The 114,668-nt window shown below is 49.1% G+C and overlaps 3 protein-coding genes across 4 annotated transcripts; 2 read left to right on the forward strand and 1 right to left on the reverse strand.

Moving 5' to 3' along the window:
- Positions 1 to 11,837: 11,837 nt before the first annotated feature.
- FIBCD1 (fibrinogen C domain containing 1) lies at positions 11,838 to 25,189 on the forward strand. Its single transcript, XM_059865270.1, has 7 exons — positions 11,838 to 11,941; positions 16,687 to 17,163; positions 18,086 to 18,245; positions 18,946 to 19,082; positions 23,892 to 23,988; positions 24,166 to 24,345; positions 24,601 to 25,189. Exons 1-7 carry the CDS (start codon positions 11,870 to 11,872, stop codon positions 24,858 to 24,860), a joined length of 1,383 nt encoding a protein of 460 aa, XP_059721253.1. The 5' UTR covers positions 11,838 to 11,869; the 3' UTR covers positions 24,861 to 25,189.
- Positions 25,190 to 28,867: 3,678 nt separating this feature from the next.
- QRFP (pyroglutamylated RFamide peptide) lies at positions 28,868 to 29,257 on the forward strand. The gene has a single exon (XM_059865498.1). It carries the CDS (start codon positions 28,868 to 28,870, stop codon positions 29,255 to 29,257), a length of 390 nt encoding a protein of 129 aa, XP_059721481.1.
- A 3,603-nt stretch (positions 29,258 to 32,860) lies between these two features.
- Positions 32,861 to 112,004, reverse strand: ABL1 (ABL proto-oncogene 1, non-receptor tyrosine kinase). Of its 2 annotated transcripts, none has more exons than XM_059865427.1 (11): positions 111,034 to 112,004; positions 56,851 to 57,024; positions 55,817 to 56,112; positions 50,457 to 50,729; positions 46,536 to 46,620; positions 45,995 to 46,172; positions 43,645 to 43,829; positions 41,380 to 41,532; positions 40,647 to 40,736; positions 40,147 to 40,311; positions 32,861 to 37,805 (listed from the first exon to the last, which is right to left on the reverse strand). In XM_059865427.1, the coding sequence occupies exons 1-11, from the start codon at positions 111,167 to 111,169 to the stop codon at positions 36,106 to 36,108; spliced, it is 3,435 nt and encodes a 1,144-aa protein (XP_059721410.1). In that variant the 5' UTR covers positions 111,170 to 112,004; the 3' UTR covers positions 32,861 to 36,105. The 2 variants fall into 2 exon arrangements, with proteins under 2 accessions (XP_059721410.1, XP_059721411.1); XM_059865428.1 differs by lacking the exon at positions 111,034 to 112,004 and adding an exon at positions 66,048 to 66,628.
- Positions 112,005 to 114,668: the final 2,664 nt, after the last annotated feature.

Consider the following 114,668-nt stretch of genomic DNA (forward strand, 5'->3'; position numbering starts at 1 on the left):
AGCTGAGCTCCTCCATTTCTCAGCCCTGGGAATGAGCTTGTGGTGGTGCATGCCTCACATGAGGCTTTTTCCTTCAGTTGGTAGGGGTCACCACTATTCTTGCAGCCCCAAAATCAAGAGGGAATTTGGGAAAGGCTTTGAAACAGATTCACTATGAAGCACCTTCTGCCCACGCTGATTTATGGGGGGCATTGTCTGCTCTCCCACTTACACCAACCTGCCTGGGTTGGGGGTCTGTGACACCCCAACTCCTCCATACCAGCACCCTCGAGTCGGGGGGTCCTATCCCTGCCTGTTGCCATGGGCCAGCCCAGTCTCCTGGACCAGAGTGAGGGCACATTCCTGTGGAGGCATCTCCATGGGGTGGCAAAACCAGATCATCAGCAGACCTCATTAGCAGCTCTCAGCTAATGCTAATTATAGTCTGTTCCAGGGGAATCCCTCTGGGAACCATGGTACCCTCCAGGTCTGACCCATGAGGGCAGGAGGGTGACAGCAAACAGGGAGAGAGGCAGCCTGGCATGGTGCCATGCCCCTGGGCAAACCCTGACCCACACCCCACAGGGCTGGATCTGCAAAAGTGGGATGCACAGGGGAGCTCTGCCTCTGACCCCCACACCACTTCTCTGAGGTGCCCACAGGGGCTCTGGAAACTTAGTACTCATATATAATTTAAGCTCCCTTCCTCCCCTTCTCTTCTACTCTTATTTATTTTATTCTCCTTCCCCTACACACTGCGGGAGAAAGCACCAGAGGGGAGCTGTGAATCAGAGTCCCGGGCAGCGGCTCCCGCAGCAGCGCCGTTTCAAAGCCCCATTATCATATATTGACCCAGGCTCTGACAGCCAGAGCCAGCTCCTCTGGGAAGGCTGAATTTCCCAGCATCCAGGAGCTGTGCAGCAGCTGCCTGGGAGTGGGCGGCCAGTGGGAAACCCACTGTCAACCTCCGGGGAGAAAGAGAAGGGTTTGCAGCTCAATAATTGCCCCACGCGTTTCCAGCACCAGTTTTAATGGGATTTGCATCCTGCAGAGATGAGGTTTTCCAGGTGTTTTTCTTTTCCCATGGTACTGAGGCTGTAAGCTCAGGACAAGAGATAGAATCATAAAATACTCTGAGTTGGAAGAGACCCAAAAGGATCGTTGAGCCCAACTCTTAAGTGAATGACCCATATGGGGATTGAGCCCATGACCTTGGCACTATTAACACCGTGCTCTAACCAAATCTTTTGTGTCAAGGCTTTGCCTCCTCCTCCCTGGGAGGCAACATTCATCCCTGAGAGGATTTGCCTGCCCCTGTTACAGGGGGGTCCATGTTAGAGGGTGATGACACCACACAACCAGGGCTCAGGATGCTGATGAGTATCCCAACCTCACCTCCTCCTCCAGCACAGCCCACTGGGAGTGAGGGGATGGATGGCCCACAGGGCCAGAGCTTGATGGGAATTGGTGCTGACACTGCTGTGCTCAGCAGTGGGGATGCTGCAGCTGGGGTGGGAACTGCACATTCCCAGATGGATTCAGCTGTACCCCAGACAGGATGAGCCCTCATCAGGCTCCTGCCAGGGGGTGGGCACAAGTTTACCCCTTGCCCAAGGATATGCCCTACTCTTCCTGTGGTCCACTGGTAACAAAGCCCAACCTCACCTGAAGTCCTCTGTACCTGGAGAGACTTCAGCCACTGCTCCAGGACTTTGGTCCAAGCACTTGAGGGATGTGGTGACCAAGGCTGTGATGACACCAACCTGTCCAGGAGCCTTCTTCTGCCCCAGCACAGACCTGGAACCCCGTAAGGGTTAAAAGCCGTGGAGGCGGAGAGGAGAAAATGTTCTTCTGATTTGCTTAATGAACGTTAATTAAGAAGACAGAAGATAGCAGATTCCTTCAGGGTAGAGATGAAAGGCCCGTTAATTAAATCTGGAGAGCGAGGAACAGGGCCAACTGATCCTCCTCCTGATCAGACCTGACAAGGCAGGCGCGGGGCAGGAGCGAGGTGTGCCAGATCCCACAGCCCCTCGTGTCCCACAGCCCAGCTCCAGGCTGGCAGCATGGCTGGGTTTTGACAGGGTGTGTGGGACTTGGTGCCACTTACCTGCCTCCAGCACCCGTGAGGCTGAGGGTGGCCCCATCCATGCCCTGCAGCTGGGGTGAGAGCTGGGTCACTGCCCCTGGCTCCACTGCACTCCTGGAGTAGTTCTGTTCTTAGTTTCCAGCAGGACCTCCACCCGAAGGAATGAGCTGACCTTGCTGGAGGAAGGGGAACACAGGATGGCCAGCTCCATCCTGAGGATGAGGAGGAGAAGGTTTGGTCATCCAGCTTGGTGGTTTGCCCCAGGTCCCACCACCCCCAGGAGCTGGCCTCAGGTTAAATGGGAGAGGGTCAGAAAGGCACTGACCACCACCTTGTGCCATGGAGACACAGCCTCCACACAGGACAAGCCCCTGGGATGGACACCTACCTGTGCTTCAGTGCACACACACTGCCTCACCTTCCTGGAACAGGCGGCTCCTACCACCAGTGATTTGCCAAAAATGGCTTTTCTGCCTGTAGCTGAGACCTGGGGCACAGTAACAGGATTCTGCTGGCAGCCTGCTGCCTCCATGCTCTCCTCCCGCTTTCAGCACAGCCTTATTTTTAAAAGCAGAGCAGTTGAGCATCCCAAATCACAGCCCCAAAACCACAACAGCTCAGCCTGGCCTTCCCTGACACTGTGGCCAGTTCCCTCTCCCCCTGCATCCCTCCCCCTGGGACTGGAGCAGGGGTTGGAGGCAGGCTGAGCTGCAGGATGCCACGAGCATTCCAATGAGCACAGACCTCGCTCTGCCGCTCTCCCGGCACGCACAGCCCTGCGAGGGGGGACAGCTGGGGTGACAGGGTGCTCTTTGTCACAAACAGCAGCCCCTTGGGCAGGGAGGAGGAGGAAAGGGCAGCTACCAGCACAGTCCCCAGCTCTGCTGAGCACAGAGTGAAGACCCCATCTTCAGTGTAGTGGGAAACTGAACGTGCAGTGTAAATAATGGCTGGAGCATCTCTCTGGCTTATTTTGTAAACCTGAACTTTGCAAAATGTCACAAAATGGAGAAACGAGAGGCCTGGGATGAGTAAATCTCTATTAGAAATTCCCTGGGATGGCAGCAGTCATGTTCTCGCTCGATGATGGCACATTCCAGCCCAGCCCAGCTCGGGGAGCGGGGTCATGCGTGGCGCTGATTGCAGAAAGTATTTAATTAACACTGCCGTAAATGCAGCGCTGGAGATGCCAGCCAGACCACGGAGGGCCACCACGCTGCTGAGCTGCAGGAAGTTTTGCCAAGGCTGACAGGAGATGAGGGAGGGCAGAGAAAATCCAGTAGATTTTGCTTCCTGCTTTGCCACAGCCTTCAAGGAGCAGGAGGAAGATAGGACAGTGACATTGTCAGGATGTCCCCAGAGCAAGAGGGCTTCACCATCAGTGCCCAGACAAGTGGGGAAACCCCATAACAGGTAAAGGAGCTCTCTCCCAAAGCAATTGTCAGGACACACATCACCGTCCTCTTCCCTGATGCACAAATGGTCTAAAGTCACCTTTTCAGAGGTAATCATCCCCAAATTCTCTCAATACCTGGCAGACAGTGAAAATAGGAACATCTCAGCTTCACTCGTGCATGACCACAAGCTCATCATCTCACTGATGAGCTGAACTACTCCAGATCTGACCCAGCTCAAGGACACAGGGTGACAGCCAAGCCATCACTGTCCCCAGGACACACATTTCACCCATTGCATTGGGCTCCAGCAGTTGGGGAGCACGGCAGGAGGAAGCACCAGGTCAGAGCAGGACCAGCCGGTTTCAGGCACAGCCAAAAAGGACCTTTTCTCTCCTGAGCTCATCAGCAGCCTAATGACACTGGCTAAAAAGCTTCAGAGTCCCTAATCGCTCATCATATTACGGCTGCTCACAAGTGAGGCCAACCAGCACAAACCTCCTCGAAGCCTTTCTAATTAACGAGCAGAGGCTTAGGCTCCCTCAGCCCAAAAGCAGCATTTCAGATAAAACCAGCAGCCTCCTGCCAGCCCCAGGCCCCTTGATAAACCCCTTTAATGGGCTTGTCAGCATCACTTGAGGCCGCTCCATTGGCTAACAAGGCATATCTGTCTGTTTGTCCCCACCCTGCCTCCATGCTGTGGGTGGGGAGATGTCCATCTGCCCGCCCATCCATCCATCCATCCATCCATCCATCCATCCATCCATCCATCATCCATCCCTCCCCCACCGTGGCAGGAGACATGGGATGTTCTTGCCATGGCTGCCCCTAACCCTCTGCTGGATCCCTGGACACGTCCCCTGCCTGCTCCATCCATGAGGTGTCTGGATTTCCCCTTCACCAGGAGGGTGGGTGACAGCTGAGCAGCAGCAGATGCCACCAGATGGTCACCACAATGAGAGACCCGGCTAAACCGGTAACTGGGAGGACACTGGAGCCCCTCATTTGCTAAGTGACTCCTGTGCTGGTCCCAAGGGGAGTAAGCTCGGGATGGTGGCACTGAGCTGCTGCCCACAAAGCCTCCAGGACCTTTGCAGCACTGAAACACCTGCACAGGCACTGCCGCAAAGGTTTGTGTCCACAGCCACAGCCTCGTCTGTCCCCTGAGAGTGGCTGAGCACTCGCACCTCATCACAGAGATGGTTTCTCAGGGGGCTTTGGAAAATCAGGCTTGGGAATCACTTAAGAACTTTTTAAGCCTGCTGTAAGCCTGGGGGCTTTCCCACAGCCCCCCAGAGCCCATTGCTGTGATGAGTGGTGAGTGCTCAGCCCCCCTGCCAGGGGCTGCCTCCCCCCTCCCTCCCTCCCTCTCCCATCAATCAGAGGTGCCCCAGTACGCTCTGTGACAAATAAAAGTTGTTGTGATATCTTTGACTTGAAAGTAGGAGAAATAACTCCTCTGTAACGTGATCTACCGTGTCTTTATATCCCCAGGCGTGTCGCCCTGGATCGGGGCTGGGGCTCTGATTCAATATTCTCATGGAAACCGGTGCCCTCATCCAATTACCACGGGGATTTCGGTGCAGGCAGCAGCTGAGCCACCGGCAGCCCCCGGCACTGAAGGAGCCCTGGCACAGGAATGAGCCCCACGGGGGACAGAGCCCACTGTGACCTCACTGGGGTCACCCCAAAAGTGCTGCAGGGGGTCCCGAGTTAATTTGGCACTCCCCGATGTGTCTGTGCCGAGGATTGGGTTAGACTGGGAGGCACTGGTGGGAACTGGGAGAGCAAAGGAAAAACAAATCCTCGCTCCAGGCGGCGGCAGAGAGCTCTGTGAGAAACGTCCCTGGAGATTTCCACTTACCACGGGAATAAAATCCTTCTGTTTCGAACTGGAATGCCTGCTGCTCTGCATCCCCCTGCAGCCACGGAGGCTGGATGCTCCCTGGTAATCCTGCATCATTTATTTTCATTGGCTGACAGAAAAAAGTGCCATCAGAAAAGCGACGTTAGCTATGCTGGCTGGCATAGAAAATGTTGCTTTAATTGTATTTTATTTGGCAATAAGAAAAGAGAAGCAAGAACAAACCCTCGAGATATCCCCTCTCTCCCCCCATTTAAAATTTCAATTTGGTAATTTTATGACAATGTTTCTGATAAAACCCAACAAAGCACAATAAAGTGAGAGAAGTGATTTATCCTTTTCAGTGGCACGTGATCTTTGAATACATTTCCCAGTCTATATCTATTAAGAGAGTTAAAAAAACCAAAAACCCAAACAAACTTGTTGGGTTTTTTTTCATGTCAGTTGTTATTTTTCAACCATAAACCCCACTATTTTTTCCAACCCTGGTTTCCTCCTTTCTGATCTCTAAAGGCAAAACCAGGGAAGTATTGGACATCCCATCTGAAAAAACCATCACGGAGCAGCCCCACTTCCTTCATCCCAGGCCTGGCCATCACACCATGTCCTGCTGTGATTTTACACTTTCAAGACCATTTTCCTTGAAAATTTCCCTTCCATCCTATCCTCAAAGAAACTGTGTCATTGATTTACTGTTGAAATTGGAGGAAGTGGCTGGCTCGTGCTCAGCCTCTCCTGACACCAATGCCAGCTGGGAGCTGCACAGGCTGGCCATGATTTGGGGGTTCCCTGACCTTTTCCCATCATCTCCACAAGCCAGGAGGATAAAACCTTCAAAACTAACCTGACATTTAGAAACCAAACCACCAATACATAAACCTGAGGGTTTCTCTGTGCCACCTGGAATCAAGCACTCTGAGTCTTGGCTAACCAGCCTGGTTCTCCCACCCAGCCGAGCATCCTGAGCTTCCTTCCAGCATCCTGCAGATTTATTTGCTGCATAAATCCCTGCTCCCACCCAGTGTGGCAGCGACGCCTTCGAAGCACCGGGTGTTCCACACAGCGTGGGGGGGGCTTGGGAAGGGGTTAATGGGTGGGCACAGGCAGAGCTGGGGAGTTGCTAGGAGACTTGGGGCTTTGGGATGCTGGATGTGATGCTCAGCCAATGGAGAAGTCCTCTGAGGAGTAAATCTGCTAATTTGGGCATCGTTGACTGCAGGGGCTAGGGGTGGATGTGGGTGCTGAGCAGAGCTGACCCTGACCCCCTCCTCCCAGCCCCACACTGATGCTTTCCCATCCTGCTCCTGTGGTTTCAATTAAACCGCTGAATTAATCTCTTGCAATAAACTCAGCTGCTATTGTAGTTTGCTTTGGGATTCATCATCACTTTTGCAGCAAATATAGCAATTAAACAGAGAGGTCTTGGTAGCTTAGGAGGGGAAAGCTGGGCTCCCCCAGGCTGATGTTTGGGATTGGGGTACCCAGGCCCCCCCCGGGTTTGTTTTCACCAGCCCAAAGCCCTTTCTGGAGGCTGCTGAGAGCAAAGGGAACTGGAGGAGGCATCACTGCCCCCCCTCACCTGCATATGCTCCTCCAGATGGCCCAGGCTGCTGCTCTCCATGTGGGAAAAGGTTTTAAATTAAAATCTTCCCTGTGTTTTTTGGCGATTTTTGGCTGGGTTTCTTTCCCCTGACTTTCCAGCTCTCCGGCCCATTTGCCATCATCAAGTGTAGATGGAGTGGCAGCAGAGTGGATTTGGGTGGGTGGGTGGGCACGGGGGAGTCTCCAGCCAGGGCCCAGACCCACAGAGACAGCCTTGCACCCCACAGCGAGCCCCTCTCAGGCTGGGGTCAGTCCTATCTCCCCACAGCCCTCCTTGGCTGTCAGGAAACTGAATTTTTCCTTTTTGGAGGTCCTGCCTACCCCCCCAGCCAGCCCCTCTCCTATGTCCCCCCTGTCACCATCCCCTGCCCTGCCAAAGGGGCAGGAGGGCTCCTTCAGAAGCTCAGCACTCTGGATATCCATCCCAGTGAGACGTGACCTGGATCTGTTCCAAACAAGAGCCTTTTCCCACCCATCAGCTGCTCATGATGACCTTCACACCAAGTGTAGAGATAGGACAGGACAGGAGAGAGGGATGGGATGGGATGGGATGGGATGGGATGGGATGGGATGGGATGGGATGGGATGGGATGGGATGGGATGGGATGGGATGGGATGGGATGGGATGGGGATGGATGCAGCTTTTCTGCTATCCACAAGCCTGGCAGAGGAACAATACCCACACCAGGGCAGGATCCGGCCCCTCCAGGGACTCTGGGATGCCAACTTCTCAGAGAAACAGCGGATTACAGCACATCAGCTCCAATCAATACTCTGCCGTAGCAGAAAGCAAAGGGAAAAGAGGAACAAAAAGAGGTTTCTCATTTGCTGGGGATTTGGGGCTTTTGTTGTGTTTGGAGGGAGGAGGGAAAAAAAAACTTGAGAAAAGGCTGGGAAGGAAGAGCTGGGGGGGACAGAGCAGCACCCACCCCTCTGGGACACTGCTGCAGGGTGGGACCCTCTGAAACACTCAGAGTGCCAGGGAGAGCATGTGGGCATGGGGTGGGATGGGGAAGGGAAGAGGGTGGGTGTGGGGTGCTCCATCTCCACCTGGCACAGAGGGTTCCGTTCTTTCCTCCCCAGACCATGGCATCTGCAGCAAAGAGGGGCAAAAGTGGAGGAGAGGGTATGGCAGAGGGCAGAGAGGAAAAGAGAGGCTCAGCCCTGGTCTGGTCCTGCTGAGACCCTCACAAAGTACAACCAGGCTTGGGGATGCTCTAGACAAAATGGGGGTGTCAAAGGAGGGGTTTTAGAAACCCAAATATCTTGCAGGGAGAAAAGCAGAAATGATGTCACTGACCCTGTGAGGGCTGCAGCCCAAGACCTCTTTGTGGGTGGTTTGTCTCTTGTCTGAGCCATCGATTCCTCCTGTGGAAGGAAAAGGCCCTGACACAGCGAGCGGTGTCCTGCCGTGTCACTCAGCGATGGACAGAGCACTCAGCCCCTGGGGGAGAGGCTCCTTCCCCGGCAGCCAAAACGGCCTTTCCTCTGAACGAGGGGGACAGGGGAGCCTGCACAGGGCAGCGCTGGGGACAGGAGCTGGAGACACCGTGGGCTGCCCTGCTCCTATGCAGGGACCCCCGCAGCAGCCAAATTCCCAGCAGGGAGAGCCCCCAGCGGGGACCCGGGAGGGTTTTTGTCACTCCGGGTCGGTGGCCTGGTGAAGGACCTGCGAAGGACCATCCGGGCACCGCAGCGCTCTCCCACGGCTGCTTGGGATGAGGCTCACGCAGCTCCTCTGCATTCTGCGCTCTCGCCGGCGCGGGGACGGAGAGCTTTGAAGGAGCTGCCCTTTCATTATTAATATGATGATGATGTCTGACGCCGTGCGTGTGCAGCGACGGCTCTGCCTCCCCTGGCTCCCTGCCAAGGAAAGCACACGCTGTTCCTGGGGGAGGGCTCGGTGTCCCCCACCCCAGCCTTTCCCCAGCCCCGGCACCGCGTCTCGGACAGTCCTGATGCTCCACACAGCCCTCTCTGGGCTGGACCTGCGGGACATCGGTGCTCTCACCAGCTCTGACACCCTGGGGATGCGCACCGAGTGTGGCTGAACACAACAAGGAGGGTAAAGTGCCACCCTCTTGTCCCACTCTCTGTAGTGTCCTGTCCCCACGGGGGCACAGCACTGACCCGAGCCCAGCCTCTGCCCGACACCCCCACTGCAACTCTGCTCGCTGTCTTGGACCACAACGTAGAAGAGAGTGTCTGAAATGTTGTAAAAGACTCTGTTTAGAGCTTGGGTCTGATCCCGTGTGGCTTCAGCCGCTTTCTTCCCCCAGGCCAAGCCGGGACCCCGGGGCAGCGCGGGCAGGGCCGGCTTCGGGAGAGGAAACGCTGCCAGGGGCCGCAGCTCCCAGCAGGAGCCGCAGCCTCCCGGCATCCTCACATCAAACCTCTCCCCGTTTTCGCCCTCGGGCCACAGCCTGAGACATGAATCATCCACTCCGATGCCTATCGATCCGGGCTGGGCCGCTGGCAGAACCCCCTCCTCAGCCCCGGGGGAGGCTCTGTGCCCATCGGTGCCCAGCCACCACCGTGTGCCCAAGAGAAGGTGCACCCCGAGCCTGTGGAGCCGGGTCCAGGGCTGTGGGGCCATGGTTCTCAGCTGGCCATGGACGCCCCTTCCCATGTCCCAGTTCCACAGCTACAGCCGGACCCTGTGACAGGTAACAGGAGGTGGCACGGCTCAATGTAAGTCAGTGATGAGCCAGGCCAGCGTCCCTGCTGGCCCCTGGCCCGGGCAGGGCTCACTCTGAGCATCACTCCAGCTCCCAAAACCACGGACTGCTCTGCCAGGATGGCAACCTCGATCCCGCTCACCTCATGGCTTGGAGACCGGCAATTGGGGGCAGCACTGGGGCCCAGCCGGACCCTGCACCCTCGCAGGCAGCCGGTGTCAGGGTGCAGTGGGGACACCCCACCCATGGCAGCGCTGCGAGGGGCCAGCCCTGCTGGCACAGCCCGGCTAGCAGGCTCCCAGGATCCCCTCCTGCACCACCTCCGCGATTCGGCTGTGGGTTATGTCAAGGTATGTTGGATTGCAAATTAAGCGTCAGCCCGCTGCACGGTCCCGGCTCCATCTGCAGAAAATGAGTTGCTGGACTTGGAGAGTGTCCAGTTGTGCAGCTCGGCGTGCCTAACGCCCAGGGCTGACAAGCCACTGAATCACTCCTCCCCGTGCTGCCAGGCCACATGAAGCCAAGATGCATTTCTTTTTAATGATAAGTTTTTATTGTTTGGAGTTCAGCTTAAACAGCTTCCCGGGGGCCAGCGCCTCCTGCTTCCAGCGCGGGTGAGCGGAGCAGGGAGCTGAGCCCGGCTGGTGCGGGCACACCGAGCGCCAGTGGCACGAGCTGGCCGGGCTCAGCTGCAAAGGGAAGTCCTTGAAAACCGTCCATGGGGAAGGAGCTGGGCTCCCAGCCACGAGCATCGCCCGGTAAATCCACACAAAACATCTCTGCAGCCAAAGGCAGGATTTGCACCTGGCCGGGAGACAATGCACACACCCCACACACACACACGGAACCGATGGATTGAGGCAACGCCTGCGCTCCCCTCCCTGCCCCAGAGAGCTCTCTGGGAATATTTGCCAGCCCAGCACGCATCCAGCTCTTCCCAAAATCGGGTGTGTGCCCTGGAGACAAGCTGCTTGAACCCCTCGTCCCCCACACATGCAACCTGCCACCCCTGTGCCACACCTGCCCCACAGGGAGGCAGCCCCCATCCCAGTGAAGCCACAGGGGAGCTGCTGGAGGTCCCGACTGGGGCTGAGCTCCAGGACAGAGACCCAGAGGGGTTTGGGGGGATGCCCAGGGGACAGCCTACTGCTGCAGGACAAGGGGCTGCAGGGCTGCCCAGGAGGTTTCCCAGGGGATTCTCAACCTGGAGAGAGAACTCAGCCTCCCCCCAGCCGGATTGAAGCAGCTCTGAGCCATCGCTGCTCTCACGATGCTCCTCTGAACCTCTCAGCAACGCTCCTGCCCGCAGGTCAGACAAGTGGCAAATAAAAGATTTACGGGAGGTGCGGCAAAGCTATGGGAAGGAAAACCACATCCACACGGGAGTGGCGGCACATCGAGCAGGGAGGGAGCCCTGGCACGCAGGGCCAGCACCAGGGCTTTGGGCTGGGAGCGCCGGGCTTTGGGCATGGCTGTGACCCTGGAGGGGGTGGGGGCGGCTGCTGCCTCGCCCCGCCAGCACCAGCTTCGCAGAGTGCGCTGGGATTTGCTCAGAGAGCCCCCAGCACTTTGGCTACCCTTGGGCACAAAGGTTTGGGGGGGTGGCGATGCCAATGCCGCCCTCTCCGCCCCCCCGCCCAGCACCCTGCCCATCCCTGCCCACCGATGGGACTGAGCCCCACCAGCTCGGGGCGTTCCACTGGAGGATGTAGGGGCGTATCTCTGGGAAGGGGTGAGCGGGTTCCGGGGGCATCCCCCGCTCTCCCCCCCGGGCCCCTGCAGCACCCCCGATCCCGCTGGTACCAGCCCCCGCCTTACCTGCGGCCGCTCCTCCAGCTGTGCCGCCACATCTGGGCAGCTGCGGAGCCCGGGGCTGGAGGGGGGGTTGGGGTCCGGGTCCGGAATGATTGGGGCGGCCGGGGGGCGGCGGGCGGTGCTGGGGGGGGCGGGGAGATCCCCCAGGGCATCACCGGGCGGGGTGTCCGGAGCGGGGCCGGGGGAGCCCCGGGGGGGGTCGGGGCGGGCGGGGAGGGAAGATCCACCCCCGTGTCCGTGCCCGTGTCCTCCCTCCCTTCTCTTCCTCCCTCCCTCCTCCTCCTCCTCCTCCTCCTCCTCCTCCTCCGCCGCCGCCGCCGCCGCCGCCCGTCCTCCGCCGCGGCCAGCCGGGCAGCGCGGGCGGGCCGGGGGCTGCGCCGCCGGGGAGGAGGTTTGGGGGGGCTTGTGGGGGTCCGGGCACTTACTTGGGCTGGAAGTTGGCGGCGCGATGGGGAACGAGCGTTGGAAAACCGTGGGAGGAGCCTCGCAACTTGAGGATGGGCAGCAGGAGAAATCACAGGTACGGGGCGGGGGGCAAGGGGGGCGGGGAGGGGTCACCCAGCCCGGGGGTCCCAGCGACCCCCCAGTGTCCCCAGCGAGCTTTTCTCCCGGCGCACCCCAGCGTGGCGAGCTGTCCCCCAGTCCCCGCCGTGCGAAGCCCCCCGGGCTGCACCTCCTCACCCCCCTCCCAATCAATGCTTTAATTAACCTGCGGCCAGGGCTCCCACCCAGCCCCGGGGCTACCCCGGGCTGGGGCAGCGAGCGATGCTCCGGGGCTGCCACACGCCTCTGCTGAACCGCCACACGCTCTAAACTGCTTAAATAACCCTTTAAAGGGGATTTGGCATCTCAGCTCCGCGCTGCAGCCGGACTCATCCCTCCCGGTTCGGGGGCTCCCGGCCGCCGGACCGGCTCTTAGCCGGCAGGAGCCCCGCTGGGTTTTGGGGGGAGGCCGGCGCTGCGGCGGGGTGCGGTGGAGCGGCGGCAGAGCCTGCGGTGACACGCGGGGGATCCGGCACGTGCCGGAGCCCGTTTGCACATCCCGCTGCACGTGTGGCAGCTCCGCCAGCCCGGCCGCCAGCCCCCGACACGGCCGAGCAGGTAGCGAGCCCGAGAAGCCCAGGATGGCTCGGCTTGGAAGGGACATTAAAGATTACCCTGTTCCGAGCCCTGCCACTGGCAGGGACACCTTCTGCTAGAGCAGGTTGCTCAAACCCCCATCCAGCCTGGCCCTGGACAGTTCTAGGAATAGGCACGGGCATGGATGCACGCTGAGCGCGGGCAGGGTGGGAAGAAGGAGTGCGGAGTATGGACAAACGCGTCTGCGAAGAGCTGGAGGACAGCAAATCTCCAGCGAGCCCTGTGAGTGAAGGGAAAGGACCGAGAGCTGGCAGCGCTGCCCTTCCTCGGCGCCCAGGAGCTGGGGGAGCAGCCGTGAGACACTGGACCCTCGGTCCGCCACTTTCCTGTCCCCTGACACCCGCAGCAAGGCAAGAGGGGCTTCTGCCTGACTTCTCCCTTCTGCCAGCAGCTCCCGCGCCTCACTGGAGGGGGCTGCGCACCCCGGCAGACCCCTGACCCCCCGAGAGAGAAACCAGCCTGCCGTCCCCTCCCTGGCAGAGCTCCCTCCCTGTGCACAGCCCCTGCCCGCAGGGATTCGAGCAGTGCCATCCGTCTGGAGCTGCCATCCCCCCGGTTTTGCGCCCCCGAGGGCGAGCCGAGCAGGATGGATCCAGCCCCACCGGCCGTGGGGGGCTGGACACCGCAGCGCGGAGCCGGATGGTTCACGGTGGGTTTCAGAGGATGCACAGAGTTTGCCGTGCAGCCGGTGCTGCGGTCCCAGCTCCCGCAAGCTCCGGTGGAATCCCAGCCCAGCCCGCTGCGTGCTCACCCACAGAGCGGCTCCGGCGCGCTCGCCATCCTCCCCGTCCTCTCCGCTCTCCTCTTCCCCATCCGCAGAGTGTGGCGTGCCGTGGCAGCGGTCGCAGGAAGGCTCTGGGTGACGGAGGAGAGCAGGAAAACGGGAGCGGGATTCAGTTCGCCCGCTCCGTGCCCGCGGGGGGCGGCGGGGACACAGCCCCGGCCCAGGGCGAGGGGACGGCGGCTGCAGCCCCGAGCCAGGCAGGGCCGGCTGGGCAGCGAGGGTGGACAGGGAGGGAGCGGTGGAGCAGAGCAAGGATGCAAACTGAGCTGCTCAGGCAGCTCTGAATGAGAGATAGGTTCGGGGAGGGAACGGACCCTCGCTGCCCTGGGGCGCCTGCAGCGCTGGGTGGACCCCGGCAGGAAGGTGCGGGTACCTGGACTAAAGTTTGCACCAGCAGCTGAGCCTGGGCTATGCAAACCACAGTGTCCAGCTGCCTGGGAAGCAGAGCACAGGTTCTGGTTCGTCCCTGGCTGAGGGCACAGCCCGGAGGCAGAGCAGCCAGGCTGCAGGACCACTGCCTGCCATCCCTCAGTCTGCTGAGCTGGAGAGGAGCAGGGATTTTGGCAGGAGCAAAGGGGACTCCTCATCTTAGAGCATCTGCCAGGGCAGAGCTCAGCCTCTGCTGCCACCACTCTCCATCCATGCTCTCCAGGGACCAGCCACCTCTAGGTGCCCTAGGGACAAGCTGGCTCATGTCCTTCCCTTCCCACAGGCTGCATGTGCTGGAGCTGCTTGTCTCCATCCCCAGAACAGCCATCCTGGCTGGCTGAGTGGGCTGGGGGCTGATTTGAGGGTCCTGATGAGGTCCAGAGCTATTCATGAAGTGTGGCTGGGTCACCAAGGACCCAGCTCCCATGGGTGACCAAGGATAGATCTACTGCCTGTGCCAGGGCAGGGCATGGAGAGCCCAACTCAGCTTTGCACCAGGGACACAACATCCCTTAGATCCTGCCTGGGGCTCCCTCCAGGCTCCAGAGCAGGTTTGCAAGTGAAGATCTGCACATCCCAAGCACCACTCAGTCGCACAGCTTCTGCTCTCCTTAGGAAGGAGTCATTTGAAGACACTGGGACCTCCAGCCCAATGGATGTCCCCAGGGGAACATCAATAACCAGGGCAGGGGGATGTCTTACAGCTGTCCAAAAGTTCTTGGCAAGAATTCCAGGAGCTTGAGGCCATGGAACAGACAGCAGGAACCCTATGGATCATGAGAGCCATGGTCATGGTGAGGCAGGAGTGTGGGGCAGGGGGTATCTGCAGGGTCCCATGCCAGCAGCTGGGCACCCTGCTGCAGTGCTGCTTTGCTGAAGGGGCTTGGGGGGACCCCCCACCCCACTTTGGAGTGCTGTTGGTGCCACTGGCTGAGTTTGCCTCCTCTCCCCACTGCAGGTTGCCAGGTAACACAACCTGCCAGCAAAATGCCGTGGGACTCCTGAAGCTGCTGCCACTCAGGATCCTGCAGTCGCACAGAGAAGGGATCCCTTTGGAAGGGGACTGGCCCCCAATTCCTGTTGCTGGTGGGAGGGCAGTGGTTCTGGGGTTTGAAGGTTCAAAACCAGCTGGATACAGCTCCTGGTGTGGTGGTACATCTGGGCAGAGCTGTGAGGTTTTGGTGTGTTCCAGCTCAGCTGGGATTTGTGTGGCCGTGGGAAGTGGAGCCTCATCCATTCATGGCTCTGTTCTGGGAACTCTCACAGCTCAGAGGGGACCCTTGGGCCCTGCAGCTCCTCCATGTGCCCCTCCAGCTGGGCATGGCAGCATTGTGGGGAGCAGGATGGGAGGGCACAAAGTCCTGGAGATGAGGGTGCTGTCCCAGCCAGGACAACCTGCTCACCCTGTAGATCCCAAACCACCTGACATTGACCTTTGGTCAGCAGCCACCCCTCCTGTCACTTCTGTGCTTGCAGGGCGCTGAGGGGCCCAGCTGAGCCCAGGTCCTGGGTGTCCCCATAAGGATCTGAGCAATGGGCATCTCCCACCCCTGTCTGCCACCATCCTGCTGCTCCTGGGAGTCCCCTGTGCCCCCAAGCAGGGCTCTGTGTCTACACACACCAGGCAACTCCTCAACCCCCTGCTTGCCCAGAGTTTCCCTTATTGCCTTTGACATCTCCTTTCAACCTGCTCTGAGGGGCTGAGCCTGGGGCTGTCTCCTCACAGAGGTCCCTGCAGGTGGCTTCCCATTCAGTCCAGTGCTGTTTGATCTGCAGCCTCACTCCATGGAGAAGGGGAGAAAGCCAGAGCATACCCTGGGGCTGGTGGGGCATCCTCAGCCCCCCAGGCAGCCCTGCTGCAGCTGTGGGGTCACCTTAATGCAAATGGTTGCGTGAGAGGGAATGAAATGAAGGGTGCTTGAAGGAAGGTGTCACTCCAGATAGATGTGCACGGGAGGGGACAGGGCCTGGGAAATCTTTGCAGATGCAGCAATTTTCCCCTCGTTTCTGGGGGAAGTAGTCTTTGTCTCTCTGAATCTGCAGTTTGCTGCCAGCCCTGCAATTCCTTGTGACAGCTGTGGCCAGGGTCAGGGGGAAATCACAGCCTCTGTCCTGCAGGTGTAACGAGGAGGGGAGGGGGACCGGGAGCCGAGGGGATTGGGTGGCAGCTCACCTGCTCTGCACTGACTGCGCTGGCACTTGAGGCTTTGCAGGGAGAAAAGGCTCTTGCTGGGCCTGGAGTAGGTGCCACGGGCTGAGCCCATGGGTCTGAGCAGCAGCAGAGCTGCCAGAGGGGCTGGGGGGTCAGAGACCTTTCCCACAGCAACTCTCCCTTGCCAGCAGGCTCTGGAACTGATCCAAAGGCTTTGGGAGCAGCTCTGCCCCCCTCCAGCAGGAAATGAGGTGACAAGGGGATGAAGATAAGTTGCCTGCCATAGCTGGGGGCTGCCCTGTGCAGAGCAGGTCCCGACATTACTCAGGGCAACGTGACCCCAGCACTGCCCCACAGCCACCCACGCTGCCCACCCTGCAGTCCCGCTGTGAGGGACACGAGGTGTTTTCCCTTTTTCTCCCCACATTTGTGCCCAGGGCAGCAGGGAGCCCCACACACATCTCCCGGGGAGCCAGGGCTGCTCCAGCCGAGGATCAGTGCTGTAAATAAAACATGCCACGGGAGCCGGCCGTGCCGTGCCTTCGCTCTCGTTATTATTTCATAGCCCGCTCCCCGGCGGGCTCGGCTGCTCTGCTCACTCCGTGCTCACCCGTGGCCTCCGTGTCCCTGCAGGGCTCCCTGGGTCCCCACCCTCCCTCCTCTGCAATGGCCAGTGTCATTGCCAGACCCCAAATCCCGTGCAGAGCCTGCCTCTGGGCAGAGGGGGCTGTGCTGATGGTGTGTCTCTGTCTGCCCGCAGAGGATGAGCTGTGGCTACATCCTGTGCACCGTCCTGCTCTCGGTGGCCGTGCTCCTGGCCGTGACAGTCACGGGGGCCATCCTCTTCATGAACCACTACCACACGCCCGTCACCGAGTCACCTCCCGTCATCAGCACCAACCCCGAGGAGGCCAACGCGCTGGTGACCATCGAGAAAGCCGACAGCTCCCGCATCAACATCTTCATCGACCCCAACTGCCCCAGCGCTGCCGGCGCCCTGGGCCGCCTGGAGGGGCTGCAGAGCTCCCTGCTGCACGCCCTCACCGAGCACGACGCCGAGGCCAAGGCCACCAAGAGCCAGCAGAAGGCCCTGCTGGTGACAGTGGCGGACGAGGTGGCCAAGCTGCTGAGCCACGCCGTGCAGCTGCGTGCTGACTGTGATGGCCTCAAGAAGGGGCACAGCGCCATGGGGCAGGAGCTCAGCGCCCTGCAGGGAGAGCAGGGCAGGCTCATCCAGGTGAGCTGGGGCTGGCAGTGCCAGGCAGGGCTCCCTGGGGGTGGAACTCTCTGTCCCAATGTCCCTGGGGGCATGGCTGCCCGCAGCCCCTGCCCTCAGCATCCAGGGGAGAGCTCCAGGAGAAGGAGCTGAGGTTGAAGGAGAGTGCTTGGGAATTGGAAGCTGGGAAGTGTCTCCCTGCCAAACCACCCCAGTGCCAGTGAGCCTGGTGTGCTGCCTCCCACCTTGTGGGTGTCCCAGCTCCAGGTCTAGTTTGGGAGCTCCAGTCAGAGCCAAGCCCACCACAGAACCTTCTCAAGGGCAGTTTATGCAGCAATCAGCCTCCCTTCTTTACAGTCCCCAAAATTTCCCAGCCAATGAGCTGTGTGGAAATGCTCACCTGAGTATGCCAGGGGTCTGCCAGGTGTCATAGTGAGATCCAGGGCATGGCTGGGTGCTCCATGCCTGACCCTCCTGGTACTCAACTCCCTCTGCCCAGAGCTGCTTGTTTCTCGCTGCTTTGCTTCTCTCCCCATCCTGACGCTCTGCCACAGCCACCCCGTGTCACTGTCCCAGCCTGGGTCACCTCAGGGAATGATAAGAGCTGGCGGCTGCCTCAGGACACAGCTATTCCTGCCGCCTCCGTCATCCTGTTCTCTGCCCAGAGATGCTCTTTATCCCATGGGATTGCAGCACCACTGCACCCAGGTTTGGGGATTTCCCCTCCCTGGTGGCAATAGGTGCTTCTCTGGACCTTGACCCCTGCCAAAAAGCAACAGAGATCAGAGATAAAGCAACAGGTTTTACGGGATCTGCAGTGGATTTGTGTCCCCACCACCCATCCCCCGGCATTGCTGAGCAGAGCGGTCAAGGGGCTGGGATGTGGAAGGGATTTAACCATTTCACCACAATTCTGTGTCCCCCACGTGTCCCCTGCCCACAGCTGCTGTCGGAGAGCCAGACCAACATGGCTCGGCTGGTGAGCTCTGTCAGCGACGTGCTGGACTCGCTGCAGAAGGAGCGCGGCGGGGCCCGGCCCCGGCTCAAGGCTGACCTGCAGCGAGCCCCGGCCAGGGGAGCACGGCCCCGGGGCTGCTCCAACGGTGAGAGGCATCCCTGCCAGCCCCCGGGGAGAGGGATGTGCCCGGGGCTGCTCGTGGGAGGGACAAACCACCCAGCATGGGGCAAAGCACCCTGGAGAAGGGGTTTAAAACAGTGCAGGGCTGGCGAGGAGGTGGAGAAGGAGGGAAGAGGGAAGGTGTGCCCTGGGAGGGGGAGTTCTCACCGTGCAGCTCCCAGTTGTCCATAAACCAGCCCAAAAGCCCCTTCACACCCCTGCAAACCCATCTGCTCCCACAGAGGGTCGCAGGGACCAGGCAGAGCATTCACCTCTGTTGGTGTTGAGGGTGGCTCTGCCCGGGATAAACAGTCACATCCCTCAGCCTTGGGTTGGGATGCAGCTGAGGGAGCCTGCCCTGGAGCTGGGAGCACGTGCCCACAGCCTCCCTGGGCACTGGCCCTCCCTTGTCCCTGTCTGGGTCCCATCTTGCCCTTGCCATCTCACAGGGACATGAAGTCAGTCCCTGCCAGCTGCTGGGGAGTCCCCACGGTGGTGGCATCCCCCGGGGCACTGCTCACCCCAAGCATCAGAGGAGAAGGGAGGGAAAGAGCAAAGCAGCACCAAGCTGGCAACTAGAGCTGGAAGCAAGGTTGGGAGCCTGGAAGCAATGGCCAGACATTAAATTAGACCATTAATTAACCAGCTTTCCCCTCATCCCACCCCATCCCAATGGCACTCTGCAGGCTCCCGGCCCCGAGACTGCTTTGACATCTATGTGAGTGGACAGCAGGAGGATGGGATTTACTCCATCTTCCCCACCCACTACCCCGATGGCTTCCAGGTCTACTGTGACATGACCACGGACGGGGGCGGCTGGACGGTGAGCTGCCACCACGCTGGGGACACGGGGGGATGGCACTGCTGGCCACGGGCTGGCCCTGTGCTGCTGGGTGTGGGAGATGTCACTTTGGACACTTGGAGGTGTCATCAGGAAGGGCAATCAATGTCAGCAGGGCTTGGCTGTGCACCCAGAGCTGCCCCGTGGTGCCAGGCAGAACCCGGAGCTGGAGCCCTGTGCCTGCCCTGGACTGGGGAGCTGGGCTGGAGCTGGAGGGGGCTCAGGCAGGGAGATGGGTGCCCCCTCTGGAATTTGTCCTTCTCAGCAGGGCTGGGGTGTGCCGGGGGGCATGTGGCTGTGCTTTGCCCTGTGGACCCAGTGAGGCAGTGCTGGGGCTCAGGGCAGACCCCAAACCCGGACATTTGACCTCATTTAAGGCCGAGGTGCCTGGGGCACCTCGGGAGCTCTGCTGATTCACTCCCTGTCCGATTCACTCTGCCACGGCAGCTGCGATGGGCCATAATCACAGCAGTGGGGGCAGGGAACGGGGGGGACACGGCTCTGCCAGCCCCCAGCCCCCCCCTGCCCCAGGCAGCAGCTGGGGGTCAGCAGCTCCCCCTGCCCTGGGGGCATCACTTGGGTGCCAGGAGGGCAGAGAGGGGGTCCCAGGAGCTGGTGGGGTCTCAGCAGGAGGGGTGGGCAGGCAGCCTCTGCCCTGAGGACACGCTGGGAGAGCCGAGCTGGCCAGCGCCCCTCCAGCTGGGCGCTCTAGGAAACAAATCCGCACGATCTGATTGCCCTAAGCAGCTTTGAGCAGGGCCAGGAGGGAGCTTAGCCCCCCTGCCCTCAGGGGCTGGTGAGAGCCTCCGAGAGCCCACCCAGGGCAGGAGGAACCTGCGGTGTCAGGGTGGTACCAGCAGCTCCAGTGGGGAAACTGAGGCACGGCACAGCCGGGGACCTCAGCTCCTGGGGGCTTACAGAGGGGAGAGGGGGACCCTTCTGGCTCCCCAAGGTGCAGAGGGTCCTTGCAAACCCCGTGCAGAGTCTGCACAGCCTCCGCCAGCCCCAGCCGAGCCTGAGGAGCAGCCCAAGGTGATTAGCGAGACACTCAGAGGCTTATTTAAAGCTGCTGCCGGCGGGAGGGCTCGGCTGGGCTGGGGAGGGGGCACAGAGAGGGATTCTAAGCCCAGCAGCAGCGGGAGGGTCTGGGAGTGCAGTGGCACAGACACCTCGGCTCTGCCCTGCCTTGAGGGGGCCAGGAGCCAAAGCAGGAGCACAGAGACAGCCAGGGCTGGGCTGAGGGTGCACACCCCGGGCTCCTGTTTCTTGGGGCTGCTCTGCAGCAGAGGGTCCCAACCATGCCTCCAGTCCCTTGGGTGCAGGGATTGTCTCAGTCATCTCCGGGGGGCTGGGAGTGTGGGGGCACTGCCTGATCCAGGCTCCAGGTGACCCATGGCATGGCTGGGTGCCGTGGGGCAGAGCCTGGGAAATTTCCCTTCCCCTTCCCCTTCCCCTTCCCCTTCCCCTTCCCCTTCCCCTTCCCCTTCCCCTTCCCCTTCCCCTTCCCCTTCCCCTTCCCCTTCCCCTTCCCCTTCCCCTTCCCCTCCCTAGAGCGATTACTCCTGACATTTGGGCTTATTTGCATGTGGGTGGGTGGAAGCGATGGCAGCAGCTGAATCAATTTTGACTCGGGAGCTTGGGAGCTGCTGAGCTCAGCTTTAGGCTGCCTGGACAGCTCAGAGGCCAGGGGGACCCGGAGCAGGGGGAGAGCTCAGGACCTCACTGTTCCCAAAGGCTGATCTGCAGAGGCAGGGTCCTGCTTGCTCCCTGTCCCCAGCCTGGGGAAGGATGAGCAAGGCAGGGCGGTTTTGTCCCCCCTCAGCCCTGCCCAGCAGCAGCAGGGCCACATTTCTGGGTCAGTCCCACCTGTGCTGATGGGAGCATCCCCATCCTGTGCCCAGCACTGCCTGGGGCTGCAGTGGCTGCCCTGTGACTGCCCAGCCCAGCTCTGCCCCTGACACTCACCTCTGGCTCTTTCCTAAAGCAGTGATGGCATGGTAGAGGTCAAGGGAGCTCAGCACCCCAGGAGGGCTCAAAAAGTTGCCTTTTCACATGATGTTGTCTTCAGAATGTCTTTGCAAATACCCCACGCTCCTCCCAGTGCCCCTGAGCCTCCATTGCTCCTCATTTGGGGCAAAATCCCCTGGGATCAGCACCTCAGCTCCTCAGCATCCCCTCCATGTGCAGCACGCACTGGGAAATGGTGGAAAAGCCAAAGAAAGCAGGAGAAAAGGCTGTGCCAGCAGCACAAGGGCTGTGGTGACATCAAGTGACAGCTTCCAGCTTCAGGGGTCCCTGCTGTGCTGGGACACTGGTGGGGACAGCCTCACCAGCCTGGTCAGCCCCTGCTGGAGGGGTCCTAGAGAGGGATGGGGCTGAGCAGACACTGGGCTGGGGTAAACCACAGGCAGGGGCTGAGAGGAGCCACAGAAACAGGTTGTTTCCAGAGGATGTGGTTTATGTGTCACCACAAACAGGACAAGACAATTCTGCTGGCAGGGCCAGGCAGGAGCAGCTCCTGGGATGGGCAGAGCTGCCAGCTGTGGTGTTCAAAGGCTGCCCCAAGGGACTGGCACTTCCTGAGGACTGGCTCTGCTCTGCTCAGAGCTTTCTCCCTGGCTGATCCCTGCTGTGACAGGGCTCAGAGGACACCCTGGGGACAGGGCTGAGGGCTTTGTGCCATGACTGCCAAAACTGGACCAGGAGCCTGAGCTCTGTGGTGGTGAAGTGATGGCTGAGCACGTCCCCACACTGGGAGCTTCCAGCCCACCAGGAGCTTGGTGGAGCTGAAGGACAGGAAGCTGCCAATGCTTCCTACTTTTCTCTGCTTTTAACCCATTTTTCTGGGTTTGTGGCTTTGCAGGAGCCTGTCCTTGCCCCACAGGGGCAAGTGGGGGAGGCAGAGAATGAGGGAGATAAATATTTCAGCCTTGCCTTTAAAGAAGGGAGGGAAATCCTTTTTGCTTAAGAGGGGGGTAATGCATATTTGATGAGGAGGAAAAGAGCAGTGAGGCAGGGCTGGAGCACAGGAGCCCACAGGTCACTGGTGCACCCAGCATTCCCAGCACTCCCAGAGGGTGATCAGGAGGCTCCCACAGCCCTGCCTGCACCTGGAGGGTGCACAAAAGAGGCACAGAAGGGACTGTGCATGAGAGATGATGAGGATGGAGCAGGAGACTGGGGAGGACACAGGACCTCCAGCACTCACCAGCCACAAACCTGGTTTCAAACCCCCGTGGGGCCGAGCCTGGTGGGCAGAGGGGCACTGAAGGCTTCTCCTGGGGTGATTCCTGAGCTGTGCCAAGGCTCAGGCAGTGGAGCCCTGTCCCACACGCTTCCCTGGGCACCACTCAGGCAATTGGCCTATTTAGAACCGTGGCTCAAAGCCGATTAGGAGGGAGCACTGGTGCTGCAGCCACTGCCTTCCCCACACCAGCCACGGAGCTGGTGGTGGCTGGGGAAAAGCAGCTTCAGGCCCCTGTCCAGCCACGCTGCCCCCCTTTCCCAGCAAGGCTGAAGAAAGCCCCTTTAAATGGGCTTAACCACAGCTTCTCAAGTGCTCAACGTGGGGATAAAAATTAAGGCTCTAATTCTAGAAGGTAAGTACAGCAGGATCAGAGCTGTGCCAGAGCCTCAGCCAGCACACCCAGCCCCAAAAACACCCATCTGGGGAAGGGCAAACAGTGAGAGGTTCACAAGGTGGTTCTGCCTCACCTGCCAGGGGGAAACCCTGTGTGGGAGGGCAGAAGCAGCCAGGGGGAGCAAAGCAGGGTGGCTTCAGGGCTCATCCACAGTCCCCAATCCTGGGGTGCTGGAAGCTCAGCTGGGCAGCACAGCCCAGCTCTGAAGATGGGTGCTCTGGCCCCTGGGCTGCCAGAGCCTGGGAGGGCTCTGCCCAAATCACAGAGTGTCCCAGCTGTCCCCACCTCGGCCTCGGGAGCACAGAGCTCAGTCTGAGCAGGGCAGGCTTGCTCAGCCAACTTTAATGCAATTAATCCAGGGCTGGAGGCTTAATTAAGTTCAAATGGTCGGGCATGAAGCAGCATTTTCTGGATCGCTGTCAATAAATCAAACCCAAAAGTATGGACAAAAGAGGATGAAACACACAGGGCACACGGGCTGGTGAGCAGATGGGAGAGGAAAAGGGAAAGGCTCAGAGCAGAAAAGCTGCATTGAGCCCTGGGATCTGGCTGGGATCTGGGGGCTCTGCAGGGCTCAGGGCACTCAGTGCTTCACAGTTAATTTCTCTGGGAGGTTAATGAGGCTGTCACAGAGATGATGTTTTATAATGGGGTGCCTGCCCAGGAGAGCAAGGAGATCCAGGAGGAAGAAATCAGCCCCGCTGGGTTTTTGCACAGTTCTGAGCACCCACTGTTGGCAGGAGGGCTCACAGCAACCCGGGCAGCCCATGCTGCAGGACAGACCTCGGGTGGTGCCCCCCGTGTCCCTGCTCCCCTGTGCAGGAGCAGACCCCATCCTGCAGGGTGCCCACCACTCCAGGGACACCCCACAACTTCCCAAGGAGCTTCAGGTTTCCCGAGCTGTGCTCCCATTTCCAGACAGAGAATCCTGTGAAGGGTTTTGCCTGAACGGACTCACCCAGCCCTGGGATGGAGCATTTCCCCGGGAGCTCATCCCTGTGTAATCACTGAGCCCACAGGGTTTAATTTGTGCCGCTGTCTAATTAGGCAGTGGCAGGGAGGGGTGGGCAGCGCGCTGGGGAGCAGAGGGATGCCCGGGGCACGCAGGCTGGGAGCAGCCCCGCAGCTGATGCCCTTTGTGTGTCCCCAGGTGTTCCAGCGGCGGGAGGACGGCTCCGTGAACTTTTTCCGTGGCTGGGAAGCCTACCGGGACGGCTTCGGGAAGCTGACAGGAGAGCACTGGCTGGGTGTGTGGGGCTGGCACTGCTGGGTCCTGGCAAAGCCTGGGGAGCTCTGGGGCTCCTTTGCCATGGAGGGGACACCGAGACCCCCACCCATGGGCTGGGAGGGATGGGCTGGGCAGGCAGGGAGGGGCTGGAGCCCTGGGCACCCCATCCCCACACTCACCCCTTTCCTTCTGCCAGGGCTGAAGAGGATCCACCTGCTGACGGTGCAGGGCAGCTACGAGCTCCGCATCGACCTGGAGGACTTCGACAACGGCACCGCCTTCGCCCACTACGGCAGCTTCGGGGTGGGGCTCTTCTCCGTGGACCCCGAGGAGGACGGGTACCCCATCACCATCGCCGACTACTCAGGGACAGCAGGTGGGGCAGCAGGATGGGGGGCGCATCCCCCATGGGCAGGGGGGTCACAGCCACCAAACCCCTCTGCTGGGTGTTCTAGTGTCCTCTGGCAGCAGCACCGGCTGCAGCCCTGCGGCCTCGGGGGGCTGGAGGCGGGGTGAGGTTGGGCATCTGCTGGTTGGGCATCTGCTGTGCGCCCACTGGGGTGCCCAGGGGAGCCCCACGGGGCAGGGCAGGGCAGGAGGTGCCCATCAGGACTCTTTTCTCCTGGGACAGGTGACTCCTTCCTGAAGCACAACGGGATGAAGTTCACCACCAAGGACCTGGACAACGACCACTCGGAGAACAACTGCGCCGCTTTCTACCACGGCGCCTGGTGGTACCGCAACTGCCACACCTCCAACCTGAACGGGCAGTACCTCCGGGGCCACCACAGCTCCTACGCCGACGGCATCGAGTGGTCCTCCTGGACCGGCTGGCAGTACTCCCTCAAGTTCACCGAGATGAAGATCCGGCCCATCCGGGAGGAGAATTAGCTGATGGCATCAGCGCCCCCCACACCGTGCCCGCTCCTCTGCCCTTCCCCAGCACCCTGCAGACCCACTCCCTCAGCTGCCATCCTCCCCGTCCTCTCTGAGGGCTTGCCCCTGGGGAGCATCTGCTGCCAGTGAGGGTGACTTTGGCTCCTGGGCACCCACAGATGTTGCCAGACCTTTGTTTCTCACTGCCATGGCTCCCCTGCAGCCAGACCAGGTGTCCTGACCAGAGTGTGACCCACGGCCTGTGCTCCTGGCTGGGGCAGAGGATGCAGGTATTTGGGCAGAGGTGCCCAGCAGGAAGGAAAGGGGCTGCCTGGAGGGAAGGAAGGAGGGAGGGAGGGATGCAGCAGCCCAGGCAGGCTGAGCACCTCTGGTCACCTCTGCTCTGGGCACTGACACCTGGCAGTGGGCTTGCCAAGCAGGCAAGGGGCTGGGGGCACTTGTCATGGGGCACCCCAGGCCCCCCAAACTCCCAGGACTGCGATGAGGCTGCTGCTCCACAGCTCCAGCTCCCCCATGGTGCTACTGGTGATGGGGAGGGCTCAGCTGGGTCAGCCTGACCATGCCAGCAATTCCTCCTCTGGACTGCAGAACGCTCTCCTCTGCCCCTGCAAGAGCAACGCAGCTGGGGAGGGACAACCACCAGCTCCTTAGTCCCCATTGTCCCTGTCCTGAGTCCTGGAGCCTCCCAGCAGGTCAGGACAGCCCAAAGTGAGCCAGAACAGCGCTGCAAGGACGCACACCCAGAACCGAGCACGGCATGGAGCTGCTTTGGCAGTGCTGGGCAAACAGGGAGCACAACAAGGAAGAGGAGGAGGCGAGGAAGGCTCACTTCCCAACACAGCTCTGCCTGCATTTCACAGCCCCTCCCTCCCAACCAGACCCACTCGGATTCACACCAGACTTTCCCCATCCAAAGGCTGTGACCTTTCCCAAACCCTTCAGGCAGCTCAGCCACATCTCCCAGTGAGCCCCTCTGCTCACTGCTGGCCTGGGCACTGCATTCATTCCCACCCTGGCTGAGCTGTGGCACTGGCTGGGCACCTGCAGATATCCAAAGCCTTTCATTTCCTCCAATCCTGTTAAGGTTTTGCAAAAGAGAAGCCCCGAGTGGGGCTTAGCATCTGCAGGGCCCTGATAACTGGGCAGCAACACCAGCCAGCCCAGGCAGGAGCTGCCATGGGCTGTGGGACCGATGTCTCCTGCTGGCTCCCTGGAAGGACTCAAATGGGGGATTTTGTCCAAAAAAACCAGAACCAAATGTGAGCAGACTCTGGACCGAGCAGGGAGGGGACAGACAGAACCCTGCCACCCTTTACAGCATTCTCTGCCTGTGCTAGAGCAGAGCCCTGCCCCAAGAAACACCATCAGACAGACAGACGGACGGAGGAGGGGAGGAAAACCCCCCGTCTCCATTTGCAGGGGAGCTTAAAGCACGGGGAGATCAAAGGCTCAGCTTCTCAACTCTGCCAGGTTTGTACATCCCTCTGCGATTCTTCTTACTTTTAAGCCTTTCCCACCTCGGATCTTGTGCTGGACAAGATCTCTCACCTACTGGGTGAGTGGCTGTCTGTCTGCCCTGACAGAAATGGACAAACGATGCATTGGGATCACCACAGCTTTTACTCTGCCAGAGAGATCCTCCAGAGCCCTCAGGTGAGGATGAGCTCTGAGTGAAGGGCACTCAGCTCTAGGCACTCCATCCATGTCCAGAGCAGTGGCTCAGGGCTTTCTGGAATGATGGGAACTGAGGGAACTCAGCAGTGGCATTTCTCAGCACAACAGCAGGAGCCCTGACAGCTTCCAAGGAGCTTCCTGCATTCCACTGGACCTTTCTGGAAAGGGTCCTGCCTGCACCCATCTTTACTTTTCAATCAGTTTTTTTGGTGGATTAGCTGTAGCTGGGTTTTCTGATGCTTTGGGCAGGAATGCACATGGAACCATGTGCCAGGTGGGAAGGCTCATCCCACCCCAGACCCCTCCACCGGCGTTCTGCCATGCCAGGGAGGGAACATTGTACCTTGGTTTGTCGGTAGCACATCCTTGTGTAACTGCCTGTGTCACCCGGGACCCCCCAGAGATTTGTTTTGACTTGCACGAGAGGCATTTAATCCATGCCAAGACACAGGATTTCCCAGGATTATTCCCAAGAGCTCAAGCATTGCTCCATGGCCCCGGATTAGGTTAAACCCATCTGTGGTGACACCTCCCTGGGAAGGGGTGGGCAGGGGTGACCGGGGGTCTGGGATGTGGCCATGGACCTTCCCAGAGAAGCCCTGGGCCAGGCCGTGGTGTGTAGCAGTGCTGTGAAGTCTAGGTCGTGTGTGAGTGTGTCCAAAGCTGTACATGTGGACTTTCTAAACTCCTTAATAAAAGGATCTCATCGTTACTCACCGTGTGACAGCTGTGACAGCGTGGGGACACGGCCAGATGGACAGCAAGGGGAGTGACACGGAATCACTGCAGCTCCTCTCTGTGCTGGGGGATGGCTCCTTCCCCTTGCCATGGCACAGCACCCTTGGGGACTTGCCCACCACACCAAAACCACTCTGCAAAACAAGAGCTGGGGACACCCAGAGGGCTGAGGAGGCTTTCCAGAGCTCCAGCCCAAACCAAGGCCCTGCAGGACCTTGGGGTGGCCCTGGGACTGGGAGGGTGGCACTGTCTGTGCCAAGGGGACCTGCTCCGATGGACAGAGACCGAGCGATGCCCCAGTCCCTCCCTGCTGCTGCTTCACATTCCACTGCCACAGCCCAGGACAGACCTGGAGGGGACAGCAGGATGCCCTGGGGACCATAGTCCAGCACTGGTGGCTGTGTGTGTTGACCAGGGAGGGTGGGAGCACTTGGGCACGTCCATGTGGGGCCAGGCCTTGGGTGGCTTTGGGGGCACAGGGGTCTCCAGTGGTGCCTGTGCACACAAACAGATGGGTGAAACCCCCAAGAGCTGCACAGAGGACACACCAGCCCTATGAGGGGGACACACTTGGGCCCCCAGATGTGACCCTCCATCCCAGCAGCACCCCTGACAGCTGCCAGGGACACAAGGCCAGCTCCCAGCTGCTCCTCCAAGTGAGGCAGCAGACAAAGGCAGCGCGTTAATGAGCGGTGCTGCTGCGCTCCCATTGCGGCAGCTCCACCAAGCCCTGTCCCCTCCGTCCCCTCTCCAGCTCCCTCCCCGAGGATCCCACCCTCCTCTCTCCGTGGCCACACGCCCAAGGGGTGACCTGGCAATCAGCGCCCGTGGCTATTTAATGGCCCCAGGCGGGTCCCGCTCATCCGGACCCAGGGTGGGCAGAGAGGTGCCAGGGGAGGCAGCACCGGGCAGCAGCGAGGTGCAGAGAGGTAAGTGACTGGTGCCCGTGTGTCTGTCTGTCTGTCCCTGCTTTACACCCCTGCCTCGATGGGCAGCACAGCCAGGGAGCAGTGAAATGTTGGTGGGAAACAGCTGGGGACCCACAGCACCCCCCAGGACGGGACTCAGAAATTTGGATCCCTGACGGGCAATGGGGAGCTAAAAGGGAGAGAGTAGAACAGAGGCAAGGTGTGAAAAAGGCTGGGGTGAAGCCCGAGGTGAAGCCTCCGGGCTAAGGGATGTTGGGAAGGGCAGGCAGGGCTTGAGTGCACCCGGGTCTGGTGCGGGAGTGAGAAACAAACCCCCTGGGCAAGCGTGGAGCAAACAGCCTGGCCCCCAGCACCTGCAGCAGCTTTTAAGGCAACATCTCCAGATAATTATTAACAATAATAATAATACAACCTGTTTCCTTTTTCTGAGCCTTTGTGGGAAGAGGAAGGGAAGGCAGGGGGGAGCTCGGACCCTCTCGGGGCTGGGTGCTGGTGCGGAGGCTGCAGAAGGAGCAGCGGGTGCTCGGGGGGTTCTAGCAGGGGCGGCAGGGCTGGTTTGGGGGGGCTGCAGCAGGGATGGGGAACTGCCCAGGGCAGCCCCTGCTGCTGCCTCAGCCGCTGCTCCCCTGACATTCCTTCCCCTCCCTGTGCTTCCCCCAGATGAGAGCCCCCTACTCGCTGTCCTGCCTCTTCCTCCTGAGCCTGAGAGCCTGCTTCCCTCCCGGCGAGCGCTGGGAGCCGGGAGAGCCCGGGGCAGGGGCTCTGCTCGGTCCCGGCTGGCAAACGGCGGCAGAGGGCCGGGGTCCCGGCTGGAGGGCAGGGGCGAAGCGGAGGAGAAGCGAGGAGGAGCGGGATGCGCTGCTGAGCATCGCCCGGGAGCTGCGGGGGCTCGGCGCGGCCGGGGCCGGGCGGCGGCCGGGCAGGCGGGGCGGCCCCGAGCTGCTGCCCGCCGGAGGGGAGAAACGCAGCGGCACCCTGGGGAACCTGGCAGAGGAGCTCAACGGCTACAACAGGAAAAAAGGGGGCTTCACCTTCCGCTTTGGGAGATGAGAGCTCGGACTGGATTCCCAACCTCCTGCGGGTCACCCCGTCCCGTCCTTCCCTTCCGTCTCACCTGGGTTTGCTCGGACAAAAGGATACTGGGGGGTGTTGCTGCTGGGGTTGCCCTGGGGAGGGGGGATGCTGCGTTTGCCCCACTTCCAGCTCTGTTCTAGATCTCCCATCCCCGTTCCCGACCGATGCAATGGAAGAAGAGGAGGGTGCCTTGAGGAGAAATCACCAAATCCCTTCCCTGATCCCACACAGCTTTTGCTGGGACACAGGGAAAGGGTTTGGTGCTGGGTCTCCAGTGCTGGCACAGAGCAGGGGTGGCACAAGGGGACAGGCAGTGCCAGTAGGGCCAGGCAGCAAGGCTGGAGGGTTACAGCAGGATGAAGGTGCCGATAGTCCCCAGGGACTGTCTGTAGTCCAGGGCCAGCCGTCAGGGCGGAGAGGGTCCCTCAGAGCTCTCCACCGAGTTGCTGCTCTCCTGCCTATTAAGGAAAAGTCCCTCCGGCAGCAAATTCTGCTTAGTGTCAAGATGCCTCTTACACGAGGCAGCTCCTGCCTGCAAAACCAGGGCAGAGCAGCAGGGTTCGAGAAAATCTTGTCCTTAGCAACCCCTGGTGTGAGCACAGAATCCTGCCCTGGCACAATCAGCCCTGCCACAGCCCCCCCAGCCCTGCTCATGCCCCACACTCCTCACCAGGGCCAGACTGTGCTGCCTGACCTTCAATGTCCTTGTCACCATCCAGCTCCTCAGACAGCCTGGCCCTTCCCAATGCCCTCCTGGCCTTGTCAGCACCTAATCCCAGCTGTAGCTACTGCAGAACTTGGGTGCAGAAGGACTGAAACAAGAACTTCTGCACCTGCCAGGACCATGGGAGGTGCTCGGTGTCACTGGTGCTCCAGCCACCAGTGGTGCAGCTTTGGGGACCACAGCCCCAAAAGCCAGCACGGAAAGAGCCCCACTGCCCAGCCACTGCCTTCCCCTCTTTGGGGGAGATTTAGCTCTGCCAATCCCAGTGTTTTCTCTGTGCCTGCCAGAGGTACCAGCAATCAGAGCTCTAACTACCTGCTGCAGGCACTAACGGCAACTTTCACACTGAGCCACGGCTGATATTTCATTGCAGGCACAGAAAGGAGCCTGGAGATGATTTGCAAGCGCTGAATTGCACCCTCAAAAATCAGAGACCGTGGCAGGACTTGGTTGGGGGAGTAAAAAGATTTTTAAAAAAACCTAAATCAGGCTGCAAGAGGTGCATTGTAATATCCATCAAGCAGACAGACCACTTAATGCAGTGCTGCTGAGTCCTTCTGGCAGCAGGAGCAGTGACTGTGGCTGAATGGAGGAGCTGGAACCCAGGGGGAAACAGTCGTGGGGCAGCAGGTCCAGGGAGCAATGGAGGCACAGGACCAGCTCACCCACGTCTGCAGGGACACAGACAGTGCCAGGGTTTGCCCCTCAGGTGAGGACAGACAATGCTGTGAAGGCGAGGACGGGCATTTCCTTCCCCTGCAGCCCCGAGCATCTCGCACCGGGGAGCACAGCAGCGACCGCCCACGGCACTCAGGGCGGCTGAGCCCACGCAGAGCCGCAGCCCAGGCACCCCCAAACCCATCTCCATCCCTCCATCCCTCCCCACTCCTGCCCCACCAAGGCCCCCTCTTTGGATCGGGACGCCGGCGCCGCGCTCGCATCACGGAGCGGAGACGGAGACGGAGCTTTATCGATGTTTCCATGGCAACGACTTCCCCCTACCCCTTTCTTTTGAGTGTTCAAACCATCAATAAACACGCACTGATCAATTTTACCCTGCGCTGGAGCCGGGGGGAGGGATGGAAGGGAGGAAAGGGAAGAGTTTTGGAGTAACTCTGGGTTAGTGAGGGCTGGTAAATCCCCGGCTTTGCTGTGATGGATCTTTGCAGGGGAAAGTGGCACTGACTGCTGTGGGAAGGGAAAGGGAACCTGCTGGGCAATGCCGTGGCTGCGGGGATGCCTGGGCTCCTGCACTGAAGTCCCGGAGAGGAACAGGCTCAGAACAGCCTCATAAAAGCTCTCACATAACGAGGCTTTGATTGATGTGCAATAACCTCTGCAGAACTCCCTGAAAATTGGAGCACTTACCTGGCAGGTGGGACGGAGTTGGGCTCAGCCCCCACGCCTCAGGGCTCCTTGATGGGCAGCTTGGTGCCAGCAGGGCAATGCCATCACCCTCCTCACCCTCTGTCAGGAGCCTGGGCTTCTGCCAGGCTGTGACATGGGGCAGGTGAGGGGCTGTGGCATCTCTGAACTCCCCTGAGCACACCTTAGGGTGCCTGGGAAGAGGCAGCATTCCAGGCTCTTGGTTACTGCTCCTTGGTGATTAATGCTGGGGAGGTAAAAGTGAATGGAAAATAACGGCCTGGAGCTGGGAGGAAGGAGGGGGGAACATGCCAAGAATGACCCCTGAGGGGCTGGAATTCCCACCCCTGAACACCAGACACATCATCTCCACCCAGCTCCCACAGGAAGCTACACCCCTGCCCCGTTCCTCTCCTTCTGATGGGCAGAGCAGCTCCCGAGAGGACACCCAGACCCTGAACACCTTTGAGAGGTGGAGAGCTCAGAACTCACCCACCCACAGGGAACTGGATCAAACAGGCCCTGGATTCCTCTACAGGTGGCCAGTGGACAGAGACAGCAGGGCAGGCATTGCCACCACAGCTGGGACTGTCCCTGAGCTGCCCTGTTAACCTTCCCTGCCCAGGCACAGCCCTTGGCCCTTCCCTGGCCTCTGCTCCACTCCCACGGGCTGCCCCTCACTGTTTCTCCACCCCTGGCAGAGCTGCAGCACTACACACACACGACAGGAACAGCAAATCTCAGAAACCCAAAGGATCCTCTGCAGAGGAAGAGCCTGGATTAATTGCATCCCAGGGACTCATGAGGAGGCTCTGTGCATCATATCTGGGTCATGCAGGCTGCAGGAGCACAGGTGGGACCTTTACAGCAGAATAGATGCTAGGACAAACACAGAACCCTCAGCAAGGGGGTGATTGCTGGGAAAACGTTCAGCACAGCCTGGTTTGCAGGTCAGCTTTCTGCTGAGCTGGATCTGCCATTGAGCACTGAGCAGCACTGCCAGGGAGGACAGCCCCGAGCCCAGGCTCAACACTGGAGATAACTGTCCTCACCCACAGCTTTAGGGGCACTGGCACTGCCAGGGCATCAGGACTGACCAGGAATTGACCTGGGAGTGCCATTCCCAGCAGCCCACCCAAGCCAGGTCCCACCCTCGGCCAAGGAGTGTGTCCCACTCTGCTGCCAGCCTGCTTTTAGGTGCACAGGTGATGACAGGAACCCTCTCCTCAGAGCTGACACTGTGCTTAGGTCCATTTTCCTCCATTTCCAATTGTGGAGGGATGAATGTCAGCCAGGGGAGAGGCTGTGGGCTGTCCCTGACCATCCTGGGGGACAGGCAGTGGTCTGGCACACCTGGCCCAGCCAGGCTGCCATGCCAGCCTGAGCATAAAAACGTGGGATTTGCAAGAAAAAGAGTGAGCATAAAACACTGACCACATTTTACATCTCGTGACAAGCAACTTTCCAACAAAAAGCAAGACAACATTAAATGAAAACTTAAAAGAGTGAACATTGTAATTTCAAAGACACGAAAACCAAAACAAAACCACAAACACAGCTATTTTTCCCCCAGAGCACTCTCACTTTCAAGCTCAATAGCCTTGAAAATTGGAGCAATCAAACTGTTAAATGCATCGATCTGTTAAATCAACTCCTACTGTACTCAGCTAAATTTAGCCTTTAATCCCCTCTCTCTCAGTCCCAACACCAAAGATCCAGGGGCTTTCCCCAGGCAGGTCACCCAGCCTCTGCCTTCCCACGACACCACAGACCAGTCCCTAAGCCGGCAGGGATGGAAATCACCAGCAGTGACAGCATTTAGGGGCAGGTGAAGCTTCTCCATCTTCCCTCAGCTACTCACCATAGACAAGTCTGGACCTTTTCCAGGGTGTTGGTCACAATCCCACCCAGAACTCCCCGAGTGCTGCAGACCCCTCTGTTGTGCCTGTGCCTTGCCAAGTGCAGGCCATTAATTTTGTTTATATTCATCAGTGCATCCTCCTGATTCTCCTTCAGCCTCACCAGCAGCAGCCCAACGTAGTCACTGCCACAGCAACTCAAGGTTTCCCATCAGCCTTGTTCCCCTTCAGCCAGGACCCACAGATTTCACCAGGGACTTACTGAGGGGATTAGAAATGCAAAGAAGTGGGTTACAATCCTAAAACATCATTGTGGAACTGTGGGACACCACACACTGTCGCCTGCCCTTGTTTTCTTCTCATCCTTTTTTAGTCTTTAGCATCTTCATTAATCAAAGCAGTGGCTGATTTTAGAGGCTGCTCAGAGCCTGGAAATGTCCCTCCCCCGAGGTCTACTAGAAAGGCTGAAGGGAAACAGAAAATAAGAATGGGCAACCAGAAATGAGGGAGGGAACTGTATGAGGAGAGAAACTCATGGGTCATTTCATAGCAGAGGAGGAGAAGGAGGAAAACACATCAGCAGCTGAATACAGAATGCAAACCATTAACAGAGGAAAAGTTTAGTCAAATCTCTGATATAAATCTCCTTGAAGACAACAGCAAAGTCTTTGATTCAGAAGAGGTGATGACACAGTCTTACTGTGTGCAGCTCTTCTCTCTCCTGACTTTTCAGAGCCAGATCCAAGGAACATGGGAAGGGGCTGCTGGCCTGGCTCTGACCACCCCACTGTGCTGAAGGGTCACAGTGAACCACCCAAACAGGGAACTCCTGGATTTGGATGAGGAGTCTAAAGGGAGTCAGCTGGGTTGGAAAAGCCTCACTGACAGACAAACACGAGTTTTCCTCAACATTGATTTATTTTTAAATATACTACGCAAGAGAGACTGGAATAAAAAACAAATCAAAAAAATGGAAATAGAGAAAGAGAGAAGAATTGAAAGTCATGTACAGAAACAATCTGTACTGGACTAAATTAAAGGGGAAACAACCCCCTTAAGTATGACAGAGATGAAGGACAGAGCTATTTACACACTGTAAAAAAGACAAGTCTACAAAAGTGTGTAATAACGAGATACAAATGTATAATATAGTGGCACAATATGTTATCAAAGTAAAAACAGTACCTCCAGGAAAGAGACAATTCAAGGGTTGGGGTTTTTCTTACATTTTTAAAGGCAGCCTGTAGCAGAAGTGTGTATTTTCTTTTGAACATTTGTCACATGTTAAGTCATGGCTGTTTGTGAGGGCGAGAAGTGGCATGAACACACACGAGTGAACTACTAGAAATCATATACAAAACAAACAGTTCCAAAGAGAACAGCATAAAATACAATTGAAGGCAATTAGTGTTTAAGATACACAAGAGGGGTCAGGAGTTACAGGGGAACAGAAAATGGGAAATGTGTTTCTCTCATGTTTGGAACTGTTAAGAGGAGTTAAATTGCACTGTTAATAGCCCTACACCTTGTTCTTTCACTATTGTCACCAGTCACAATTAGTTCCCAGAATTAATTGGGCAGGTCACAGGACCTTGGCAAGGAAGGCCTGGAGTCTTGCTGTCAGCATGTTGTGGCAGTTTCCTCGGGAGATGCACCCCAGAGAAGTGTCTGCAGTCTCCACAGCTCCTTGTCTGATGCTGGATGGAACCATGCTGGCATGAGGGTAGGAATGCTTTCAACCCCAGAGTAGTGGCACTGGAGCTCCTCCCAGGGGTTCCTGGGGCACAGAAACCCAGGCACCACAGCCCCCCAAAGCTCTGCAGGAGGGCAGGGGCCAGGCTCCATCTCCCTTCACAAAACAACAGCTGGAAATTCAGCTGGAGACACAGCACAGCAGCTCTCACCCGCTGTGAGGTGCAGGCTCAGCCAGAACAGCTGCTGGAGGCACAGCTGGATGTGGATGGCTCAGCCTGAGCCATCTCCTCCCACTGCCACCCTCCCAGGTGCCCAAGCTCTGTGACCCCCACCCCAAAGACCAGCCTGATTAGTGTCAGATGTCACCAGAGTGCCACACCCTCCTCCAGCCCCTCTCCAGGCCTGTTCTGCTGCCCAGGGAGATCCACAAACAGGCTCCTGGGCTGTGACACCAGCGGGTGCTGCCTCCAACACTGCGAGCCCAAGCAATTCACTGGAGCTCAACACCACTGAGAAAGCACTGAAAACACAGAAACCAAGGGTAGCAGGTGCAATCAGAGGAAGAATTTGGACAATCATCGCTTGTAGCATTCTGTCATTAAAAAAACCTTACATTAATAATTTCCCCTCTTCCCTCCCAAGCACCAAATCTGTTGCATTAGTGTCAGGTAAATGTCAGACTTGGGCCAGGGCCACGTGCTGGGCAAACTCTCCCAAGAAATGCAGTGGGTATATTGCTATCCAAACACTCATCCTCATGTACAGGGGGGCAGAAGGAGGGGACAAAAATGCAGTACAAAGTCCTCCTGAGGAGGAGGTCATCTCAGTGTCCATCAGTCTGGCTTCAGTCTCAAGGGTCTGTCCAGAACAATAAAATATTAATAAAAAGGCATGGTGTGACATCAGCATTTAGACTTGTAGTCCACAAGGCAAGAACTCCACAGATAAGACGATTACAAGTATATGAAACACAGGGAATCTGGGTTCAGAGGGTGGGAAGTGCCTCAGAACACAGCCCTGCCCTTCAGAGCTGGGGTGTCCATTCACAGTCTGCGTCCTTGGCACAGCCCTGACCCCAACGCCCCGCTCCTTTGTCAGTCCACACGTTACTCTCTCCACAGCTGGCTTTGGCCCATTGTGATTGATTGATTCACTTGTTTGTTTTCCAGCCTGGTTTCTTGCTACCTCTGAACGATGTCACTGATTTCTTTCACGGAGCTGAGCAGTTTGCTAAAGTCCTGGGTGGCCGCGGGGCCGCTGCCAGCGCTGGCGGGGCAGATCTGGAGCTCCCTCAGGTTGTTCTCCAGCTTATTGATGGCCTCCCGAAAGGCAAATTTGTTCCTCATCTGCTGAATGGAGTCCACGTAGCTCACGCAGAAGGTGTAGAGGTTCTTGCCAGCCTCCAGGACGGCGCTGTGGCTGGCCATCTGCTCAGAGTTCTTGCTGATGGCGAGCCGCAGAGCCTCGGTGCTTTCCAACACCACCCCTTTGGTGATGGTGCCGCTGGCAATCCTCTCCGGGGGCTGCCGGGTCTTCCTCAGCGAGACCCTGGTGGATATGAGGGGGATGAAGGCTGTGGATGACGTCTGCTCCCCGCCTGGGGCAGAGGGTATGGATGAGGAAGAGGCAGCTGGGGTTGCTGTGCTCAGCAGCAGCTTTGTAGAGGACTGTGGCTTTGGTACAGAGGGGATCCCCAGCTTTTTCACACCTTCCCCTGACTGGTTTGGCTTGACAGCATCACTGCCTGCAGCCTCTCCAACCTGAGTCAACTGTTTGGATTTCAGCCCAGACACCACATCTGCTGCTGCTTCATGGCTGGGACTGTGAGAAACCTTCCCAGGCTTGGCAATGGAGGATGAAGACAATGGGAGTGGAGGGGCTGGTTTCAGCTTCGATAACTTCCCTTTGTCCTTCCCTGCCGACTCCGAGGTCTGCTTGAGCCTCCTCAGGCGTGGCTCCTCCGAGGAAGCTTTGTTGGCCCCCACGAACCCAGCAGGGTTGGGTTTGCCAGCAGAACCTTGGTCCATCATCACAGTGGTACCTAAGGCACTGGATTTGACTCCATCATCCTTGTGGAGCCCGCTGGAGGAAGGAGGGGCAGCAGGCTGCCTACGGCCAAGTTTTGGTGTCAGGGTGGGAGGGCTGGAGCCAGGGCTCGACTCTGCATCTTTGAACACATCATCAGCAGTCTCTTCACTCTTCTTAAGCAGCCGTGGAGGAGGGGTCACTGTTCCCCTGACAGCAATGTCAGCCTTGCCCTCGTTTGCCCGCTTCCGAGGCAGTGCTGGCTTCTCACTCTTGTGCCCCCCGAAAGTGGAGGAATCAAACTGGCGTCCCGTGGACTGCAAATCCCGAGGCAGAGTGACAGATTTCCACTCTGTGTCCTTGGCTCCATGGGGCACACAGGAGGCTGAGCAGGACCTCAAGAAACGCTTGCTGGAGTTGGAACTGCTCTCCTCCTCACCAGCCACCCCTCGACTGCTGCTCATCGTGCTGGACTTCTTCCGTAGGTGGGGAGATAAGAACCCAGAGTTCCCAGCCACAACCCCGTTGGTGACTCCAGCCCCATTGCTCGGGCTCTGGAACTTGGAGGGCTCAGCTGTGTCTGCAGGGGGGGCAATGAAAGCTCCATTTCCAGCATCCCTGCACTCCTCCTCCCCGCCTGCCCTGCGCTCCGAGTGTCCATCCATCTCCCTGAAGGAGCTGCTCCGTTTCGGAGGGGTGGGGGCAGTTTTCTTCTTCTTCTTGATCAGGGCACTGAAGAGGTTGTGCTTTTTGTCTTTTGGAAGCAGCCGCTCATCTTCATTCAAAGTGCTCTCCAGGGCCACCCTCTCCTTCCGTGGGAGCAAGGGAGAAACAGCAGGTTCATGATCCAGGAGGTCTGCAAGGGAAAAGGGAAGTTTTCTGAGCGTTGCTTACAGAACCAGAATAACCCATTTTCTTACAGGATCAGACCAGTGCAGCACCTCCAAAGGGTGTGGGTTCTCTAAACAGACACAACTTCAGAGCAGAAACAAAGCAAGTGCAACCACACTCAAGCCTGGACTGAACGTGGTCCATGATCCTGCATCCATTCATTCCTGAAGTGGCTGCCAAACTACTTTCCCTGTGGGTTTCTGACTGTAAGAGTGACATACAAACACTCCATGTTTGTGTTCAGATTCCCCTCCATACATCTGGAGATTTGTCTAAACTTCACACTGTGAAGAAGATAAATAGGAAGAAGCCTTTGCTTTAGTCCCTGTGCTATTGCTGTCTTTTGAATCACTGACCCTCTGAATTAATAAGGCACCTCTGCGACCCACCTCCATCCCCAGACTCCTCGTTCATTTTCCTGATGTCATCCTTTGTGGGGAATGGGAAGGACTGTTTCATGAGCAGAAATGGAGATCAAGACATGACACTTCAGGTCGTAGCACTGAGAAGATGCTCAGCTTTGTACAGCAACAGAGAAAAGGGGCAGTGCCAGCCTCCTTCAGCAGCGCTGCTGCAGAGGGAAGCCATGGGGTGACCCTCCCTCCACTTACAAGCAGTACTTAAAAATGAATAATGGTTTATAATAAATTCATAGAGAGTCCTGAAGGTCTCTGTGCTTGACTGACAGAGGGGCTTGTTCCCAGGCCAGGCACTCCAATGGCATTCTAATCCAAAGGAGGAATGCCTGCAGGGCAGCATATACATTTACAGCTTGACTAGGCAGCAAGAAGGGAGATGAAGCAGAGTCATAAGGAAGGATGCTTCTTAGTCACAAATTGGTGATCATCATGCTATGGGTAGGATTTTGGCTGAGGAATGGATTTTGGTTAAGGGAAGAGAATTTGAAAAGAAAATATTTGTGTAGTTTGAGAGGACAACATGTTTGCACAGGAACACTGCAGTTGCACCATTCCCATGGGACTCGGGGGACCTGGACAGCCAGAAGAGCCAGACCATGGCCTTACTGAGTACAGACAAGTAGAGGTGCAGAAATCCAGAGAAAACTAGCAGCTAGCACTAAGGATCAGCTTCCAGCTGCTGGACTTGCTATGGAAACACTGACAATTGCAAGGGAAACTGCAATAAAACTTTATTGTGAAAAAATTTCTTCCACAGTAAAGAATGAAATGATTCCCAGCATAATGTTAAAATCATATTATGCCTGCTGTACTTTAATTTCTCAAAGCTCTCAAGTATTTAAATGAAATTATTTTAACTTCAAAAGCTTGTAATAATAGGCAATTATATTTCCTATATATGGTAAATAACCTTCCTGCCTGAGTCACTGATACTTTCTTTTTCCATCATTTAAAATCCCCTTTTTCCCACCCCTCTGCCCAGATGTACTTTGGTTACTGACACATGTACCACTGGGTGGATCTGACATTACACAAAAGAGGTCAGTCTCATGAATGGTCAGAAGAGGCAGCCTCCACAGGAGCTGCAAAAATCCCCACTGCATTTCATTTTACATTCTTGTTTTTCAAGCATAGAGCTAGACACAAATCTCCTGTACTCATTCAGCCTTTTACCACTGCTTTTATTACCTCGGAATGGAAGGTAAGTGCCTGAAAAAACTGATTGGAAGTTTAATTTTATGGAAGAGTCTGTAAATACCTCTTTGTCCCTCGCTGAAATTATATTTGGTGCCTGCCAAGAGTAATACTCTTCTGTGCTGCAAGCACAAATGTGGTAGGATGGAACAGTGAAGAAACCTCCCTTATGGGGCTTGCTAAACCCAAGCTATCACCCTGCTTTAAATTATGCAGTGTGGTAGTGTAAAGTGGCTTGAACACAGCAGATTACCCAGCACTCATATGCAGTGGGAGATCCCACTGATAGCTCCTGCCAGGGAATGGGAAGAGGATATGATCAGAGAGCTCTGTGCTCAGGCTCTGGTCTTTAGGGAGCTGCAGGCAACAGCCATTAAGTTAAAAGAACTCCAAGGGCTTCTCTAAGCAACAGCAGGGAGATCACCAGTCCCTCAGCCAGTTAAGGATTCACACTCCCAGCTGCTCCGTGTATCTGGCTCCAGAATTAACAACCCACCTTTGCAAAAACTAATAAAAGGAGTTCTGGACCCAGGACAGCAAACTCAGCAGCCTGTCACCCAGAAACACAGCGCTGGTACAGAGATGGCACCTGTGATTAGGCACAGCTTTGCCTACGTGAGGGCCGGGAGCTAGATGTGCATTTTGTTTCCCCCTGTACTTCCTGAAGGAATAATGACTTTAATTAAAACCTACCACATTCCCCCTGGCCTCGAGCATGTGCAGTCTCCAAGCCCTCGCTGGCATCTTTGCTTTCGGCAGCTCTCCTCGACGTTCGCGTTTTGGTTGGCAGCTCTGGGGCTTGCAGGAAATTGCTCACTACACTCCTCATGCCCTTCTTTCCCAACTCCTTCTCCACCTCTGCAAGGCACAGAAGAAAAACAATCACTGCAATCAACTGAAGATAGAAAACTAGTGCTCTCTTTGGAATTACCAGCACAAAAGAATAGCAAACAACACAAAACAGGGGCTCCTTGGGGTAGTTCGGCCATTTGGCCATTTAAAATGAGATGTTTGCCCAGAAAAAAATACCCACATGTAAACAAATAACTGCTTTCCACATCATTTACACCAGACAGGATAGCACAGGACTGAGTTTCACTGCAAAGCAGTCTATGAATAACAGCAGAGTTAAGGATGAAGTCAGCCCTGACCTCTCCCCTGGAATTGCTGGTCCAGCAGGGACCCAGACCTACCATCAGATATGCTGGATTCCTGAAACATCGTTTCAAAGGCCTGATGGATCTCAGCAAAGGATGGTCTATCAGAAGGACTCCACTGCCAGCCTGAAAAAAAGCACACCACTACTCAAATCTTCCCTCCAGCAGCAGACACTCACTCAGTACCCTGCACCAAGAGGAGCCAGAAATCACAGTTCCCTTTCAATACACTGAGATAAAATACTGACATGAAAATGTGATTTACAGGGTGCTGAGTGTCTGCAACCACTTTGGCTCAGTGACAGCTGCAGACACCCAGCACTCCCTAAATCAGGTTTTGGTGTCAGTGTGTGACAGTAGGTGCTGAGCACTGCTGGGGAGAAGTGCAGGGCACTGAGTCACGTACCAAAAGGCCACAGTGAAGAGTCACAGTCTGTCCTGCAAGAAGCCAAATGAAGCTCCTGCTTCATCCCTGGAGCACAAGCTTTTCTTTAAGTTGTCAGGAAAAAGGAGACAAAGGAAGCATTGAGATCCACAACAAATCTCCTCTCTGGGCCTGTGGGCTCCCAGCAGAGATGAACAGCTGGTTTCATAGCATGTTCATCCTCTAGAGAAAGCACTTTTAACCAAACAGCTCCACACAGCACTGCACCTTCCCTGATACTGGCTGGGGATTCTCATGCCTTGTGGTACATAGCCAGACCCCTGCACTTTTATTGCACCCTTGCAGAGCTAAAAAGCAGCATTTGCAGGGCTAAGAAACACTTACATGCCCTCATGAGCTCATAAACTTTCTCAGGACAGCCTTCAGGACGCTCCATACGATAGTCCTTTTCCAACAGCTCATAGACTTGAGACAGGTCAATCCCAGGGTAAGGGGACATACCATAGGTTGCAATTTCCCACAGCAGAACACCAAAGGCTGCAGTGGAGAACAAGAGGGAAGAAAAAAAAAAAAAAAAAAGAGAGAGGAAAAAAATCAATAAGCTTTGTTTTCATCTTGAATTTGAGAGGATGTTTAGTGGGAGTAGTCACTAAACAGGGCTGCACACTTAGACCAGCCCTGGGTGGCTCAGATCCCATGCTCAGCAGCAGCTTAAATGTTAAAGAAGCGTAACAAGGCTCTCAGTCAGCACAGACAAGTCTCCTGCGATATGACAGGGTAGAATTAGACTAATTTTCAATGTATCAGTTGTCTCCAACCTGAACGCCTTGAGATCCTTCAAGTCCTATTAGAGGCACAATTAAGAGACTTCACAGTGGATTAGCTGAAACTGTTTCACTGCTGCACTGCAGTCGCTCCCTCAGTGTGACAGCTCCTCTCATTTGCAACCTCTCCCTGGAGGACTCGCACATTTTAATAGCTCAGTGTTTTTGGGGTGCCCTTGTTTAGCTGCAGCGTGTCTGGAAGAGGAATTTGGGAGGCAGCAGCAAGAGGAAAGTTTCAGCAGTTGCTACCAATGAGACTGGTGAGGGTGAGACATTTTGGGCCCAGGGAAAGCTGAATAGGAAAAGGGAGAGCACAAAAAGGGTCTTGGAACAGGCATTCAAGTGGCAGCAGTCAGTGGGGATACAGGTCAGCAGTGGGGTCAGGCAGCTAACCCAGGAGTCAGGCACACAGAATAAACCAACACCAGTTCAACAACCTGCATGTAATTAGTTCAGTCACCCTATTCTGTTCTTAACCTGAAGAGAAAGCGATTACAATTCTGCATAAGTAAGGAAATCACATCACATTACATGGCAACGCCACCAAGGGCAATTTACATTAGACATTTCTGTGCACAATTTTCTTTGATTGCTGTCTTGAGGCAGTGAGGTGAAAACATCTAAACCCTGGCATGCCCAGCAGCAGACCTGGCCTCTGGGGACAGCTGATCTCTGATGAGATCCCAAAGTCCACTGCCTCATCTCTGCTTCCTGAGGTTACATTAACCCTAACTAAAGACACTCCATATTCCTCTGGGATCTTTCCTTCCCCAAATACTCTGTTATTGAAAGGCACCAGGGATCCTGCAGCCACCACAGCAGTACAGCAACATCCTAAGACTGTGGCAGACACTCAGCAGCCAACACCACATGGAAACCCAAGGCAGCAGAAACACCTTGGTCAGCAATCACAGACTCCTTGGAAGGATGTTTTGGGTTTTCCTCCTCCATCTACAACACATTTTACATCAGCCATCTACCTAAAAGTTTCTTCAACATAAAACCTTTCTCTGCACATTTTTCCCCAAACTGCAGAAAACTTCATCACTGCTTCACTACTCTCTGTTGGTTTATACATAGAAGATGCTCAGGATATCATTTTCCAAGTGCCTTTGGGACCACATTCCACCAACCTCTATCTCATGTCACTGGGCACTTTTGAGAATTTGACCAACAGCTACTGCAGAGATATAAAACCCAAAGAAATGTACTGATAAAAGTACAATGAGATTTTCTGTGGTCAGATTTGATACAATACAGCTCAATTTAGCTAAGTCTACTCTTATCACCAGCACTTCAGGGCTCTTCAATAACCATTTGTCATCAAATTTTCCCTCTGCTTCTCCTCATCTCATTCCAAAGATTATTCCTTTAAAATGCAGAAAGACAAGCTTGAAGCTATCACTAGACAGATACACACATAATTATTTTTTTTAACATAAAACGAACCAGATTCTTTACTCCTTGAAGTAGTTAGAAAGTTTTTAGCTATATAATAATGTATCACTTCATAGTCCTGTGCCAGAACCCCATCAAGGCAGTAGCACTGGTGCACTTCAGCCCCATTTCTACATTTCTATGAACACCACAGTACACTTTACTTTTCATATTTGCCAACAACTCAAATATATAAAATCAGGTGGGCATTCTCTGCTGAGACTGCCTAAGCAGAGATTAGTTCCTGTACTCTGACAAGCTCACAGAACAACGTGGCTCAAACCAGGGAACTTGCTGCTCCCTCCTGAGATGTTCCACAACAGCCTCACTTCCCACCCCTGGAAAAGAAGATCATCATCTGCATTCATTTGCCCATGCAAATTCTTACCCCAGACGTCGGATTTGATGGAGAACTTGTTGTAGGCCAGGCTTTCTGGTGCAGTCCACTTGATGGGGAATTTTGCTCCAGCGTGGGCTGTGTAGGTGTCACCTGTCATTAACCTGCTCAGGCCAAAGTCTGCCACCTTCACCAAGTGGTTCTCCCCTACAAGGCAGTTCCTGGCAGCAAGGTCCCTAAAAAGAAGAAGCAAAAATAGGCAATGAGAGAATTCTTTACCATCTCACTTTTAGCAATGGCAAGGCAGCCTGCTGTTCCCAAAGAAACCTGGGCCTGTGTGATTATTTTGATCCAAATATTACACAGAAATTCTGGAGTTACACGCACACACACAAGAGGGAAAGTTATTTTCCATTCCCTCTTCATAAGACTGTCATCCCAATTTTTTTTTTTTTCCTTCTAATTTGAAGTGAGAGCTTCAAGAAGCCCCCTCACTTTCAATAAAAGCTGCCACCCTCAGGATAAAAATATTTCAAAGAAATGTCAGTGCTCAAGTTATCAATAGCTGGGGATGAGCACTGAATAAACTGAGTTTCAATTCCCCACTTCTTGCCCACCTCTGTAGCACTTCAGTCACCCCAGCCAACACCAGCCTTTCTCCAGAACTCCTTTTCCAGTCCTTGCTTAAGGACCAGGAGTTCCCAGCCCTGCTCTTCCTCCTCCCAGGTGTTACCACCTTTCACAACACAACTTGTTCACAACCAGCATTTGGCCTTTGCAAACCTGCTGGTGCCTCTGTGATCAGTGCTGGCATTTTCAAAGGACTGGGCAAAAAGCAGATTCAACTTTTTCTCCACATTTTTTCCCACCACTGGCCCCACCCTGGCAGGTGAGAGATTTGCCCGTTGCATTTGCCACTTCCCTGGCTTGTACATGCTGTTTGCATCCTTGGAAATGCTTCAGGAGGATAAAAATGTAAAGCACAGAACTACATTTCTCCTAATATTAGGTTTTGTTAAAAACACTTTTCCAGATTATGTCACATTGAACTAAAAATTGATTGTACCAGGAAGCTCCTGTGAGATCTTTAGATAAGAGGCAGACACTGCTGTTTCTGTTGCTTGTTCTGCTCAACTGGAATAAATTAAAAACCAGAAAAAAGTACATCTTACTGGATGCCCATTTAAATTTCACAGTGTTTTTGAATGTACCTTCTTATCAATGCTGATTACTACAATGTGTATCCAAATAAAAGCTCCTCTCCATAATCAAAATTCCTCCTCCTTCCTGATTCATTAAATGAGGTCAGAGCACAGCATTTGAATCCATGGATGTGAATTGTGACAACACTCTCCAAATAATTGGGTAGGTGGTTATGGGGGTGGCTGATAAGGAAAAAAGCTACTATTTATTTTAGATAAATGGGTCATCAGAAGTAAGAGGAAATGAAATGAATGGCAGAGAAGACAAATGAGATTCACACAAAGGAGTTTTTAAAGTTTACTTCCTGCGGGCTGAAGGGACAAAATCCTTTCAACAGAGCAAATCAAAGGCTAGAAATTTTAATTGGCAGCATCACTGTTCAATTTATTGACTGATAGCAGCATTTAACGAGGCCTTTCAAGCAGCAAAGGCAACTCATGGCTTAGAAGAGCACCTAGAACTTTACACACCATTGTCATATTTGTCTCTATTAAAAAAAACCACGTGCTAATTCCATATTCCAGTTAATTGGGCAGGAAAGGTCACGCTACAACACTGAGAGCATCTTGTACAAAGCTCAGGCACTCTGGAGCCTTGGTGCAGGATGTGTCATTACATTGCCAGGAGCCCATTTCTGCAGACAAGGAACGCAAAGCTCCAGCCATAATTGCAGCACACTTTAAAGGTCAGAGTCCCTGAGACTTTTAAGACAGTAGAAATGCTTATTAAAGTGAATACACAATCTGGACAATAGCATGGAACAATCCCTGCAGTGGAAAACAAAGTGAACCAAACAAGAAAGAACAGGGGCTGGGGCGGTGCTGGGAGGGTGATTCTGCTGTGGGGACCTGCACACATCCAGCATCACCCACTGCAGCTGGTTTGAAAGGCTGCTAGAAACAAGGAACTGACTTATCTGGTCCATTAAAAAGTCCATTACTTTGGCTTAAATTCACATTTCAGGCCTTGCCCAAAACATGTAAGTACTGATGTGCCTTTCACCTGCATCTACTTCAAAGGCAAGAGAAAAACCCTGAGAGAAAACCCATCCTTTGGGCAGGTTAATAGACTGTGCCAGATTTGCACTAGTGTGTTAAATATATGACACCAATCAATGCTGTGACAGACTGAAAGGGAGGAAAATACATCAAGGATTGTTCTGTGCTCAAGATTCAAGGGTGCTCACTGTCCTTCCTACCTGTGGATGAAGTTTTTCTTCTCCAGGTACTCCATGGCTGAGGAGATCTGAGTTGCCATGTACAGCAGCACCACAGCATTCACCTCCTGCCTGTTACACTCCCTCAGGTAATCCAGCAGGTTCCCATATGTCATGAACTCTGTGATGATGTAGAAAGGAGGTTCCCTCGTGCACACCCCTGGGGAACAACATAAAGTTGACAGTGAATGTTGGAGAATATCAGTGAATCTTCAGGTTTCATCCTCAAAGGCAATTTGTACCTCCAGAAGGCAGAAAAATGGGGCTGGTGGAAAGAATGGATTCTGCTTGGAAGTGGTTAATAGAGGGGCTTAATTTTCTGCTTCAGCCTCTGGCAAATTAAACATTAGGGAGACGAGATCATTAAAAATCATGTATTAGTGGTACAAATTGTGAATTTTGCCAGACAATAAGTGTCTGTATTTAAAGCCTTGCTATGGTAAGCAGCTTATCTGCTCCTTAACATCCATATCACTGCACAAGGGTTTAGTTCAAATCCCTCTGCTTGGTATTTATCACTTACCTAATAATTGCACCAAGTTTGGATGCTTGATCTCCTTCATTACTGCAGCTTCTTTCAAGAACTCTTCCACCTCCATGGTATCCTCCTGCAGAACAATGGCAAAGCTTTGGCAAAGGCAGTGTACACAAAGGAAAAACAGATTTTTGTATGAGGACACAAAAAGAACTGAAAACTGACAACATACGCCACAGTTCTCGCACAGTCATTTTTCCCTGTAGCCACAACACAAAGGCAGGGAGTTACAAACATTAATTTTTTGTATGATTTAAAAAATACATATTTTTGTCATTTTCATACTAGCTGAGCTTGCTGGGGCAAGAAAATCCATATCTCTTTTGTGAAGAGTCTCTCACAGAACACTCGGGAGCAGAAAAGGAAAAAACAAGCCTGATCCTAACAGGAAAAAAAAAAAAAAAATATGAAATAAAAAGTACAGAAAAGGAACAAGAACGAACATAAAAGAAAGGATACACCACAATCAAATGCTTGAGAGGCTGCTGAAAGGCAGGCCCTTGTGTTCACTGGGCAGGAACAAGAAATTCCCTCTCTCAGTCAGGGAGGCACGACCAATGGCAGCCGTGGTGTGACTGAAAACCTAAGGTTCATTTCTGGCACTTTGAATTTGAATTTTACAGCCTCACCCATGACGTATCCATTCTGGGTAGAGGTGTCACTACCACAGATTGTGAACCATAAAGTTACTTGGCACAGCACAAAACCAAGGAAGATACAATCTTGCTCAAAAGACATATTTTTCTGAAGCAGATACGCCCCAAATGGCCAGAAGGTCATTTCAAAGTGGTGCAAAAATACAGATCTATTCCTAAAGCAATGTTTCTTTCTATATCCATATTTTTTTCAATGATGGATTAATGCTGACAGGCAACATGGACAAAGTGTTTTAGGGAAGGATTGGAAAGGATTTACTGCTGCTGGTGAGAACGATAACAGTGGGCTGCCACTGTGAGATCCAGCCAGCTCCCTGCTCTGCACTTAGCACTGAGAACATTTTTCCAACACTTCCATTCAATCATTTACTATTCATTGCCAATTAGCTTGATTGACAGCTGCAATTCGCTCAACACACTGTCAAAACTAATAGTCCAAAGGGCCTTGTGAGCAGAACCTTAAACTGTTCTCTTTGGCAAAAGAAACTGGGTTAATAATCCAGGTTGCAAAATTATCCTAAATATGCCTTTGTCTTATTCATGCTACACAAACCTGGAAGGTTTGTCCTTTGCATAGCTCCTCCACAGTGTGAAATTTCTTGCCTCTCAGTGACCATATTAATAGGAAGGACACATACAGAGAACCACTGTAGCAATGACCTCTTTGAAAACCTGATCTCGTGGAAAGGGCCAAGCTTTAACTGGCTTCCAGCTCCCACTATACTAAACCACGGCAGAAAAAAACCAGTTCTGGCTGTCCAGCATTTTCCCAGCACAGCACAGGGCCATGCCATGGCATTAAGGGACACCAGGGTTACATGTTGCCTAATTTAAAACACAGGCTTCTCTGCTGGGGAAAAAATAAAGGAGAGAGAGAGAAAAAAAAAAAAAAAGAAAATGAAAAAAAAAACCAAAGAAAAAGCAGCAGAGCCGAGGTGAGCAGTAAGAAATGTGCTGAGCTGACCAGCTCACAGCAGCTCAGCCATTAAATGGCCCTCAGGAGAAGCAGCAGTGGCCACAGTCACAACTTGCTGCACTTGGTCCAGTGCAGGTCACAGAGCCCCCTGTCCCCACAGCCACTGCCTTGCGCTCCTGTCCAATTTAGGGGTAAAAACACAAATTCAGAGTGTGTCCTGTTGTAACAGCCCCTGATTAATACTGTGTCCTGTGCAACTCACAGATGCCAGGGATGGATTTTAACAGGCAACATCTCATAACCAAAACACGGTCCTGCCCTCTCCAGCTAAACACTGAGGAACAGCATGTGCTGCTTCCATCGCTTCTTCTCCAGTTCTGTGCCAGCCATGAGCTATCTTTAGACACCTGACAGAAAACTGAACAACAAATGGGTGTTCAGAAGCATCATTATTCAAAAAGATGCTGGGAGGACTTTTTTCCTCCTCTCTCTTTTAGTCTTCGCTCTCCTTTATCTTTCTTACAGAGATATCTGAGGTAGAGGGGGAAGGAGCAAGAAGAATCATACAAAGTTTTGAGAAACATTCTCTCAAAGGAAAATAAAATGAGTCATCTGAAGATTCGGGCAGAAGCTGCAAAAGGCTTGTTTTTCCCAGTAGAACTGGGATATAAATGTGATTTTAAAATGTTTCCCAAAACTTTGAAGAAAGCTATAATCCCACCTGTCAGGCAGCAGACTAATGGATTTAAAGAAGGTGGATTATAAATTTGCTTTTAAGGATGGTTTTAGCGTACATAATAGCAGGTTGAAGTGTTTCTCAACTCTCTTCCCGGTTGTTCTTATACTCCCCAGTGGAACATGCTGCTCCATACTACATTATGAACCACTTTTAGTCGTGTTTCATTAAATATTTATTTATTTGAAACAGCCATGGTCTGTATTAAGGTTTCTCCTTTGCACAAACAGATTTGATGGGATAACATACTTGTCTTTGGTGATGGGTTTTAGGGAGATGAGAATGAAAGCAACAACTTCAGTTTGGAGCAAGATGGGAAGTCTGAAAGCACCAGGAATCCTCACACTGCAACCAGCAGCAGGAAGATGTTACTGCAAGCCGTGCTCCAGGGCAGAGCTGAGCTCTGCTCAGTGTGAGCAGGTGTTGTGCTGAACCTGGCCACATCCCAGCCCACCTGCACCGCGGCGCTCCGAGCAGTCCCGAGCAGGGACAACACTAGATGTCACTCGCTCCCTGTGCAAGCTGCACTTGGACTCCCCCACCGGGAGCAGCAGCAGGAACCTCCAGAGTACAGAAAAGGCCAAAATGAAAATACTTTCTGCAGCCATGGCAACCCAGAAGTACTGAGGCAGCCGCTGCTCGGAGAGCAAGGAAGAAATATTTTCCCCAAATCGAGGAAAAGTTCTTCCCCTGACACTGAAGTGTCTGCACAGCTCTCTCCACTTCAAAATTTCCATTGCAAAAAAACCAAAAGAAACAAACGAAACCCTCGGTTCTGTTTGTTTCTGCAAGACCAAACCACGTCCCCATTCGAGGAGAGAGAACATGGTGTCAAGTTTGCATAAACTCCTATTAAGCAATCAAATGCAATGCATGCAGATGGTGCCAGAAGATCTCAAGACAGTTCTATAAACATAGATGAATTAAGAAATGACCTTATGAACTCACAGAGCACTATTTGCATTTCAAGAGACAAGGAAACCAAGACGCAGAAATCAGGGAGCAGAGCCAGAAACAGAACTGATTATCCAGTTCTTCATTAAAGCCACTTATGAATTTTAATATACCTTAGCTTGCATACCATTTTTCCTCGTCTTGTGTCTTTTGATAAGAAGCAGCTGTGAACAGTTGCTTAAGACTTTCAGGTACATAGGGAGCTTGTCTTTTGGGAAAGACGCCACATAAGACAGAAAATCAAAACACGTAAAGCCTCCCTGAAGCACAGCCTTTGAATTTTATGTTGACTGACTCACAATCCACAGCTTTCTTTAATACACCAACTTGTGCTGGTGTGTTCATCCGTGAACAGCTCACCTCCACCACACCCTGAACACGAGACACCATGGCACTATTTACTTTTCTAAGGTTTCATCCATTCTCCAGTAAAAACTGTGCTGTTAACATTCTCCTTTGTTTAGATAGAAGTGCTATAGGTATCACATAAACCATAAGAGGATCAAGCTCTTTTAAAAATATTCGGGTTCCAGCCTACATCACTCAAAGGAAGGGCCACCATCAACACAAATACAAGAAGCGAGGGCAGGCAGCCAGCCTGAACTTGCTCCCACCCGAATGGGGACTGCTCCAAGACTGAGTCCTACCTTGAGAGTTTTCACAGCCACTGTCAGGTTGTACTTCTTCCAGACCCCTTCATAGACCTCTCCATACTGGCCTCCACCCAGCTTGTGCTTCATGGTGATGTCGGTGCGCTCGATCTCCCACTTGTCGTAGTTGGGGGACACGCCGTAGATGGTGGGCTTGTTGCGCTTGGGCGCCGGGTAGTGCAGCGTGGTGATGAGCCCATCGGCCACGGTGGAGTGGTGGTGGACCAGCTCTGCCAGGGTGTTGAAGCGGCTCTCTGAAGACACATAGAGCTGGGAACCAAAGGGGAAGGGAAAAGCTCGTTCAGGTAATGCCCCTCGGAGAGCTCGTGCACAGGAACTGCATCATAAAATTGTGAAAGCAAAGTGTGGTGTTGCTTCTACTTGAGCCATGGAACTGTGAGCTCCACAAGCTCTGCAACCAGCTCCAGAGCCCAGAACAACCAATGCTTACATGGGAAAGGCATGGGTTCAGGAGAAAATACATGCACTTTGCCAAAACAACAGGGCAGAAATGGCTGCAAATAGCACTAGACTGGCATGCTGTTGCTTGAGATGTCTTTTTTCAATAGGCTGGTCAGTGGGACATTTCCTGGAGAGTATGGGGGGGCTGTCACCTTCAGTGTCTTGTCTTCACTATTACTGTTTGGGTTATTACATTTTCACCTGACTAAATTCTCCCTCAAGTGTCACTGGCAAACCAGAGCTTTCCCTGCTTTAGGCCTGAGCTTCTGCAGAGGTTTAGCACGAAGTCAGGAGCTGCTCTGCTCCATCCCTGTGATGGGCACTGATCAATAGCACAGAAGGAAAATCATTACCACTGAATGAAAACCTGCTGCGAGGCATGATAACCCATATTTGTTACCTTCTTAACATTTATACAGAAGATCCATTTTAAGCCTAAAATCCTGCTAAAGATAATGGACAACTGACTCCCTCCCACCAGAGCTGCATTTCCACTTTTCATCCTCAAGCCCAGTCTTCTGCCAGGCAAGGTGAAAAAAGCTAGAAATTGAATTATTTGAAAAGTGCTGGTTATACCTGAAGGAGACAGGGAGAAATCTTTGCATCAATATGCATTTTGCATCATAGTCTAGCCTACAACACAGAAGATGGAAGAGCTCCATTTCTCACAAAGGACCAAGGTTTGGCAAGGGACAAGCTTGCAGGAAGAGCAGCACCATGTTAGGCCACCCAAATTCCTGTCCACTCCACAGGCTAGTCCTACTGCTCACATCACGTGCCAACAGCTATGATCAAACTTCCTGAATGCTTCTGACATGCTGGATGGACACTCAACAGTTTCTGCATGTGCACTGGCCATCTGTTTGGGATTTCAGGAGCTGGAAAGTTGATAGGGCTGCCAGGCATCCAAAAATCCTAGACTTAGGGCAAAATTCTGCTTCTTCTACCTAGACAGAATATTTGGATGGAAAAAGAAAATGCATCTGTGAAGCTCCAACAATAAGAGAGTATGACCAACAAAAAAAGGGAGCTGCATTTGCAAGAGAAAAAAGTGTTTGCAGGAAGGGACAAAATCACCCTCAAACTTGATTAGTCTTTTTAATGAAGACTGGAAAATAATGGCAACCTCCTAGGGAGCATGTTCACAGCTCTCTACCAGAATTAATTAGATATTCTTTTGATATCTCATTTTAACACTATGGCTAAAAAATCCCCCCTCAAATGAAAAAAAACCCCTACAAAAACCTACAGTGCTTTTCATGATCAAACAGGTGCAATCACCGTAAAACCAGATGTTCTCAGAACAGAAAAGTGGCAACATAAGAGGCTGCTACAGCTGCTTGGTGTGAGTGACCAAGCATTAGCCAGTACAACCACAATTTAGAACAAGCCATGCCTATTTGGGAACGACTTGAAGTACTTACAATGGTATGAACATCTCCCATGCTATACTGATAATTAAAATCTAAAAATATGGATGTAGGAAAAGCTGAACTCCAGGATTACTTGCAAGTATTAGAGAGGCATGGAGAAGGAAAGTCCCCCATGGTTTTACGACAAGTTATATCTCATGAAAATTAGAGATAGCTGTATTTAGTGTGACAGGTTGTATGATCCTGTTACAGAAGGAAAAAGAAGCTAAATAAATGGCCAAAGATTTCAGAAAAAAGCTGTAGGAGGATGAGGACAGAACAGGACTGCCCTGTCCAGAACACAAAAACAACACTTCATGCCTTAACACTCATGAAGTTTTCCATTTACATTAAAATAAACATCCACCAGTAAACGTGTTTATTCTGTAAGCAGGTTTTTTCTAACCTCTCACTGATGACACTCAACAAAAAACCATGTGGTGCTGCTGACTTGTACTCTCACAGAGGTGACAGACCCAGCATCTGAGCTTTGTAGGGACTCAAGTTTGCTTCCTGGCTATGTTGTTGACACATTATTTGGTCAATTTCTGTTTATCAAACAAACCATAAACACCAGTCCTGTCTCAAGGGACTCTGCTTGCACAAATGGGCTGCTCATCTGCACTTCTGCCACCAGACCACATCTCTTTTTCCTGGCTGGGGTATTTTGTACAGGTGGTTAAACCAGTCCGTGATAACCTCAGCACATCCTGAATCCAGCAGCACTCCCAAGGCTCCCCGCTCAGCAGACAAAATTGAACATCCACACCAAAAAAATCCATGGAGGCTCAAGTCTGCATTCAATTCAGCCACTGGAAGATCCAAGAGACTCAAGCAGGACCCCAGTCCTGTTTCCTTCCTGCTGAGGACAGCAGGATTTGAACTGGCTGGACAAGGCTATTTATTCAGTTGGGTTACTCAATAGAAGGCTTTCCCTCAAGTACTATCAAGCCAGGAAAACCAAGGCCTCTGTACCACGGAAGTGGTTTACCAGATGACTGGCTGCACTGTGCCAGCCAAATCAAGAAAGGTCACTTTTAATACCTTCCTTAAAAAAACCCCAACCAACAAAACAAAACATTAGAGGGTGGTCCAAAATAATATGACCCATTAAAGTGGGAAATAAAGAAAAAATTCCCAGAATAATTTTTTTGAAGCTGTTGAATGCCAATGCATTCAATATCATTTGTACTAAAATGAAGATGTACAAACCTCTGATTTCTCTAGTCCCTTCGATTTTCTCCCAGGAAAAAGTCTGGATAAGGCTTTGCAATGCAGGACACACCACTGTGCTGAGCAGCAGCTGCTCCACACGTTCCTCTAATACCTCTTTCTCCTGAAGCGTGTTCTGTCAGGCACAGGATATGATCCCACCAAAGCCATTCATCCTTCTGCAGCACTGGGAGATATTAAATTCCCTGGACAGGCTGACTAATGATACAGCAGGCTGGGAGGGCCCCAGGTGCTCAGGGCAGTGAAGTTAAGAGCTTTCCTCCAGCACAGCCATGATCTGCTGCGAAGCTGGTAATAAATAGAGTGCGACACGAGCAGCTCAGAGCAGGACCTGCTCCAGCAGCCTCCATTCTACAGAGGGATAAACAGGGATACTGGCTGTTTCTCTTCCCAGCTCCTCAGCTTTGACAGCCAGGGACAGGGTGCTGGAAGAGCACAGTGTCCCCAGCCCAGCAGCACATCTGCCGCTGAGATGTCGCAATTCACTGCCCGGCTCGTTAACGCAAATTGAAACCGATGAGGTTTAACAGGCCAGGCTGGAACTGCAGCACACGATGCATGGACATGGCAAACTGCCCCTTCTGCAGGGATGCTGGCACTTGGCACGGTATCAGGAGCACTGTGGCTACCTCTGTGCCTGATCCTGCAACACCCAAAAGCCAAAGGTCTCGGTCACTGCTGCTGCTCAGTTTTGTATTTCCAACTACCACGAGCTGCAGATCTGCTTTAGTGAATTGTTCCAACCTGTGCTTTCTCTCAAAAACAACAATGCAAGCAACTTTGTGGAAAACGAACAGTTAACCTGGCTAACACAGACCTGAATGGATTACTGGAGCTCTGCAGAACTGTTTTTCTGGGATAAAAACAGCTCTGCTGGGATGAAAGCCTTCATATGCCAAACTCTATTACAGCTCAAATGGAGAACATGTGCTATCTCCTCATGGACACATGCTTATTTACACCAACCCAAGGAGTCCTCGGTTCAAAACGTTCACATGTGAGCACTGCTCATCTGCCAGCATCTATGGGAATAGAAGGAATATCCACTACAGAGATAGGAGGAGGAATATTCCAGATTGGCATGGAGTCCTTCGAGTGTGCTGCATGTCAGCGCTTCACAGAGCTAATGCTGACCACAGAGGGTGTCTACATGGGAGGGAGAAGGAAGAATCAAAATGCCATAAGTTGGAAATATGTTGCCTTAAATAACATGGTCAGAATTGTCTCAGTTACAACTCATTTGCTAAAGCAGACAAAAAGTATTTCATCACTGAATAAAATCTGGTTATCTTATTGGAGGTTTCAGAGTGCTGAGTCTGATAAATAGGAAACACGGGGTACCGGTTCCCTGTATTTTCCTACTAAAGACTTTGCTGTCAGCTTTGCTGTAAGAAGAGTAAAGGTCTCATAGGACAAAGGAAAATTTGGCACAGTGGGCTGCTACTATACTTGATTACTTTTGGTTTTTTTCTTTTGAAGAAATTTAATGGCACAGAATCTCTCATCCATTAGATGCTGGCAAGAAGAGTCTCAGCAGCCATGCTCCAGACCCACACTTCAACTTCTGCACAGGATCTAAAGAGACACTGCTTAAAATAGATTTGTTAAAAACCAACATTTTCCAAATTCCAATGCCAGTGGAAATGTTTCCATGAAATCAAAACAAAAACCTGTGGAAAACTACACTTTTATGCTAACATTTCTCTGCAGCATCCACAAAGCACAGCATTGCACCACTGCTACAGCACACAACAATCTAGGGAAAAAATGAAGGAACTGGGGACAAAGCCCATATAAAAGTGAAAGTGCCTACCCGTCTCCAATGATCACGCTGAAATACTGTAGAGAAATCAAAACAGTAGTTAAAAATACTGCAGAATACCTCAGAAAGCATTCTGTCCCTAATATTTACAGGATTATTAGCAACAGGTGCTGACTTTTCTGATTTGACAGCCAAAGATTATATTTTGAACATAAGGGACAAGAATTCTCAGCATCTCTTATTAATGATCTATTAGATTCTGCTCTCATCTAACTGTACTATTTTCTGCCTTAAAGAAAGGGATAAACTGTTTCTGTATTACACAGTTTTCTACAGGAACAGAACTGTTTTGTCCCAGCCACGTCAGAATCTCACAGTTTACTCTAAGTACAGACAACGAGCCCTGTGACCCGAGCTCAGAACCGCTCAGTCCGATTGCTACTGCTCGACCAAGTACCCCAGCAAGGTTTGCAGAGCCTGGAGCCTACCTTGCCGTCGGAGGCAGTGTTGATCCTGTAGTGGTAGACCCTGCCCTCGTAGCGCAGGGAGATGGATCTCTGCCCGGGGCTGCTCTCGCTCTCCCGCACCAGGAAGCTGCCGTTGATGCCGCTGCTCAGCAGGTACTCGGCGGCGTTCCGCGACACCGGCCCGTGGTACCACGAGTGCTTCTCCAAGCTGTTCACTGGGGTGATGTAATTGCTGGGGACCCAGCCCTGCCCGTTCTTGGTCTGGGCCTCACACCACTCCCCATTGTGATTGTAGCCCAGCACACGGAGCTTTTCACCTTGGGGAAGAGAAAATGGATTCAGACATGGCGAGCCTGGGAGTTGAGGACAAAGATAAGTTTTTTCTGCCTAGCAGATCATTAAATAATCCCCTATAAGAATAGGTATCTGACTCAGCAGGGAGCATGTGTTTCTCTTCAAGCTTGAGTGGATCTCTCCAAGCCAAATAAAGTCACATGCTTCAGATTTTTAGGCTCTCCTGCAGTTCTGCACCAGCTCCAATACTGCTCGAGTTTAAAAAATGAATCCAGCAAATTTTATCTGAACTGAGTTGGCTTGTTGGATTTAGGAAAGAACTGGAGTGGATAAGCAATAAAAAAATAATTTCAATTAGGAAGGTAAGTAGATATGACTTGGAGTACATACAGTGTTTTCTTTCTCAGTCCTTCTGGTCCTTATATCTGTACAGTCATTTTTCACACAGGGACTGTGTTTTGGAGAACTGTGAAAACAAGAGGCCAGCCTCCAAAATCAGCTTCGTTTAATTTCTCAGTTCAAACTCTTGATCTTAATGGAGAATTTAGTTTTGACAGTTTCTTGCCCGATGCAATAAAAAAAAGACAGTTATAACCTTTAAAAAGGTCATGACTTTGTGAAGTATTTGTATTTGTTTAAGATGATTTCCCACAGTAAAAAAAAATCCACAGGGTTTGGTGTAAAACTTAATTATTTCACAGCGACTTTCCTTCCTACACCTTCTCCCACACTCCCAGTGGAATTCTGGCCAGTGACCTTACCTTTAGTTATGCTGAGAGTGTTGTCCCCACTCGCCACAAAATCATAGAGTGCAACAAAGAGATGGGGGTCATTTTCACTGGGGCAGGAGAGAAGGTTTTCCTTGGAGTTCCAGCGAGCTGCTTCGCTCAGGCCCTGCGGCTCAAAGTCTGACACTACCGGTCTCTGAAGGGCTTCTGGAGGAGAAAAGAGGGAGAGAAAGGAAAAAGCAGGTTCATTTTGGCTGATAAAAGCCATCTGGCCAACCCCCACACTCTGACTTTCTAAGTTGCATTGTTTCATGACACGTGTGCTCCTCGTGCATCAGAGGACAGATATGGACAGTGCCTTAATGCAGATCTCCTGCCACATAGGCAGGACACTCTTGTTCCAGAGCTGTCCCCAGCCTCCCAGAGCCCCCAGCTCCTGCCTCTCAGGAAATGCAGGAAAGGGAAAGCCCTTCTCCATCCCTCCAGTAAATGCAGCTCACGTAGGCTGTTTGCTGCCTGTAAATCCTTTGGCTCACACCTAACTGCTGGAATGGTTAGATTTGAAAACAAACCCAGGACCTTTAAAAGGCAAATCCCTTAATTATCCTATAAATGAAATGGCTAGAACGTGCAGCAAATGGAGCCAAGCAAGGTGAGATTTATAAGACACGGTATTTAAGGAGGAGTTAGGTCTTTCTGGTCTTCACAGTTTTTTTTAATCATTTCTCTTCTTATTTGAGGACAAGGCAGTATTTTTTGTTGCCCTCTCTCCTGCCCATCACTCTCAAACTACAGCAGTGTTGAGCATACTTCTACATTTTTAGGAACCCTAAGACAACTCCAAAGACAGAGATTCCTGAAAACTGAGCTTTACAGGTGAATAAAAACCAACCTCCAAAGCTTTTTATACACTGCAGCACATTAGACATGTAATATTCAGTAAGTATCAAGCAAGTCCCAATACATCAGGGAATTTTACTGCAGTTGTTCCTGCAAGTCCTTCACTTTGGGGCATGACTGTAGAGTTTGGAGCAGAAATGTTCCAGATAATTGTGCCCCCTCACTCTTTAACACGCTACCCCCAGATGTGCTGGCAGCACCGTGCCTGCCTGTACTGGCACAGAGCCAGGATAATAAGTTGTGAAACTCTCGTATTTTGAAGGGTCATTCTCCATCTGGATGAGTTTGTTGAGCGAGGTCACAGAGCTGCACACAATCCATTGCGTCAGTGTGGCTCTGGGGACAGGAAACATGGCACTGTCACTGCAGCCCCATGCCCCATGAACTGCCCTTCATTACACAGCATCAGCCCCTGTCTGCTGAACCCCTCTTCTGCACACACAGGGCTTTGGACACAGATTCCATGCCAAGTGTTTCCTATACTGTAAAGTCACCTGGGGCACAGAACTCTCTTTATACCTGCAATATGCAGTAGCTTTGTGCTGCTATACAGATGCAATCCTGTCAAAACATGATTTTAGCACTCCTGTTTGTTTGGCCTGGAAATTGAGTATAAGTTGTGCCAGTAAGCCAGTGACTAACTGATGCAACTGACATCAGAAAAGGCATAGAAGTTTAGCGTGGACTAGGACACATCCAAAATATGTTCCCAATGGGGAAATGCTAAAAAAAAAATCCCACCAACCTCCTAAAATTCAACCCCACAAATCATAATAGTACACATTATTTTCTAATATAATTTTTGATAGTGAAAGTGCAAATAGTAGTGCTGGCTACTACAGACCCAAAGACAATCTGGCATCCTTGATGTGTTGGTCAGGTGACCACTGGTAAAGGCTCTCTGGGTGGTTATTTATGTACATGAGTACTACTGTATTCGTTGGAAAAAGTGTATGATGTATGTGAGTAAAATAGCAAATACAGACACTGCTGGGCCTGTTTTCCTAGCCAAACTGTAACTGCAGGGAGATATATTTCCATAGTGAATCAGAGCAGTTAAATAATTCCACCTTCTAAACGATTCCACAGTCAGAAAAAGTGGTAGCATGTTGGGGGGTTATTTTAAAGCACCTTAACATCCTGGCTTCCTCCTCCTGTGTCCTGCAGGAGAATATATTTTAACAGCCTGGGTTTCCCTCAAGAGTGACAATGAGACAAGAAACAGAAAATCCACTTTCAGAAATTCAGCTATAATTATTTTACCATGAAAACGCTTTGAAGCCCTTATCAAACACAGGGCACTACAGTGATGGGAGATACTCCAAGGAGTTAAACCATCAGTGAACACCTGGAACAGACAGACAGCAGAGCTCTAAGGGGCAGACACACAACCCCAGCAAGCAGCAATGCTGTGATGCTCTCCCCCAGATATGGGACAAACCAGCACCCACTGCTCCGTGGGATGGACCTAACCTCTGTTAGGAAGGAAAATACCTCCCACACAGGGCACTAATTCGACAGGAAGGCAGGAAATCCAAGGCAGGCTCCCCTCCAATTCCAGCACATCGCAGCCCAGTGAGGATGGCTCAGGCACAAACAGGGATGGGGATGTGGGAGCAAAGCCAAGAGCTCCACAAGAATCCCTCCCTCGTGCCCAGGCCGTGGTGAGGCTGGGACTGACTCACTACACACGGATGCCAAGGTATGTGCTTCGATTCAGCTGTGAGACAACACCATGCCAGTGCCAGCAACACCCACGAGCGCAGCACGGAGTCGGGGAAGGCTGGCTGTGCTCAAGGACATTCCTACAGACACTGACTCAGTGATAACACCTGCAACACCAAGGACCCACAGGAGCAAGGGCTGTTGAACACACACACATGAATTTGCTACAGTGGAAAACCACACCAGGCTCCAGTGAAATCAGAAGATGCTCACACCCTCTGTCTCGCCCAGTCTGACCCTCCTGTGCAGCCACAGGCACCCCAACAGAGGTGCTGTGTGAACGTGCTGTGCAGGAGAGCACGATGGAGACACACCAGACAACTCTTGGGCTGAGTGGGGCTGGTTTTTCCAGAAGGTAGGAACCCCAAGTTAAGAAGTGGGGTGGGGAAGGTGGTGAATGAAGCTTGAAGAGTGTCTAGAAAGGGAGGATGAGGCCCTGAGTCAACACAGAGAAGAGCGTAAAGAAAAGAGCAGAATTGTGGTGACCCGAGTGTAGCAGAAGCTTGATAGACCGTGACAAAACACACTTTTAGAGGTCTGGGCCCCAAGAGGAGACTGTCAGCAGACTGGGGACACAAAACCATGAAGCGAGAGAAGCAGACAGGACATGTCCATCTGGGAGCCACGTACGGCCGGCTGTCAGCAGCGTTTATCCCTCTGAGCTATTCTCCAGCAAATCTGCCCAGACATCCCAGTCCTTCAGAGCAGGAATTAGACATTGCTGCTCCTACATATTGAGAGTCTTTTTCAACACACAGCTCCTTCACCTCCTACTGCTGGTTTTAACTACAATTTTACAGCACTGCTGAGATCTTCAGTGGGCCAGATTCCTCCTAATAAATCAGCCTGGCTGCTGTACCTACAGGAGGCCATCCTGGCACGGTGACGGGGCAGGAAGCGAGCGTAATTCAATCTGTTATCGCCGGGCTGTCGTTCCTTCCACACATCCACTTTGTCTTGTGCTGCATCCCAGCAAGGCTGCAATTTATTACTCTGCTCTGGATAACACCTGGGTTCCTGATAGAAGTCCTAAAGCAGCACTGTAATTCAGTTCTCCACCAACATCAACTAAATGATGACTCTTAATTAAAGTGGTGCAGACTTTGAAATAAGACAACAGCAGCTTGTATTTTGAGGCATTAGCCATAAGAATGTCATCATTTCCTCCCTAAATTTTTTCCCAGAATGTATTTATGCTTGCACACTAAAAGGTTTCGTAAGTGTAACTATCTCCTACTCATTACTGTTCATACAAAGCCATGAATCATTGTTAGGGGCTGAGAACTTCTCAGATATGGACAATTCTGGTTTAGATGAACGCAAGCAAATTTCCTTCACAACGTAAGGGAAGGGCTGGAAAACAGGCAGGAGCACAGAATTACACTTGGCTCCTCCAGAGCTGACTGTGAGGCAGTCCCGAGGGAAGGAGGAGACCTCCTGTCTCCCTACAAAACAAACATCCTGTGGGCTTACAAACTGTGCTGGCATTTTTTCCACAAGGTTTGTAGAGCAAGGGAGTGCAGAACACATCTAGTAATCTCTTTGGAGGCAGAGCACATGCCACCTAAGCCTTCTCCTTTCCCTACATTCCCTCTACTCCCCTTTTCCCCTGGAAGAAATGATGATAAATGGCAGAATAGCAATGCAGATTTAATACTTCCAAATGTTTCTGACTCTGAGCACATATGATGGAGCAGCTGCCTCTGTCTCAGTGTTCCTCCTTAGTGGCCCTCACAGATTTCCTATGCCTGATGGAATATGGATTTAAATATAAAATTAAAGAACCTGTAAAGAAGATCTTTCCAAAAAGGAGGGATTCATGTTTTATTTCAGACTCATCCCTCCAGTGAGATCAGGCTCAACCTCTCCTGTTACCCACTGCACAGCCCAGGACACTGAGCCTTCTGCAACAATGGCAATTACTGGTTTTCCTGCTCTTGGCTGATATTCGGAAAGTTCACCTTCTTAGAGCCAGCATGAGGATAAATATCACTTTTTAAACACTGTGTATTTATACACAGAGATGAAGTAGTGCAGAAACTGATCCAGCCCCACTCCCCTGAGGTGGGCCACTCCTTCAAGAGATGATTCCATAATTTTGGGGCTTTTAATGTCATTTTTTGTTTTGTTGGTTTGTTTGTGGGTTGTTCTGTTGGGTTTTTCATCAAGTTCACTCTTACACAGACTTGTAGGTTCTACCTGAACTCATTCACTGAGTTTATTCCATTTAAAACCCCTTAGTGACATGGCAAACATCATCTTTCTCCAGCCAGCTAATCACAGCTGGATGGATGGAGTGGAACAGTGGGTATGGCAGAAATCTGAACTTTACTCCCAAATCTGCCACTGAGTTCTGCCTGACCTTAGACAATAATGTCTGGGAGAAGAAGAGGAAAGAGTAACTAGATTCAAGTGAACTTCAATGACACTTCAGTATTTCTGACAACTTCACTTTTATAGCTTTTGGTTTTGTTTCCTTCCTGAAGGCACAGAAGTAGGAAAGTCTGCCTGATTCTGAGCCCTGGGCAGGGAAAGCACCAAGCAAGAATCATCAAGATTTACTGTTGTATTCCCTTGTATAACCAAGCAGCCCTGCAGACTGCTCAGGGAAGGACTGACGTGTCTGTGCATGATCAGTTTTAGGTCTCAAAGCAGTTACAACTTTTCCTGTGAAATGATAATCCTTTTCCTCACCACATCCCACGGGAAACTGTAGCAAGCACCATCAACCAGATTTTTGAACAAATAAGAACCACTGGAACAATAACATAATAAAGAAGCCCTGCAAAGCCAGAAACGTGGATGACAGCAAGAATTCTACTGAGTGGTGGTAGATGAGAGGCCATGAGATGAGGAGTAGAAAATAGCCAAGGAAGAGAGGAAACACAGAAGGGAGGCAGCAACTCCAGGTTAATGCATTTGCTCTCCCTAGCAGGGTGACCAAAGCCCTGCCTGCTGATCCCAGTGACACTGGGGCAGATGAGTCACTGTGCTGCCAATTTAGGCCTGGCTCAATATGTGCCCAAATGCATTACAAAAATCCCTCTTCAGGAACAGGGCAATGGCTACAGGCTGCTGCTCCTCCCCAGGCTCGTCTACTCTAGCTGTAACAAGACATGCTAAAAGTAATAAATTAGAAAAAGAAAAAAGTCTGACAGCAGGCAGGACAGGAGTCTTTTCAGTTAAACAACAAATGGACTTTACTAGCGTCCCCAAAATGTTCTTTCTAAACTTCACAGAGAACGCTGACAGGTTTTAAACAGGGCTTTTGACTTTCAGTGGTAGAGCCAAGCCCAAAAAGGCAGCAAGACTATTCCAGCCCCTATTTGGGACATGGACACATTCTGTTTTCCCAATCAGATTGGCAGCAGTACTCGCTGTGCCTCTTCCCTTCTACTCTTTACCCTTTCTTGGTGTGAAGTGGGTGAGGAATTATTCACTTTGGCAAAGGCAGACAGGAGAAAGCAGATGAGAGAAATTCAAATCTGTCACATTTTAAAATAATATTTACTAGTGGGAACAGAAATGAGGGCAAAGAAATGCCCAGCTTGAACATATGAAAACTCAGTCACTGTTAGAACCAGTTTAAACTTATTTTTAATCAAGTTAAGAGAAGATTTCAGCTTTTCCAGGGAGCAGGACAGTCTACCCTAGCACAGCAGCACACAGCCATGGGCCACAGCACCTGCCAGCCCTCCACACCACACACAGAGCATCTCCAAACAACCCTCGTTCCTGCAAACTAACAGAGCATAAAAGCCTTTCAGAAGGGACCACCATGAAAAGAAAACCACATTTCTGATTACTTGGTCAAAGGACACAAACACCTACACATGTGCCTGACACCAAATCAGTCTTACAGCAAATCCAGACTCAGCACAATATTCTCCAAAAGTGTGTTTGAAAGTACAACAAATAGACTTGATTTTGTTACATCTTATGCTATTCATCAACTAAGAACTGAATTATTTCTGTTAACATATGAATACAAAAATAAGGAATTAAGTAAAATTTCATCTATCCTCCTGGCTGCAAGTGGATTCCCAAGCACCTAATGGACCTTTAAGCAGTTATGTTTAAGTTTTCCCAGTCTATTACAGTAAAGAAACTTTCAGCTTTCCACACAACTAAAATAACAACAGCAGAGTTAAATCCTCCCATGATATCACCATCATCTCATTAATTCTTTCAGAGGCTGAGGGTTGTGCATGGAAATTGACTGGCCATCACAGGCTTTTCACAGGGATCCAGGAGCAATGATCCAGAGGTTCTGACCCTTGACACAACCCTGCCCCCTTCTCATGATCTGCCAAGCTTAAAATAACAAATCCATATGTAAAAACTTGTTACATTCTTAAGGGCAACACAAGCAAATGGATTTCACTCGTGCTCTTGGAATTCAGGAGTTTGGGACAAGCCAATACCATTCTTTTCCAGGAATGCTCAACAACGATTTCAACCTCATAGTAATGTTCATAACAAAGCTGCCCAGGAAGACATTCAGCTTTAGAAAGGAGTAACAGAAAATCCTGCTTTTTTAAACTTCTATTTCCTCAGATGAGTATTCCACCCTGCTCTCCAGGAGTTCCCCAGTCAATTATGGGGGTTCTGGGCTATGTCCTGACTGCCACATTAAGGTTGCAGTTGCCACATTTGTATACCTTTAACATCCACTCTGACACTGGCTTTGGGTTTGCCCCATGCTGAGAAGTGAGACTGAGCTACCTTGAGATCAAGTAAAAGTCGTTTCAACATGTATTTCCCATTCCATCATAAAAGAAAACCAAATATACAACCACAGTCTCAGGGAAGCAGAAGGTGGAAATACTACAATATTAATTGTGTCCAAGGTTCCTAACTCATACTGCCCATACAGCCAAGTCAAACTATGCTCTAATCCTATTATGAAACTGCATTGCAAACTGGGGAGAGGGGGAGTGGTTGTAAGGAACACAAAAGAGAAAACTTGCAAAAAGAGTCAGGCAACACCCTTGTAACATCATCCTTCAGCATTCATTTCTGCAGAGGGAAATGAGGCCCCAGATGCTCTGCCTGCTCTCCCAGGGCTGTGTTGAAAGATCCAGCAGCACAGACAGGAGGCCCAGCACAGCTTGGGGCTCCTTCTCCACACACACCCTGAGCAATACCAGAGGCAGGGGACACAGACAGAGGCTTTGTATACTTAAAAGATCGCAGAAGAATTCAGTCACATAAAAACATCAAAATTATTCATTCATCTGCCCACCATTTGGTTTCTGAAACTTTAAATAAGCAGAAAAAGTCCTTTGGACACTGTTCTTTGATTTTAGAGAACAGAAAAAATTCCTCAGAGTCACTGAATGTATCCAATAAATACAGACTCTTGATCCAAAACTTCTCCAAGTGAGTTTGCCACGAGCAGCCATTCGTAGATTTTGAGATTCCTAACCTATGAATTTCCGAGGGCCGTTTCTGCACCGAATATTTGAGAGTTGAGCAACAGCGACTTGCGATAGGTCCCTGGACATCAGCTGCTGCCTTCCGTGCCTCTGATTTGATGAGTTAGCACGGTCCTCCTGGCAGGAGGATTATTTTTACTGAAACAACATCCAGCAACACAAAAGAAGCTGAAGGAGCCTGGACCCGTGGGATGGACACAGCCCTGGGAGTGCAGCAGAGAGGCTGAACAGAGGGACCACAAGGCAGTTCCAGGCAGGGTGTGAAGCCAAGGCAGGGTGAAAATCTTGCTTGAGGTCACACCAAGCAAGACCTCAGCCCAAAGTCCCCCCTGCCCAGCGCGGTGCCTCTGTCGCCCAAGCTTTCCACCCAAACCAGTTGGGTCCATATGTTTAACATCTCACAGTCTGCAAGTTACCACGGGTGTGACTCAAAAATCAATTTATAAAAGCAAACATGCAATAAAACGCAGATAAACGAATGCCTGTGGAAAGCACACTAAGAAGAGGAATAACCAAAACTGACCAATGCCTTACGTATTAACACATGCTGAAAATATTTTACCGATGGACTCATGTAAATTTTCTTCTTGAGTATGGCGTTGGGTTTTTTCACGTCCAAAATAAGGAAGATTTCCCCCCGCCCCCCGGGAAAAAAAAAAATAATAAAGCAGAGGCCTGAAGATAGGGATTTGTTTATGGGCTCGGCAATAAGATCACTTGACATTTTACAACCATAAATGGTAGAGCCGCGCTCCCTCCGTAACTGCATTAATGAAAGGCACCTGGGTCCGCACGCCGCCGGCACCGCTGGGTTCCTCACCCCCGCTCGGGAAAGCCCAACCCGAACGTGGCCAGCTCCAAACATCCCCCCAAACCTGGCCCCAGCTTGAATCGAGGGATAAAACTCTGTCCGGGATGGTGGGATCGGGATGCTTGAAATCGAGGGATAAAACTCTGTCCGGGATGGTGGGATCGGGATGTTTGAAATCGAGGGATAAAACTCTGTCCGGGATGGTGGGATCGGGATGCTTGAATCGAGGGATAAAACTCTGTCCGGGATGGTGGGATCGGGATGTTTGAAATCGAGGGATAAAACTCTGTCCGGGATGGTGGGATCGGGATGTGCCCCCCGGGAGCGCATCCCAGCCCCGACCCGGGGGTACTCACCTTCCAGGTAGCAGCTGGAGGAGGAGGAAAGCCCCTTCTTCGATTTGCAACCCACCAATTTCAAGCAAATCTCCAACATTTTCATTTGTTAGAGTTTGGCTTCGGCTGTTCTGTTTTCCCTTCCCCCCCTCCTTCAGCTTCTTTTCTATGTGGAATTATCCGTTAGAAGACTTTAAAAAAGTCTAGAAAGATCCGGTAAAAGTCTAAAAAAAGTCTAAAACAACATATCCAGGAGAAGCCTAAAACAAAATATCCAGGAAAATTCGACGAAATCCAGCGCTCCGAAAAGCTTTACAAGGGCGAGCCCGAGAGGCGGAAAATGCAGGGGCCCCGCACCTCCTCTCCCGGGGAGTTAACTCCAGCCATCTTCCCTCCTTCCCAACTCTTTTGGCGGGAGAGAGAGGCAAGGAGGCGGGGGATGGGGGTGGGGGAAGAATGAAAGAAAAAAAGAAGAAAAGCAGTAAGAAGAAAAATTTTTTTAAAAAAAGCGAAGCCAACAAAGTTGGGCAGAGTCAGCGGTGCCGGCCGTGCGCGGCAGCCGCCGGGCGCTGCTGGGGCTGCGCTGCCAACAAAGGGCCCCTCACTCCGCCGCCGCCGGCCTCCATGACATCAGGCATCCAGCAACGCCCTCGCTCCTTAACCTCCTCCTGCCTGCGCCTCTCCCAGCGCCGAGGAGGCCGAGGGGGAAACCAACAGGTTTGGGGAAGCGGAGGAAAGGCGGGATGCTGGCGCTCGGTGAAGGCTTCAAAGCGCGTCATTGCACAGCCCATGGCGGGGCCGCTCAAACACCGCCGGCAGCGGCGGGAGGCGAGCCCGGAGCGATGCCCGTCTGTAACCCGGCACAGAAACGGCGGCGGAGCTGCAGCTCCTGCCCCGGGATCCTGGCCCAGCGTCTCTGCGCTAATTGCAGGCACACGGATTCATGTTTCGGCTAGTGCGGTTACTGCTGCTCCTCACAGGGCCCAAAAGTTTTCACTCTCACACTACCTACTGCATGTTTCTCAAGGCTACACAGCAATTAATGCTCTCTCTCTGCTTATGCATTTTTTGTAGATTGTTTTCTGGCATTATTGTGTGTGTCCCATTTAAATAAACATCATTTTTGGTATATATATATATATATATATATATATATATATATATATATAGTCTGATTACCTTCCTATCTCTCTCTCTCTAAAGGAGATAGCATATTGGGTATGTATACAAGTGCATTATTTCCACTCAAAAATCCCTTTTCACCTCCCAAAGCTTGGGGTGCTTTTGCTGCTTGGAGCAAGAGGTGCTCAAGGATACAGAGTTCATTAGGGGTGGAAAACATAGAATTTGGGGAAAACAGCCTGGGAAGCTGATCCCAGCACAAATCACCCCACAATGTGTGGAGCCCTTGGTGTGTCACACACAGAGTCAACAGAGCAGCAAATCTTCATTTTTGTCCCTGAAAACTTGCCTTCACATCTGACAGTTTATTTTGGCAAGGTTTCTGACTAGTGCTTGTGCTCTTTTGCCCTCCATCGTTTTCAAACATTGAATACTTTAGGGGAAACTCTGCATGCTTCCAGCATCTGAGGTCTGTGCCTCTGAAACAGCAAACATTGCTCAGACTCTTTAAACATTATTTTACAGCATCACTTTGCCTCAGTCTTCTGATCCATGGGGTAAAAACATGAAAGACAGCTGGGAAAAAAATCCTTGATCTCTCAACCCATACTGAACTGCAATAAGAGCATTTGCTTTTTTTTTTTTTGCCTTTTTTTTTTTTTTTTAATATTACAAGTCACATTTCTAGCAAAGAAATAACAGTAAGGACAGTGTGATGTTCACAGTGCTTTCACCTTTTTCTCAGAAAACATGAACATGGACATTCCCATTTAATACACCAGAAAGCAGGTAGAGAACTTTAACATTTCCTCAATTCAGACAAAGAGCTGAGGCTCTTATCCCCACTGCTGGCAGCCTGCATGGACATTGGGAAAACAACAATAAGTTCTCCCCACTCTATCCCATCCTCGCTCCACTTCTGGAGAATTTCTATTTTATGGAAGCACCAGAGTTTAAGAGAAACCAACACCTATCTACTTGTTCCTTGCCTGCCTAACACGGAACTTGTGTGCAACCGCACTGGGGGAGTGAAAAAAAAAAAAAAAAGAGGAAAAAAAAGAGGAGTTAAACACAGATTTGGAGGAGAAAGGTTACATAAATCACAGGAGGACCTCAGTCCTCACATGTTTCAGCTCAGTGTCATGTTTAGGGAACCAGGATCAAATGAGGTTTTAAGAGCAGACCAAGCATCCTGCACGCAACTTCTTTTCCATGAGAAGAGCATCCCCATCCCTATCCCACTTTTCCTGCAGCTGTAGGAACTCAGAATCCCCAAAGCATTCCCTGCAGTACAAAGGCTGCCCCCCACGAGCACCACCCAGCCATTACAATTAAGGTTAACACAATGAGTGCCAGCAGAATTAATGCGGATTACATTTCTGATGAACTCCTGGGGTTCTTATTCCTGAAGAAGAATGCCTCATCTCAAATTAAATTAACCCGCCTGCAGAAGAACCTCACTGTAGGAGAAACACATCCACTTGGGGAGTTAAACACAAAGAGCTATCTGGGATAACTTCCTCTGTAGATAAACAAATTAATTCCCTTTATGCTTCCAGGCAGACACGCTTGTGTGGTCCCTGTGCTACAAACATCATCCTTCAACATTTCCTCTTTTGTGTCATAGCAAACTGGGCTGTAAATACTTTGAGCAAATACCCTCTGCCATTCCTGAATGCCATGAAATTAACTGCTGATACAGAAATAAAAGCCATACTGGTAGTGTCACACAACCTCTGCCACTCTTACTGCTGTCAGCTATAAATCCCTCTCACATTTGTTTGTCATACACATCTTAGAACAAGATCAGTCATGAAACGTGTGCAGATTTCTGGACTAAAGTGACTGATGCAGCCTTCAACTCGGGCTCTCTGCTGCAGAATGGCAAAACAATTTGGTTGGGAGCAGGCTCAGAAGGTCTCCAGTTCCAGCTCCTGCTCAGAGGGAGGCTATCTCCCTACATCAGGATTTTCCAGGCTTAGAGTCTGCTGGGCAGTTAAACACTTTTTATCCTCTCATACCTACCCAGCTTTGCCTCATTCCAAGTTTTAAGTGTTGCTTCTCCTCCTTTTGCTGTGCACCTCTGAGAAGAGTCTTTCCAGCCACCAGTGGGGTGGTTTTGAAAGCTCTGGGACCTCTTCCACCCCCCTCTCTCCCTCGGTCCTGGGGGGCAGTGCTGGCTCCAGTCCCCTCCAGCTCCCTCCAGAGTCTCAGCATCTGCTACAGGAGAAGGAGCTCCAGATGTGGCTTCACAAGAGCCAAAAAGAGGGAAATAATCACTTCCCTCGACCTGCTGGCTCTGCTCTCATTAATGCAATCCAGTATCCATTAGCCTTTATTGTTCATGCTCCTACAAGAGCACAAACCTATTTAGCCAACAGCCTTTGTGTTTGAGCTGCTTCTAGAAGACAGATATTTATTCTTTACATTCTTAATGCTACCCAGAATTTGAGGACAGATTTTCATCCAAAAGAGAATGATCATACACACACACACATGACAGCAGCAGCAAAAGGACTGGAGTCCATGAACAGAAAGTGAGTTTTGGCATGATCTCACGTGTTAGCAGCTGGAGTGAATTTTGTTGCGATACTGTTAAAAACAGCTTGAGTGTTTGTCACCCATTTAAAATCTGAGCTTAATTTTGTTTTAAAATCCTCTTTTGAAACATGGAAAGTTAACAGTTTTAAGTCCCAAAGTCTGGGCATTTTTTGATAGGCACATTCAGCTGATTGGGGATGGGAAAAGTCACTTGAAATAGAAGTATCTCAAACTAGTGGTTAAAGCAAAGGAGGTAAACAAGTGTGCCAGAAAAAGAGCAAATTCTTGCTTACAGTTAAAGGTACCTGTGCCTTATCTTTCTCTTCTATAAATGCAGTTGAGAATTTCCCCACGATAAAGACTAACTCAGTGCCAGCTGTAAAACAGTTTTTTTGTCTCTGGAACAACAAAATGTAGAATCCCATAATTTATGAGATGCATTTTTCTTAGTAAGTGGTAAGATTACATATGATTTAGCACATTCATAGGTCCCTGTCTTTAGGATTAAAAATACTCCCATGCCACAGAACACTCCCATGCTGCACAGCTCTCTTCTGATGGCATTTTTCACATAGTGGAATAACACCTCCTAACACCATTACCTGATAAAAAATGTGTGTGTGTATGTGTACATGCAAGTAATCAAAAGGCTGATGTTGAAATCCATGAATGACCACAGCATGTGCTACAGATGGAGCTGTAACAAAGCTGGGCTTTGATCCGACAGCAAATGCAGCACTGCCTGTTCTCCTGGGGGTATGTCCTGCTTTGTCTGACAGGTTCCAGCTTTCCTTTGGATTTTCAGATCCTCCACTGTTACACAACTTCATCCACTCTTAGACACAAAGTGCCAAACGTTTGGGAAGACAGTGCTATCTGTCAGATACAGAGGACTAGCAGCTTTCAAATCCTGGCTACTCAACTCTACCTTCTTGGTAAGTGCAGCACAAAAATGGTGGAGTCTTGTAGAGCTGTTTGCAGCGAATACAACAGCTTCAGTGAGTTGAGCACATTGTGTCGTGAGAGCTTTGTTATGGTAGAAAAAGCACAGCAGAAAATGAGCCCAAGGTTGGCAGGGTTTGAGGTGAGTGCACATCCCACACCCAGCCACCTCAGATTTAAACAACTGTCTCCTGAGTGGATCACCTCTTAGTCTCAAGTGATTGTTCAGACACCTTGTAGCTACTCCAAAGGACAAGTGAAAACAAGCCTTCCAGGATACTCCAAGGTTCTTCACTTCCTTGGCTATGACAGCACTACACAAGAAGGCAATGACATTTGGGATTTATTTGTAATATCTGCCATGTAATGAAGGGAGGGTGAGAAAATTTTTTGTTTTCACACAGAATGTGCTCTACATCAGCCTGGTAAGATCTCCAAGTGAGATTCTCCACAGGAGAAAGCCCAGACAACCAGGATACTGAGGGATCTACAACTACCACTTATTTGGTGAGCTCTAGGAATACCACTGGCATTAGGAATGCACACCCAGATAAACAGGGCTCAAGTGGTTTTACCACTCTGCCCAGAGGAACCTTTGTGCCAGAGATGTGTGTAAATGCCAGCCTTTCTCCACCACTGCCCTCAGAACCACTCCACCAGTGCTGCCAGTGTCTCTCTTCCAGAGTTTTATGTAGAAACCTCTGTCTTTCCCTTTCCAATTCACACACAAAACATTTTTACAGACCACTGTTCTACCTTCCTGTTTAAGCCCTTCTCAAGATCCAGCTGACATGTTTACAACAGCTAGTTAAAACAGCATGTTAAAAACAAAAGCCTCTTGCTACTACTCTGACCATTCCACAATAGGTATTATTGTAAATAAAATAAAAAACCCCACAAACAAAGGCAAGTTAACACCTGAGGGCAAAGTGTGTTTTTCTTCCTTCAGTCACCATCCAGCAGAGCTGGAAAAGCCCTGCAAGAACACATGTACAGGGAGATATTAAACACTTCTGGTACTTGGACTTACCAAGTCCCACTCTCGTTGGTAAAAACTTCAAAAAAAACCAACAAAAGGCAGGTTACAAAAAGTCCACTGTACACATCAACAGAAAAGCCAAGGATTTTGCAATAAACCATGTGCATTTGTTGGTTTTTCTCCTTGATTTAACAGATGTTTGTTATTTGCAATTTTCATGAGCAAAGGAGGTGCCTGGGAAGTGGTGGGATTTCAGAGATGGAATGTTCAACTATTTGAAATTCCTTTCAAGCAACAGAGCAGAATCCTTATTTTTTTAAGGTAGTAACAAGGCAGAAGGTACTACTAAATTCCTGCAATGGTGATATGTATTCACTGTACTCATGTAAAAACACAAGACGGGTCATGAGCTCCACAGGGAATTGCTTGGAGTTTTATCACTTGAAGCCTGCAAGGTTAAATTCAAGTCCAAAGGGGCTCATCACCCATCACTGAAAAAGTTTTGGGCCTCTTCCACTGAACACTTTATGAAACATCTGCAGTCAAAGGGAAAAAAAAACAAACAAACAAAAGAAACTTCTTGCACTTTTCAGATATGAAAAAAAATAGCAGTGTACCTTAAAGACACAAAAATGGCATAAATTCCTCCTGACTATGAGGAATGACTGAACTTCCATTGTCCTAATGACTGAACTTCCATTGTCCAGGCAGTTTATTAAGGTTGCGAAAGAGGGAGCAGGGACTGGAAGTTCCTGTGCATTAGGTAGAATTCCATCAGTTTTGGGATCCTGCTGAAGTTCAGTATTTTCTGCCAGCCCAGGGAAGGGAGGAATCACAGACAGCCAGGTCACAATCAGAAAACATACATGCTTGGAAAGGACCAGCAAACAAATCTTAGAGAAATATCTCTGCCAAATACTGACTCAGATCGTGAGTGGGAGCATTTCCGTATTTCTTTTAAATGAAAAGGCAAGGAAATACAGAATGAAAAAGTAAAGGTAAGAGAAGAGGTTATAAGAGGAGCTCAGAGCCGATGACTTTGTGGCTTTTCTTGTGTAAATCCGAGCACGTCTGCAGGAAGAGCCAGAGGGACCAGGGAACAGGGGTTAGCCCTGGCAGTAACTAAGTGGTTAATTTCTTCCATTCAAGAGCTGAAAAATCTGCCAAAGCAGAAGAGCAGGCCTCGGAGATCAAGTTACACATGAGGAGGGGGTGGAAGGGGAGAAGAAGAAAAGAAAACAAGTATTACTGAACCACTGCCGCATGAGACCCAGCGGGGATTAGGAGAACACGGAGGAGGAGAGGTTTATCCAGGGCTGGCTGTAAACACATCCCCAGTCCATGCCTGCCCCTCGCCATTCCCTGCGGGAACACCGACCTGTCCTGAGCCCCTGAGCCCTGGCCAGCGTGGAAAACCTTCTGTGCATCAGCTGTGGAATTCCAGTGATGGCACCAGCTGGATCTCCTTTCTCCCTCTGGCTCTCCCCACCCAGGCAAAGTGGTTGTGCTGCGTTTTCTGTCCCAGCTGGAGAGTTTAGGCTGGGGCACAGATCTGTGGATGGGTCCTGCTGCTGCCACAGGTGCGGGAATCACCAAAGCACTTGAAAAGCAAAGGGATAGAAGCCACGTGGAGCAAGTAATGATGCACAAATAAACAAGTAATCCATCAAACCGAGGAACGATTCAATTCCTTTGCCTTGAAGCTGATCACACAAAGGAGGTCTCAAAGCAGTATTGACATTTTCACAGCCATTTCGGGCAGGTGAAGGTTCCCTTCCCAGCCACACATCATTTCTGTACTCACTCACCTAAGCTTTTTCAGCACTGAATTCAGCAAAGATTATCCTAATTTACTGAAATGCAGAAGATTTCAAGAAACACATGCACACAGCCACAAGAGAATAGCATAAATTTGATTGCAGAGATCATTTTTCTCTTAGGAGCTAATCCTTGACAGTTAGTGCCTTTGAACACTATCAACATCAACGGGCAGAAACCTTTACAACATACCGATATTTTGACAATGCAATGAGTGTGCTTTTTTTCATCTTCTTTTAAATTATTTTTTTTTTTAAACCAAGGAAAAAAAAAAACCTCAAAAACCCAACCCAAAGCCCCAAACTCCAGTGCCTTCTGCTCAGGAATTCCAGACGTCACTAATTCATCCACAGGGGAATACATATTATTTTGAGAAAGTAGTGGAAGCCCTTTGTAACTATAGAAATAAAAAAGCATCCACATAAGCATAAAACCCACTATATAAAGCCATCTACAGTCACTTGATTTGAATTACTCTACTTATCCACCCTCAGGATCTACTCTCAGCCTCCCTTAGATGTGCAGGTAAGTGCCTGGTGCTCCTTAGCACTAATTGCTTATTATTCCCAGTGTAAGAAAGTAAATATATGCTCCCAGAAAGGAAAAGCTTCCAGTTAATTAGAACTGCCTGCAGCAATGGTTCCCTCCAAACAGTTCAGCATTTTATTTTGTTGTCAGGACACAATATATGAAGTTTTAAGAGTCCTGCTGGGACTATGACATAAAGGCAGGACCAGTATTCTCTCCTGTGAAGGCTGGGGCCGACAGGAAGAAACTTCAGACAGACATAAGCTACTTCACCACAAGAAAAGGCAAAATCAAAATGTATAGATACACCTCTGTCCTGGTCCAACTGGAGCAGGGATGCAGGAAAAGGGTCTCTAATTTACTCATGCACTGCTGAGTAAATAGATAGATGCAGTTCAAATACTAAACTCTCACAAAGGTTAAACACTCTTTTCCAATTCCTAAATATAAAAACATATTGAAAGAAGCATTTTAATTTGGATTTTTTTGAAAAAACTAGGGAACATTGTCCCTGCATTGCACCATTAAGACAAAGCAAAAGACTGATGCTGAATTCATAAGGGGGAATAGTTATTAAGCTAAGCTCTTTAAGAATGAGGGTTTTTTGTATGCTTAATCATGCTTGTCATATCTGAATATGGATTTAGAAAATGGCATGAGACTGTGCAATACCTCTGCATGTTTTCTGCCTTTCCAGGCACAAGTGGGAAGATAAAGGAAGGTGTTAAAAAGAAATCTGTGCTACTGATCTCCAGTAACCCCAAAAGTTAATTTCTATTCACTCCCTCTTTACCTGCCCATCATTAATCAGGGCCTTTCCCAGAGCAGATATGTTACATGTGGTCTGAGCTGGTTCTGTCTGCCCACATACCAGACAGAAAATAGGGAGAAGAGCCAAGTATCAAGGAGTGACAGCCCCTGGCACCCTCCAAGCCATCCCACCCTGCTCCAAAGGGTGAGCTAGACACTTCTGTCATGTCAGGCTCAGCTGAGTCACTTCACTGTTCAGGCAGAGAAGAGGATCTGGAGGATGTGCACAAATATTTAAACAAACAAACAAACACAAAACTAAAATACCTGTGACTGCTCTGAAAAGTTGCACAATGGAGCAGCAGAGCGGGAAGCAGGAAAGTGCTACAAACACTGAGATGAGCTGGGAAGAAATCCTGCTGACACAGAGTGAGGGTCTTCAGCCAGTTAACCCCATCTAAACACAGAGTCATTGGTCCCACCTTTCCCATCTTCTCCCTCTTGCTGGCACTGGTGCTCACCAACCATGTGGTGATCCAGTTCAAGAATGTCAAGAGTCTTGTCAGTGTACGTTCACACAAATAACAGTGCTGGCATCATGAGGGGACCAGCAAAGCTGTTCCTTAATTCAAAATACTGAGTAAACCATCTGTATTGACAAGCTGTATAAACAGCTTAATTTTACCAACCTTTCCTACTGAGACAGCTACAAACAAATCCCACAGAATTAAATATATGAATATAGAACTAGACCAGCTATAGATGGAGTTCATCAATCATTCAGAGACCCTCAAACAGACCACAGTTATCCTGTGCTGGGAGACGTGCTTCCACCTGAAATGGAAGTGCTTCATCCAGCCTCAAGTAACTGGCTGCACTCCAGTCTGGATCTAGGGAATGCAATGCCTCAAATTCCTAGAGAGCTGACAGATACCCAGATATTCAGCAGTGCTGCAATACAGACAGCAGTCCTAGAAAACACAGCTTGGTGTGAAACCTTCTGGAGTAAGAAGTTCCTCTGCAGCTCCACTCCCAGCCTCTCCTGATTCTGAGGTTGGTCAATGAACTTCCAGACAGAAGATACAGCAACTCTGTAATTTAACTCACAGCTTTTCCTATTTCTCATTGCCAGTCCATAGTGAGGTCTCATGCCAGTGATATACAAGCTCAGCCAAGTTAGAGATGTTATATTCAGTTACTACAAGAATAAAGACTAAAAAACAGTGAGTCTGGAACATCAGAGAAGGAAGGTTCTGGCTTGAACTGACATCAAGTGGGAATACCCAGAGCAAAAATCAATGAACTGGTTTTTGTTAGGCCACACATTCTGATTTCCTCCCTTCCTTGGTTCAGCTCAGTCTTTGCACGTCCAGCGTGACCAGAGGATTTTCAGATGGTGAAAGAGCTGCTGTGTTCTTCTAATCCCTCCCTCCCACATGTACAGCAGCCAGGGTGCCAGGAGAACCCATTTTAAAATTAATCTCAAAAGTAGAGCAACATTCATAGAAAGAATCAGGACTAGAAATCTTCAGCAGCTCTGGAGTCAAGGGGGATGAAGCAAGGGCACTGCACAGACAATAGAGGATATTGAGGAGGTGACACAAAAGGATTTTAAGACATGTAACACAACATTTATAAAATGGAAAAATCCCACAGACCACGTGGTCTCTCATTTTTTAATTCTACCTGAAGTGTTTATAAAGGACATCACAAGGTCACTGGGAGGATTAGCAGGTTATTGTTTTGGAAAGACCTGATGATAGTTTGAGTGACTTTTGCTTACACTGTCAACCCCCCAAGCAGGGCCTGGATTTTAAGAAAAAAATAATTAAAGGGAAAAATGAATAAGGGAAATTTAGGTATTTATAGGGAATAAAATAAAGGAAAATTAACTATTCTGCTTCATCATATGAACAGACATGCCATAATTTTATTTCCAACTCTTCTTTAGATTTCTCCAATCACTGTGGCTAAATTACCTGACTTGGCATGTCCTTTTTTTTTTCCAAATGTAACTACTACAAACCCTCAAACTACAAATCAGGACCCACTGCTAGGAGTTACTACACGAATATGAAACATTCAGTAACACACCCAACACACCAACTTCCAGCTTAGAAACCACACTTCCCATGTACTTCAAGGGCACTCACATTCTTTCCATCAAGTGGGGCTGCCTCTCCTGGCTGTGGCACAGGGCAGGATTTTAAAACTCCCGAATTCAAATCTGAGGGAGGCTTTTCACAACTCACTCAGGGTGTGCTCAGTATCACCAACACACCCTGCACCACCTGTGAAATGTCTGCACATGCAGAAATTCTAACAGACATGAAAAGGAGATAGTTCCAAGCACAACAGACAATTTTTTTCTCCCCTTGCACAGAAACAGTTTGTTTGCAACCAAAAGAAAGGAGGTTTTCATGTCTTGGAGCAGCAAGTAGCCTATCCTGGGAGGAAAACCAGGTATCCCTGATGAAAAGCTGTTCCACAGAAATGTGCTGGGACTCCCTGGGGTCTCTTAGCACAGACAGAGGAGCAACAGAAGCTCAGGGAGCTCGACAGCCTAAGGACAAAAGTGCTCCAAACCACTTCAGTCTTGAAAGCTTGAGGAGTCAACATGGTATTAATTGGAAAATACAAAGGCTTCCACAAATGCCTGTGAACACTGATTACTGCCCTTTTCTGAATCCACTCTCTTCAAGCTTCTTATAATATCATAAGAAAAAGCAAACATGAACAGCAATGAGGAACAGCCTATTCTGAAACCACTTCCAGGAACAGGGATTGTTTAAACAAAATACATTAAGTGAAACCATATGTATTAAGGGTCAAACGCCATCTGAGGCTGAATGTGCAGAAATAGCCATTTTACAAAATTTGGGCAATTATCCCTTTGTTGTTTTTGTTTTTAACATGAATAATCAGGGTGTTGGAGGTGTTACCAAGGGGCAAAGCTTGAGGAAGGAATTTAACTCCGCAACTCCCAAGCTAAAGGTGCCAAGAAAATATTCCTGTTAATCCTGGTGCTGCTCTCTCCCAGTATGGTGGGAGGAAGGTTTGCTCAATCCCATGGACAGAGCATCCTCTCCCCAAGCAATGAGGGGTCCAGGGTGGGGGGTCTGCCCTTGGATTGCTCCCCACAGGAGGGTCTCTGTCCTGCTGCCAGACAGTCATTTGATCTGAATCACAAGGGATGCTGCTTTCACAAGACTTGCTGGCAAAACAGAGGTGACAGAAGAGGCTCAGAGAAGGAAAAATGCAAAGCAATTTAAAGCTGCAGAGCCATGAAAGATGTGTTTTAAGTCATTTCAGCACAGAGCACTAGTGCTGGAACTCAGGGGGATTCAAAGATGGTTGACCATTGCTAAGGATAAATACTGAGCTAAAATATTTGACATTTATGTGGAGCCTATAAATGGGCATCTTGTATGAGATGACACATTGTACTGTTTCAAATACATGTTGATCCTTTCCCACCCTAAATCCATCCAACTTATCTGAAACTTAACTTTAATCAGAGCAGCAGGGGAACCTCAGTGCCTCAAAGCAAAGGGAACAGAGCAGATCTCGGGCACTAAGCTCCTCCAAAGCAAAGCAAATGGAGCAAATCTTGCACATTAATCTCCTCAAGTGTTTATTTAATATAAAGTGTGAACTGGTATCACTGTACAAAGGGGTAAAGTGCCATGGAGGAAAACCTGCCCTCAAAGATCTTACTCATTGCAACAACTACATCTGAGTATGGTCTTAGTCACCTGCTGTGGATTTGATAACATCCAATTAACTGCAGAAATATTTCCATATTCATCACTAGTGAAGTCAGACTGCAATCAAATGTTGCAGCTGCAAAGGCTAAAGCTCATTAATAATTTTTTCTGGAAACCAAAGAGGATGATGATGGAAGGGAAAACTACGATTCATCTGTTTTCAACAAAACTACCAGCAAGAAGGCCAAAAGAATACCAATTTCTAATTTTTTTAAATTAATATTTACATGCTAACATGTTAATGCCTGCCAGCTCTTTAAGTGGACAAGTATTTAATGGATCCAACATAAATGTATATGCCAGTTATCAGAAGGCAAATTGCACAGCTATGATGTAATGAAATAGCTTTGCTTTATGGGAATGAGGTGACAGGTTTGAAATATGGCTTCAGGTGTAAAAGAAAAAAAAAATTGATTTTTCACAGAAGCCACAAAACTGTAATGCAATTACTTGCCTAAGTCTAAAATTTTATAGAAATTTAAATTCAACTTTAAAGATATAAATGAGTCATCAATTTGCATTAGGATGGCTGGGGACCATATCACTCTTCAATCAACATGAACTAATGAAGTTTTCCTGGTCTGAATAAAACAGCGAAACTGAAGTGCTGAGGTGCATACACATCACAGTCACAAAATGCTTTTATGTTCTTGATAATAAAGTGTCAGAATAGCTCTGAGGGAGCACAGGGACCAAGCTAGCCCTGCTCAAAAAACCCAAATGAATGGGAAAAGCCATGTTTTCTCATTTTTCTTCATTCTTGCCTCTCCAGAAATTTTTTCTTTTATTTACAGAAAAGTCACTCTGGAGGTTCATCTTACCTGTAAAGGGCCAGCTCGCTTTGATGCTCTTACCCTGCTCTGCTCAGATAAACCAACAAATTTCAGTACCTCAAGTTACTCATTCCCAGCAGGCAAAGAGCCTGCCTGGAGGGGAGATTTTTCAGGATTTTTTGCAGTGCTCTATCACCTCTGCTGGGAGGAACAGCCTCATTCTGCTGGTCTGGTAAATGAGGAAAACGGGCTCTCAGTTCTGAAGCAGAACCAATTGGAAATATATAAGCACAAGACATTGCCTTTGACTTCACTGCTAGGCCACTTTCCCTCTTTTCTTTGTATTTTTTCCCTCCAGAAACAGACCATAAAGATGAATTCATCTGTGGGTTTGAGTGGTTCACACCCCTGAAAGCTTTTAAATGAAACAACCAACACACCAACAGTACCATGACAGACCTTGGCTATTTCATCTATGACAGGACTGAAAGCATTTCAAGGAGAGTACACCTCTGAAATGTCCTGCTGTGGATCACTGCTGGATTTGGAGGAAGGAGGGACCCCATACCCACTTTTTCTAGCTGTGGGTGGACACAAAGAGAAGGAGCAGCATGCACTGACAGCAAACCTCCCCGCGGTGGTGACATGGCCCAGCGAGGACCTGGGCACGTCCTTACAAGCCACACTGGGCTCTGTGACAGGACCTGGGGCATCTCCTGGGCCAGATGAGCTGGGCCAAGAGCAATCCCAACCCAGCTGCACTGCAGCAACACACAGCTCGTAATGCTGTGGAAACCATCCCAAATCTGAAGGCGGTTGAAAACGTTAAGGAAAAGGAGGAGTGGGGGCCAAACCAAGAGGCTGCCCCCACCTTCCTTCCTGTCCATCCCCATAAGTTATTCATTAACATTCCAAAATACACATATCAATGAAGAATTCATGGAGATTCTCTGAATACCAAATTACTGAGCATAATGACAAGGAGAACTTGCTTAAAACCCTCTTCCAGTTCCACACCCTGTCCCGGGTGGATCACTCATAAAGCTCTACTTGTGTTTTACAGCAGCAAAGTCCTCCCTAAACCCCTTCCTCACCAATGCCTCTGATGAGAGCAGACCATCTCTAAACAGAGCAGCAGCCACAAATGCTGTATCTTTAAATCCATCCCCATTTCATTTTCCAAGTTTCTGTTTGAGCCGTTACAGCTCCCTCAGGACTCCACTGACTCACTGCATTTTCTGGATGACGCAAGCATGCTCCTCTGCACAGCTTCAAAACAGGCTCCAAACATTTCCAGGCACAAAGTGGCCACCAAAGACCCATGGAATTTAGGTGTTCTTACTGAGCAGGCATCACCCCATGAAGCAGGGGGCAAACTTCAGTTCCTGTCCTTATTGCAAACAGATTCATCACTTGCACCACTTCTTCCCAGGAATACTTCTAGGAAAGCTTAAGTTTCCACTCTGAATTCTGTGGAAAATATTTTGGTTCTGACAGAACACCTACGAGCACTGGTCCACCACTTCCTCTGACCCATCCAGCTCTGCCCCTATTCCCATGGGATTGTAGTTCCAGCTCTATTATTGAGTGCAAACCTCTGCTCTCAAGTTGCACCCTTTTTAAAACACCCTCAAAATTCAAAATTACACAAAATTTTCCAAGCTGATTCCCAGTTTCTCAGTTTTATCTTCCCAATGAGGGCAGGCAAGTAAAAGAAGAGAAAATCTCTTCTAGGAGGGAATGCTAAGGGAACACTCCTACCGGTTGAGCACATGTGCTCATGGGTGGACTCTGTGAAGAGACCTGAAACCACCATGGGGAGACATGCATGCAAAAAACACTGGATTGGGAAAAGCATTTTCCATGACTCAAAACTGAACTCTGTTTCTCTTCCTTCTGAATCCCTTCACTCAGCTCTTTGTGTTCTCCCAGTTACTGCAAGTCAGCAAACAGCCCTTTTATGTACATTTTTTTTCATACAGGAATGGTAACAAAAGCAAAATAAACACTGGGCTTCTGACTGATGTTTGCAGCTTGATAGCAAAGGCAGCTGAAAAATTCTGGTTTCTGCTTGTTGCCTTCAGCTTTTATCCTCTCTGAAAGATTTCACCATGATAAAGAGAACTGGAAGTGACATAAAAATGTAAAACTACATAATGAAGTGGAGAACAAATTCAGAGAGAAAGACGAGTGTCTTATCATCTCCACTAACACTGGTAATACACATCACAGGTAAAAGGCCTCCTCCTTGCTGGAGAGCCTGCTCATTCCATTCAAGCCAAGCAAAGGAAGATAAATGTCTAAGACAAAACTCTTCACACTTCACTCTCTAGGGCAGAAAGGCAAAAGCCTTTTGCTTGCAGAGGGTTCCTGATTCCTGCCTCACAGGGAGCTCCAAATATTCATTTCCTCACACTGCAGAGTAACAGGTCTTATCACAAACACTGCAATATCTGAAACAAGAGTACGGAGCACATGAGGAGCTTGGAGCCACCTGGAGAAGAGCAGGCAGCAGGATTGGAGCAGGTAGGTACTACAAAGTGGAGGATGGCTTCACAGGGGCCAAGAGTTCAGAAATCAGTGCCCTGACTCCACTCCTACTCCAAAACAAGGACTTGGAGGCAAAGCAAAACTTGCCTCAATCCTTATTGTCAGTCATTCATAAAAAGGCACACGAAGCTTCACATTCTCTGTGCAGAATTGGGAGTTTTATATCAAACCATATGTGAAAAAGATATCTAGTGTTAATATATGCAAACAACTTTATTTAGATATAGATTTTTTTTAATTAGTATTTGCACTGTCTTGGAAAGAGAGGATTGAGGATCCTGCCAGATCCTAACAAAAAGAGCAGATTTTCTAAACAGGGAAACACACTGTTTTACAAACTGTGAACAGAAAACTGCATACAAGGAATGCTTTTGGTCACAATCTAATTACTGGTCATTTATCACATTTCTACAGCTAACTAAATTTCTCTCTCTAATTTTTCTGTGTCTTCTGGTTCACTCTTAAAGCAACAGAGGAAAAGAAATGAGCCAGAGTCTTGACGTGGGATTAATGCATTGGTGTAGGAAATTGGCAAACTTTTAAACTGCTTGAAAGCTGTTTTCTTCCAATCAGACTGGACTGGCAGCCCGTGAACCAAGGACACACTATGGACAGCGATTAGAAAAGCGTCAAGAATTATGATTCAGAGAGGTGAATCACCAGCAGCTCCCCTGGGGGGTGAATTTGGGATAAGCATACCCAAAGTGCAGCCCTATGCCAGATTACACAACCCAGGGCAGCAAGCACAGGATCATTTACTTGGAGACAGAACTCAGGTCCTCGTTCCCAACCCTCTCCCGGCGGAACAGCGCGCGGCGCCTGCTGCTCTCGCTGGGCTGTTCCCACTCGCAGCCTGAGGTTTCTCCTGCCCAAAGCCCACACACCAGCACAGCCCTGCTGCCAAGCACGCCACGGAGCCCTGGCATGGAAGCTGGACTTGATCTTCTCAAGAGCTGTTTGTTATTCAACAGCCACAGATCAGCCAGCTTCGCTCTGACTTCACACGGGAAGAGCAGCAGTGGTGTGCTTTAATCCTGGTGTGCTCTGCTCCACTCTTCCCATTCTAGGCTTTACCTTTAGACACCACAGGCTGTGAGCTTCCCAATAGTTTTACCTCTAGCAAAAGCACTTCCCAAGCTCAGCACTAGGATAAATAACCCACAACCCTTTCAAGGAAGTTAATTTTGTTCCATGGGAAGCTCTGAGATGCATTTTTATGAGGGTGCTTTGAATCATGGATGTGCAAACAGGGAGAGAAATTCTGCAGCCCCTATTTGAAGACAGGCAATGGCTTTTTTTGCTCAAGTAGAAACAGTGGAATTTGGCCTGCAGTGCTTCATCCAAGCAGCCATCTGATCTCATGACTAAGTGCATGCAGAGCAATGGGGGTGGTGGGGAGGAAGAGATGCAAGAAGATGAAGCTCTTCTAGTAAACATCTGAGCTGTCTGGAACCAAGGCTGTGCTATTAAAATGAAGCCATTGCTGGTTTTCCAGTATCTTTCCCTCTGTTTATCTCAGTTGCCATGGCTCTCACTTGAATCATCTGCACAAATTGCATACACATGTCCCAGGCCACATTATTTCCACTCTCTCCAGAGCTCCAGATCAACTTTCACTCACCTGGCAGTCACTCGTGCCAAGCAGTGTCATCGTGGCCAGCGATGGAGCACTGCCTCACAGACACCCCTGCTTGGAAACCATGGCAGTTATTTCAAAAAGGCTGATTAATATTTCAGGAATTGCAGAAAAGGGAAAGAACTCAGAAAAACGGCCTCATGCTATCCTTCATGACCTGGCTTCCAAGAGAGTTGAGTCTCCAGTGTTGACACAACCAAGAGCTCTTCTGGGGTGGCTGGAGGAGGCCAGCTTTGAGCTGCTGAAGCTGCTCCCCTGCTCCTCCAGTGCATGAGTGAGATTCAAAGGAATGGAGTCAAAATTCATCTCACTGGCACATCAAGCTATCTAAATAATCCAATATATTGTCCTCTGGCTATGGTTCTGTGCCATGTGTCCCAAACTAATTATTTACACAATCCAAAACCAGGTACCAGACTACTGACAGAAGATCAGACCCTTGGTGCTGCTGATCCTCAGCTCTCAGAAATACACTGTATTGTGTTTGAAACTTGGAGCTTAGCAAGGTAACCCTGAAGCATCCTACATCTACAATAAGATGTATCTTCTGAGTGTTTCTCTTTGCATTAGAAAATTTACAGAACAGACCCATGCCCTGCCTTAAACACAGAGCATAAAAACCAAGCTCTACCACTGCTGCCATGTCAAAATTGCAAATACAGATTTCTGCCCCCTCCTCCCACTTCCATCCTCTCCAGACCATTAAGAATCAGAAGGTGAAAGCTGAGGCTGTCTGAAAGCAGCAGCTGAGGCAGCACTGCAGACAGGATCCTCTGCCCAGACAGAGGATCTACTGCTGCTGGAGACAGAAGGACGGCTTAGAGAGCCTGCTGTCCTCCTGTGTCAGACAGCAGACACCCACACCACCCAGACAGGCTGCTGCAGCTCAGGTTGCACAAAAACAAGTATCCCTCACAGTTTGTCTTGGGAATGACTTTTTGTCTGGAGCTGAGCAAGATGGAAACATAAGGGGATTGCTGTTGTGGTTCCAGAAGTCTGATCTCTCCTGCTCACCTGCCCTCTGCTAAGGGAAATCCTGCTCACCCAGCCAGGGCTGTGCCAGTACCTGCAGTCACACAGCTCAGAAACAGCTCTGAGCTATCATGGTGCTGAAATGAAAATCATTTTCTGTAACACCAATGTTCCCACACTGGGAATTTAAGAAACAAGCAAAATATAACAAGGAAACTTCCACTTTACTGTTTAATCAAAACACTGTAATGCTTTAATCGAAGTTTGCATTAGGTGAGGAACAGGCTCAACGTCAAAATCTCTCTGTTGCCTTCAGCAACTCCATTAAGCAGGTTCATTCTAGAGGAAATTAGCCTTCACCAGGTTTTCTTTCTGTCTGTTTTATAATCCTGGGATATAGCTGCAAATTAATAAAAGAACCACTAAAAGGGACATGGTTTAGTTGTGGCCTTGGCAGCGCAGGGTTAATGGTTGCACTTGATCTTGGAGGGCTTTTCCAACCTCAACAATTCCATAATTCTGGGAAAAGCACTAGTGCTTTGACTTTACTGGGTACCTCCACAATTCTGCACTGAACTGAACACAGCACAAATTATCTCACTTTGCAGCACACCAGATTTTAGAACCAAGAAAATTGATCCCAAATTCTTGAGATTACTGATTTGCTTCAGGACTGTAGCTACTAGAAAGGTTCTCCTGGCACCAGCAGCATGAAATCCACTAAAATAGCTTAATACTAGATGGGTTCATGAATGTTTCAACAGGCAAAGTGTTGCCATAGAGCAGCACAAAAAGAGCAAACTTAATTTTTTATTTTATTCTACTGCTCTGACTTTCTGGGAGATCTTTGCCAGATTTGAATGGAAAGAAAATAAAATTGAATGATTCAATGAAGATATTCTGTGGTTAGTCCAGTACAACATAAATGGTCATCTGACCAGCTTCTGCTGTGCAGGAAGATTGACACATGAGCTTTCCCTGCTTCCCCCTCTATTCCTGGATTAAATTTGGCTGCAAGTTATTAGGTGTGGACCAGCTACCACGCAGACACTATGCAGGAAACCTGCTTGAAACATATTTTCTTCACTTGAAAAAAGTCCAGCTAACAGATTCACTGTCTAGAATAAATTAGCAGAACCCTCACCAGCACAGGATTGTGCTTTTCTTTCATGCTGCTCGTCTTTCATGGAAAGATGAGCAGCACGGCCTGAACAGCCTTTAAGAGGCTGCTCACAAGGTGTGAACGTGAGGATATGTGTCACCCCCGGTGACAACCTGAGACACACTGCAGTGATGGAGACCTGCCATTTACTGCTCCACAAAAAAGTCCTACCAGCACATGATATTCCAGGGAGTGATAATGAGAAGTGATAACCTGGTATTTAGAGCAAACTGGCATTGAGGAGCTGAATCCCCGCACTTTACTTCACATGCAAATAAATCCCTGTAGCGCAGCCTTCTTTACTCTGAGCTTTGCTGAGGAGAAACACACACTGGTCAGTTGAGCTCAAGCCTCCCCTTTAATGGTGATGATTTTACTTTAAAACACTGTCACCAAGTGGCAGAGCTCCGAACGGCTGCACGAGGTCAGACACACCATCAGCTGGAGCAAGACAACCAAAAATCCACTGTCCCAAGACATCCCAGCACACTGAGGGAAATGTCAGGATAGATCGACAACTAAATCAAAATAAGCCATGGGAAAAAAAAAAATTATCTCGGAAGGAACTTCAAATACTGCGAGGTTTGTTCTGTCAGTATAAAAACTGGTAGATTCAGTTTTTGATTCTTTCCTTTGAAGCACAAAAATCACTGACAACAAAGCCTGATGACACTGTTTCATGTGAAACAGCCACCTTGGGGGCTGTAAAAAAAAAAGAAGGAAAGACACAGCCTCCCACTTTAATCTGCAGTTTGAGTCAAAATGCAATGTTTTATACCTGACATGAAGTAATACAAGTTATTTTTAACTATTATACTTAGTGTTTTCCCAAAGCACTACAAAAAGGCAATTTTTAAGAGTACATACATCTACGCAAAGCAGGCATTTGAGGATTCATCTATTAATCAAGCTGGAGCCTGGCTGGTGGAGCTGTTAGCAAACTGCATTACCATTGCACCCACAGGGAGGGAGACTCCTCAGCTCATCAGGCACATTGTGGTCCATACAGGAAGCACAGGATGGATTTGTTTCATCCCATACCTGTAAGTAGCCATTTGCACTACAACAGTAGCCAGGCTGTGATTTTGTTACTCCTCCAAGTAAAACGCCACAGTTTCTCTTTTAAATTGCTTTTAATCTTAATTCATTTGAAGATGTTGATTTCTCTACGTGTAACTGAAGGTGAGTGAAGACAGGGAAGGGCATTGCCAGGAACCACCAAGATTTACATCAACAACAACAACCAATCTCTGTGGGTTACTGCTTATATACAGACTATATCCAGAGAGCAGAAACCATCAGAGCACGATGATGGAGCACGTGATACCCAAGTAGTCTCTTGACAACTGCTGTCAGTGCTGTAGAAAGAGCTTTGATGCACCATCATTAAAGCTACATCAGCTCTCTGGGTCTAAACCTGCAGCAAATCACAGAATATTTTGGATTGGAAGGGACCCATAAGGGTCATCAAGCCCTGAAGCTCTGAGATAATTTAGGCTACCTGTGCCTGCTTTCTTATTAGAAACTTGCCTTCTAGTTTATTTAGGGAGTAAACTGAGTGAGTTTACATGAAATTTTCTTCGCACTCTCTATTCATTACCCAGGAATCCAAAACAGTGTTAAAGACCTGAGAAGATTTTCAGGAGTAAATTGGAGGTAGTGACTTTCTTGCAAGCCTCCCAAAACATAGCTGATGTTTACTTAGGCCTGCTATAGGGTTTTCTCTTCAATCAGCAAAGTTTCCAGCCTCTCAGAAGTTGCAGAAGTTTGACAGATTTCCATCTTCTGTTCCAGGCTGGCATCTCCAGCTGCAACAGGCCTGGATTCACCAGCCACCCACAAAGGAATTGCTCTCAACAGTACAAATAGGAGACAGTGCCACATTTCCTCTGCAGCTGACAGGGCAGTTAAAACCAGCACCACCTGAGAGAGGAAAACATCCAATCTGCAAGCTGGAGTCCCTGTGCTTCGGCTGTAGCTGTGCAATGCAGTGAGAAGCAGTCTGCAGGCTGGTATTTGTTACAGCACAACACACCCCCATGCCAGGGCTGAACACAGGTCCCTTCAGCTGCCCCTTGGCTGCTTCCAGCTGGAGTTGGCTGGCACAGCCACAGGGAACCCATCATTCCCACACTCCAGGGCACTGACACAGACATCTGGGGATTTGGGAGGTTGGGAGCACCGAGGAACACAACTCGTCCCACAGAACCCACAAAACAGATTCCACTTTACTAATTGCTCTACTCTAGATCCCAAAAATGATGCAAAAGAAACAGCTGCCAGCCACTCCCTGAAATAACCCATCATTTCCACCATCCTTCTTGTCTCTCTCAAAAAAATAAATCCTTCTGCCACAGCAAACTGATCTGGAGGCTTTACAGCTCCTGGAGGAAATCTTGCCTCATGCCTAGAGACCTTTAGAAAAGCACTGGCAGCAGAATAAATTATTTACAGTACTATTTCTGACAATACCATCTCCACAAATGATACAAGATTGAAGGGTTTTAAAATGTGTGCATGTGGCATAGGGCCCAAAGAGGTGTCTAACAGAAATATTGATTAACTCGATTTCTACAGACTCTGTAAACAGTCTGATGAAAACAGAAACTGCAAGTAGATTTTTTTTTCCCCTTTACTGTAAAGTAGGACAAAGCAATCACTCCACCCATTCAAACTAAGCCAAATTAAAGTGGTTTTTGGACATTAAGAAAATTATTTTCTCTTTAAAGCAATCCAATCTACATGTTGTTTACCTGAGTCTAATTCACAACTTACTCCATTTCCCCAGAATAACTCAGTCAGTTGAGGCTTCTGGCTTGAAGCAAGGTTCCTGCTGTTTACTTAGGTTTTCCAGCTGGGTTGAATGATATGCAAAGAGGTCTGAGGACTTGCTGGAGGTCATACAGAGAGGAAAGTCAGTTGGCTCCACTGGCGTAATAGCCCTGCACTTTTACAGCTCCCAGGACTTTGCTCTAAGCACCAGAGTAACCTTCTCATCAAAAGATACTAAATCTGTTCTCAACATTTCAAACATTCCCTGGTTCTCAGGAAAAGGCACTTCCCTCCATCAAGAGTTTGAAGCAACCCTGCTAAAGGGCATGATGAAAATCTGAAGGCACTGAGTGCACATGCTCACAATTAGAAAATTCACTGGAAACTGCCACTGTGGAGTTTTCCATTTTCAACAGCAGAATTTCAAACTTACTTAGGCAAGCAATATAAAATAAAGGAAACTGCAGGGGATGTTTAAATAGAGCCTGCCTAAATATTTTGTTTAAAGGAACTATTTTCATTTTGGCTAGAATTTATAGGGTGAAACATCCCAGGCAATCCATAATGGCCATCAGCCTTCAAGTCATCCATTCTGGACTTCCTGCACAGCCAAGGACAATCCAATGCATCCCCTGATGCCTCTGATCCTGCAGAGCCACAAGGAAGGTGGGGAGTACACCCAGAGGTTTTCTCACCCCTACAATTCCACCAGGATAAACTGCTCTGCTAAGCAGGGCTCTGGAGCCTTGGACTGACTGCAGAGCTTTTGATTTGTGATGTTTGGTGGTGTTGTCCCAGAGCAGCACCAGGGACACCAACCACTGGAAGAGCAATCCACCTCTCTTGTGCCACTGAAAATGTGCTTGACATAAACAACCCCCTCTGAAACACTGACAAGACAAAAACATGAGCTGTAAACTCCTATTTGAACACAGCACTGACACTAAGAGAGATTAACAATGATATTTTGAAGAAAAGACATTTTACTAGTAATTCAACACCCAGTCCCATCCACTGGGGCAGAACCATTACAATCCATTCTCCAAGAACTGCAGGGCCGTCCAGCAAAAACCTTCCACTTCATCCTTTCACCCCAACAGGGCTCCTGCCCTTCAACATTTACACTTCTGCCATCTAAAACCCACTTATTTTCACTTCCAAGCTCTTCAAATTCATGCCCTGATGTTCCTCAGCTCCCTTCTCTTCCATCCCAGAATAATTCAGGCAACTTCTGAGATCTGCTCTGCCAGCTCAGCTGTTCTAAAGCCCTCTGGCTCCAGTGTGGTTCCTCAACCCTTTCTTTTTCTCCTCCAGTGCACCAATATTGCATCAGCTCTCATTTCTCAGTTTAGTATTCTTTAAACTTTCTTCTTCTTTTCAACCTTCACAGTTTATTCTCTTTATTTTCTCCCACAGTTCCTCACTCCATTCTCCTAATGGACATCTCCAATTAAACCTTAATTATATCTCGTACTAGCAGCTGTTCTCAGGCTGATGAGCACACTCTAGAAGAAAACCCACGGCAAAAGGTCTTGCCTGTTAGACACTTTGCTATAATCCAAAGGTCACACATACAGACACATAAGCCAGTAATTTACACTTACTCCAGCATTACAGATTTCTTTTCTTGCTTAAATTACTTTGGAAGAGGTTACCCTACCCTTAACAAGGTTAAGTATCATTGTATGGTGAGGACTGCACATATGGTGATGACTGCACATGTCTAGAGTTTGGCAAGCTGTGTTGCTGGGACAGCAGTGCTAGCTGGCTGGTTTAGTCACAGGATGACTTTTCTAGGTGCCATCCCCTCCTGTCCCAGCATTCCTGCTGCGCCGTGGTGGGCTCAGAACCTGAGCTGGTCTCTAGGCTCCAGTTAAGCAGGACTCAGGCCTGGCTCAGGGGTTACCACGGTTCTGCAGCCTGACCATGAACCAGCCAGGACAGGGGGTGGGGATGGAGAAGCCAAGTTATGCCAGGAATGAGCCCGGGGAATGCAGCAGAGGTCACATTGCAGAGCGGGTACCGACACATGCTGCTCATTCCAGCCCGCAGCTCGCTGGAGCTCCTGGATGGAGGCTCTCCCAAAGCCTGGGAAACTGGCAGTGGGCGATGACCTGCACCCACTGGATCCTCATCCTGCTTAGCATATGCCAAATACAATAAAATGCATTAAGTCAAGTTTTTGCTCTACCCAGCGCATGATGTGATTGGCAGAATAACCTTTTTTCCCCCTCTAGTTCTGCTGATAGTATGTAATTCTGTTCATCCCTTTAGCCTTAGCCAAATATTTATGTCAAGCTGGGAAAAAAATGCCAGGCACAGAGCAGGAGGTGGAGGGAAAGCAATCTAGGGAAGGCTTATAAACCAATTTCAGTACATAAAGAACTCGCTTCTGCACAGTCACACTCAGATTAACAATCAAGTCCCTATGCTGGCCATTCCTTTTTTTAATTAACCTTCCACAGGTTAAACAGCCCAGGACAACGCTATTAGGTGATCAATAAACCTGGGTGCTAATTCCATACACACAACACAAATGTTTTCCTGGGTTAGGCTAAAACCTCAGTTGCTTGTTAGACACAGCAACTGGCTGCTAGTGGGGGGCAGATGGACCCTAAAGCACTAATGATCCCACACATTCATGGATACCCAGCCTGCCTGAACTGCATTCAATTCTTCAGTCACACTACTGCTCCCAGGCAGGGATCTAACACATACATCACTTCTAACACTTAGCTGGTTCTGGATGAATGGGAAAATTCATTATTCATTTAATTCTAAGTAACAGCCAAATGGCCCAATCATCAGCAGAGTGCCCCAATGCTGTGCCAACACAGATGAGGAACAGCTTCTCTCTGATGCAAAGGGCTCAGCACTGTAGCTCTTGGGGTAAGAATATGCCATAATTTTCTTAGGAGATTCAAAAGCAAAAGCAAAGCCATAAATTATTTTCTAATTGTTTAGCAGTGAACAAAGGCAAAATGGGCCTGCTGTGTCGCAACTCTTCCAAAGGCACACGTGAATAAACAGGACTGCTGGAAGCCTAACAAACTGACAGCCCATCCCAGGGAACACAAAGAGGAATGTTTGCCTAAACACTGTCTTTCAGCAAGACTGTAATCAAAGGGAAAAAAAAACCCATGTATGATAAGAAAGATTCCTGGTGGTTCTGGCACAGTGATTATTCTCTACGTAATTGGGAAGTTTGGAAACACTTGAGTACTCTGTTCTGATGGCATGCTTTCAAAAAACACTAAAAACCCAAGTGGAGTAGTTCAAACAGCAAACAAGGCCCCAAACCAGTTACTAAACCAAAGCATTACAGACTGACAGGAAAAAACTCTACACATTTCTTCACATTTTCTGCACTATGAATGAAGAGATAATGGAAGCCTGTACAGATAGCTGGTATTAGCCTGTCCTCAGGACACAGGTATAACTACAGCAAGTTGAAATAATCAACTTGCTGTTATGGAGGGGTCAAACAAAAGGGCAGAGAGGGGAGCTCCAGCTGCACATCTCAGCAGGGACAGGAGTGGGCAATGTGACACCATCAGGTATAGTGGCCCTGTGAGGAGCCCAGGAGGTCTGCACTTGATGGCTTTGAAATTGATCCATAAGCTCTACTTAGGTTTGCAGGAAATCAAAGAGGCAAAAAGATCATGGAAACAGGAAAAAAATCAGGAAGAGCACTAATACCAGTCAAAACAAGTGAGTAATAGAAAGAGAGAAGGATAAACTGGCCTTCTTCCTAGACAAGTAGGAAGATCTTGGGGGAAAGCTTCTTAGAACTATGGGAGCACCATTTCAAAATCCTACCAAAAGACAGCACATCCTGAGAAAACAATGTTCTCCTCACAAGAAGATGAGTCCAATCAGAATTGCTCCTGAAAACCCAGGGATCATGGGGCACTCCTGCACAGCCCATCAGCTATCCCTGGGGCCAGCTGCCTGCAGGGAAAGGATTTACCTTGGTACAAATCACCTGTGCAAGGGAGAGGCAGCACAGCCTAAGCACACAGGGTTTGGGGTTAAATACAAGTTAATACTGTTTATCTGAACCAGGCCAGAGGCAGCTGTTGGATATAATGAGATTGTGACGGAAAGAAATGCACAGCCTGAACTTCTAAGCCATAAAACTGAGCTAAGCCAACAATTCATTAGTTACTTTTTTTAAAGCTGGCCATATCTGCTGAAATGTGAGCTAGATCACTCAGCAGGTATTCCTCAGATGCATGGGAATAAAACATCCTGCGAGGTATTATTAATGTTTATTATGTAGGTTGGTTCGACATCGTTTATCACTGGCTATCTTCAACAGGCCCGACCCCCCAGGCTGAATCAGCCTGGAGTTCTCCAGAAAACAAAACACGAGGGTGCACAGCCTGCAGGGGATCTCCCCAGGCAGAGCTGTGCCACTGCTCCTGCAGTGAAGTCTGCAGGCTGGCACTCTGCAGACTGACACCCACAAAAAGCCCCCAGAATGCCTCTACATGCAGGACTATATCAGTGAAAGGAAAAGAAATGTATAACCTCTTTCATCAGTCATGTTGACAAATCAGAAATAACTCAAGATAGCTTAATTACAAAGCCCCAAAATTCACTTCTGTGGCTCTCTGGGAGTTGTCGGAAGGGAAACAATCCTTCAAGAGAAAGGAATGAGCTGGTTCAGGTTCTTAGAGATGGTAAAGGAGCCACAAATGCTGATTTCAAATCGATAAAAATACTTAAATTAATCATTCATAAGAATATTTTTTCTTCCTACAATGTTATTTTATTATAAAGATGTTTGCTGTCCTGTAACAAGTGAAACAAAGAGATCACCCTGAATTTTCCCACTAGCACCCACAAGCCCTCAAGTAGATATTCCAAACCATACACCTGAGTTATTAAACCAGCAGTCACAGCACATTTAAGAGCTCCTTGCACAAAGCCCTATTGAAGTCAGTTCTGCAGGGGGACCCTGCATGTTGACCCCAGGCAGACGTGGCTTCCCTGGCCTGAAATGAAGAGGCCTGGCATAAAAAGGGGTTTTGTCCAGGAGGCAGAGAAACCCCCCTACCCAAAACACACCTCCCACTATAGCCATTCATCAGCCAGCTCTGTAACAGCAGTGCTTTAAGGCTTTCACAGAGTGAAACAGCCATAGGAAAACCTGCTCAAGCCTCCCCAGAGCAAAGAGGGATTCCACCAGACACCCAGGAAAGAGCTAATATAAACTGTAACACTCATTTCAGCTTCGAACAGAGAGCCACCCCCTCTCTATCTCTCTAATTGAGCAGGAGAGCAGCCACGGGGACAGGAGAGAAAACCTGCTCTTGTTCTCTCCCAGAGAAAGGTAATGACAGCACGGCAGAGCCTTTCTATGGGCTCCCAGACTGCCAGGGCACCATTCATCAGGAGAATGGGCCGGGAGAACAATCAGAAATCCATTAGCAAGCTGCGGCTCCGCCTGAGCTCCTGATCAGATGTCACAGCGCTGAATGGCTTCTGCTGCTCGAGAGGATGGAAGGAGCAGGGAATTGTTCCAAGGCGATAAAGATATTATTACAATTTTTAGCTTATATTACAATTATTAGCTTATATACGAGGGGCAACCATTTGCAGTCTACGTTGTGCCTTTAGGCAAGTCTCTCAAATGCGGGACAAAAGCTTCCAGAGTAATTAGAATGGAAAGAGATCTCCTCCAGTACCAGCGAGTGGCACCACAAGGAAAGTGGTGGGGGAGAAGGGAAAGCTGGAACTGGAGGGAGCATTGCTGGAGGGATGTGAGCAGTGCTTTTACTGCCTCTATCCAGCAGTATTTCAGCTAGGAAATACTGCAAACTTGCAAGAAAATAGCAAGAATTACCAACGCTGCTATTTACTAGCAGGGGAGTGACCCCAGAGGAATAAATCAGCTCATCAGCAGCATTTCACCCTGCTCTTCTGCAGGTTCAGCCCTGCTCTCAGTAAGACTTCACTGTGCACCTATCACAGCAGGAGACAGAGCCAAAACCAATCTGCTCCAAATCTACCTGAGTTACTGCTTCCCTCAGATGAAGGGTGGTCATCAGGCCATTTAAAAAGCAATGCAAATAAGCAGGTTCATAAATGCGTTTATCCATTAAGGAGTCAGCACCATGTCTCTGCAATGTTATTTACGTGCCTGAAAGCTGTTATCCGAGCTATTATCCAGCACAGAGACTAGAAAAAGATATTCTGAGTGTATTAGCAACATATTGAAATGATTTGTGCAGATTCCTTCCATTCAGATATGTTGATGCTTGAAATATAATGAGGGGGTCTCAAACAGGAAACTTGCATACGTACTATAAGTAGGGAAAAAGCAATAATTAAAAAAAATAGGAATTCTCCAGTGCAAATATTTCCAAGTGCAAACTGATTCCCATTATCTTTCACCTGCCAGAAAACCAAATTAAAATATCAGTCAAATGTAGTGATCCAGGTAAAAGCCTTAGACTGCATCTCTGGTTCAATAACTGCAATTATTGTGTCACTGTTCTCAATTCATTGAGCTCCTCAAATGAGATCAGAAATGACTACAGAAAAAAACCCCAACAACACAAAATCTCAGAAAACTCTCTCATCCACAAGACCTGAATTACATTTGAACAATGACATTTTTGTCTCCAAAACAGGTAACAGCAAAATGAAAACAAGGTTGTCAGCACTGCCAATATGAAACGTTAGCCATAAAAACTGCTACTGTACAGTTTTCATTTGCTTTATTTACTAGAATTCTTTTTTTCAAGAGAGAATCAGTCTGAAGCTTTGAAGTGTGTGAAAACAAGGTGTCAGTATCAGATCCTGGAGGAGGAAAGGCTGCTGAGCACAGCTGAGAGACATTTACTGTGACACTGCAAGCCCACCGTGGGTACAGTGTTTGTTTTACACCAGGGTACGGAGCTGTCACGAGTTACACACAGGAGCAGATCTTAAAGCTCTGCTTGTTTTCCACCAAGACAAGAGGAAATGCATATCCAGCAAAAGAGCACTTGGATCTACATGAGTCCCAGCAACCTTCCTTCATCTGTGTGGATCAGATCAGACACATGAAAATTAAAATACTGTCAAATAGTGGAAAGTCTTAGAACTAGTGGCAAAACTCCACTGTAACGTGCAACTCCAGGTCTGTTTGTAGTCCCAGTATTTTACAAGTTGAAATTTCCTAAGGAAATTCCCTACTGCAATGCCTCCAATACTATCTTTATTGTGAAAAAGCCTCTTAGGGGTACTCAGACTCTGATCTCTCCTATGCCAACTGTCAGCTGAGTGTGAATCTCCTTTAAAACAATAGTTAAGAACCAGTGGAGATGGGGTAATTTCTTTACTGGTACAAGGTCTGTGTTTGCCCCACAGCCCATCCTGGCAGGGATCAGCCATCACAGGCATCCAAGGACTGTGGTGTGGCTGCTACCAGATGAGATGAGCTATTAGTGATGGCCCAGTTCCTACAGGACAGATGTCCTCCCTGCAGTCCATAAGCACAGCCATCAGCCTTGCTGGCAGCACCAGCAGCTGAGGAAGTGCACAGAACACACTAAAATACCCTTTCTCTGCCTAAAATACCCAGAACTCTTCCCACTGTCACTGCCTGTAGATCTTCAGGGACTCTTCTGCCAGAGGTTTCAAACCAACAACTTCTGAAGAGCTACATTCATGTAAATAAGTAGTTTTTCTAAGAACGAATTAGTTGAGCATATTCTATGAAGTTATTTCATTTGTTTTTGCTCCTGTTCATTTATTCCAATCTGCTGCACCTTCCCTTGGAAAGGTTATTAAACTCTCTGCTAATGGGTGCCAGCACTCGTTTAATTCTTCCTAATGAATGTATGAGTGAGTAGCGGAAGCTATTATGTGGGGCTTAATAAAGGGCGGGAAGGAATTTCCTAAAATTTATTGCCACAGGCTGCTGCTTGAAGATAAAATAAATGGTAATTGCTTGGAACAGGAAAGAGGAGGATGATAAAATGTCCCCAGACATGAGGTAAAAAAAAATACCAAATGCTCCGAACCAAAATCTCAAAGCCCAAAGGATCATGAAGGCAACATGGCCTCCTCCAGCTTTAGCTTTTTATTAATCCTTAAGACTTTTCCTTTGAATATGGATGCTGAAGGATGAACTTGATCTCAGCTGGAATGGTTATTTTATGACACAGAAAAGACATATATATATGTAAAAAGGCATTAATTCTGACTGCATCTTATGAAAATAATATTTGTAGGAAAGAGACAATATAGAGGAAATGGAAGGACAATGTTTCTGGACTATTGAGTCCAGCAATACAATCTTCCCTAAAATACAGGCTTTGCAGAATGAAGGAGACACACATAACATTTTGCTACAATTATGTTCTTTTTTTCCCATTGCTGTGTTGGTCAGGGTTCATGGAAGAAGAGAAATTGCTGAGATGTGAACCTCTGCATTGTTTCTTCAATTTCTGCGACTGTTTGTTAAAAGAGATAAAAATCTGCAGGCTGGATGAGAAGAAGTGTCTGAACTGGAAGTCCCAGGTGTCTGTCCTGCTCCGAAGTGCTGCAATCACACTGCCACCCTCCCAGCAAGCTCCAGGTCAGGCCTCAACAACTGGCAAGAACAAAGTGGAAATCTAAGTCCCATCCCCTGTAATTGCAATGTAGGAGAAAAACACAGGTTTTCAAAACAAAGCTTCTTGTTATAACTCTCAACAGCCTCCTGTCCACATAATCCTTCAGGCTTCCTTCAGTGTGATCCAGTCATACAGATAAGTTTGGCTAAAAGCTTTGATCCATGTCATCAAGAAAGCTAAAAAGCAAGTTTCCCAAGAACAAGTCTGACTTTCTGGTTCCACTGAGCTGTTGGAGGTGGTGTTTTGCACCTTAGAGACTGCACAAGTGTTCTTACCATCAGGCTGCTCAGGAGTTACACCAACTTGAATGTTTAATTACAGAAGCTGTGATCAGTAGCTCAAGGGTCACAGGCTGTGGTGGGAGAGGAGAGCAGGGATGTCAGGGATGTCTGGATGTCACCTTATCCAAATGCCACCAGCATTTCAAGTCCAGCTGTCCCAGAAAGGACACTGCCAATCTCTAAAGACAATCTTCCCAAAATGCAGCAAGAAGGAACAAGTACAGAAAGATGCCAAAATATCAATTTGAGTGGGCAAAGCAGCCATCACCCTTTACTTAAAGGGGCAGAAAGAAAGAAATATTATTTTCAATAGCAAGCTAATGTATCCAAGAACTTAAAAGCTGACCTGAGAAGAAAAACAAGATTAGGTTTGCTCTTTTTTGCTGCTTTGGGCAGACAAAGCCTCTCTCTGAAAACCACTATTTTTCATGCCAGCTTTGACCATCTTAAAACCAGGAAAAAAAAGAGGATAAAACCCAATTTTTCTTTCTTAAATCCTTGGCAGGTCACCTGCAGGAGCTGGCCAACAGCTTTTCCAGGAGGCAGTAAGAAATTATTACTTCCTTTCTAAACAAGGATTTCAGTTGCTTCAGCTCAACAGCAGGATTTCCATAGTCTTACACAATACAAAGCAATCACTCAACCTGCAAGAGCATCCAATTTGAAAATGGACAGTTGTTTCTCCAAGAGAAAAAGCAACAATTTGATAGAGACAAAGCCAACAACAATCGACCCCAAAATAATCAAAACAAATAAAAATAAACAGCTTTAACACACTGAAAGACAAAAGGTGAGCAGTTACAAGATGAGTGTGAAATATCAGGGATATATAACACAGATGTTCAAAGGATCACATTTGGGTGCCTATAGGATGGCACCTACTAGAGGTGTTATCCAGGAAGAGTTTAATCTTCACCCACTCCAATGAATTAATCAAAGCCAAATAAACATGCACAGCATTCCATCTTGGCATCAATACCTGTACAAAAGGCAGAGCTTCCAATTTAAACCAGCAAACACAAATAATTTCATCTCTGAGGACCTCCTAGCACTTCCACACTTTCAACCTTCTTTCCCTCCTATGAAGAAATCTTATTAACCATTTATATGGGTTATAGAGCAAGAAGTTGCAGCTTTATGATGACAAAACAAAGATAAAGGATCTGGTTTTGACTTAGGAACAATCCAAGCAGGTGCTTGTTAACTATCTGTGATGCTGTTCCCTGCTACAAGGAATAACACAGGACTTCATCTGCCTCAGCACCAGTGCATCCCTGGAATCACTGCCTACACAAACCTCAACTACCCACCCTGAAAATATACATTTTACTTATCCAAGGACAAGCCCAGCAGAGAGGAGAAATGACTGAAAAAAACCTCAATTATTCTTTGCAACGTAACACTGATGTCAGGTGCAAAGAAAAAGCTGCTTTTTTTCTCTGTATTATTTGATCTGCTTTTGGTAGCACATTGCTACTGTGTGCAAGGGCCAGGGGTGGGAGGAAGAGCAGAGGTGGCACAAGGAAAAGCAGGATCCAAAGCCCTGTGCTTTATCTGTGGTGTCACAGTAACAGGAGCTCCCTCACCCAGGCTGGCTCACAGAAGAGCCCTGGAGAAGCCAGTGAACATTTCCATGGCTCTCCTCCCCCATCCCTGCTATCTGCTTTTACTTGTGCATCTCGTAAAACACCCCCAGGCCAACCCCTGGCAAGGCCAGCTCCTCAAGCCAAAGTTTCATAAAACATCCCAGGCAGGATCCCAGGCTAAAGGCAATTCCCTCCCCACAGCCACAAACCTTGGATGCCCAGACTGAGATGTCAGCCTCTGAAATCAAGAGTCGGGGGGGGTGATTTGTGCTCCAGAGGAGTCAGAAGTGCTGCATGGCACAAGGAGGTGAATTCCAACATCCCTGGCTCCCGTGGGGCTTTGTTGGGGCAGGAGCTGCATTCACACAGCTCGGCCCCACCACAACTTGGAGTCAAGGTGTAGGTGCACTGACAGAATTCAGCAAAAGCTCTCTCACAGACCTCCTCCTCCATCCTTTTTTTGCTAAAGTATTGCACTCAGATTGGTTTTTTAAATACCTTTTTTGCTGGGGAGAGAGGCACAAGGGGAAGCATCCAACATACTCCAATCCAATTTGTTGTACTCTAAAAGAAATCCATTTGTTCAGCTTTGCATTCGGCATCCTTGTGATAATAATTTTTAATAGCACTGCTTATTTGGATCCATTTTAAATAAATCAGAATTGGATTATATGTCAGGAATGAGCCCTGCAATTACCTTTTGAGTGTGAGTCCTTTCAGGTAAGACCTTACTCTGCAGAGTCCCCTGGACTCATCCCTTATGGACACCTCCACATGGCCCACCATGGATACAAACAGAACACACTGCAGCAACATAAGGAGAACTCAAATCCAAGTGTGATTGTGCAAGATTGTGTAAAGAGGTCTTGGAGTAGAAGACAGCACCTTTACTTGCACAGGGTTAGTTTTACTCCTAAAAATTTTAGAAGTTACTACATTTTTAAAATTCAGCTGCTAGCAATTCCAATTTGAGAATCATAAAAAGTGCTGTATTAATAATTGAGATGTAAAATTCCTGTTTGATTCACTCCAGCCCTCAGTCCCCCTCCCCAAAGGGCTTGTTTGCCTTAGGGGAGCATTTCACAAGCAGCACATCAACTTTCTGAAATACAACTTCAGCAGATGAAAGCCTCATAACCACAGAAGAGCCACCTTCCTTCTCAATCTGCAATTTTAAAAACCGTGACATCCATGGAGTAATTTAAAGGCAGAATGGCCAGGATATTTCAGCCCAGCCAAGCACTTTGGCTACCACATGGTGTAGTTATTTCAGAAGTGGCTGAGCGGTGATCTCCCCATTTCAGCCACAACACCCACCCTTTATCCCCGGGCAGACAAAGCTCTGCCACCACTGCTGTGACTCAGGGCTCTGGGGTGACGAGGCACCCCCAGCACTGGGTGATTCAAGCCTGTCCATGGCCATGAAATGTGCCTCATTCCAGGGGCTCCACATCATCCTGCTCCCTGTCTGCTGAAGCCCACCACTTCCTAATTTGGGAACACTGCAGATGACAGAGATGTCTGAGCTGCACAGCAACGGCTCCGCTGGTGTCTGTGACTTTCACCTCCATGTCTCCGTGTCCGTGACTTTCACCTCCATGTCTCCGTGTCTGTGACTTTCACCTCCATGTCTCCGTGTCTGTGACTTTCACCTCCGTGTCTCCGTGTCTGTGACTTTCACCTCCGTGTCTCCGTGTCTGTGACTTTCACCTCCGTGTCTCGGTGTCCGTGACTTTCACCTCCGTGTCTCGGTGTCCGTGACTTTCACCTCCGTGTCTCCGTGTCTGTGACTTTCACCTCCGTGTTTTTAATGCCTCTCCAGTTAGGCAGGACTAAATGATGTGGACATGGTAAACATAATGCAATATTCACTTTTTTGGGGAAAAGCAGCCCAAGTTAACAAATCAGAGCAAAAACACCTCCCTGGATTTGTGCTACTTATTCCTATGAGTGGAATGCAAATATTTCAAGTTAACATTTCACGGTTCTTTGAATCCTTACTGATAATGAATGCAGCGCTGATCTATTTTCATTTAATGTTTTTCAAATCCTGTGTTTTTAACCACGATTACAAAGCCATGCTGCTGCTCAGTGAAGTTCACAATTCCTCTCAGGAGAGGTCAGTTTATCAACATTGCAGCAGGTCTTCAATGAAATGTCATGCACTGCCTTTGCTTTGCAGAGGCAAAACTGCAGCCACCAAAATGATTATATTAGCATTTCAAGCTAGCATTTGCCTCCAAAAATCCAACCTTTATTATTCTAATTCCTCCTTTTGCTAAGCTCCAAATATTACCTACTCAAGAGGTGCTCAGTGCATGTTGCTAACCAGCCACAGCCTTCAGGATTTGACCCTCTCCAGACTAACTGCTGCAGCAAATCCAGAATTAACTCCCAGATTATGTCTCCAAGTTGTATTTCATAAGCACAACCCACACCACATCTGGTGGTGTACCTGTGGCCAGAAAAGCCTTTTTTCTCCCACTTTTCAGCAAGAGCAAGGTAAAAACCACCAGCAATTCTCACAGTGAGGTCTAAATTAGACTGAAGTTTCCCCAACACATTTTTTTTTCCAATGACATGGAATTTGAAAGGTTGAGCAACACTTACACTGTCTTATGTGATCACCTCATAACAATAATTACTACTTAAAACCTGAAACATGATAGCACCTTGACATCCACCCTCGGCGTGGGAGGCACTATTTAGACATAACAGACAATCTGCAGAGCCCAGGGAAATTACAGCTTCTATATGAACATCAACAGTATCAAATGATGGGAAGAGCTTTGTCTTCCCTCCAGTTCATTTCCTGTAAAGGACATCTATTACATCTATTTTCTATTAAATAGCTGCACGTTGAGAAAAAAAAAATGTATATAGCAAACACATTTAGTGCAATCCATCAATAAGTCTTGTAAGAAGTAATGGTTTGATTGCAGAGACTTTTAAATGCAGCTTCTTATCCATCCAACTAAATATATTAAAGAAGAAATAACAGCTTGGCATTTATTCAAAACTTTTCATTTGAGCTTTCCTAAGTTATTTGCAAACATGAGGTGTAGCCAGACAACAATAGCTCTAATAGCTGTTCCAGTTATTCAGGCTAAAATGGGATGTAGTTTTTAAATGAACATTATTGTTGTCAGACTTATAACAGGAATGAAAAGAACTCAGAGCCAAAAAAATAATAAAAAGAAAACCCCATTCACACATACATATTTATAGCTTAAAATATTTTGCTAGATGCACTAAATCTTCATTATTATTAAATTCTCCCACCCAAAAGAGATTTAAGTAAAATAGAGTATTACTAGATTACAGCTTTGCTTTTGTAAGCATTGTTATGACTTCATAACAATTTAACTCCACCATTAGCTCTGTGAGAGCAATTCTGACATTCAGACAACACCAACTGAGTAAATAAGTGTCACAGGCTGAATTTGTTTCCAGATATTCCCTGAGCATCCTTGCCATAAAAAGCAAATGTTGAACTCAATGCTACAAGAGGATTTACCAAATCAATTTCTATACTGAGAGGAATCTAATATTGAATATAAATATTAGGAAAGTATTTATATCTTTAAAAAGTCAGGGCAACATAACAAAAGAAGTAGGGGAATTAGACCAGTTGCAGAAGACATCAATAAGTGAAAAGGAATGCAGAACTGAAAACCATTTCTTTTATTTTTTTAAACAAAGAACGGGCTGAAATGGAGCTTGAGGAGATGAGGGAGCAAGATTTTCCCATTAACAGTGAAAGCAAACATCACCTACCAAGCTTTTTTTCATCCACAAGCAAGCACACAAAGATTACAGGCTCTAGTAGTATCTAAAAAGACCTGACAGCCACTATTTCTGAAATTCACAGTTGTCACTTCTGACCCGGGTTCTCACCAATTAACTTTTGTTCATTTCCAAGAGGATTCTCACTGCAGGGATTGTTTTAATCAGAGCAAGTTAGTGAAGAGTCACAGAAGACATCTGGTGGCCAGTGCCCCAAATGACAATTTCATTTGCTTTACATCTTTGTAATAAAGCTTAAATTTTAATTAAGTAAATGATTTGAAACACTTCAAATTAATTAAATAATTTCATTCACAAAAACCAAGTGAAGACAGTTGTGTTCACTGCATAACAGCCCTGTGATAACCCTCTGTGGTCAGGCCAGGAGCTGAGAACTTGGGAACAGCCCTTCACCAGGTATGTTAAATGAGGCTGAACCTAACAGGCAGCCTTTGAATTAAGGCAACTTGAACACGAATGACAGAGCAAACATTTCCTGAAAGCCCAAGGAATTTCCTATTTAAAGTTTCCATGTCCTTATCCCACTACCATTCACACATTCAGCCTCTGGAAAAACAACCTTGTTTATTCTGGGAACACACACACAAAAAAGGCCATGATTTAGCCAGCAGTTCCCCCAGGTGTGGAGTGGCAGGAGATCAGCTCACTGGGGTCACTACCAAACCTGACAGAGCCCATGTGGGGGTGTTTTGGATTCTGGATGTGCAGAGCAAGAGAAATTTCCTCCTCTGCAGCATCAGAGTGACAGGAAGCACAGGGGAACATGCCCAGGTCACTCTGTGCTTCCAGCAGAGATGGACACTGGACAGGGAACAGCCAGCAGGTCAGACAACGGGGGAATCCTGTCCTCCAGCAAGCCTTGCCATCCAAAACCCAGCATTTAACAGGCAGCAGAGTAGGTAACTCAACAGTCTTCATCACACATTATTCCCAGTTTCTGAGGCCATCACTCCCGCTTTGATGCAAATGTGCAGTGCAAACCACAGCAGAGGAAGGTCCAGCCTTTTACTATTTCATGAGCTCTAAGGAGAGACTGGAGCAAATAACATTTGCTACTGCTCAGACAGCACTTCAAAGGAGGAATCTACAGAGAGGCAGACTGGACACAGCTCAGGCCCTGGAAGACGTGGCAGGAATAAGGTAGGAACTGAAGTCAGCCAAAATGATAAATGCACCAGAATGCCTTAGAAAAGCAGCACTCATGGATAAGCAGCTTCTCAAGGCAGGCAACATGTAGCAATATTGATTCTTTAATACACACAATGAAACTAAAGTCTTAATGATTAATAATGTGTTGTGAAACTCTATTCATTAGGTAAAAACAGTGCTCAGAAATGACACAACATAAATCAGGCAGTCTCCTCACTCATGAAAGAATGATGAGCTTGCTCACATCCATGTAAATTAGCAGCAATCACTCTGCATAAAAGCAAGCTCCTGCTTTTCACAACCCAGCTGGTAACAGCCAGGAAAAAATGCTGGAGAAAATGAAAATATACATGAAAAAAAAAAACCCTAAATCTAATTTCAACACTAATTTCAGAAAGTACTTAAGCAAAAACTAAAGCAAGCTGGTATTCAGGACACACGAGGAAATGTGCAGAAAGGGACTCCTCCCAGAGCACAACACACCATTTTAGCAGAATTATATCACATTTTGCCACAAGCGTGATGAAACTTCCAGCCATCTCACAAAAATTAATGCTTAATATCTAAATGCAACACTGGCATTAAACACAGAAGTTTAAAGACCAGAGTTAAGAACTAACTAAGAACTAATTTAGTTAAGAACTAAGGAAAGACACTGCCTTAGGCAGCTTTACTCACTAAAATTGAATGCTCATTACCTTTTTGCCCAAGAATCCTCCTTAAACCAATTAAATGGACACTCTGGCAAGCAGATTAATAACCTCTACAGATTGTTTAGATTGATCTTCAGTCAACATAGAGCAGAGTAAGAGCTGACTGATAAGAGAGTCACAGAAGCAAAGAAGCAAGCGTCCCTCTCTCTGCTGGAACTGCTCTGGACGTTCCTACAGCAAAGGACTTCACAACAGACCTTTTATAAGGAGACTAACTCCTTCTCACAAGAATGGCACAGCATGGCTGAACTGACAGAACACTGCTGGGTGCAGACTGCTCCTCACAGACACTGCAGAGAGAAGGCAGCCCCTTCCCCCTGCCAAAGAATAAGGAAAGCAAGATCTGTATTTTTCCATCTGCAAGAATACTCCAGAAGGTCACTAGTGTTTCAAACACTTCCTTCAGTCTTTGTAAATGCAAATCAGAGTGTTTTATACAGCTGAAAGAGATGGCACTGCAACACACCCAGTGTCCACCCACACAGTGCCACAGCCATCCACATTTTAAACTTTACAGGGTGGATCAAGTGCACTGAGGGAGCTGCAGGAAGGTCCTGGCCATGCTGAAATACCCCAAAAAGCCCAAAACCCATGGCAGGGTGCTCTGAACCTCTAGTGAACACAACACTGGTGTCAGCTGGGTGTTAAGAGCTGGACTAACTCCTGCAGCTCTGCATCCCCACTGCCTGCTGGCAGCTGAGAGCATTCCTCACTTGGCACCTGCCAAGGCTCTGCTTACAGTCCCATCCACACCAGGGCTATCAAAACACTCTCCCAATTATTTCTTGTCTGCTTTGTCACAGTTCCTACAAGCACAGCTGGAAACACAACCCTGCTGCCCCAAGGCACAACCCAACAGCATCACCACCCTAAAGTGACAGTCAACAGGACAAGACCTTCCAAGGCCATTTCCACCTTCCTGCACCCTCATGATTTGCTACAGAGCCTGACTCTGAGAGCACCAGAGATGAAACTCAGAACTCTCAACTCTCAGCAACAGGACTGTGTCAACTCCTCACTTTCAAGCTTCAGATTTAAACTTTCCAATGTAAAATACTGCGAGTTTGATGGTAAATGTTGAAGTGAGCTGAAAGAGATGATTGCCTACAGGGGAAGATTTCTATGCTAATACCCTGTAGCCTTCTCTTGCCTCCCTGTCCTGATTTCCTACCACAGCCTCCCTATTAAAATTTGTAAATAAGAATGCAGAACTAGCATGATCTGTTAATAAAAGTCTGGCATATGAGCAACCACTACCTATTTGTCATGAAGGAGATCAACTGCTTAAATATGGCAAGTTATCAAAGATTAGTCAGTGCACAGGACAGAACTGCTTTTGCCCAGGAAAGGGATTAGCCTTTCCCCATCATCATCATCATTATCCACCTCAGCCTGTGGAAAAGCAGTTTAGAAAGTCTTAGGTCTCTTTCCATATATATTCCAACCATAGATCAAGTTTTGTGGAAGAGCTTCTTAGCATAACCTAGTAGTATTTGATAATTGGAGGGAAAAAAAAATACAGCAAGTGATTTTTATGATGAAAAGGGATACAGTCAGAGGCAGTAAACAAATCTGCATTCAGCATGCAGCAGATGTCAGCATTAACCAGGCTAATTCTGAGGCACAGTGAAGTTGGATTCATAAGCAATGATCCCAAAAGCTGGAGATAAGTCTCTCCTAATAGAGATGGAAATTGAAATTTGGAGCTGCCAAATCTCCAGCCTGACAACAAAGAAAGTTTTGTCAGTTTAGAATGAAAACCTGAAATACTGAAGGCAGACTAAAAAATGGCTTCCAATTAGGCCAGCACTAATGATCCAATTTCAGGTGAATGGTCTAAAGTGGAGTCAGGAGTAGTAAAGCAGTTTCTTTGAAGTCTCAGGTTTTGCAGTTGGTGAAGCAGAGACAAAGTATAAAAATTCCCTGAGGTACAATGGAAAGAGATAAATGCAGAGGTTTTAAGTACATGGGTATGAAGAAACAGTTCTAGTATGGAAGGAGTCTCATTTAAATCATTTCCTTGTATGGGCAATTGACTATCTAATAAATGTATATTGCATATAAGGAAGACATATTGGGCTCCCCTGTAGGATAAAGGATAATGAGTTCAAAAATCAGACCTTGAAAATAATCTTGTTCCAAAACCCTGCCATGGGCAGGGACACCTTCCACTACCCCAAGTTGCTCCAAGCCCTGTCCAACCTGGCCCTGAACACTTCCAGGGATCCAGGGGCAGCCACAGCTTCTTTGGGAACATGTGCCACCCTCACAGGGAAGGATTTCTTCTGTATATCTCATCTACCCTCAGTCTGCAGCCATTCCCTGTGTCCTGGCACTCCAGACCCTTGTCCAAAGTCCCTCTCCAGCTCTCCTGGAGCCAGTTTAGGCACTGGAAGGAGCTCTGAGCCCTCCCTGGAGCCTCCTCTGAGCTGAACACCCCCAGCTCTCCCAGCTGTCTCCAGAGCACAGGGGCTCCAGCCCTTGGAGCTCTCCATGGCCTTCTCTGGACTCCTTCCAAGAGCTCCATGGCCTTCCCATGCTGGAGACAGCACTGCAGGAGGGGTCTCAGCACAGTGCAGTAGAGGGGGGAGAATCTCCCCCCTGCCCTGCTGCCCACACTGGGGGATGAGCCCAGGATATGCTTAGAACTGATTATAATGTAATTTATTCATTTTCACAATTGAAGTACTTGAAACATGAAACTTAACAGCATAAAACAAGATAGATTATTAAACATAGAGACCCTTAAAATTTATTTTTTAATCGGTAATGTAGGAAATGGTACTTTTAATTGTTGGGATTTCTCCTCACAGTGAACTGTAAAAGGCACATCTCCAACTGGCAGCTGTGGCAAGCTGGTGCTATAGATCCATTTTGCACAATTGCTTCCTAATTAAAGCAGTAAAATCTTTCAACACCCTTGTAAGAAAAAGAATTCAGATCTAGTATGACAGAGACTGTAGCTGGCAGACTTCAGCTATATTCAGCACTAAATGTTTAAGAAAAATGGATCCAGTTCTGCAGTTTATCTCTCTTTACAGTGAGGTAAACAGCTCATTTAAGCTTCCCTATCACTCACCTGCTGGAAGAGAAACTCTAAGACCACATTTTATGAAAGACTATGAAAAGGCCATTTTTGTTTGAGTGCTTTATCAATCTCTTCCTCATCTCAGCATCACGTATGTAATGATTAGAGTTCATTTTTTAAGCCTTCAAGTGCTGCTTTTGCTTGGAGATACTGTTCTACCAACATGTTTCAGGGGATCAGCTCACCATTCAGCACAGCAACACCTCCACAAGACAGTCAGAGGAGATGTGGTGTTTGCCAGTCCCTCCAGTCAGCTCCTGCCAACTCTGGGATCACAGCTGAGCCCTCTGAGAACACACCTTTCTTTTCAGAAAGTTTGAGTTTTGCTGACATTAACATCCTGGAAAGGCACAAGATACACTAGTGTGCAAATTTCAAGGTGCACTGACAGAGTCTTGCCCCTTAACTGTCTACTGGTCACACTTTTTTCCTCAGCTGGATATCCCCAAAAAGCAGTGACTATAGACTCAATTCTCACCAAGGAAAGAAGAGAGAAAGAAGCAAACTTTGCCTTTATAATTCCTCTCAAGTTCAAGCCTGCAAGCAAGCTGTGAGCTGGAGTAATCTGCATCAGGGTGAAATTTGTAAAATCCCAGCAAGGGCTACTCTGCTGCCCAGGGTAACGACACGAGCATGAACTCCAGCTTGTAAAACACCCTCCGTGGGGAAAGTAACAGCACAAAGAGACAAGCCCTAAACTTGCCCATAGATTACTTTTTTCTCCCTTAAGGCACTCCTCAATTGTCAGCTCAGGACAAAATTTAGAGCCTTTCTGCATTATTCTCACAGAACATTTGAGCACCAGCAGAGCTGATTTCTGGCCAGTTGCCTCCTTGGCTTTTCAGGAGCTTCTCCATGTGTTGCTTTGGGTGCTACGGAGAGTGTGACGACCGAAAAATGGAATTACTTTGCTGAAGGTTATTTTGCCTTACACCTTTAGTATCTGATAATATTCACTAACCCTTTCAGCCAAAATCTGGTACCACTGAAGCAATCCACCACTTAGTGCCTGCTGAATGAGCCTCAGAAGAACTTTGCAGGTAATGGTCCCACCAAACAAAGATCATAAATACCTTTATAAAAATAACCCTAAAAGGAGAGCCCTGCTACCAAAAGTTCCACTTCTTGTGTTCGTTTTATCACGGGCTTTAATACACAAGAACTTCACACAAGGACATTTAAGAATTCACCTGTCTCTAGGGGGTTAAGTGGCCCACCATGGAATTTCTCCTTAAGCATTTCTTAGTTATGAAAAGCCAGAAACACAATTTTCCTGAGACAAACCAGTTCCCACAGTGCAACAGAGAAACCAGATACAGTGTCTGGTATTTAGAAGAAACTGTGTAATAACATACTGAAAGGGAAACATGCAAATATTTAAGCCCTGGAAAAACACCAATCTTATTTCTATGAACTACAGCCCGTGGCACAATAACTGAATAGGACTGAAAGCATTAAATACTGATCTGTTCATTAATTATAAAGTATGTCAGTCTATGTATTTCAAAGGCAGATTACTGAACATAGAAGGAAGAACTTTCTCAAACAAACTTTGTTCCCTCTTAATTTGTTCATATTTAATATGGCATTTTTCAGGACAGGAGCAGCCCAAACTCAGAAGAGAGCTGAATAAACAACAGTGGTACTGCCTTCTACTGCCAGGACCAGGAAGAACCTTTTCATCCTCTCAAAGGAAGAAACTTTCCTCGTGTGTACAAGCAAGGCTGATCTTTTGCAGTTCTTTTAACAGATGTCCTAGCCCTGATGTTCCCTTTCAAGTTTATTCTCTTCTAAATCAAGACACCAAGGTCTCTCATGGACATATGGCACATGGACATTAGAGATGCCATTTTTCCTCCTGAATGTGCTGGGATCTGCTGACCTCAGGTCACACTGGCAAGAAGTTACCATCTGCCTGTTGCTGTTAGATGATCAAAAAAGAACGTTTCTGGCTTTTCTGCCACAGCAAAACACCAAAGGGACTAAGAACATTGTATTGCTTGCAGCAAGTGCTCTGGCTGTATCTCACCTGACCTTGAAACTCTGTCCAAAGTAGTAAAAGCAGGAACCAAACTGGGGGTGGAGGAGTGGGTCTATCACAGGACTGAAAGCAAGGAAAAATGCAGCAGCAGGTTTAACACCAGAGGGCCAAGTTAGCCCTGATATTCTCTAACCTTCTCTTAATTACCTCAGTGCACAAACATTGTATGGGAAAATATAACACTGAAGTAACTCAAAACAGTATTTCAGCAGAGCAGTACAAACATGGGGTCTCTGTGTGTTTGTTGAACACTGCAGAGAATTCCTTGGGCACTTCTAGAAACACAGAATGAGAAAAGTTAGAAAGCAAAGCCCTTTAAAAGTAAGAACAAATCAAAACTTTTCCTCTAACTAGATTGTGTTCTCAGACACAGCAAGTATTTCAATTTTTAGTTCTATGAAGACTACAGATGCAGTTTTGTTTTGTTCACAGATAAACTTCCTCTACAGGACAAAACTGTTGCAGAAGCTTTGTCAAAATCACATTCTCCAGCCAAAGACAGCAGTCAGCAGCACGTCATCTCAAAGAAATCTCTTAAAATTGTAATATTGTTTTAGAATTTTAAAAGTGTTGTGCAAAAGCAAGATTACACCAAAGTTTAAGCAAAAACAATGCATTTCTGCACCTCACTTCTGTAGAGATGCCTTCAGTTTACAGTTTCTTTGGTTTTGGGGAGGGGGTGGTTTGGTTGGTTTTTGGTGTTTAAGGAAGAATTTAATGCAGTCACTAAATGTACCTCTGAGTCCTACTGAGTTTTTCATTTGGCTTCTTTCCCGAGATTCTGAACTCCCCCCACACTTTGCAGAAGGCCAGCAAGTGACAGGGTTGCTCCACCCCAAACTTCTGGCCTCTAGCAGTTCAGTCCATCACAGCACAGGATGGAGGTTTAACCAGCTATGAGAAACCACTAAGCAAAGGTGCTCCAAATGCACCAAGAAACTCTTTTCACAACAGCAGTAAGTTAAACTTTTCAAAATAAAGGGTTTTTTTCCTTTCCAAGTAGCAAAGTCCCTTCAGTAAAGATAATTAAAGAACACCTGTCACTGACCACAGCATCACCACTGGCTGAGGCTGGTCTGTACTATGACACAGCCAACTCAAAAAGGATCAAACACTTCCCCAGACTGCAAACCAGAACATAACCAAGGCAGAGATGAGAAACTCGGACAATGTTAAAAAGTTACTTCCTTGCATTTCAACTTTAGCTGTACAATAACCTCTCCCCAGGTTTCGAGCAATCTGACCCAAGTATTTTCTTGATAAACAAATCACAGAAGATTTGCATTAAGCAGCAAGGGAAAGAAAACAAGACTTCCATAAAGTACATGTCTGTATATGCTCCACGGTCTTGAATAAATCCATTTTGTACCTAGCTCAGCAAAGCAAAATTAAACCAAATACCAAGAGAAACTTCTCACCATGTTCCACGAAGACGTTGCAGTGTGGGCCCGCATGCCTCGATGACTCCTTCTTCCCTGCTCCTTTGATGAAGTGCAGGGCAGGCAGACTTGGCCTCCTTTGGTCCCCAAGAACTTTTCCAGGCTGCTGCCCCATAAAGTAACTATGGGCAGCCTTTCCCAGGATGAGAAGTTTTCAAAGAAGTCTGTGATCCCTGATCTTCCAGGCTGGGAAGGAGTTTTGAAGGAGAAGGTACTTAGGTGGGTGCACTGGCTGCACTCACAGTGGGATAAAGTCACTTGAGGTGAAGAATTAAGACAAATTCCTCCAACGCTCCTGAAGACAGCAACAAGGCTTCTTAGGTGAGTTTATGCAAAAAAAAAAAAAAAAAAGAAAAAAAAAAAAAAGAAAAAAAAAAGAAAACAAACAGACGAAACAAACGAGTAAAAGTTCCAACTGCTCAGCAATGACCAAACAGTACCAAAGTTTCAGGTTGCCATATGTAGTGTGTCTTTCACCGGGTAAAGGAGAATTAGTTCATCTCACAAGCAAGAAACCACACATGGGCTCACCCAGGGCAGGAAACAGCCATTCCCACCACAACTAGTGTCAAGGTTTCTTTTTTTTCCTCCTTTTCTTTTGCATAGCATTGAGTTAGCAAAGGCCAAAGAGCCACGGAGATTTGGCTTCAAGTATCGCTGAAGTCCAGCAGGGTCAGGTGCGCTGGAACCATGGCAGCTCTCCAGGCCAAGCAGCAGCAGCAGCAGCAGCTCCGGGTGGGCTCCGCACGCTCCCTGGGCTGCAGGGATGGGACGGGGGCTCCTCGGTCACCGGGCTTCGGCTCCTTCCACCGCCGCTACCTCGGGGCCGGAGTGCCCGGCGGGGCCATGACGGTGTCGCAGCAGCGCTGGAGCGGCCGGGCCGGCGCCCCGTGCCCGCTGCCTCAGGCGGAGCCGGGCGCGGGGCTGCGAGGCCGGGGAGCTCCGGGAGGCCGGTTCCTGCCCAGCAGCCGGGCCAGGGCAGGCGGGGGGGACCGAGCCGGCCGCATCCCCGGGCGGCGGCAGCGGGGCCCGGCGGCAGCGGGGCCGGGCGGGCGGAGCGCGGCGAGGGGCCGCGGGTAGCCCGGGGCTGCGGGACTGGCGGGGGGCGGCGGAGGCGGCGAGGGAGATCCCGGAACCCCCGGGCCGGCGGGCGGGCGGTCACATCCCCTTCCGGCCCCTCCTCCTCCGCCGCCCCCGCCTCCCGCCCGGCGCTGCCCGATCCCGGCCCCGCTCCCGGCCCCGGGGACCGGCCGGGCGGGGAAGGGCAGGGGTGGCTCCCGGGAGAAGCCTCTGAGCAGCGGGGCTGGCAGGGCGAGGGAGGGGATCCTCCCTTTAGGCGGCCCTGGTGAGGCGCATCTGGAGTGCTGTGCCCAGTGCTGGGCACCTCTGGGCGAGATGGGCAAGGAGCGGCTGGAGAGGGTCCTGCGGGGACACCCGGAGGATTTGGGGCTGGAGCAGCTCTCTGGTGAGGAGACACTGCAGAGCTGGGCCGGGTCAGTCTGGAGAAGGGAAGGCTGAGAGGGGATCTCAGCAATCCATGTCAATATCTCCCCCAGGATGGTGCCAAACTCTCTTCAGCGGTGTCCGGTGACAGGATAAGAAGCAATGGCCATAAACTAAAACATAAAAAGTTTCCTCTCAGCATAAGAGAGAACTTCTCTGTGTTGAGGGTGGCAGAGCTCTGGAATAGGTGCCCAGGGAGGGCGTGGAGTTTCCCTCTCTGGAAACATTCCAAACCCACCTGGGCACATTGCTGTGTCACCTGCTCCAGGTGACCCTGCCCTGGCAGGAGGGTTGGACCGGATGATCTCCAGAGATCCCCTCCGACCCCAACTAATCTATGATTCTGGGAAAAAAAAAACTGTGAAAAGGCCCCAAAAAGCTCATGTGAAATCCCTTACCTCTTTAGAAAGGCCACCCATTGTTTTCCCACAGATCTGACTCTACAGGGGTCTCAGAGCCTCTGGCCAGCTCTGGACCCTGGATGCTTGCAGAGATGGACAGAGAAGAAGAGATCCTTACTGGATCAGCTGTGTGCACAGCCAGCAATCTGTCACCCTGCTTGCACAAATGACTTCACTTCCCCTTATGAAGGCTCTCAGCACACACAGAACTAGATACCAAAAACAGCCATAGAGTCCAGTAACAATTGAAAAAATCTTTTATTGACCTATTTTTGTGCACTATTTGGTACAAAGATGGAGTTAAACTGCCAAATTCTTCAGCAGGCACTGAGAGTTCCCTGAGCTAAAGAGCAGACCATGGTGCTGAAGATATTTAGTTTTTCATACATTCTCCAGTTCACCTTGGGGATAGAAGAGGGTCAAGGCAGCAGCTTGAGGTCAGGGTGTTTTGGTCAAAGGTCTGTGGTTGCTCCCACTCGACAACAGGAGAACACACAATTGCAATTCTGTGCTGTAGCCTCCTGCTCAGGGCAACCATCTGGACACAGAGCAGCTTGTTTATACTGACTCCTCCCTTGTGACAAATCCAAACACACTCTGTGTCTCCTATGCCATATTCAAGGTCTCTGGCAGACCTGTATTTTTCAACTTCTAACAATAGCAGCTAAAATGTAGCACTTCATAAGCCCTGCGGGATCCTCCATCTCTGCTGTGCCAGGCTGCTCCTACATCACTAATTCTTAGTCAGGAGACTGAGCTCAAACCATTTCTATTGGATTTCTCCATCAATCACTCAGTTTGCAGGTACTGAGACTGGTTGTGCTGCACACACACCCACACAGGAGAGAGAAATTCTTGTGCTGAGACAAATCCAGGGTCACATCTGTTGAACTCAGCGGAATTCCTCCAGGTTTATCTCAGTATGGAGATCAGCTTCTCACCGAGGTGATATAACCCCCACTCTGCTCCCACGGATTGGAGGAAAGGGAGGAAATGAAGCTGTCAGCACAGGCCAAGCAGCCCGAGAGAAATTTGTTACAAAACCCAACACTAACCATTCTTCACTGTAAAAGTTACTCTCTTCTGGGTCTGACTGCAGCATCCTGGATAATCTCTCCCACCATGGCAGGGCTGAAGCAGAGTAAACTCCAGAAGACAACCATGGGTCCACAATAGTCAGAAAAACCTTCACCAAGTTAAGCAAAAGTCATTCCAAACATGCAATAGAATCACAGAACTGTTTGGGTTGGAAGGGACTCTAAAGACCATCATGTTCCACCCCCCTGCCACAGGCAGAGACATCTTCCACTAGACCAGGTCACTCCAAGCTCTATCCAACCTGTTCTTGAACCCTTCCAGGACTGTGCTGTGGACAGTACAGGCTGTAAATATGTTCTTCTCTGGCTTCTTGCCTGAGATCTGTGCAGATGAATGCACTTACTTTTTATTTAACAGACCAGGTGAGTTTATCATTCAGGCCAACAGGCAGTTGTTCCTTCTGATGCTGTGAAATCATATGCAGCAAAGTGGGGCAGGTCCTTTGCCAGCAGTTCCCAGCCTCTTTCCACTCAGCAGTTTCTCCAAAAGCATTTCCTGTTTCCCAGAGCACTGCTGTAGTTAATCTGGGACAATGCAGAGGCAGATGAGTCAGCTGGTCACTCCCAAATGTCATGGTGAGATACCTGCCTTCTTCCCCTTCCTGAAGGGTAC

This window comes from Haemorhous mexicanus, chromosome 21 (genome assembly GCF_027477595.1).
Source record: "Haemorhous mexicanus isolate bHaeMex1 chromosome 21, bHaeMex1.pri, whole genome shotgun sequence".
Taxonomy (NCBI): Eukaryota; Metazoa; Chordata; class Aves; order Passeriformes; family Fringillidae; genus Haemorhous; species Haemorhous mexicanus.

What these genes read in the sequence shown, in the direction of transcription:
- QRFP (XM_059865498.1), top strand. Translation starts at nt 28,868, where the DNA reads ATGAGAGCCCCCTACTCGCTGTCCTGCCTCTTCCTCCTGAGCCTGAGA.
- FIBCD1 (XM_059865270.1), top strand. Translation starts at nt 11,870, where the DNA reads ATGGGGAACGAGCGTTGGAAAACCGTGGGAGGAGCCTCGCAACTTGAG. An exon ending in CGGACGGGGGCGGCTGGACG is followed by an intron (nt 19,083 to 23,891) that starts GTGAGCTGCCAC and finishes GTGTGTCCCCAG; the next exon opens with GTGTTCCAGCGGCGGGAGGA. An exon ending in GACAGGAGAGCACTGGCTGG is followed by an intron (nt 23,989 to 24,165) that starts GTGTGTGGGGCT and finishes TCCTTCTGCCAG; the next exon opens with GGCTGAAGAGGATCCACCTG.
- ABL1 (XM_059865427.1), bottom strand. Translation starts at nt 111,169, where the DNA reads ATGGGGCAGCAGCCTGGAAAAGTTCTTGGGGACCAAAGGAGGCCAAGT. An exon ending in CACTCTCAGCATAACTAAAG is followed by an intron (nt 56,113 to 56,850) that starts GTAAGGTCACTG and finishes CTCTTCCCCAAG; the next exon opens with GTGAAAAGCTCCGTGTGCTG. An exon ending in GGAATCCAGCATATCTGATG is followed by an intron (nt 40,312 to 40,646) that starts GTAGGTCTGGGT and finishes TGTGCCTTGCAG; the next exon opens with AGGTGGAGAAGGAGTTGGGA.